The 144,179-nt window shown below is 42.2% G+C and overlaps 2 protein-coding genes and 1 long non-coding RNA gene across 14 annotated transcripts in view; 2 read left to right on the top strand and 1 right to left on the bottom strand.

The window, feature by feature from the left end:
- Positions 1-11,229, bottom strand: part of PTPN5 (protein tyrosine phosphatase non-receptor type 5) — an 86,872-nt gene extending 75,643 nt beyond the window's left edge. For 2 of the 7 annotated variants that reach the window (XM_052811520.1, XM_052811521.1), the window contains exons 1-3: positions 10,525-10,750; positions 7,298-7,444; positions 6,145-6,305 (exon numbers count right to left, since the gene is read on the bottom strand). The gene's annotated coding sequence lies outside the window, so the exon portion shown is untranslated. Of the gene's footprint in view, positions 1-6,144; positions 6,306-7,297; positions 8,294-10,324; positions 10,446-10,524; positions 10,752-11,047 lie in introns of those variants that run through there. The other 5 variants (XM_052811518.1, XM_052811515.1, XM_052811516.1 and 2 more) reach the window with 5 other exon arrangements.
- A 32,574-nt stretch (positions 11,230-43,803) lies between these two features.
- LOC128152895 (uncharacterized) lies at positions 43,804-63,798 on the top strand. Its single transcript, XR_008238786.1, has 3 exons — positions 43,804-44,003; positions 61,261-61,391; positions 62,456-63,798. It is a non-coding gene; the product is annotated as an uncharacterized LOC128152895 (long non-coding RNA).
- Positions 63,799-64,318: 520 nt separating this feature from the next.
- On the top strand, positions 64,319-139,627 carry PTPRJ (protein tyrosine phosphatase receptor type J). Of its 6 annotated transcripts, XM_052811034.1 has the most exons (24): positions 64,319-64,688; positions 114,267-114,285; positions 115,330-115,497; positions 116,267-116,533; positions 117,092-117,358; positions 120,269-120,535; positions 121,184-121,450; positions 122,578-122,844; positions 124,065-124,331; positions 125,261-125,527; positions 127,331-127,618; positions 127,865-127,999; positions 130,576-130,786; positions 130,948-131,066; positions 131,640-131,727; positions 132,789-132,830; positions 133,776-133,863; positions 134,992-135,082; positions 136,020-136,093; positions 136,252-136,386; positions 136,793-136,912; positions 137,714-137,874; positions 138,391-138,526; positions 139,247-139,627. In XM_052811034.1, exons 1-24 carry the CDS (start codon positions 64,614-64,616, stop codon positions 139,403-139,405), a joined length of 3,978 nt encoding a protein of 1,325 aa, XP_052666994.1. In that variant the 5' UTR covers positions 64,319-64,613; the 3' UTR covers positions 139,406-139,627. The 6 variants fall into 6 exon arrangements, with proteins under 6 accessions (XP_052666994.1, XP_052666995.1, XP_052666996.1 ...); XM_052811035.1 differs by lacking the exon at positions 124,065-124,331 and having other exon boundaries at positions 64,320-64,688; XM_052811036.1 differs by lacking the exons at positions 64,319-64,688; positions 114,267-114,285; positions 115,330-115,497; positions 117,092-117,358 and having other exon boundaries at positions 116,299-116,533.
- Positions 139,628-144,179: the final 4,552 nt, after the last annotated feature.

Genomic DNA, 144,179 nt, shown 5'->3' with positions numbered 1-144,179 from the left:
AAGATGGTATTTCCAAATACCTGCTGTGTTCTCAGAATCAGAGAGCATGATGTCCATAGAAAAATGTCAGTTGCAAAAGAGGAACAAAACCCAGAAGCAAATGATTCCTTTACATATCCTGTAGTAGTGGCCATCAGCTCATTTCAATCCATGATAAAGTCCCTTAGAAACAAGGGACTCTATAGCTTCTGGGGAAAAGCTGCTTCTTTCATACTTGGACAACATCAAACAGAAGCTGCTAATCTGAGAGGATGTAGTGGACAAAGAGGGCAGTTTGCAGTTCCTTGGTTTGGAGCCTTTGTGGCAGGTGGTTACTCAGCTCTTTTAGCGAGAGAGAGAAATACATAGCTAGAGGAGATGACACTTGGGCTGGAGAGGTGACAGACACAGATGGAAAGGATGAGAGCCATGCACAGAGCAGCAGAGATTGGTATGGGCTGAAGAAAGGAAGGAAGAAAAGCTTTTAGATATAGATAGGAAACTCTGTATTCCAAACTGGAATAAACATCCAGTTTCAAGGACAGTAAATCAACTTAGAGATATGCTCTCAACTTCTACTTCCGTTCAGTATCAATAACCAAGGGAGTAAGTGGGATGCTTTTATAAAGCAAATTCCCAAATGACAGCAGACACTATTCCAGCTAGCTTTGGACTGCCTTCTCTTCCCCATGTAATCAGCAATCTCACAGGCACAGCTTTACAAATCCCAGGCCACGAGATAAATGCCAGCAGACTGTGACAGAACCCAGTAAAGCCACAGACAGTGTTAGCAGGACCTGACTTTTAAGCAAGCTTGCCAAGCACAAGATAATCTTTTTCTAAATCCTGGGTACACAGGTAATGGTCTCCTCTGTCCAAACACAGGAACCAGCACCATGCCTGAATGAGTATCTTACCACTGGCACAATTTTTTGGGTTAAAAAAATTTTTACGTAACATTGAAGTCATGCCCAGGACTAACACAAAGCAACAGTTCTCAATTTAATCTAATGCAAGCTAATATAGCATAATCTAATCCACTCAGGGATAACAGACTGAAAACTGATGTTCTGAGCTGCACAGAATACACTGCAGATAAAACATACTGTTGCTTAATTGCTGGTTCTCTCATTATCTAGCATCACTACAGAACTTTAGAGCACTGAATGTCCATTTGTGATCTGCTGCCCACTGGCAACACGCAGAACTGCAGCAAATGGCCAAAACCATATTCAGTAGCAAGATCTACAGTGTTTCCAATCAGGAGTTTGAGGGCTTACAATGCCAGAGAGCGCATAGGTAATTCAAAAGGACAATGTTTTTTTCCTAAAAAATTCAGAAGATACACTGTTGTACATGATGCTTAAAGTTCAAAATGGATAAAAGTTAAGAACAAATGGCAGTGTCTACTTCAGGCAAAAAATACATAATTAAGAAACTAGAGATGTTATAAAACCTACATAGCACAGAGAGTATTACACATGCTTGCAGTAATTTACCACAAAGAACAGAGCACATAAGGGTCTGAAAACATGGATTAAGACAATAAATAATGGGCTAAAATACACACAGCATTTGAGCTCTCAACTCCTTCTGTATGTCAGTGCAAGTCAGGCATCATGTAAGTATGTGAGAAGTCCCCCTCTAATTTAAAAAAGAATGTTCACTATTTTAATTACGTGGCCGTTCTAAACGGGCTCTGAAGTGCAGAAGCAATTACCAGCAGAATAAAATAGCCATTACATGCTTTTTAGTCACAGGATTTGTTACAATAATTGACGAAGCTCCCAGCAGTTTCATAACAAAGTAGTCACATCTGCAGTTTCACAGAAATGATCATGCCTGTGCCAATGTTTCATCTTACGAATGTTTGCAGGCTCCGATTTCCACGTTTAGAAGAGGACCGAAACAAGCTAACTACTTAAATTATTCCACCTCTCTGGCTTACTATTCTCAAACTTAAGGAGCAAATGCTTTGGTCAGTGTAATGGAATGGTGGCAATGATCTGTACTGGCAAAGGAGGCTCTGCTCCTAAAGGAGACAGCTACAGCCAAGCCCCAGGCTGGTAATACACACAGAGACTGAAAACGAGGGAACAGATGCTGTTGGAGTACCAAATGGAAGATGTTATGGAAAAGAAAATAAACAAATTTAGCCATACTCAACAAGTCAAGATACAAGAAGGAAGCAGCAAGTCTCTGTTCCTAAAAGTAAAAATGGCTCTGCAGAACCATCAGAAAAAAGTATAGTGTGATCAATAAAATGGATTCCCTCTCCCAGAATCTCTGGATGATGCTAGGAAAAAATATTAAGCATATTTTATTTACCTGTATTAAAAACAGACAAACAAAACCCCCAAAACCAAGAGGCAAGAGTAATTCAGTCAACTGACAGTAAATTCAAAAGTGGTATCATATATCCAAGGGAATGCTTCAAATAACATCTTTGGCAAAACAAGTACTCTCTTACAGAAGCTAAATCAAGATGCCTAGCTTGCTTCTAAGTGTCCTGACCTAAACAGTATGACCTAAATCTTGCAAGAGTGGAGAAAAATGAAACCTCAAGCCCATAAGGATTCTCACTGCCACTAGCAGGCCTGCAATAGTCTGCCTGCCTTATTATTTTATGGGAGTATATGCCTGTATTTTAAATAGCCCAAATTTTGGTCAAGTCCAAGGCACCACTAGGAGATGTAAAATTTCATTAGTGATTGAGAAACACATGGAATGCATCCAGGGAGATCCAGCTGCCTGCCTTTTGAGTAGGTAGCTACTCAATAGCAGAATTGTAAGAATAGGTCTCCAGAGTGGCTGTGTGAAAAAGCTTCTGGTGTTTGTGTGTTGTCACCACAGCTGCACATGACAACTGTAAACCTACAACCCACAGACTGCTTGTGACAGCCCAATTTTCAAAGACCAGCTAGGATCAGTGAGCAGGTTCAATAGATTGTTCTGCTCCCCCATGCTTTTCTCAACTCCTCCTCTCCCCATCTCCTTACCATTCACTTACAACTGTCATTCTACACATGTGAAGTAAAGCTGTGGTCCTGCCAAGCTCGTGGGAGGCAGGAATGGGGCCACAAAAAACAACCCTTCTTTAAGACTGAAATGAGGTAAGTATCTGTCTGCCAATAAAAAAAAAAAGGAAAAAAAAAAAAGAAAAAAAAGCTAATTACTGTTGGTTTAGCCCACCTCAGCTTTTTGAATCCTGCCTTCCAAAAGGATCCAAAGCTTGTTATAGTCCAATGGAGCCTTCCCCTTACCTCACATTCATAAAGTATTCACCTCCACCTAAAAAAAAAAGTCTGCAATGCTGTTAGTTGCTAAAAATCTCCTGCCATTGAAGCAGCAGGAAGAGAAAGAAGGTAGTAATTGGAATGACCTGCTTTTACAGACTGCAAGTCACCTATTATGAAAATAGTTATTATTTATAGCACCTGAGAGACACAGTTCAGAACAAATACCCTCATCATGCAAAATTCTGAGCTTTTTTCAATAGTTGTGGTTATTCAATGATATCTGAAAAAGCTCTCTGTGTCTTTACAAAATGCCAGCATTCGTATTTCCTAACAAACTCTAAGATACCATTAGAGGCTTATGATACCGCTGATGTTACAGGGTATGCTCTCCCACTGAAGGGGAGTAGCAACTATCCACAGGGAAAAAGGAAATGTTTGTGTCTCAGGGTAGAAACCACAAGGATTGCTACTTTCTGGGGTGTGGAATTAGGGGAAAAAATGAGATACAACTTCATTTTGGAAGTGAGGTATGCATTCATCCAAACGAATTCATCATCTAAATTCATCTAAGCTGCCTCTGCTAAGAGGTGAAATCAGCAGAGAATTAAACTATACATTAAACAGTAACATAAGTAGTGTGCTGTAGTTTCGATAATAAAAGAAGGTATGCACAAAGTTAATATTAGTAAATACAAATGGTCCTGTAAGCTTTGATTGAATCTTTAAGGATGTGAAAGTTTCAAGTTTCTGCTTCTAAGAATGTCAGAAACAATATAGGCAGGTTTCAAAAAAAAAAAAAAAAAAAAAAAAAAAAAGAGAGACCCAAAAGGAAGTATAGATGACATGACTGAAGGTAATCACAACATTCCAAATTATATCTCCTCAATAAAAATATTCTTTTCTAAAAGATTTTCAATTTAAATTCAACTTCAATCACAATTTTAGAGTATGTTTTAACTCACAGGCCAACACTGAATTTGTTGGAATACTTCTTTTGACTCTCATTTGCAATGATTTCATAGGCTGATATGGTCCCACAGTGCAAATACTCCACTGTCAAATACTTAGGAGCTTGACATGAAAAACGTAACTTACAACTCATGTATTACAAAGAAAATCTAAAATACTTACTGATTTTTACCAAAATTCCTTCAATTAATTTACAACTTTTTTTCTGAAAGGATAATTCCCTTCAAGCATAGTGTTTGCTGCTTTGCATGCATCAACAGCCCTCACTGTCCCATGCCTGCTCCTTTGCCACTTATTTCAAACAATTTTATACTTTACTGACTTAAGTTTACAGACTAGTGGTATTCTTACACCATTTTTCAACATCTAATTCTTAATGACACATAATGCAAGTTATCTTTACCTGTACCCCTTGCATTTGAGTAAAGGGTATACATCTCCAGACACACAGAACTCACAGGATCTAGGGAGATTGTGATTTCTAGGTATAACTGTGATTTCAGTAAACATGCATTTCAAGAAGCAGAGTCACTTCTCTGCCGCACTAGTAATACAAGATCCATCATTACTTGAATAAACAGCTACAACTCTAAATAGAAAGTATTCTTCTAAACAGAAAGTATTAAGTTCACTATACAGATACAGAACAAAGGAGTGGATATCTAAGAGGACATTTAACCTTTACTTCTCATATTGGGTTTACAGATGAAAATACTTATCTTTACCAAAGCACGTGTACTTTGAAGATCTTTGTGCTTTTGTTACACTTCAACTTGCATTGTTATTGGGATCCTTTTGTTGCTTTATTCTCTTTCAGGTTTAGATGTGATTTCACCAACTTCTGCAATAGTAATTTACATCTAAGAGTCTGTCTACACATGGCTACCTACTAGAATAGCCATCCTGAATATTTAGGTATACACATTCCCATGTTCACAGTCTAATTCTGTAAGAGGTGTGCACATGTGGAAAATAAGCTTGGTACACTAATGTTAGCAAATTTTCATGTGTAGATTAGCGCTCCATTTCCCAATGAAATACATCCATCTCCGGCATCTCTCAGGGTCACATAGGAATGAAAGACAGGATTTGATCACTGCCTACTTACAAACAGAAAGATACTTTGAAAGATTGCTTTCTGCATTTAGTGTTTCTTACAAGAACTGTGTAATAAACGTGAAAGGAAATGGAAGCTGGAGATAAGATTCTTCAACTTTTTGAAATGGAAAAATCTAAGTCCACTGGATTTGTCCACTAAAATATCCACTAACATTGGAGCAGTTATCAATCTTATATCTGCCAAGTATAGCGTTATTTTTGTATTTAATATTGGAGTTACAACTGTGTGAGGTATTTCAAGGCATAATACACAGTGTTAGTGTCCTAGCCCCCTGCAGAGCCCTTTTTACAGACTTGTAACCTGTTCCCTACTGACAGGACTCTATACTGCAAAAAGCCTCAGTGATAAAAAAAGACTTTGCAAGGCTATGGACATCATTCATATGAAATATTTTGCATATTTCATGACATCAGTGATTTCATGACCCTTGTCAACTGCAGGTTTCAAACAGCATTCTGCAAATGAACTAACATCTTTGGAACACACAGCTTTCAAAATGGAGAGTCCTTTGGAACCAGTAGTTTCAGTCACGCTGGAAAGCTTACACCATCCATTTCCTGTATTTCCTAGCAGTTCTAGAAACAAAGTAGTTCAGAAATGATGGGTGCAGATCTCAGGTTCACCAGGGTAAATAAAATTACTTCCTGAAATGCAGAAGGATTCAATTCACACTCACATGTAGAGAAAACCTAGTTGCTCCGTAGCCATATTAGTGTAACTGAACAGAAAAAACACATCTACACAGGTCCTGAAAGCAGACTCTAGGCCACTATTAAGTTTCTTCAGTGCAATAACTTCTTGTAAAGTCAAGGACATTCAGTCCTCCTTAAGACTTACAATTTCAGACTAGACTACGGTGCCATCTTACGCTGTCAGTGTCTGCCAAGAACTCTGGAGCTCTATCCTCCATCAGCTTCTTTAAGGAACATTCTTATCTTGCACAAAACTGCTGTCTTCAGAGTCCTGGGTGCTCATCAGCACTTTTAATGAAACACGATCTGTGGACAAATGAGCAGTAGAACAATTCTAGTGATATATGAATTACAACATTTGAATGATTTAAAAAAGCAGTGTAATTAAGACTTGCTGTGTCGTAGCTTATGCAGTTTGATGAAGTGGTGTACGCACACAGACATCAGTTTGGATAGTGACAGGTTAGCTGTGTGCGTGACAGCAGGCAAAACTAGCGAGTAGGCTCTGCACACTGCAGCTATAAGTAACTTTTCATTGAAGCTTTCAAAACCTGTCTGAACCTCTGGCACATCAGAAGTACTAAGCTTGCACACACAGGGTTATGAAGATAGGTATCATCCTAAACAAATTCATGCACATAAAAGATATTACATGCAGTTGTCACTCTCTATAGCACACATTGCTACTTGAACCCAGCATCATATATTCAATTCTTTCAGAAAAGATGGTCTAAATGACTTTATTATACTGCAGTGATTGACAAGGCTAGTCTGAAGGTGTTTATCTGATGATAGATGAGGGAGATCAGAATCTACCTGTAACTTAAGTGAGTTGTTTACACCTGAAGGGTGAGTTTGTGTCAAAACCAAGAGTTCCCAATAACACATGCAGTTGTGTCCACAGGTCAGCATTGCTATAAAAATGCAGAAGGTTGCACTAGCTAGCTGCTATACCCATAAGCACAGTAGTAAAACACAGAATGAAACTAGTTATGATACGGAATCACAAAGAAAACAAGAAACGGGGGGGGGGGGTATGCTAGAGGTCCACCTCTTAAAAATACTAAATATTTTGGGCAGCTACCCTTGACCTTAAACCAGGGTCAGACTGTTACTTTCTACTACACGAGTCTCTTAGAGCTGTGAACAGGATTTGAGCACCATTGAAACAAGTTATGAAAGGCTGCTCTTGCCCCAAACAGGTTAGCAGTCAAGTTACATGCAGCAAGCAGATCACCAAGCAAGGAAGGACTAAGAGGAAAAAAAGACACAAACCAAGAATATAGAGAACCACTTACTGTAATTCTAGCTGGTCACAAATCAGGAGTCTTACAACGCAGGAGCTTGAATCTGACTTCTAACATGCAAATTATAACCATGCTAGCTCTTTAAAATGTTGCTCAAAATCACAGGTCAAGTTGGTTCTGTACCATTAAGGGAGGAGTCTGAAAAGAGCCAATAAAGAATTACTGTGCCTGAGCTCCATATTGAGATAAAAAAATCCTGTCACCTTCCAGAGAAATTCAAAACCCTTGTCTTTCTTGAATATCATGGCTCGCTTACTCTGTGGTAGCACACATACATATAGCATACACATACTCTGCATCTCTTCTGGCCTTATTCTGCTAAAGATGTTTTAGTACAGATCAGCTCTTCAGTTCTTAACTTTCACTTGCATGTTTTGTTTGCAGGGAGTCTCAAATATCCTCTAAAGTAGAAACGCTTTATATCTGAAAACTAAAACTCTTTAAAGCATCAGCTTAAACCAAGAACCCACGCCCTAGCATAGGTTGAATCTTGGGTCCCATCAGTCACACTTTGCCGTGGTTTACATAGAATATGAAGCGAACTGAAAGAGAACTGTGATAGCAAAATTCTCAGTGATTTTAATAAACATGGGATTCTGTCATGCACCTTTTAAAGAGCTACAATTTGGAAAGCTTCTTCTACAAAAGCCTACAGGGCTCTAGTCTCCACCACCTCTTCTGCCTTTTGACTCAACATCCCACAGGACAGAGTGATCTAGTTAAGCAACTAACAACCAACAAAACCTAGGAAAACTCCCTGACTTTTGGCAAGGGTTTGTTTATGGACAATTGTGAGGTAAAGCCAAGCAAGTGGAATTCTCTAACGTAGTCCATTAGGCAAATTTACTCATTTTATTCTAGAAACAGAAATTTCTTAATTTGTACATTAACCTCACTCCCTTTGTTGAACAAACTTAACTTCCCTATCTCATCTCTTCTGTTGACAAGCCCAAACCAGAGCTAAATGGCTGATTGAGGCAGAAAGTCAGAACAGAATTTTTTTTTTTTTTTCCCCTCCTGTGCTGCAAATCAGTGTAATTCTTCCTGCTGCAGCAACATCCGCCTTTCCAGATACTGAGAAAGCAGATACTGGAAAGCATCCTGCTACATAATGGAATTTTGAGATCCAGAAAACAAAATAAATGCTCATAAATAACTTTTCTACCCCCCCTTTTTAAGACATAAACTGCATAACAGAAAACAGCACTTCCATTTCAAACCAGTTTAGGTACTTAAAAGCTGAATGTGTTTATTTGCTTTTCTGCTTTGTACTTTATCAATATTAATATCAAAAGATACATGCTATAATCATTCAGGTTTGCATTCTTGTTGTGTATTCTACCATTTATCATGCTAAATTGTTACTAAATTGATTGTCTTGCTATTTAAAGGCTCTTGTTCTAGTTTTACATGCGTGACATCCAGTTGGCAACTTTCTCTGCAGTGGAGTGACAAACATTTTAAAGCTTAGCCCTTAAACCACAATGATAATGCTAAATGAGAAGTAACCCCCCCCCCAAACCAACGACAAAATACTACAAAGAATAATGCCTATTCAATTATAACAAAATGAATTAAACAAGTGAACATGATGTGCTTACCTTCCTGCACATACCTACTGAAAACACTGGGACTCATTTTATGCAAATGTCAAATAAGAGTTCTGGTGTCCATTTTATTCACATTCAAGTCAACAGGCTAAATTTTCTCTCTCTCAATGGGCACATATTCAGCCCCTGAACAATCCTTGGCTCCAGATACACAACGCTAATTCAAATCTATCAATGAAAACATTGGCAAAAGCACTACATTCTGCTACTCCGAAGGAACAAATTGGAAAACAAGTGTAGGGCAAGCAGAGAGTAAATTTTTTACTTCAGATATTCCACACAGTAAAATTCTGTCAAGCACCACATGACTTCTGCTGAAATCAATGTGAGCTCTGGGTCTATCCAAGATTTGAACTCGATCTGATAACTGTAATTTATACAACAAAAGAGCTATCTCAAACTGCCTAACAAAACACTGTGATCAAACCAAAAAATTGCTTCCTCAGCACATACAACACTCATGAAATAAAGAGGGTAAAGCAGCCACATTTCTTCTGAATAAGTAATTTAATGCTCTAACACAAGCACAGAATCTGATCCTCAGCTGTAAATCTTTGCCAACCAGGTGGCAGCCAGTGGAGCTGGATCCAAACCTCAGAAACTTTGTAAATAATGCTGCAATACCAAGGCTTAACCTACTAAATTTGTTTTTCCTTTCCAAATATAATGTAAGAATCACAGCCTCACTGAAACGCAATTGCATAACAAGATAACCATATGCAGAGTTTGAAAAAATCCTCTGAATTGCAAAGAAGCTCACAGGGCATATGTGAAGCCTCTTCTGTTCCACCCGTAACTCCACCAAAATCCAGCTGCACATAAGTCTCCAGCTTCCTAACACTTTACCTACAACGCCAACTATCCTGCTCTCAGCACTGCCATCTAGTAGAAAGTGGCAGCGCACCACAGGCTGCCTGTCACATCAGCTCAAAGGCAGCAATATTCCCGGAAAGCATCGCAAAGCTGTTGCTGCTGCTAAAATTTTAACTGCAGCCAGTAGTTAACTACCGACCACCGGTTTGAAAGCAGCTTCCCCCACATCCTTCCCAACCGAGATCCGCTAAGCGCATCCACTAGCGTCTGCTTCGCCTATCTTGGCGTGTCCTTCGGCTGGGGAAAACAGGGAAAATTCGTTTTGCGAGGACCCAACCTTCTGCACGCCGCACCACGCCCCGGGCCCTGCGACCGGCTGGCAGTGGGCAGCGGGGGGAGCGGGCACCTCGGGGGTGCCAGCGGCGCCGGAGGAGACGGGCTGCCGGCCGCCCTCAGCGCTCCTTGCTGCTTCACAGGCGGCTGCGTAGAGACGGAGGGAGCGGGCACGCACCGCCGGCTGCTCCCCCCCCCGCCTCCCCAGCCCCTCGCCCAGCAGGCCCTACGCGCATCGGCCGGGCTGACGCGGCTTGCCCACCTCCGAGCACCGTCCTTCCCCAGCGCACCGGGCTGCTGCATCTCTGTGCAGCAGGACGAGATAGGAAGCGCCTGCAGGAAAAGCCAAACAAGGGACCTGCCCTGCCCGCTGCCCCCGCCGCCGGCCGAAGGCGCAGCCCCCGGCGTGCAGCCGCCACCCGCAGCCCCGGGAGCGGCCGCCGCAGCACGGCATAGCCTTACCTCCCCTCCCTGGCTCCGGGGATCCGCCGCCGCTGCCTACCGCGCCCGCCCCCACCTGCGCCGTCCCTCCCAGCCTGGCGCTCAGGTGCGGAGGGAGCACAAAAGCAGAGCCGCCCGCTGCGGCGCGGCGGGGGGGCAGCGGGCCTTCACACGCCGCGCCTCTCCGCCGCTGCCGAGCCCCCAGCCCGGCTGCGCACTGCACCGGCGCCCCCGCTCCCGCCGCTGGCAGCCGCCCGCACCCCCCCCGCTACCGAGCGCCCTGCTCGCCTCAGCCCGCTGCGGGGCGCGCGCGCCGGCCGGTCCCACCATTCCCCCCGCCCGAAACCGTTACGACCGTTAAAACCGTTACAACTTGCCCCGCGCCTCTCCTCAAACCCCCTTCACCACCACCCCACTCCCCCCGTGGTGCGGTTGGTGTCGGGACTACGCAAGCGCCTCTCAGCCCCAGGAAGTTCCCCAGCCCCGGGGAGAGCTGAGGGGGACCCGCCGCCCCACATACCCCGCCCCCGCCATTGACACACACCGGGCTCGCCCTCCGGTGAGCAGCAGGGGCAGGCAGTCCCCCTCCACCGGCTGCGCCGCCCCCGCAGCCCCCGGCCAACACGTAAACGCAGACCGCCACAGCGCCCTGCCTGCCCTCCCCCGGAGGCACGGACCCCTCAGCTCGGCGGTCTCGCCAGACAGAGCGGCCGCCGAGCTCCCGCCGTCGCCGCTGAGTGTGTGGGTGTGTAGGGGGGGACAGGTGATGAGCGGGCAGGAGAGGAGCCGCCCCCCCCCCCCCAGCCGCTTCCCCCCTGATGCGGGAAGGTCTGTGGTGCAAAACTGCTCCCGCCTTCCCCCCACCCCGTCTCTGCAGATGCCCCCCGGGAAGGGCTGCGAGGCTGGCAGCGACAACAGCCGCCCCCTCCCCCGGGAAAGCTGTTCTCCATCCTTCTCCCTCGCTCGCCTTCTTTTCAGCTCGGCCGCTTGACTGACAGGGAGCCTTCCAGCGGCCGCCCACGCGCGCTCCCGTTTCCCCTCAGCCGGAGAGGGAGATGGCGAAGGAGAAAGCATGAATGAAACAGCCAGGCAGCGAGCGGAGAGAAGCCGGCCCCAGCCCCCGGGAGAGCCGGAGCCGCCGCTGTCGCAGTGAGGAGCCGGGGGGCGGCGCGTCTCCGCCGGTAGGCCCAGGTGGGTAGGAAGGCGTGCCGTGGGCAGCTCTACGGCGGGGCGTCCGTGCCCCCAGCCTCTTCTGGGAGCCGGCGGCCGCTGGTTGCCAACGGTCCCCCCCCCAGTCTCTCTTCCCAGAGGGGGCCGAGAGGCCATTTTAAGACGCAGCTACTCCGCCTCAGGGGCTTGTTCCTGCCATTCAGCACCCACATTCCCTAGTCGCATCTGAAAGGTGGCTAGAGCACATGGGTCCCTGAGGTTCAGTGCAAATGCTTTAGCTAGTGTGGTTGACTTTGTGCTGAAGTGGATGAAGAGCGTGCCTCTCGTCAGTTCACGTTTGGGTAAAAAAACTTGGGGCAGAAGGTGAAAGGTTGATGCCTTTTCAAACCAGAGCCATGACCGTGGCCTTTTATGTAGGCAACGTGGCTGATTCCTAAACCTACTTTGCTCCACCAATGGCAACCGATTTCATACTGATAAAAACCCAGCACCTAATACCTGAACTAGGACTCTTGTCCAGAAGTAATAGGAGGGAGGAAGGGATCGCAAAGGTTTCTTTAAGCCACTTGGTTTTTCCAGTGATTCCTTGGTACTGTGGGATAGCCTTGTAATCCTTTTGTTCCTCAGATCAGTTGTCCCTAAAAATGTTGTAACATGTTAAACACATACTTCACAACTTCTGGCTGGAGACCAGAGGTTTTCCCAGTGCTTTGGCATGAATATTGTTGAGGTTGATTTGTGATGTTATTTTTACTAGCCTAACTTACTGGAGAGTCAAAGTATTAAATGTTCAGGTAATGGGGGTGTACTATGTCAGTGAAATTACCACAGTATCCATTCACTGAAGGTCAGTAATTCCTCTAAGTTACTTAATATATATTTTCTTAATTTTATTTATTGGAATCCTGGATTGGAAAACCCAATAGTATTTATCTGTCTAAATCTCTCCTACAATTTAAATTGAAGAGGGCATTTTCCACTTCTGAATATGCATGGAATATTTTGTTATATGCTGTTAGATAAATTGCATGCTGCACTTGAGACGTGTCTGCATTTGCAGTTACATAATCAATAAACATGGGTTTTCGTCCCATGAATCTAGAATGAGATTCTGAGCTGTTTTAAATCAGTATGCCTCCACAAATTTAGTGCCTGCCAGAAAATTTATATCAGCTAAAATTTTAGCCTCTGAATTTAAAAAGCTGCTTGGGAGTCATATGATAAGCGTCTTAGTAACTTTATTTTTTAAATTTTGCATTCCTGAAAACTGAGTGCACAATAAAACATCATCAAGTCCTTTGCTATAGAATAGCAAATGTAAGATAATAATTTAGATGGGTCAGTGCAATTCTTTACATATTCATTTTATAAGGTTCTTATATTTGTGCTAATAGTTCAACATGACTCACTTACAGTACATATCACTGCCACAGGTGTTGTAAACCTTCTTCCGAGTCAGAGAATGACTTTATGACCCAGAATTCTGGCAAAGAGTACTATCCTAGTGATTTTCCCGATTAAGAGAGAAATGCGAGTTGGTATCAGTGCAGGGTGAGTCAGAGTTTGATGTAAGAGGCAAAACTGGACTCATCAGTTACTACTGGACTAGCTCAGTATCCTCTTCCCTTCCAAAAGTCAGTGGCATAAAAACCTGGAATGAGCCTGTGACTGGAACTCCTCTGAAGAGTTCAGAAAGACTGCAGTGAACAATTAGCTCTCCTCGGTCCGAAATGCTCCTAGCTGCTGTACCAGACATCTGCTGCTCATTGCTCTGGGGTGCACAGTAGCTTTGCAGGGGGATGCGGCCAGCAGCAGTAAATAGTGGAGAGGCAGCAGGGCTTCTTTGCTTTCCTCTGAGAAACCATTTTGCCTCTTGGGCTTACCAGAGTGCAGGAAGTATGACATTAAAACCAGATGTGCTGCTGCCTGTGGTTCTCTGCGTTTTTTTGCTGAAAAACAGTCCAAATCTGCCCCAGCTGATTTTGAATAGCAAAATTAGGGTACCCTGTACTCTGCCAACTGCTCACTGCAAAGAACATGGTGGAATCAGTCAACCAGCTACTCTCTGTTAAAATTATGTCGGAAGAAAAGGGGCCAACATATAGGGTTGGGTATATGGCTGAGCCATGAGGGCATGAGGAGCTTGAATTTAGGCTGGTTGCAATCTGGCATTAGGGTTTGTTCCGGTGTTTGTCACCCTGCCAGGAAGGGTCTAGCAGGGTTAGGACTTGCCTTGAGTCTGTGGAGGGCAGTGAGAGGGAATCGTTGCTGGGAAAGGCAGAAATCACTAGCCTACCATAATTAGGAGGGGTTTAAGTGTGAGATGAGGTTGAGGTTAACATCAGACATGAGGCTGAGGGTGAAAGTTAAGAGATTCAGTGATCACTCAGCTGGGTTTATTGCCAGCTATGCTAGGGAATTCAGTGTTGATTCTGGCAGCAGCTTTCTGCTAGGCAGGCAGAGCTTGCTGACTTAGGGTTCCAGCCTGGATCAGGGTTGAACTTTGGGTGATGCACAGCTGATGAGCCAGGTTTGAAGTAGTGTTCAGAAGGTGCTACCTAAATAATTTTGGGGCATCCACTGATAGGGTTGTGGAGCAGAGGCTGTAGCTGAAACTTGGGTTAAAGTTTGATCTTGCTGAGAGTGAAGCATTTACACTAAGCTGGGTCTGAGGCAGCTGTTGGAGCAGGTGAAGGATCCTGGGTAGGGGTTAAGGGTAGGAATAGCTGTGAATGTGTAACATGTGAAGTTGGTACACTGTCATATTTGTGTTCTTGTTAATGCTGTATGTCTGTTTGATTTCATGGCTCAGGAAGTCATTAAAAAATCTAGTTCAGCTGATTTCTAAATGACTTTTTTTATTTCCCTTTCAACCTTCCAACTGCTCGCAGCAAAGAGCAGTCAGGCCCTCACAACATGCTGCTTTTGGTGAAATTACTGTTAGTGGATGAGGGATGTCAGTTGAGACTGCTCTCCTGGACTGTCTTTGGTACAGAGATATATATATTCTTTTAAACCTCAGGTTCATAAATGCAAATCAGCCTTCTGAAGGTAAAAAGTCAATGAAGGTTTTAGTTTTATGACAAGATAGACACACTGAGGTCAAAATGTTACCTGGGGTGCACTGGTGAGATTGCTTCCTTTCCCTGCATTTCATCTGCAGCAAAACAGCTGGCCTGCACTGGCAACCATGACTTAACACCAGCCCAGATCTCCTTAGATGCAAGAGCAAGCCTGTGGAATCACAGGCACCATTGCAAGTAATCTTTGTGGGGTTTTTTGAGGATCTGTGGCCAAGAGAGTAGGAGCAGCTTTCTGCAGCAAAAGCCCTCTCCAGACACCAATGTGACACCCTCAGAAGAATGATGAGCTGTTCAGCTGTAACTCTCACGCTTCTTGTTGCCACTCAGTTGTTCTTTTTAAGAAGGAGGGTCCCATTGACAACATAGCAGATAGAACAACGCAGTCTCTAGTGGACTTGCGTTGTCTTGGGGGAAAGTAGCAAAGTAGCAATTGATAAATAATGCAACAGCTCTGGGCCTCGCTCCCAAATGGCTCAGTTCTTTCAAATTAGCCAAACCTCCTGTATTTATCTGGCCATGTTGATACATATGGGCCGCATCCTTTGTTGGTTTTTTTGTTTGTTTTTCCACTTTGCAGCGTAAGGAAAGGATTGATCCTGCTTCCAGTGAGAAGAGTCCAGTGGAACCTGGCAGACTTTTATATTTCTTTTCCCTCTCCTGGTTACTTCAGCCTGTGTCTTCTTTTAAACAGGACAGATCTCATGCAGAGATGGTGGAATAAAAGAGCCAGGAGGCTAACCAGAGATGGCAGAGAGAGCTGATGAAGTCCATTGTACACTGATGGGAGAAATGTTTCCAGCCCAGCTCAGTAGTTCTGCATCAGGTAGGTGAGGTCATACAAAATGAATATATCCACATTTCCTTAAGGCTTCTCCAAACCTTATTAGGGCCAGTTTACATTTGGCCTCAAAGTCAGGTCATATCATAGAATCATAGAGTGGTTTGGGTTGGAAGGTACCTTAAAGATCATCTAGTTCCAATCCCCCTGCTGTGGACAGGGACACCTTCCAGTAGACCAGGTTGCTCAAAGCCTCATCCAACCTGGCCTTGAACACTTCCAGGGATGGGGCATCCACAACTTCCTTGGGCAACCTGTTCCAGTGTCTCACCACCCTCACAGTAAGGAGTTTCTTCCTAATATCTAATCTAAATCTACTCTCTTTCAGTTTAAAACCATTACCCCTCATCCTATCACTAGACTCCCTGATAAAGAGTCCCTTCCCATCTTTCCTGTAGGCCCCCTTTAAGTACTGGAAGGCTCCTATAAGGTCTCCCTAGAGCCTTCTCTTCTACAGGCTAAAAAACCTCAACTCTCTCAGCCTGTCTTCATAAGGGAGGTGCTGCGGCCCCCTGATCATCTTCATGTCCCTCCTCTGGACCTGCTCAAGCAGGCCCATGTCTTTCTTATGCTGGGGGCCCCAGAGCCGAAGGCAGTACTCCAGGTGGGGTCTCACGAGAGCAGAGTAGAGGAGGAGAATCACCTCCCTCAACCTGGTGGTCACACTTCTTTTGATGCAGCCCAGAATGCAATTGGCTTTCTGGGCCGTGAGCACATGTTGCTGGGTCACCTTTAGCTTCTCGTCAACCAACACCCCCAAGTCCTTCTCCGCAGGGCTGCTCTCAATCCCCTCATCGCCCAGCCTGTATTTGTGCTTGGGATTGCCCTGACCCATGTGCAGGACCTTGCACTTGGCCTTGTTGAACTTCATGATGTTTGCATGGGCCCACCTCTCAAGCCTGTCAAGGTCCCTCTGGATGGCATCCCTTCTTCCCTCCAGTGTGTCGAGCATGCCACACAGCTTCGTGTCATCTGCATACCTGCTGAGGGTGCACTCAATCCCACTGTCCATGTCACCAACAAAGATGTTAAACAGCGCCGCTCCCAATACTGACCCCTGAGGAACACCACTTGTCACTGCTCTCCACTTGGACACTGAGCTGTTGACCACAACTCTTCAAGTACAACCATCCAGGCAATTCCTTATCCACTGAGAAGTCCATCCATCAAATCCATGTGTCTCCAATTTAGAGACAAGGATGTAATACGGGGCAGTGTCAAACTCTTTGCACAAGTCCAGGTAGGTGATGTCTGTCACTCTTCCCTTATCCACCAATGCTGTAACCCCATTGTAGAAGGCCACCAAATTTGCCAGGCATGATTTGCCGTTAGTGAAGCCATGTTGGCTGTCACCAATCACCTCCTTATTTTCCATGTGCCCTAGCATAGTTTTCAGGAGGATCTGCTCCATGATCTTCCTGGGCACAGAGGTGAGACTGACTGGCCTGTAGTTCCCCGGGTCTTCCTTTTTTCCCTTTTTAAAAATGGGCGTTATGTTTCCCCTTTTCCAGTCAGTGGGAACCTCCCCAGACTGCCACGTCTTCTCAAATATGGATAGTGGCTTAGCCACTTCATCTGCCAGTTCACTTGGGACCCACTGATTCATCTCATCAGGTCCCATGGACTTGTGCACCTTCAGGTTCCTTAGATGGTCTCAAACCTGATCTTCTCTGGCAGTGGGCAGTTCTTCGTCGTCCCAGTCCCTGCCTTTGCCTTCTGTGATTTGGGTGGTGTGGCTAGAGCACTTGCTGGTGAAGACTGAGGCAAAAAAGTTGTTGAGTACCTCAGCCTTCTCCATGTCCAGGTAACCAGGTCTCCCGTTTCCTTCCAGACAGGGTCTACATTTTCCCTAGTCTTCCTTTTACCACCGTCGTAATCTCACCGTTTATCTCCCCATCTGCTTCCTGTCCCGAGGTAAGGCAAGGAAGAAGTGATGGAGATGGACTTACTCTGTCCAAGTATCCTCAAACTACCAAGAGCAGGTCCCTCAGTAATGGAGGGTTAGTTGCTTTTTTTTTTCTACAAAAGCTTATTCCAAAAATCCTGATCTATTGCATGTATACTTATGTTTATTTTGACTTTGAGCTATGCCCTACTGTGTCTGTTGTATTTTTTACAAGTTTACCTTTCATATAAAAAAACTATCTTTAAATAAATGTCCGTGGGACCAGACAAGATGCATTAAGGGTGCTAAGGGAGTGGTTTATGTCAGTACAAAGCTGCTTTCTGCTATCTTTGAAAGGTTGTGGCAACTGAGGGAGGTCCCTGGTGACTGGAGAAAGGCAAACGTGATGCCCATCTTCAAAAAGGGCAAGAAGGAAGATTTGTGTGACTGCAGGCTGGTCGGTCCCACCTCAGTCTCTGTGGTGGTTATGAAGGAGATTTGCCTGGAAGCAATTTCTAGGCACGTGAAAGAGAAGATGATGATTGGGGAACATCAAGAATGGGCTTACCAAAGGCAGACCATACCTGACCAGTCTGATTGTCTTGTATGATGAAAAGTTTAGTTCAGGGAACAAGAGGAAAGCAGTACATGTCATCTACCTTGATATTAGCAAGGCTTTTGACTTAGTCTCCTGTAGCATCCTTGTAGACAGCTGGGGAGGTGTGGAATGATAGGTGAGCTGCAAGGTGGATGAAAAATTGGCTGAGCCCCAGGGCTTGAAGGGTAGTAGTCAACAATTCAAAATTTATCTGGTGACTGGTTATTAGTGATGTTCCTCTGGGGCTATTGCTGTTTAACATCATTATCAATGAACTACATGAGGGGACAAACTATACCCTCATTTCACAAATGAAACCAAATTGGGGCTGCTGTTCAGAGGGATGTCAAGAAACTGAGGAATGGGCCAACAGAAACTTCATGATGTTCTGAGGCAAATGTAAAGTTTTGTGCTTTTGTACAAAGTCTTGTATTTTTGTACTGTATTTTTTGTATTGATGGAGTAATCCCATGTGACAGTACAAGCTGGGGACCATCTGGCCAGAGAGCATCTTTGCAGGAAGGGATGTGGGAGTCCTGGTGTATGACAAGTTGAACCTGAATCAGCAGTGTGCCCTTGCAGCAATGAAGGCCAGCTGCATACCAGGTTATATTAACAGAAGCATAGGCAGCAGTTGAGGGAAGTGATTTCTCGCCTCTGTGAGGTACTTGTGAGGCTGCATCTGGAGTTCTGAGTCTGGTGTTCTCTCTCCTATACAGGAGAGAGATTAACAAACTGGAGAGAGTCTAGTGGAGGGGTCCCTAAGATGGTTAGGAGCTGGAGCGCACTGCTGCAGAGAGGGGTTGAGAGTGCTAAGGTGGTTGGTTTTTTTTAACCTGGGTAAGAGAAGGCAAAGGGAGGATCATAGTGCTGTCTTCACCTACCTAACAGTGAGTACTAAAGACAGAATCAAACTCTGCATAGCAAAAGAACAGGAGGCAAGCACTCCTAAGTTATAGCAAGAGCCACATTCTGACCAAATACAAAGAAATTGTGACTACTTTCGCTTTTCCAGTGAGCACGATTAAAAACTGGCACAGGCTGCCCAGAGAGATTGTGGTATCTCCATACTTGGCAGTACTCTGAACTCAGCTGGACAACGCCCTGAGCAACCACATTTAACTTCCAAGCTTTTAGTAGTGATTGGACCAGATGACCTCCAGAGGTCCTTTCCAACCTGAATTATTCTATGGTTCTAGAGGGAATCTTTGCAGTTAGCCTTTGACAATGACTGTGTATCCTGATTTTCCAAGAAGGGAGTGTAAGGAAGTTAAGGCAGGGAAACAGGAAGAACTGTGTAACAGCAGGGTAAGAAAGTCAGGTAGTAGGTACTAAAAAGGGGCTACAATAAAAACTTTATGGCCAGAAGCTTTAGGAAGAGCCTGTGCAGTGGATTCTGGTTAGAGGAGGAAGGAAATGTATGTGAACCATCTGCAGGAACTGACTTGGGTTGGTGTGGAAACATTTTGTTAAATAGGCAGAATGCAGAGAGCTTTGTGTTAAATGCTGCCTGCTTAGTTGGTCCCTTTGTTTTGTAGTACCCTCCATGTCTTCCCGTCTGACCACTTTTCTTACATCTGTATGCATGATATAAATCAAGATAGCTTTATGGAAGTGAACAGAGCCACACCACATTTGTTTTAGTTAAATATGAAATTAAAATTAGAGGGTTGTTTTCGTGCAGTAAACTTGGTAGGAGCATAAGGGAGAAATGCAACTTAAAATAGCATTTGGGAAATATATATAGCAAAATGAACAAACAATATGCAGTGAGTCATGTCCAGCAGTTCTTGCAATAAAAGAAAGAGGAGCTTCTCTGAGGAAACTAACTGGGAATAGCTTTTGCTTATCTGAAGCTGGAGCTACCCTCTGGGTACAGCGTTTTGGCAGTGCCTGTTTGCCCTGTAGCAATGGGGTGTGCTGGTCCCAGGGAAGGGCAGCACTTGGTGTTCACAGCAGTCATACTGATGGTAATAGAAAATCTGAACTAACTTCTGAATTGCCAGCACTCAGGAGCACTCATAAAGACGAATTGTGTGCAACTTAAGTCACAGTGTTGTCTTGAGTCTTGGTGCCTGCTTCAGCACTCTTCTCCTATAACAGGCTGGGTGGGATGCATCTCTGCACTTAGCTAGTACCCCCGGAAGCCAGTGGATCCCTTTGTGGGTACAAAGCACTCTCTGTGCAGAGGTTATTGCAGGACTGGGCCACAGACAATCATGCATTGAGAGACCCTGCACAGGTTAGCAAAGAAATCTTCTTGCACAGTTAAGTAAACACGATTTAAAATCTGGTTTGTCTGGCAAGTGAAGACCAAGAACTGCCATTTTACACATGGCCAACGGCTATACTGGAGTATGTTCTAGGGACATGACAAATGCTACTGTCCTAGGGGAATCTGCTACAACACAGTTATCCTCTTACCTGGCTGCTATGCAGACTTATTTTATAAGCTGGTGGCACTGCTGCCCTGAAGCAAAACTAACTGTGCTAAGTTGGAAGGCAGCAGCGCAGGGCAGCTTTGCTTTTACAAGCTTTGAAACCCAAGTGAAGCAGGATAGAATTGGCCAGGCTGGGTGGCAGCAGTTTGGCCATCTCTATTAAATATAAAACTCAACACACAGCAGAGAGAAGGGGCTCTGATGACACTATTTCAGCTTTGTTCTCATGGTAACCATTATGTCATCAGGATACCATGGTTACTATAATACTCCTTATATTTCAAATATTAAAAAAGACAGAAGGAGAAAAAAAAACTTTTCCCAAAGTTGAGAAAGAGATGTGTTTATTCAGAATTATGTAGTCATAAGGAAGTATTAACCAGTAGTTGTTAATACTTCATGGAAAAGCCATTTTGAAACCATGAAGAACTGTTTTAATTAGTAATTGCTGTTTCTGCTGCTGTCCCTGTCACCATATGGTGCATGTCCTGGGGTTTCCCCTCTTTCAGCTTCTGTCACCAGCAGCTATTTCGATAAATGCACACTGCAGATGGCTAACGTGGTCATATTCAAAACTTTGGAAGCATAATTTCTGCTTCAGGTAAAAACCTCAATTTGCACAAAAGTCAAATAAAAAATCCAAAAGTTTAAGATTGGGACTGTGAGGTTATCTCACTTTCAAGGGTCAAGAAAAGCAAAAGAAGTCTTGGCTTATATGCTTTCAAGATGCTGAAGCATATGGCTCAGAGGAAATCAGAATGGCAGCTTGCTATTCCTTGTTTGAGGACAAAAAGTACGCTGATGATAGTGTGCTTTCAGGGGATCAAGCCTTGCAGACCTCTATGGCTACAGCATGAAAGATACCTTTGCTGAAGGAGAGAACACGTGCTCTGATACTGTGAGAATGTACAATTTTGAAAGTGGTCTGATAATGAGAAGTGGAAGAGCTTTAGACCATTTTATGTATGAATATGAAAAGGAACAAAAATAAATAGACAATGCATATATTTTCAAAAGCAGCTGGTGTTCGTGGGACCTTTGGTATTAGTAACTGCTCAATTTAAGAATGCTTAAGGAAATTGGTGGGCATTCTGCGTGTTGTCAGTATCAGGTCCTGGGAGATAGTTCAAGACAAAATCCACAAATGCAGCACATTTAGAATTTCAAATTCACTTTTGGAACTCTTGTGAATTCAGGATTGCTCAGTTGGTGCAGGGCTGATTTTGAAATGGTAGATAAATGAAATATTAAGATTTGATGGGGAAATTCTAAAATCAAAATAATTTTGATAGCTTCTGTAATGGCTTGATCTTGTCACCTGTATTGTTTTTCTTCCATTTTCCCCTGATATTTGTTATCACTGATCAAAGTATCTTTTTCTAAACTGGAGAGTAAGTTCCTGAGGCCAGGATTGTAGTTTTGTATACCAGCTCAACAGGGCTCAATCATAACAAAGCAGGCGAGACTCTTACAAAAGCATGAAACTACATGGACTGGATTTTAGGTGCTAAAAGACATCTTTTTTTGCAAACAGAAATGCAATCCACTGAGAAGTACAGTATATCATGTGTATACATACACTCACAGCCCATGAAAACTTGTATTAACCAATGTGAAAAAGGACTAATGGCTGCTGTGGAAACCTAACCATAAAAAAATCAATGAGATGTATACGGTTGACTCTAAAATGTTGCCCTTTAATACATGTCAAGCTTCCCAAAGCATTAAAGTACCCCAGTTGTCCCTAGATTCATTTGACCTCTGCAGGATCCCTTCTGTCCACACCTAGCATCCAAAACATTGGCTCTGCATGCTTTTTGCATTCTTGCAGTTGCATATTTTACGTACAAACAGTCAAATCACAAAAGCTTTGGCAAAAAGAACAGCAATCACCAGCCAGATCTCCCTATACATAAAAATCCATAGTTGAGCTTCAGCTGCCATGAATTCAGTGGGAATGAAGGGGGGCAAAAACACAAATCTGAAAGGAAAGGCTGTCACTATAGACGATATTGCCTCTTTACTATAAAAATTTCCATGCCAGCAAACAGCTAGCAGTGTTTCTAACAAATTCTCTCTCTCTAGATTAAACAGTCAGCTGCCCTTTCTTAATGTTCGCTGTAGCCTAGCTGATTTTGTACATCTGTTGTAGTCTTGCAAATATTAGTAAACAAGCATTTCACAGCAAGCGTTCCTGCTAAGCAGAATTGATAGACACTTGAGATGATAGCCGAATTCTACATAGCTGCGTATGGCTAAAGATTTTTACCTATTTATCTCTCTGATTTAGTAGTCCTCTTGCTCCAGATTGAAGAAAATTCATTTCAAAAATCATCCTTGGGAACAGAAATAGAAGATCTGGTAGCAAGAGACCACAGGTACATTTGGTCCAAGAGTCCCATAGAAAAATGTTTCATAGAAAGTATCTTCTGGCTTGGAATAGTCCTCCAAGGTCAGAAATATTTGAAAACATGGGATTTCAGATAACTCATTCAGAAAATAATAATTTCAGTGGTACTTCCTAAGCTTTCCATGTGTCTGGGATAAATAAATATCCTTTGCTACTGAAGCTTATTCATTGCCAGTATATACCAGCAATTATGGCTGCACAGAGACATGTATATGAATATGTTGTATATGAATATGTATATGTTGTGTATTAATATGTATATGAATAATGGTGGCCCCAAAGGCTCACCATATGGCAAGCCAAAATACTAACCCAAGGGAGTCAAACTGATTAGGCCCTTATGATCAACACCTTGAGCAGAGTTAAGTTTGGTATCGTATTTCTAAGAGATCGCCACCATAGAAAATAACCTTATTGGTTTTAATAGTATCCTCATGTCTTAAAAAATGTCTTCAGTATATTGGAAAAAGACAAGATTTGTCTCTGGTTTAATTAGGTTTCAGGGCATATAATCAGCAAAGAATTTTAACTTACATGTCATGGCAGGTAACATAAAGACAAGATACATATCCCTTTGCTGAAAATAACTTCATTAAGAAACCAAGGACCTGCATATTGTATGTAGTCATCAGAAGTTGGCATATGCTCTGCAAGACTGCTTTGTCTGGCACCTGAAGCTGTTTTCAAGCTTTTTCTTTGAATTCTTCTAGTTGGTATTCGTTCCCAGTCTCGTTGTCACTTAGTATTACTGAACTGCCAGCAGCAGCACCCTTTCTTTCTGCCTGTTGTGGCAAAGCCTAGTTCATCAGGCAGTACTCAAAAGTTATTCCAAATTCTGACATATGGGAGTTTATGAATTAAGTTTTCCCCATTTGAAAAATATTAATAATGATGAACAACAACAAAAAAACCTGAACAGCAATAGCCTATGTCAGGTGAAAGTTTTCTAGTGCAACTTTGGCATTTTTCTTGCATAGATACTCCTTTTACAGTAGATGAAACTAATCATTTTTCTAGAATGCTATTTACAGAATATGTGCAGGAACCCATTGTTAATATCATCAGTCTTCTTAATGCATACATGTATCTTTAATTCTTATCCTGTTTTTGTCATTACAGAAACCGTTTCTGCACAAATAACCATAATATGGTCTGACACTACTTTTGGTTGGAAAAAAACCCCATATAGAGTATAAATACACAATTCAAGAATACCTGATTTGAGCCTCCTTTACTAAAACTAACCAGTTGAGAGTAACTGTCTTTGAAAAGCCTTATTGCTATTGCTTAACAGTACTGTCTGCCATGTAATTTAGTACCTCTCTACACGCAAAATGTGAATGCTGTTAAAGTTTATATACTTCAAGAAACATGGAATTTTAATTTTCTGTGATAACCATTTGAGAAAGTAATAAGCAATTTCTGTTATTTAGTGCTTGGGTAATGCATGCTGATTGATGTGTATGATACTCACAGTAGGAGTGACTGACATAGGATCCATATGGCACTCGAGCATAGAATTCAGCAAGAGAAACTGAAAGGTCATCCAACCTTAAACTGGAAGGTGAGCTTCATCTTAAGAAAAAAAAATTGCTTAACCTGTGGCCAAATGTTATATCAATATATATATAAAATATCTATATCCCTACCCTGCATCTGTATCCCTTCCCTGCTGCTGTATCTTCTTAAAATGAAGCAGGGGGTGTACTGTCACAGGCCTTCAGAGGAGGAGCTAAGAAGTAAACATGTATTATTAAAGAAAGCAAGTGCACTTACTGCAAGCTATACAGCTCTGACAGTTACTGGTTGTGCTGGTTTTGGCTGGGATAATTTTCTTCACAGTAGCTGGTATGGGCCATGTTTTGGATTTGTGCTGAAAACGGTGTTGATAACACAGGGGTGTTTTTGTTATTGCTGAGCAGTGCTTACACAGAGTCAAGGCCTCTTCTGCTTCTCACCCCACCCCACCAGCGAGCAGGCTGGGGGTGTACAAGGAGTTGGGAGGGGACACAGCTGGGACAGCTGACCCCAACTGACCCAAGGGTTATCCCATATAACGTCGTGCTCAGCATATAAAGCTGGGGGAAGAAGAAGGAAGGGGGGACATTCAGAGTTACGGCGTTTGTCTTCCCAAGTAATGGTTACATGTGGTGGAGCCCTGCTGTCCTGGAGATGGCTGAACACCTGCCTGCTGATGGGAAGTGGTGAATGAATTCCTTGTTTTGCTTTGCTTGTGCGTGTGGCTTTTGCTTTACCTACTAAACTGTCTTTATCTCAACCCGTGAGTTTTCTCACTTTTACCCTTCCAATTCTCTCCCTCATCCCACCTGGGGAGGAGTGAGCAAGCGGCTGCATGGTGCTTAGTTGCTGGCTGGGGTTAAACTATGACAGTGGTCTTCACGTGTCATGACACCAGCTCATGACCGAGTGGGGTCAGGTAAAGTGTTTTCTAAGAAAAGTGGCTAAGGCCATGGTGCTGAAGAGGGTAAGAAGGTGGATTTTTTTTTTCTCCCCTACTTTCTTTCATGTCTTCTTTTTAAGCATTCTGTATAAGCCAGATACAGAGACAGGATTTGGAGCAAACTGGACTATTGCTCTATTCCTGAATGGCAATAGTTACATTTCATCTTTCCATCTATTTCCTATATAAAATGATGTCATCAGAACAAAGCAATAAACAAGCTTGAGAACTCTGAGTAGTGGTCGTTAGGGCCTATTGCAAAGTGCTACTTTGTCAGGGAAATGGAGCCTGGTTAATTGAAAGTGGGCTGTTGAAAACTGTTTTGGTTTTACCTGGCTTGTTAATGCCCACTTGATAGCTTGGTACTGCAGGATAAAAGAAAGGGATTCATTTCAGCACTAGACCTCTTAGCTATTACTTGTTGAGAAAAGTCTCCTTCTGACTGGAGTTGTCAAAGGGACAAGCTGCAGATCTAGCAGACGCTGTCACTGGAGTTGTAGCTTGACTTCCCCGTGGTGCCACGAAATCCCTATGAAGACTCAGACAAATAGCAAAGGGTGCTTAATGACTCAGTGTGCTCTCACGCTTTGCCAGAGAGGGTCCCAGACAGGGGACCTGACTGGAAACCCCTCTGTCATTCTTCAAGCTTGACTACCTATTTTTTTCCTCCACATAAATCGGGTTGTCAGGTAAAGAAGATGGTGGGGAAATAGCACCTGCCCAGATAACAGCTCAGCCTGGAGCTGGGAGACTGCCAAAGATTGCATCTGGACCATGGAGAGGGGGAATGATTTTTAAACTTAATCTCTCAGCATATCGTTATTTTATCTGTGGAATACTGGTGAAGCTTTACCTCAGAAGAGTGTTGCATTGATTAGCTGTTGATGTGAGAGGAATCTTTGTGCAGAGGTTGTTGCCCACAGGAACTGACTGGGAGAGAGGCATTTCCATGAGTCCATACTTGTGATATGACAGAGTTCAAAGGCAGTGTCAAGAAACTGCAACATTTTACTGCAGGTCTGGCAGCATTTGATGCTGTTATGGCTAGACCGTAGCTACGTTATAAGAATCTTAACTTTTAAAGTAAAAATAAATTTTTCTTCTGGTCTCAGTCTTCAGGTACCAAAACCTAGAAGGAGAACAAAAAGAACCATAGTTCATGATTTTAAATGTTTAGTGGGTTTTTTTCTGCCATTATCATGGTTTTGGATTGCTTTCTTGGCTGCAGTGAAATATGAGACCAAAACTCAAGCAGGACAGAAAAATATAACATCAGATGCGACTCTTGATTAGCATAAGTTGGGCTAACTCTTCTTTGAATTGAATGCTTTCAATCCTGCTAACTTCAGTAGGGTTCCACAGCTGTAACAAACAGCAGCATTTACCCATGGATCCTCTAGGCTGGGTAAGGTGTAATAGCAAAAGCAAAAGGAGATATATGAGGTAGTCAACAGTAAACGGTGGGAATTCAGTATCCTGAATCTAAATGTATGTGATTTAAAACAGTACCAAAATGACAAGGTGACAGCTTTTCTTAAGTATTGCAGTATCCTTGTATTGTGTTCCGCATAACCCAGATTGATCCTACTCTGATTGAACCTTTACAGATTCTCTTGTTTTTACCTCCCCACAATTCCTTCTGTCCAGAGCTCAGGTCATGCTCTGGACCATCCAAGAGAGCCATTTGGCCTCTCAGCAATAGCAACAAGGTGGTGAAGGAACTGGAAGTGGCTGTTTTTCTTGGAATGTGCCTCCATCTTCTCAGTGAAGTTCCAGAGCTTCCATACCTGTTGGGGCAATGACTATCTGTGGATGCCAGGGTGTCACAAATGAAGGAAGGGTGGAGGGTTGTGGTGAAGCACAACGTCTAAGGAACCAGGAGCTCCAGTGCAGTCATTGTGCTGAAGTGCTGGATGAGGAGATTTCAGCTTCCAGCAAGATCAATTCTCAGTGGAGTGGATGGTATATGAGGGAAGAAAAAGTCCTCACAGCTTGGAGACTGTCTCATTCCTGGTCTGGAGGGTCAAGATAGGGCATTGTATGATGAGACTGCAGTACTATATTGTGTATTAGTGTCACTGAAGATTCAAATATATCAGCAATCCTAGCTGAAGTAATAGGAAAATCCTTTCTAAACCTAAACGATGGGTCAAAACTATTAAGTACTGGAGTTTCCTGAATTCTTCAGAGCTTACTTTACTTTGAACCTTTGTAATTTATTAGGATGGTATGGCTGTGGACAAAGCCTGCCTTACAGCCTCCTTAACCTCTTGCCCTCAGGCCCTAACTTCAAAGATGCTATATTGACCTCATACCTGCATATATTTGAGTTAGTATATAAACCAAATACGCTCTCAGGTCACACTCATCCATGGCATAAGCCAGGGCAATTTTTTTGAAGGTGATGCAAGTTCTGTCTGCTTATATCCACAGTGGACTAAGTCTTAGAAGGCCTAAAGCTTGGTTTTTCTCTTTCCATGTTCTTTGTGTGACTGGCTAGAGCTATTTGAATTCCAGTAGCTATTGGAACAGTTCAACAGCCGGGAAACAAAAGAGTTAAGAATAAGTTCTTGTTTATTTGCTAAAGTATCAACTGAAAGCTCCCTCCTCAGCTTTCATTGCAATGTGATGGTAAGAGACTGCCTGAAGCAGTACTGAGGCATGACTAGATCCATATTTCAAAGTAAATTCTATCTGAGAATCTATCTGAGATCCATTTTACTTGTTAAATTTACAGCATTTTAATCCATTCATTTAAATGTTAATTCTCTGGACATTAACTCTTTTACAACGTGGAAGTCCTGTTTATAGTTTTTGATGCAATGTCCCTGAGAGTAGGAAAGCAACAAAAGGGTGACCTTCAGTTTCAATTTAATGCTACCCAGGAATCAAGCAATCTAGTATCTCTCTTGTTGATTCAGAGTAGTGACCCATATCACTAATATATTGCATGCACACACAAAAGTAACACAAAAGATGCTCTTGCTTGCGTTATTACTCACTTCCTATTTCTAACTTAAGAATGTGTTAGTAAGAGTGTTACACAAACTGTTGATACAGTTTTAACAAGAAGAAATGTAATACAATGCATCGTAGGAGTATGGAGTGATAGAGTTTTCCTGTGTGGGTTGGAGAAAGTATTTTTTAAAATATTCGGATTACACAGACTATATGTGATTAGCCTAGTTGTCACCAATTACAGGTGTTCTAACGCCCACCTTCTCCTGTTATATGGTTTTTATCATGACTGGCATCATCATTTAATCATTACAGCAGTGGACAAAGAGTCAGAATTCCTGGCTCCTGAGAGTAATTTGGGTGAGTTACTGGTTTTTTGTCCTTGGATCAGTCAGAGTTCAGTGTCTTTATGCCTCCATCTTTCCATCTGAAAGCAGAAATAATCTGGAGGTTGATATATTTATGCTTAGGATTTTTTCCCACTCTCTGCCGTAAAAGAGCAAATAAATGTAAGCATTTTGTCCCATGTGAAATTCTGGTATTTGAAAATTTGTGTTTATCAGGAATTGGGCCAAACATGATAATATTGATAGGTGTTCCTTTCTGTGGGTTGAAAAGTTCTAATACATGCTCATTAGGAAATGGAGGCCTCAGATATTTCTGTAGTCCCAAAGTGAATTGGTTGTATCATGTTTCCTGAACAGAAAAGGAACATTTTGATTTGAATTCAGTTTGAGTTGTCTCTGTGTCACCTGAATAATTTGGGATTGTCATGCCCAGCCCACTGGGTTTCTCTGAATTGCCTAAGGTCAGGTGAGTCCCAGGGCATGCTGTGTTAGTTGCCCTACCTTGTGCCCATTCAGTATCAACAGGAGATCTGAGATAGCTGTGACCAAAGGGAAAAGAAGCACAAGGCAGCTGTACTGCAGTTCACGTGAGTCACCACAGCAGCAGACAAGTGCAAATTAACGTTGATGTGACTTGGAACCATTCCAGTTTGGCTCAACAACCTGAAGTTTAATGGTGAGAAGGAGCAAAGGCCAGGGCTTGTGGCATCAGAAGACTGAAGCAATCCCTTCGTCTACCATGTTCATGTAAACGCAAGTGATGTCAGGGTGGAATCCAATAGAACATGTGGCAGAACAAATGTAAGAATGCAAAATACGAAAGAACAGTGCTAATACGAGTTTGGAAACCTGGATGGGGTGACATGGTTGTGCCTTGTGAGGGAAAGAATGGTTAACAAAATTCCAGAAGCCTGCAGTTCTGTCACAGGCTCTGGTACAGTCTCGTGGCACTGGTACAGACTCATCAAGTGGTTCATGATACCTGAAGCTAGTCTATATTCTTTACCAGGAGAATGCCTTTCAAAACCTAAATCAGTGACTGTAGCAAACTGTCCCCATTCTCCTAAGGGGGAGTTAGTTGGTCATCAGTTGAGAGATGTTTATATAGGTCTAATAAGAATAAATTCAGTGAACCTTTATGCTGTTGCAATATTTTCCAACATGTTGAATGCAGAGACATTTCAAAAAACTTGCTTAAAATACACAGAACCTACAGAAACCAATCTGGACCTCCTAGAAAATGAACATCTAAGCAGAATATGAACTAGGACATGATTCTTGAAGAAAATAATAGCATATTTTCATGCAATACAAGGTTTAGTCTTTGGCTGCCAATTCAGCTGCAGGAAGGAAAAGAATTGCAACTGGAGTGGCTGGGATTTCACTGGGATGTATTTGAAAATGGGTTCTCAATTCCTGCCTCCTATCTGAGGAGGGCTGTAATTCTGTGTCCTGAGGCACTCTGTGCATGCCCAGCTCTCAGCTACCCCACCAGTGGGGTGTTCTAAACCTCCTGGTTTGTTCGCCTGCATCTAAATGTCACAGCTTCCTCTGAAAGCCACTTAAGGTACTTCGGAATACTCTCTCAAGGCAGCTGTCACCTCCTGGGAGAAAACAACAGCCTCCAGTGAATGGCACTGAATGATTAGAAAAGCCTCAGAAGGAGAGGGAGAGGGAAAGACATTTGTCAATGGTTTTTTTTGTTGTTTTTTTTTTTTTCCAGACTGACATTAAAATAAATGGTTGCATCCTGTGTTTGAATGCTGTTGTACTGGATCAGAACAGAGACTACAAAGTTGCTGTATTTTATCCCTGCTACCTTTAGGAGCATAAGCAAGAGAGAGGAGCCAGAGAGAGATTTTTATATGGAGTTGTCAGTACTCTTGACCAATTGTGTGCAAATTGCTTGAACTTTCCAGGTCAGAATTTCTGAGAAGCCCTTCAGTAGTCAAGAAAAAATACTGTCAATTTTTTTTATTCACGTAGATAAACCACATTCTGGATGTTCCAGGGACCTGCTCTTTGATGGTCATACTGCTTGATCTAGGTACTTTTACCCCATCTCTGTGCAGAATTCCCCAATCTGTTGTGATTCAGTCCCAAATTAGGAGTTGGCAAATTCTAGGGCTTTTGGAAACATGGCTTTTTCTTAGTCAGTGGTGGTTTGGAGTTTTTTTTCACCCTGGAGGTCTGGATATTCTTCCTCTTTCATATCACACTCTCACTTTTGATGTAGGCTCTAAGCAAAGGTTGCTGCTGTGTGTGTCTACTGGTTTTGTCTTTCTGTTATGCTGTGCTTTTAAATAATCAAGAGTGCCTAGGGCACAGGATGGGCACATTTCCCATCTGGTTTTATAAGCATAAATAAATACTTATAGAAAAGGCAGCTGTGGCAGTTCCTCCTCTTCTCTGATAGATCTCTCTTCAAAGCTGTGGATCAAAAGAGCATTGCAAATATTCAGCAGCAGGGACCGTGACTCTGAGGACTGGCACAGAAGAGTCACACGTGAACTTCTAAGCCTACATAAGCAACCTTCCAAAACACAGGTTGAGAAAATAATAAACACACTTATCTTGCCAGCAGGGAAAGAAAGTGCCTCCTGTCACTCAGAGCAACTCTCTGAGGCATTGCAGTCATGTATGGAAGCTGAAGGAGGCCTGTCTGAGGCCTGCTGCCTTCAGAAATGTGACAGAAATTCAAGTCTGCTTTCACTGAAACATTAGAAATGGCACTGCGGAGACTCAAGAGATCTAAATTAAAATTCCAGCTCTGACACAGACTTTTGGAGTGTATGAGCAAATTACCATGTGCCTCAGTTCCTACTGGTAAAAAAAAAAGGATGATAATATTTCTTCTCTCTGACTTTGTCTTGTATCAGAGCATCAGACTGAGGCCATTTCTCACTAAATAGATGTATTTGAACCCCAGCCCTCCTGGGGCAGCTAAGCAGTAAAAATAGTAGTAAGTAGGTAAATAAGTGATTTCTAACACCTTGGAATTAATGTGGGATGTACTGGTATTTATTTTATATACTAAATAAATAAGATTTATCTATTTATGAAGAGAGGGGAGCTTTTATTGAACGGTATAAGACTTATATGGGAGACAAGCAAGTAAATAGATTTGACTGTAGGCAACTATTTTCTTCATATAAAACCAATGAGGCAAGAGAGAATTTTATAATTGTATATGCTCTCAAAACAGCTCATCCACTATCCTGTCTTTAGGCTAGTGGAAGATCGGTAAGGGGAATGATCACAAACTCTCAGATTTTACTATTGTGAACAAATTTTGTTCTTTTTCTTTCCATAGCTCATTCCAGCATGACTTTGGATGTCAAAGGTTGATGGCAACAAGACATCTGCTGCTGTCCTGAAACTACATCTCTGGTTGGTAATACTAACTTTGTTTCCTTAAACTTGTTTACTAAAACTAGGATTTTACAGTAGAGAATGTACCTCCTTCTGAACCAATACTCATTGCTGATTTGGACTAAACAAGCCTGGTTCTTCACTGTCTGACTATGTACCTGCAAAGAGCATTTCTTAAAAAAACAGTAATCTAGTTAGGCAGGATTTTGCAGCGACATAAATAAATGTGTGAGGCAGTACAGGACAACAAATAACCAGACTGGTGTTTTAAACGTGGAATCCCACACTTGAGTAAACGGTTGTTGTTTCTCAGCCTGAGTGACTGAGGAAAGTGAAGGGCAAAGGAAACTGCAGTAACTCCACGTCTCTATAGATGTCACCAGCCTTTCACTCCAGCCTTCCCCAGCCGTTTTCTGGTTGGTACCTATCTCCCTCCAGCTATTTGTTTTGTAGCCCCAGAGGGACTGTTGTTTGGATGATGAAATACTGCATACTACAAACGAAGAGCTGCCAGCGGTGAGCTGTGCCTGGACAGGAGATACAAAATGGGAAATGTAAACGGTAACACAGTACTTTTTCAATTACATCTTAAGCAAACATACTTACTTACCAGGGTCAGAGAACAGTGTGAACTTCTTTTTAGATATTGCCAGCTAAATCATTATGGCATTTCCTGAGCTTTGTTTAAAATGATTTATGGAGGTTATTTGCAACATTTCGCCTTCTCCTGGAATTCTCATGTAAAAATCCAAACCACATAATTTCCGTTCACATAACACCCACAGCAGGCATGCACTGTTCTCTTGGAGCTGGGAACTTGTCTGCAAAATGGCAAGGGCAGTTCAAAAAAGGGAAAAAAAAAAAAACCGGTACAGAAGGAAAATGACCCCCTTATGTCCTCGCAGAGGATTACTTAGGTGCTAACTTCACATAAAGAGCCAGAGGTGTGAAGACAGGGCAAGGTGGGAGGGCAACAGAAAACAAGGAGATGGGTTTGCTTGTCGAGGTGAGGTTTTTGGAGCATAACACAGCCTCTTTAATTAACAACTCTATTTGGATGTTCTACAGCAACACCCCAGAGATTTCTGGTTTGAGTCCCAAGTGGAGCAGCTGCAGCTGCACTGGAGAGGGTGGCTGTGCATTGGCTGTGCCACTGTCCCACCACACATACCTCTGCTTCATGGTACTGGGGGTCTATTGCCTCCTGTGATCAGACCCCTGCTTAGGGCTCTGAGCACAGCTGATCTCTGTTACATCAGTGGGGAAAAGCCATAACTGATTGGTGGTGTGTTCACGGGAAGAAGCAGATAGATTGAAGTCAGGTTTGTACTACAGTATTTGGCTAGAGTTGTTGCTAGCTGGAGGCGTGGGGAGGAGCGGAGGAAGGCACCCTGATGTAGCAATGCTTTCAGAGAAATTCCTTTAGTTGTTGTATGACAAGTATCTGCAAGGGGCTTTGCCAGCATAGCTAGAGCTTGGCCATGACCCCTGGAGGCAAGCCCTGGCCAAACAGATTGTGCTCAGAAAATGTACACTCATCAGTCCCAGGAAGGTGTTTTGACACAGGATTCATTTGATCCCTAGTTGAGACTTATTTTCGAGACTGCCCCAAAAAGTGGTGCTTTCCCAGCTTGAAGTTTAAGTAAGGCACAGGGAGCAGGATGGAGAGATCAGAGACTGAGGTCAGGAAAGGGGCAGGTCATGGCAGCGGGGGGCAATAGGGTCTGACTGCTGGGATCTTCAGGCCAGTGGTTTGTCCATGAGATCACATAGTTGGCTAGCCCATAGTAGTGCATCTGGGGGGGATACAGAGCAGGGCAGTGCTTTTCTCTTGGATTTTGAGCAAATTTCTCAGAGTAGTGAGGAGAAATACTAAAAAACAATGCATGCTTTCTTCAGGATTTCCATTTTTTAAACACATCTTTAAATACATTTAAAAGCTTTGTTAGTAAATGACCCTCAAAAATTCAAAAATACATTTTAGCTCAGCTGGTTATGACACTGCAGGTACTCCACTGTTAATAAGTAATCGGCATTTTTCATACCATGCCTTTCACCTTTGGATGGAGGGCCATACCCTAATTTGGTATACAAGGGTATATTTCAGTGCAAGATCACCAATGCCAGTGCTATTGCTATGAATTTACGTTGGTGTAATAGGAAGTAGAATTTGTCCCTAAAAGGGAGGCAGTGAAAAATGAACATATACTATAATTCCCTGAGTGGTAGATTTTCATATTATCTATGTTCATTCAGGATTTGAATCTTGGAGATTGAATTAATTTCAGATCTCCTACCACCTGACCCAAAACAAAAACCAGACAGCTGTGTTTGTTACTGCTTGGTAATATATTTTTCCAGGAAAACACAGCTTAAGTTTGGCTCTACTGAAATAGCTGGCTGTTGTTTGTGCTTTACAAAGTGCATCCACTAACTGAAGAGAGAACAAGTATCTCCCTACCACAGGGAACGTACCATTTAACTTTTGTGCAGTGCAGGAGTGTGTTAAAAATGGGTTTGAAACAATGTTTTTAAATCCTGTTCAGTGAAAAGGAGATGAAAAACCAGGAGAGTACTGTGAAGAAGTGCTTAGTTTGGTTTACTGTTTGATGCAGAACAAAACACACTGTTCAAGAAAAGAGGCGGCGACCCAAGAGACTGCAAATGTGCAGGCAGGATTAGAAATTATGAGAACAGAAGAAGAGTCCATTTTCTCCAGCACTGTAAAATAGGGACCAAAAAAATAGGCTCATTCACCATATTGACTGTGATACATGACATAATCCCTGAAAGACATCTATTATGTAGATTCATGTCTGATCTCAAAATCTGAAAAAGCACTACCACCTTGGGACCCAAAGCTGAGGTTTTGGAAAGAGTCAGGTTTACTGTAACACCAGTACTGACAGGCTGGGCCCTGTGGTGGCAGGGAGAAGCTTTTTGGCTTGTTCCACTGCAATCAGTCCTTTTGGGATTCAGGCTTTTTTGCCTGGGAGCAGCAAAGAAGTTGTCTTTTATGCTGAACTCTGGAGGTAGAAGGCAGCAGAGATCCCAAATAGTTTCAGTGGTTTTACACAGAGGGCAGAATGGCACAGGGACTGAAAATGGAGCTTGTTGATGGACAGCCACAAAGAGCTAGCTCACTGTGTTCTCTTGCATACAGTCCAGTGAGGTGTCTTGAGACTATTCTAAACCACTGCTTTCTGAACAGGATAGTTCCTTTTTTATGTGCAGTGATGCTTGGGGATGGAGATGGGCACATATGTGTACAGGAAACCCACAAATTATTCATAGCCATCTACATATTTAAATGGCAGAAGAAAATAAGCTTTTGATCTCCTTTATCTCAAGAAACAGAGTTCTGGTCTATTCTTTTTATGCAACTTACTAATGAGCAGGCAAAAAGACTGTTATATACCTTTGAAATGTGTAGATTATGTGATTGAAAAAGGAAGCATTATTTCAATTAGTTATGCCAGTTGTGAATTATAACACAGTTTTAATTGAAGTGAAGGGAGATCCACGTGAATATCCACTGCATTAATCAAGATGAGATGCATTGCAATGAATACTGAATGAATAATAATGAAACACCAGGAATAAAATGTCACCATTTAGAGATATTATATCTTAGCTCTTCCATGTACTAGACTATCAGAATTAATTGAACCAGTACAAAACTTTATGGCTGGTGGCATGTTCATTGTTGCTTAAAAGGAATGAAAGCATAGGCACAATCTAGCCCATTTATCAAAAGCTGGTTCATCTAGAACTTGTTACAAAACTCAGCTGATGAAGTTTTCCAAATCAGTTTTGCCAATTGCTAGTTACAGTAGCATGGGTCAATCTCCACTGGATACTCTTGTACTACAGTTCATTAGAGGTAAACGTATGTGTCTGAGGACACATAGACAAACATTTTACAAACTATATTAGTTGTTTGGAGAGAAATATACATTTTTTTGATGAGAAATAATTTTAAACTAGCTCACAGGCTTTGCCATCTAGAAGAGATTATGTTCAAATGAATCTTTGATACGTTTATTATTTATTTTGAACTTCCAAGGTCATACATTATTGCGGAGAGAGGCAGATTCTACCTGAATGATCTGTGCCCATCTTTTGCAAGTTGGCTGGAATCTTAAGTGGGATTAACCAGCAGAAATGCAATAGTAAAGCCAAAGTGTTGGGGTCACAGATTTTGCCTGTAAATTAGGCTTGATCTTGGTTATCCAAAATCACAATGCAGAGCAAAGGAAGGTACTCTTTCAAAAATGGAAATTAATTCACATATATTACAACCAGTTTAAATGAGCTAATGTGAATTTCAAATGATGTGATTATACCAGCAGATGAGTTATGAAAAAATTGAACTTTGAATCCTGCATTGCAAGTATTTACACCAGAAGCTTGGTTCATGCACCCACTTGAGAAAGAATAATTCAGGGCCCAATTGTCCCTTCATTTTGTCTGACTGTTACAGATTAGTAAAATTAAGAGCCAGATTGAATATTATGTTCTCTAATCACAGACCATAGACTGCTGTCCTTGCAGTGAGCTTTGTGTGTCTTGCTAAAACACAGCCTGCACAAAGCAGGCATCCAGTTTGGGCTCAGAAAGCAGAGAATCTGCTGCTTCCCTTGCTAGTCTGTTCCAATGGTTAGTCGCTCTCACTCTTAAAAATGTGTTACTTATTTCCCATCTGGCATCCAGATATGGGAATGTATGTTAGAATAGCTCTGCTGACTTTAATGTGCTACTCCTGATGAGGGGAGAAACAGGCCTGAGGTCTGTTTGCTCCTGATCCTGAATTGGAGAGCCCGTTACTGCTACAGGTCTGAGCACTTGGTGCCAGCTATTCTAGTCAGCAAGCTGGGATGTTCGTTACTGTCTTATTACTTTCTTCTGTTTGTTCCATTAAGAGCACATTTGTTCACTGAGTCAGCCCTTACATGCCTGTTCTACCCGCTCCTTTTTTCCCCGTCTCCCCCAGTGGAGAATTGTTGCAAAGTATAGTGATGCACAGTGTCTGCCATTTCCATGAGCAGGGCAGCAGTTCGTTCTGCCCATTCACAAGTTATTCCTACTCTTTGAAACACATGTGCACATGCACACACAAAAACATGAGCAAACCCACTTAGAATCTGAGAATCTGTCTCAAAAAATCCTGCTGAAAGCTGTCAATTATCCCACACTGAGGTAACCTTCCTTTTAGTCTTTTAAAGGTCAAATGTATCCTGTTACAGAGGATCAGAAGGTCAGTGCATGTCAGATCAGGCAGTTGCTAGAGAGTGGTAAAATTTTCATTTTGGATCAATAATGATATATGAAAGTGTCTAGATAATAATTTTAGCACTTCTACTACAACATGATTTTGTGATATCACTGCTAATCTTGTAATTATATCGCCATCTGGTGCCTGCTAGCATCATATACCAAGCTGCAGAAAATGCAGTTTCTATGACAATTTCTGTAGCAAATGCTGTGGGTTTGATGTAAAATATTGGGCTTGAAAGATTTCTTGTGAGAGGGGCAGGATGGGCGCCGTTCATACCAAAGTGCTGGAGCCCAGGTGTCTGATGATCTTGGAACGTGCTGGTTGTCGTAGTCCTCGCTGCCATTTGTAAACCCAGTATAACTCTGTAGTTTACTGCAGTGGTGGATTTCCTGGGGTCACTGAGGTCATGGCTGCATCCCCTGTTAGCACTGTGCAGTACAACACGTGCTGAAGATCAGTGCATTGGCAGTACCTCTTCATCCTAGTGTCCAAGAAAACTCCTGATTTTTGAGTACTCTTCAAATGCAGAAGAGTTCCTTTTTGTTTATTTTGCTTTGGTGTTGGAGGGAAATAGAATCACTAATTAAGAGCCAGTTTCTGCTTCCTTTAAAGTGAATTTGTTCTTGATCATGGGAGAAGTCCCACAAGGTTCCAGAGCTAGAATTTACCCTTTGCTATACTGCACATATAATGAAGGAAGCAGGAGAGAGACCTTCAGGACAGCAGGTAGTAGAGCATTGTCACTCTCTAGATATACTGGACAGATCACACCTACAGATCTGATTTTATTCTATAATTTTATTTTATGGTTTAGGATCACCTCCTTGTGGGCTCAGTGCAGAGAAGACTCCATTTCCATGCCTTAATATGCTGTGAAGCCTGCATCCACACCAGCTTGGCTGAAGGGGTCTGTGCTGCTGTGACAAGCAGCTCTGTTCCCTCTGAGTCAAGAGTGTCCTGGAACGGCCTCTTCCTCACATCCTCTCTGCACATTGTCTTGAAGGGAATACTTTTGGACAACACCCGGACACCATCCCATGCTGTGCTGAGCTACAGAGAGTTTCACAATTGCCTTACTGTGCAGAAGGGAACCGGGAACTTGGCCACAACCATTTCCTAAGCTCCTTACACTGTGCTGTGGTTTTCAAGAGCTTTTGTGTCCTGGGCCAAGTGGAGGTGCCAGCTCACCCTTCTACCCCAAAATGCATGCTTCAGGCAAGAGGAGTGTTCCCCTGTGTCTTGCTTCCTGCTGCCACCACAAAAAACATGGGTAGCGTGAGGCCATATGATGTCATGAGAGGGATGAGCCGGGCAGGGGGTGGGTTGGTTGCTAGCAGCAGGGAAAGGTAGGGCAGCTAGGAAGCCTGCAAGAGCAAGAAGTCTTAGAGCCCTATGACTTTTTCTAGCAGGCTTTCTCCTGCCAGAGAAGAATGAGTCAAATTAAAATGTAGAAGGAAGAAGGCGGATCAGAGAAGTGAGGGCTGGAGCAGAGGGATTAAGTTGGGGCAGATGGCAAGTTCAGTGCTCAGGGGTCACGTCAGAGAGGATCTGCTCCTGAAAACAGCGCTTGGTTCTTCACTTCCTACATTCCACTTTCCCTCCCAGAGTATGCCATGGGGAAGGGGAGTAGCACTATCTACCCACACCAAGACCTTTTGCGGATCTCTGTTGCCCAGCTGTCATACCAGCCATGGTCTGTCCATGGATGCAGGCAGACCTTAGTTCCAGATGCTGATTGCCATGGTCTGTCCACAGATGCAGGCAGACCTTACTTCCAGATGCTGATTGCCATGTTCATAGCGACTTCTCTTCTCCTATTCCTCAGCATACTCCAGGTGGAAGAACTGCTCTCCTGGGTCTTCTCATGCTGGGTCCTGCAGGCACACTCTTACCTGCATAGGTGGCCCCCTTCAAATACTAAGCTGAGGAGGGGAGTCACCCTTGGACTCACCTCTGATCATTTCCTTATGCTTTATCCTGGGTAGAGGTCAGCACTCAGCACTTCCTTGTTTCTTCAGCCTTCCTTCCTCAGCCCTCGTCAAGCAACTCTGTCACACCTCACGGGGCCTGTGTTTAACCTGGAGTACATCTCTAGCCAGTTAGGGCATGAAGTAAGAATCGGTGGCACTGTCTGGTCCCCAGACCTGAATTTCAGAGGTACCAAGTACTTGCAGATTTGAATGACTTTGGTGCTGCTGCGGTTCAGGAGTTTGGCCACCAGTCTTCTGATGAATAAACCAACACATCCAGCCAAACCTGAGCTTACATTCGTCAGCCAAGTGAAGGGAATTAGGTGTATTAACACCAGATGAGACTCTGGCCCTAAAATATCTGTAAGGCAAAGAATGGAAAACACGGAAAGCTTTCATAGATATTCCATTTAATGTTTTGTAAACTCTCCTGCTATGTTGCTAGGGGGATTTTAATACATCAATGCATTTAAAATAGATCTCAGTGAGATGTTTGAAACTGGAACCAAGTCTCCCCCCGCCCTGAACTTCCTTATTGTTCCCGTCACCATTTCAGCTCCCTCCTGTCTGGAAAAGACCCTCTTGCTGATCCACTTCCTGCCCCTGTAGCAGTACTAGGAACTGCACAAGGAATCCTTGTTTTACTACACTTTAGATGCTGACATTGCATTTTGCAGCTAGCCAGGCTTCATCTGGAGAGTATAGTTCTTGCATTTCCTGATGTGAGTCAGTTCTGAGGAAAGTGTTTAACCTTTTTGTCAAAGGTTAAACATATAAAAGGGGAATGTGAAGCTCTCGTATTCCTGTTGTTGCCACATTAAAGAGAGCAGCTTTCACGGCTAAGCTAAATCTAATTTTTCTGGGGGGATATTTCTTTCTGTATCCAATTCAAAGCTGCAGTTTACTGCACTTGTTAAGGAAATTGTATGTTTGAACAGGGCTGTATGACAACGGTCATTCATTGACTGTTTCCATTGTTTTTTTCTTCTTAATAGTCCTTTCTGCCTCTCTCAATGGATTTGAAAAGGCTTAGACAGGCATTTATATTAAGTGAGCCTATTAGAATTGTTCAAAATGGTCCATTTCTATAAAATATAAAGCACTTCAGAGGAAAATAAATAGCAAGCATTCTTTTGCTTGGAAGCAAAAGAATTTGCCCCTACCTGTTCTTACTGACACCATATTATTTTAATCCATCTTTCTCCACTGCTTGGCTGAGTATACTTTTTTTCTTATCTGTAATCACCAAGACTGACAACTTAGCTATGTTAGCTACAATCACATGCCTCTTCCCACTGACTAAATACTTAATGGCATACTCTTGTCATGATGGAGATGACTCTGTCAGAGATCTCATTCTAGTTTTACTATGTATTGGCTGCTTCTGTCCTTTGTGAAGCATAGGAACACACCTATTTTTGTTTAGAGACAATTCCACAGGTGACCTGCTGGTTGTTCTGCACCAATTGCACCACTGATAATTTGTTGATGTTTATCTTTATGGGTGGGTCTGAAATACCCGATTGTAATCAGTTGGCAATGGTTATCCAATGAGTCTGTGAGAGAGCCAGGAACAGAGTCTACAGTAACCACTAACGGCAGGTTTGCTCTTGAATCTCTGTTGCTCAAGGCCTCCATTCTAGCAGATAATTAGATTGTTCTTGCCAGGTCTGTGTTCTTCTGCAGCTCTCTAGGATTGTGTCATAAGTAGACAGGTCCACACAACAGTTTTGTCAGGCTGGAAAGATATAGTCTTGAAAAAGAAAAAAGGATAAACAAAAGATAAAGAATAAAGAAAAATTAGAAACGTCATTCCCAAGGGAGTGTTCCTGACAATCTGTTAACTTTTCATTGGTGTGTTCATAACCACTTCCAAAAAAATGTCACAAACTCTTAGCAGAGCAGCTTGAACCTCTGCTGATGAATTGAAGGAAATTTGTTGTAAAGAAAATACATCACATGAAGTTAACCCACAATAGTGGATCAGCCAAAAACAACACCACGGAACAGGAATTCCTTCAATTTAACAATACCATAATCTCATTGCTGGCTGAGCAGTAACATTAGAAACTGCACATATAACACCTTCCCTTACAGCTGAAGTTTGGCAGTGGTGACTTTAAAAAAAAAATCCTAAAAACAACCTTAATCTTCAGCCTGGATGCATTTGTTTGATTAAGAAGATTTATGAGTTACCCACTTACAGAGTCAAATCAATGTAGTGTTAAGATTCCTATGCTTTATTCCAGGCATATAAGTAATGTGTTATTCAAAATAATACACTGCAGAATAGTTCAAAGCTGAACTGTGAGTGCTTCATTGCATGAACTGTGGAGGAGTGCTGATTTTCCATCACTCTGTTATGTGCTTCAGTCACTGTAGTTCTGTCTCCTTCTGCAAGGCAAACTTGACCTGACTGTGCTTTCCTTAATTACATCGCTTTCATTGAAAGGAGAAAAGTAACCACTGTGAATCATGCTGTCAAAAACCTAGGCACCACCTTCCATATTTCTTCATTTACATTATAATTGAGTGCCTTTTGGTCCAAAAACTAATTCCTTGCAAAGCTAGGGTAAAAGAGCTCTGTTTGAGGACCTCCTGGGTTCAGGAATTGGTGGCAATACGTTATTGCAGACATAGCACAGAGCAGCTGCATGGTCATCACCACAGCTCCTGACCTGCAGTAGTAGCTTTGACCTCCTCTATGTGCATGTATGGAGGGACTTTGAGAAACAGACCTGATTGCAGATCAGTAGGACAAACACAGACCTGTCTCCTTGGGCACACAACAGCTCTTGGCTGTTTGTCTGCTAGAGAAAGAATCACTGCACCAATACATGCAATTCCTGCACATTGCTTCTCTGGACCTTCTGCACCTCCCTGGCTCTGAGGCTCCAATATGCCAGTAATCCAGGCATATACTTGGACTGGGATTTGTTCCATCTAACTGAATGCCTGAGTTAGGAGTGCAGTAACACCAGGATCCATAGGTTAATAGTTCAGGATGCCATGAAAATCTTCTACACCATAGATTCTGTGATATTACCGGATCTTTTGGGCAAGGGAGGAGTGAGGAGCAGGAACAGGCTGTTTATTTGAGCAGGGATCTTTTCTCCCTTTCTCCCTCCCTGCTCAGATCTCCCCACTGCCCAAGCAGGTCCTGAGATATTAGACAAAAAAAGACAAGACAACTAAAAAGGGTTCCAAAGGTATTTTTCTTTTGTAAATCTCAGATTTGTAGAAACCCGGTTCAGGCATTTTGAAGATAGAAGGTTGCTAGAATGACAATAAGTTGGGGTTTGTATTAGGGAAAGGAGAAGAAGGATAGCAAAAACCAAACCGTTATTTCTTCTAGGACAGGAGGCTTCACAGGGAAAGAACTCTGTGTGAAACAAAGTGATTATTTCTGCTGCTATCGCTCTGAGCAGTGCAGGCTGTAACAGAGCTTCCACCATCATTCAGCTTAAATAATAATTTAGCCTTTCCATTTACAGCATCTGTACATCCTCCTGTGTTTAGCCACAGACTACTAAAACCCTATGCATATTAGTCAGTGATACGGACCTTTTTTCCCTACAGACATAGGACAGTTTCCAATCCATTTCAGAAAGAAAGATGAATTGGAATTGGGTTTGAAATGAGAGAACCTGAGCTCATTTCCCAGCTCCGCCATGTACATCTTGCAGTCTTGGGCAAATCTTAGCTCTGTCTATTCTGAGCTATTTGGGGCAGGTACTTTCTCATTTGCTATGCATACATGCGGTGCTTAGCACAAAGGGGACTCGAACCACTCATGAGTAACCAGTGAACAGATGGTAGTAAGTTGTCAGTGGGACTAGGTATTCCCACTCTGATAGTTTTTGTAGCAAATTTCATCTTTGAAAAAATCCTGCCAAAAGCCCAAAACTGAGATATGTAAAAGAAAAATTAAATTAAGGAGTCCATTTTCAAAATATCTCTTTCCCAGCTGTAAAATACAGAAAGGACTTTCCACTGTAGGAGCAGAGACACATTGGACATACTGGCAAAGTTCTGCTATAGCCAAGTGTCAGTGCTGTGCTTAGTTAAATCCATGGTAAGCTTGTCTTTTTGACTTCCAGAAATGGAGTAAAGGACTCTTTGGGCCAGATATTTCCTTAATCTCTTACTTGCTTTCACTCAGATGAGCTTTTTACAATTAGGAGTTTCCCCGTTTGGCAATACTTCTGCATTGTCACAGGCAGAGATGACATAATGAACTACTCTTACGCATATTCTTGAGCTCTTCTGGGTAAAAATAGTGACCCTCAGCTTTAATCTTCAGAACTTCGTGTCTCAGTGCAGCTATTCTAATGACAAGGGTGAGCAGATCTGCCTAAGGCAGGAAACAGATGTATCCTCTTATTCTTAACATAAATTTTGGGGGTTTATTTTTTGGTTAGCTGCAGTCCTAATCTCACTTTTGATCAAGTGCAGAGGAAAAGAGTAATTAGTGAAGTATTAGTGTTATTATTATTTCCTGACATTAACTCTCCTGCTACTTGTCCATCCTTTTCTCAGGCCCAGCAAAATGGTGTGTGGGTTTAACAGACCAAGAGCATTTTTTATTGCTGGTTCCTCTCTGCGCTCTGAAGTCATACTGCGTTCACTCTACTGAGCTAATAAAAAAAGAAACAACTCCTATTGAACGTGGCCACAGTTACGTGGGTGGTAAGTGCCTTATAACAGCATATCTTATGCAGGAAGGGGAATACATTTTATTAGTGTAGTTTTCATAGTTGAAGAAGTGTTTTCCAAATGCACTGTTTTATCTGCAAAGCAGATAAAAATATAGTTTATAACAACTATATTATTGTATAGCAACATATAATAACTAATATCTATTAGTATGACTATTTGATTTTAAAATTAATGATTCATTTTTTTAATATGGCTCTGAATGATACAAAATTGCTATTTGGCTTAAGCCATCATACAGGTGGCCGAGGTACAAAGAGATGAGTTGATTTACCAAACATCTCAGCCAGGAACTGGCCCCTCATCTTCTGAAGGTGAGACCTACAACTAAGCACAGGAGTTTCTTCCTCCCCATTGCCTTCCACGAGCATGAGTTCCTCAGCATTTCTGACACCTCTTTACTTATCCTATTGCAAGAAGCATAGTCCTTGTGTCATTTGTTGTGCAGCAGGCTGTACAAGCACATCCTTCCCTCCTAACATCTGGTCTGGATAGATACCCCAGGGACCATGAGAAGATGCAGAGTGGTTTTTTTTTTCCTCTCCCCTTTTCCCTCTTTTTTTTTCAGCTATTACATAATAGTTGATTTTTGGCTGGTGTAGTTATCCCTGGTGAAATGTTTTAGTTCCCTAAGCAGTAATGATAATACTTCAGACCATATTGCAAACATTTACGTAATTTTTTTATATAAACCTGCTGTATGTGTACCTTTTTAGTTACTATGGTCATTGTTCTCAGTATATCATAACTCTACAACATAAGGTAGTTATGAAAAGATATCCCTCCTGTATATTTCATTCTCTTAAGAACCAGAAATCCCAGGATATATTTTGAAGGCAAGATTTTCTAAGACAGACAGGCTTTTATTTAAAGTATCTGTGTATTAAAGCAGAGATAACCATTCAAGAAGCAATCATCTAGTCCATTTCCATAAAATCTTTTGATGTTTCTTTGTCATATTTAAATTTGTTTTCATTGTGATCAGCTGCTTTTAATATATTTTGACACTTAATTTAAAACCTACAATTACAGGTTAGAATCATCATGGCCACTGAGGCAAATTCATCTCTGAGGCAAGTCAGTGAAAATCAGTGTAACAGAGCGATCAAAAGTGCCTGCAACATTTCTGAATTTTTACCTCCCAGCATCAGGGCTAGACAAAAGTAACTGCTCTGCTAACAGGCTGGGGGCTCTTGCCTACATGTGGCAAAGCAGGAAGCGCACAGCTGTCTGTGCACACTGCAGCAACAGCCTCCCCTGGCAGGCACTATGACTACCAGGGTATTTCTTTCATAGGGTGAGTGGGTATTCCTCTCAGGCATCTGGATGAGCAGTGGTGAAACATGGAAGCTGAGGAGTAGCTGAAAAATAGCTACATGCTACCAGATCACTATCATTCCTTAGACTGTTGAACAGGAAGGGAAACCACCCTCTTCCATGCTTTCACGCATTTTGTTATGTTCATTGCTCAGAGATGTATTGCAACTCATAGTTAATCTTTTCAATCATCTCGTCTGTCCCCACGGAAACTTTGGATAGCAGAAAATAATGGCACAATACAATACAAGTTGCTGTATTTCGAAGCACTGGGCAGCAGATTACTTCTATGCAGCCTCCCCATTTTTCTTCCTTTTCTCTCTCCTTTTCAACGGGAATATTGAAATGGACAAACAATGCTGATTTCAAACTCAAGCTTTTAAAGGAAGCTTCTGTGCAAATTGGTGTGTTTAAAAACAAATCTGAAATAGTTCTTAACAGAAACTGTTCAACTAATCCAAGTATTTTAGTTTAGGTTACTAAACCAAATCCATCTAAACTGATACAGGGGACCCATCCAGAGGACCTGCCCATTGCTACAGCCATAGTTGTGTAGAGGAACTCTGATCTTTCAGATGAGACACCTCTAAGAGAGGCAGAATTTTTGCAATCAGAATGTGCTGTTATTTTTGGGGGGTGTGATAACAGGGTGATGCAGATTGGAAAGGCCTCATGTTACATCATCTTTGGTGATTGAAAGTAAAAATTCTTGAAATGGGTGGAGAAAGAATTGTTACAGTTCCCTGCCACCCTGAAATGATAAATGCTTGGAAAATGCCCAGAATGTTATTGAAGTGCCTAAAAAGTAAATATTTATTTTGTACACAAATCTTTTAGATCTGTCAGTAGCTGAATTTGATTATTCTTGTGTTGGTTTCTATTATTTGACTGGGTATTTGTAGACAGATGGCCTCTTGCAGTGTTAATAAAAACAACTTATGTAGAATGATTGGGCTGTGTAGTAATTGGGGAAATACTGAGGGATTAGGAAAGAGGATAGCCTGCCAAAACCTAGTTTCTGTTTATACACGTTTAATTCCATCTTAGAGCAAATTAAGCTTTTCTTTTAGAGGCATGTTCAGTTACTCTGATCAAGTAAGGCTGGAGTTTGGGATGCTGCAAAATTGAGGTTTGTAGGTCAAACTCATCTTCCTGTGATGTTTCACTGGTATAACAAAGAAAAGTGTATTTTTGAGTAGATTTTAATAGCTAAACCCCCTATACTTCTGAACCTGTGCCAGCAAATCTCTAAAATGCTATGAACTCCAGATGATGCAAGAAAAGCTGGGAAGGGACTGAGCTGTGAATAGAGCTGACCAAAAGACAACTGTCCCCTGACAATTTTATTTCACTGTGTATTGTTCCCCCAATCTACCTTTTGCTTTGTACTGCAGCATCCATAGAACTTTTGTTTCTTTAAAATCTTCTTAATCACAACTGTCACCCACTCTTATTTAATAAAATGTAAATAAGGAAAGTTTAACAAAGATTTAAAACCGTTAAAACTTTGTTTACAAAATCAGCACAAGTATTTGGCAAACTTTACCAACATGCAATGTTTTAAACTTGTTGACAATTTATGATGCGAAAAAAACTCTGCTTTGTCAATAATGCCATCAGTTGCTCCCCCTCTTCCTTCTCATCTCTTGAAAGAAAAATATGACCAGCTTTCTCTGCTTTAGGTTTTTAGGCGAGTCTTGAATGAAGATGCAAAATTTCACCTATAAGTATGAAGCATTTTGAAACACACTCATAGATGAGTGAGTTGCAGCAGGGGGAATAGAGAAGCCTCCCCAAACCTACTGTGGCAAAGACTTTTATTAGCCTAGAACTGGGAGGGAACTGAAAGTCAGATTCTTCCTTCCTGACCACAGAGATTTGCAATGTGGCTGTCTACACCTAAGCTAATTCTCTGCACAGCCTTAAAAATCAACGCAGAGAAAGATGCACTTTTAGGATGCTGTCTGCCCAGCTGCTTGCATCAGATGAGCTGCACTGTGCCAACCAAGTAGCCTTTTACCTCCGTGGACAGTTGAAGGAGCCTGCAGTGACTAGTTCAGACATAGTTGCCCCTACTGCAGGTACCTCTGCTTGGTCATCTGAATCGCACCCCAGCTGCCTGCTGTTTGATGGCTGTTCTGAATACCACAGCTCACTGACCGCAGTATATTGATACTTGTGCTGAAGCAGACGTAGCTCCCTGGCCTAAGTGGTGTTTCTCATCTTGGCTGTCGGTGCTGAGAAAGAATGCATCCTGTGATGAAAGGAAAGCATGTACAATGCAGTTCAAAGTATCAAAACTGTTTGCTGAGCTGGCAGGAAATTTAATTTAGCACATGGGACTTAATGCTGCAAAGATTAAATGTTCTTATTCAGATGAGAATGAAAGCCTTGTGATTGCCTTATCAACTGAAACATGTGTAGAGCTTCCAGTTACCAGGCCATAAAAGCACTGATATACTTGTGTGCATTACAAAGGTCTTCCTAGTCCTTCCTCTTGCGCCTCTGAAAATGGTTTAGCTAAGACAAGATGACTGACTGTACCACTGGCATAACCTTACCTAGTTTGCAGTTAAGCATATCACTGATACCAATTTAGCTCAACAGGGTCAAATGGGTGGGGTGCAGACAAGAGAGTATGAGACCAGGGCAGGCTGGGAAGTTCCCTCTTTCTTTTTAATTTATTTTTCCATAAAATTCTCCAGCTTTCATTAAATGATTCTAGTATTTATAAGTCTGAATTAACTTTTGAAGAAAGAAGCATCTGTGTTTTGATTCTTGATGAATTGTGTTCTTTCCTACAAGAAGCATCAGTGTCAGGGTCTAACCATGTAGATGTGCTACAGATTCCTATATCTTTACATCCTAGAGCCCTGAGCTGCAGATTGTTGGATGCTGGAGAAAACCTGCAGGAGAGACCCTGGGAAAGCATTACTACACGCTTAGCACACTGTTATTCTCTTCTTTTATTCCCTAGGCTTCTGCTATTGGCCACTGTCATTTACAAGATAGTGGGCTAACATGAGATTTGGTATCATCTGTCAGGTCTCACTTCCTGCATAACACAAGCACCTGCCATGGTGGCAGAGCTGTCACTGTTTGCCTGGTTGAGTTCCAGTGTGGCCAGTTCTACCAAACTTCTCAAATCCCAAGCGACACAGCACCGGGGTGGCACAACATGGTGCCTGGACTAGCAAGGCAAGCAGCTCGATGCTGAAATTCAGGGAGTCAACTGGTGGACAGTTCACTCAAGCAAGGCCAACACTAGCAACGTTCATGAGACTGAAGAGCAGCAGAGATGCTCCTTGGGCAGAGATGGAGCTCCCACCAACTGAGGTCCTCTCAGGGTCCTGTGGCAAGTGGTGTGGGTGTCTGTTCTCAGGTGCTCAAAATTATCTTCCTGCTCCTACCAAAGTGTGCTTATGTAGTAAGGATCTGTATAATGCTACTTCAGTAAAAACTCATAGAGGAAGATAATACAGGATATTCTTAACAGAATATTAATCAGAGAATATTAATAATATTTATAAGAGTATTAAGAATAGCCATGGAATTTCCAGTTTTCATAAGAGCTCAAACCTTTTTCAGGGTGCTTTATGAAGTCAGCCTGGCATCATTTTCCTGGTGGGAAGTTAAGAGCAGCTTTTGTAGGCAAAATATAGAAAACTGAGCGCTCTGCATTATAGTTTAGAAGATCAATAGATCTCTTTGTTTAGGGATCCTGATGTTAAAGGAAGAAACCTATTTATATGCTGCCTTAGCCTATTAGCCTTGGTTGTTACTAATAAAAGTCCTTTCAGAGCACTCTGAGTGATCAGTCTTGAACAACTTTCCATAATCAGCAAAAGCATTAGATAGGAAAAAATAGACAAGAAAAAAAGCCTCCTTTAAGTCTGCCTTTCTGCAGGCAATGTGTCTTTGGGTATGAATTTCAGAGTGGGTAGAGAACACACTTCTGCTTGGCATGGAAATACATACTAAGTGGAAATTAAAAAAAAATACTCAGGAAGTATTCTTAGCTTATCAGTTCTATGGGTGTATTAGTAACTTAGATGAGAATAGTTTTCATGATGAAAAGTTGACTGTGCATGCTTCTGAACTGTTATTGCAAAATAAGAGGAAGGGGGAAGTTTAATAACTAATGTTTTGGGTTGGGCTTTTTTTCTGTGCTTTTACATATCTTTTAACAGCTGTGGGCAGGGGAGCATGGAGCGGACATGTTTCTGTTCTCAAATGGAAAAAAATAACCTTCAGAAATTTTCATTGGACAACATTCAAAAACTAAGAGCATTTAAATTTTTCCCCAGGCAAAAGAGGCCATTTTATGAAAAGACAAATTGCAGGAACCACCCAAACAGACCCAAATTTTCAAGAATTTTTTCCTAGGTTTGTTTTAACATAGTCTTCATTTTCACACCCAACCTATTGGTTTAGTTAGAAAGCACTACATGTACAACTTTTAGATAATGAGAAAAATCAGTTAGTAAAACAATATTTTAGAGGAAGGTCAACATTTTACAAATGTGAGTGTCTAAAGTTATGTTAATAAATGTTTAGGTTTAGCCTCCTACAGAGGAATATATTGCTTTTTCGTAAAATTCCGTTGGAGATGAGAACAGGTGCTAACTTGAAAGTCAAATTATTTTTCTAGAAACATATATGGATTCTGAGGTACAGATTTTCTTTCTAGAATGTGCAAAATCAATGCTATCTGAGCTCCTAATGTATTTAGGCCTTCTAAAAATCCTTCTTCATGGACTGAGACCTTTAACATTCAAGTTTAAATTCTGTTTTGCTCAAGAGTCCGCATTGCTGCTATCTCCCCATCAGAGCTGATGTGGACTGGTGGGAAGTGTTTAGCAAAAATCTAGCCTAGGCAATGCCAGAGACGCTCATTCTTGCATTTTTGGGAAGTACTTCAAGACGGCAGTGCAGTAGGGCATTTAGTTGGTGTGTTACACTCCAAGCCCAGATGCAGCCACGTTGCCTTCAATGAACTGCTTAAATGCTGCAACTTAAATAGCTGTGAGTACTCCGCCAGATCAAAGGCTGACAGTCTGTGCAAACAGTCAAACACCTGCCAACTGGAGGCTTTTTCCTATACAGTGGGACCCCCTGCCCCAGCTTTGTTTCTTTACCATCCTGTGTCATACCACCTCTTCAATTCCCACAGCCCCCACGGAAAGCATCAAATCTCTTTAGTGACTGAATTAGCTATTTGTTTGCCTTGTAGGCAGACGTGAAGGACTGTGTAATGGGACAGTGCTGATGTTTCCACAGTCCTCCTGGGAAGCTCTCCTTTGCATTATTTTGGTGCCATATAAGGGTCTTAGTTTTTATAAAGGTTGCTTTTGGACACTGGGTTTCTTGCTAATTCTTGCTAATTTCAGCTGGCTGGGGCTGATGCCAGCTCTCTGCCTTGCCTGACCTCCTGTGAAGAGGAAGCAAGATGATCCTTTATTTTTTCACAACCGGTCTCCAGAGGAGGAATTCCCCATTCAATCTGCAGTGCGCTGCAATGCAATTCCCTCCTGCTGCCCTCTTCCCTCCTCTCTTTGCTGTAAATTGCAAGGACTTCACCACTTAGCTGCAAGCCTCCCTTGGCATCTCCCTGTACCTGTAGCAGATAGGCATTATTTTCACATAGCTCCCTTCAGACCTATGAGTTTGGCTATGGAAACTTTGAATGAGCTGAAGAACTGCGGAGGATGGGTACAGTTGTAAAAATTGCCCAAAGCAAGGAAGTCAGATGTGCAAGAGAGACCAACAGCAGTGCTACAGTGTCAACACTAGTGAGTCATCTCCCTGTTGGAATTAAACACAATGGTGACACTGCCCAGCAGTGACCCAGAAGACTAGGCCACTGCCTTTCTTGCAGATAAGTAGTTTATTTCCACCCTCTGTAAGACAAAGGTCTTTCTTCTTTTCTCTAAGCTGATGAAAACACTCTCTGTTTACTGACTTCAGTTACTTTAAAGCAACTTATGTGTATTATATCATAGCCAAGCTCCTTGGCATTTATGCAATGGGAAAAAATTCAGATGAGTAAACTCATGTTTTATGACTCAGCAGACATAGTCTCAGTTTCTGGCTCTCACACAATCTCTTTCTGCAACCTTGGGCAAGCTACTTAATTGCTTTCTGTGCCATCTGTAAAAAACTTCCCTTCTCTGTGTCTCCTATTTTATCCATCACCTCTTTATTGCAAATGTTATCCTATATATTTGTATAGCACTTACCAGCAAAGGAACTTTGCTCCTAGTAATCCCTAGGCATCACTGGAATTAAGCGTAAAGTAGTAATATCTGAGCAATCAAACCATGCCATTTCCTTATTTCAACCTACAGTCCTTTAACCTGTCCTCTGGATGTCTTCCAAAAATTGCCAAACTAGAAACTAAAGGACTAATAAGAATGTATCTCCTGTCATGTAGTTCAGCTACAGGTTCCAGAAATAGGGAACTTACGATGCTGAAAGACTGAGCACAGATGCCATGCCAGTGGGGAACAAGGCTGCAAAGGGAGAATTGGAGCCATGAGCTGCTTGGCAGTTACTGCAAAGAGTGAAATTCTATTTATTCACTGTAACATTCTCTGTCTCATTTTCTTCCTGCCAGAGTATTGTGCATAGGTGGCAGAATCCAGAAAACATGCTTTTCTGCCTCCCCATGTGTGTCATGCTTAGAGTTATTAGGGGATGCTTTTTTTCCTACTGGATTTGCACCTGAGGTTCTGCCTCCTGTAAGACATCCCCAGGTACAGATCAAGGAAGGGGAAGGTAAAATGCTCCCTAAAGAGTCATCTTTGGAGCCTGGGAGAGGTTGCAACACATGATATACCTCTAGACCTGTGTCATCAGTAAGCATATGCCATGTAACTAAAAAGTAGTATTGAAGTTCAGGCAAATCTGACAATAATCATATTAGTAGACTTTTAGAAGAAATAAGTGCTGAAGAAGGGAATAGAAGAGAGCAGACATATACATCCACCAACCTTCCTTCTTGATCAGTTTCAGGTGGGCTCAATTTTGCCACTCGGAGGCAACTGTGTGGGACTTGTCTCTTTTGGTAGTACCCAAGGGCTTTATAAGTGTTTGCATGGCAGTGTCTCCCTGTTTGCTCTACTCTCACAAGCCTACAAGGAACATTTCTGTATCAAGACTTGGGAGATTCTTCAGCACTGCAATATCTCCTGCAGTGTGAAGTAGTTCTCAGAATCTCCCTATAGCAATCTGCTAAGGTATGTGGGATAATTCTGCTTATTGAGCTAGGCCAGGGTTTTGTACAAGGGATGAGAGGACAGCACAGTCTTTCCAGAGTCCTGCTCCAGTTGGAGGCAGACTTCTGTGGTCTGTTTTGAAGTGCTGGACGTTTACATTTTGCTTTTCCTGTTGGAAGAAATAGATCTGGCAAACAGCCAGCAAGCTATTTCTGGAAAACTACTTTCCTAATAATTAAAAGCACCTGGGCAGACTTTCCTTGTCCAAACAGCACTGCCTAGCCAGGCCTTTAGGGACAGAGATTCAGATACTGAATGGCTTTAGCAGTGGCAGGAACATAGGAATTCAGGGTGCTCCTTCTTTACTTTACGCACCTTGAATGTCCGTTTGCAATCCAAGGTAAAGATGACAAAGGACTGAATGAAAGTCTGACCTGTAAAGTGTCAAAAGCTCCTCAAAAGCCAGACTTTCATTCTGGCTCTGCCAGGTGTTCAGAGATCATGAGATGAACTTAATCATGTATTCTTCCCCCACCCCCAAACACTGCCTTCTGGGTTATGATCCTTTAGGGAGCTCTTGGATCATGTTTCTGGGCTTACACCTGCAATCAGTAGGGATCCAATCATACTTGATTTTAAAGAAAAGCTGGGAGTCTTTCCTGCTTGTGATGCAAATGCAGGTCCTTCTGCAAGGAAAAAACCCACTGTCATGAGGTTGGCAGTCAAACTGTTAAAGGTGGTGGTGCTGTAGTTAAAATTAAATTAAATCAGAGAAATTGACATTACTGCAATTATTTATAGTTGGATGGAAGCAAGATCAGACTTTGCACTGCATTTAGGCAGCTTCTACTTCCTTACTAGCTTTACTAGTCAATAGGTGCCTCTTAGAAAATACACTGTGTCTACCTGATACTGTCTGGGGAGGGAACGGGGACTGGCAGGGTACCTTGAGAGATTTTCTGTTGGCAAACAGCTGTCTTCCAGCTTATTTTGCCAGAGCCTAGATGAGGCAGTAAAGCTTGCATGGCTAAAGCATGTTGTGTAGTTAGTGGGATACCAGAAAGGAATATGGCCCACATTTGTGGATAAATGAGTTATGGAAGTAATAGGCCATGTACAGCAGTCTTCTGTGTCCAGAAAAGGAGGGCTGAGGAACAAAGGGAGAGAAATTGGGGAATCTACTTGGCAACTACCCTCTAGAAAGGAATAGCACCACCACTGACTGCTAAAATAAATTTTCCACTTCTTCTGTTTTTCTCCTATAGCTATTGTTTTTCTTTTGCCTATGCATGCCTTAACCTCTACCTCAGCCATGCTTGTATACAGTGTCCCAAACTCCAGTAAGACACACCAGAAAGGTCAGTTCCTACAAGAAAGGGAGGAATTACTGCACCAAACTAAGTAGATTATTTACCTTCCTATCTTAAATCCTGTAAAGAATAATCTAAATTATCTCTCTTAACTATAAGGCTTGTTTAGGAAATGAAAACTTTTAACGAGCATGTAGACAGCAATCAAGATTAATCTTCATGTCTCTCAAGACCTGGACAAACCAAAGCCTGAGGACCTCTTCAGAAGGACAGCAGCAAACAGAAGTTTTGATAGTTAATCCGAATCTCTTGGTTACTGAGATCAACATATTTATGGGTTTAACTTCAATTTTGAATCTTCTACCTTTAGACAAAAAATTGCTGCATCCTGGAGATACGTACTTTCTGTAGAATCAGAACTGGCTAATAGACTAGGTAAAATTGATGCTGGGACAAATGATTTAAAGAAAAAAAATTGGATCGTATTTATCTCATGAAACCATATATTAACAGTAAAGGCAAGATTGAGTTCTGGTGCAGAAGGAATATGCTTTCTAGAAGAGAAACATAATCAGTTTTATTCCCTAGATTAATTAAGTATGCTGGCTATAGGAAATGAATTAATTGTGCAAATGCTCCATTTTGATTCCCTCTGATAACCACTAAGAAGCACAAGCACATCCTTCATTATCTCCTGCTTTTCTGAGCTGCAGGGATTAGAAATCTCTCAAAAGGACATACCACCTTGAAACTACAAGACATCTACCTGCCTGGGACCCAGGCAAGGCTGCTCAAATCATTATGGTAGATAGGCATCTTTTTCCCCTGTATCAGTAGCTAAGTGTCCGTCTTAAGAGTATATTAGATCAAAGAAGTCAGTGACCGAGAGCGAAGAGCTTAGTCCTAGCAGAAAGCCTCAGCACTGTCTGGTTTGTGGAAGATGACAGCATAGTCTGACAGAAAACCCATGCAATGTGTTTATGGCCACTTCTGCAGTGCTTGCAGCCACAGATTGAGTCCTCCCTCTACTTTGGCTTATGGTGCAGCAGCAGCAATGCTCCTTCAACTAGAAAAAAAACTAGTTTCAGTGTTTCCCTGCTTTTGACTTGCTGCTTTCATGCTGAGGTTCTGGACAGTTTGATTTGTTCCTTATCAGCTGCTTCAAATCTTTATTTCCTTGCTTTGGTATCACCTGGAGGTATGAGTTTGTGGAGAAATAAGGCAGTAATTTTCTGCCATGCCCTTGATATGTTTCCCCCTCACCCTATTCTTTTCCTGTTTCCTCTCTCCCTGGCTACTCTTACATTATTTCTTGCCAAAAAGGAGTGTTTTTACAGTGACACAGTTAATTTGAGTAACTGTACTGCTGTAGAACCACGTAAGGTATATACCTGAAAGGAGTTACATCCTTAATCTCAACTAGCAACAGAGGTGACAGGTACAGCTCCTTAGCCAGTCACTCATGGGGGCTAAAAGACAGACAAACCCACACCACCTCTGGCAGAGAATATAGTCGGTAGAGCCATTGCCCTTCTGTACTAGCTTGCTTTGGAGTTAACCCTGCTCTGCAGCAATTAGCAGGGAGAACAAGTTTAGAAAACAATTGATTGCTCGTTTTCATATCCTGCAAAGCTGCTGAAACAGCATATATCTGTGTAGATGCACTTTGGGAAGTTCAGGATCTTTAGCAAAACGGAAGTTTTCCATTTTAAGAGAACAGATTATTCACCCAACCTTTTCAAGCTGTCAGCTGTAAAATTAACTTGGACTATTGCTGTTGAGTACCTGTTGAAGCAGGTTGAATCTAATCCATCAGTTTTTAAAAGGATCTGTACCTCCCATATGGTTTATTGTTAGTTGTTGGTGTGACTTCCTTGCCTTTTGGACCCTTGTTTTCTCGGGGAGCAGAAGTACTGTTTGGAACAGCCTGTTATTTAACTGAGGAATTGCAGGTGGAAGCATCGCACATGGAAACTAGTAATCCAAAGAGCAATCTGTTGGTGTATCATTTTTGTTCTTAAGCAAGTGCATAGTATTAGAACATGGGGGAACAGCAATAGCAATACTTCATTATTTGATTTGTAGCTTATTATTTCACTGACTAGAGTTTAGTGAGCGTAAGAGCTTTTCCCAATAGCATCAGGAAGCTGTATAGCACTGACTGTTCAGGTGGTAGATAGCAGGGAGTTTTTTAAAAATAGGTATTTAAAAAAAATGTTATCGAAAAACAGAACCTGGGATTTTTTAAAAGGATGTAAGCAAGCTGGGCACTCAGCTCTCATTGAGAGTTGAAAGGCCAGCATAAGGATTTGGCCAGCTAAGCCTCAGCATGTCTTAAAGGATGTTTAGGGCTGTGGTGCTACAGTAAATAGCAGTTGTTGCCAAAACATCATTTCCAGTCAGACAGGACAAGTAAATGAACAGAGATCAGAGCGCATCACCAGGCATTAGAATTGCAAGTACAGGGATGCAAATTCGCAGCCAGGGGGTTCAGCCATGCTAGCTGGGATGTGAATTGATAATTTTTTGATGTCAGCTTTTGTTTTCTTCCCAGGCAGATGTCTTCCTAGCTTTCTTGCCATGTTGCTTTTCAAGCTCAATTGCTAGGTGTTACTGCCAAGATGCTTGAAACCGTCCCAATTCAACCACAGTGGTTTGAGCACAGTAAATAGGACCTAATATCCACCAAGAGAAGTCTTAGGATATCTTGCTGATCTTGGTCTCTCGGTGCTGGGTGCCAACACTCCAGGGATTTAGTCTCACCTCTTCCTTGCTTTTTGCCTTTTTGCTTCGTGACATTTTTTGCATACCTTTGTAAAAAGCAGGAGATGTTTAGCTTAAAGCTGGTATTTTTGCAGGAGAATACTGGTTATATGTAAAACAGGCCAGTTGTGCTCCAGCCAGTAGTTTTATTGCTCAAATAACTGCTTTTTCCACTTTATTATGGTATTGCCAAATGTAGATTGCTATGAAAATAGTATATGCTTCAGTACCATGTGTGAAATGAGTACAAGAAGATATGTCTACATCACTTTTAGGGGCAGTCTCTGCAATGGAGCAAGCGTTAAATGACCCTGAAGACTCTAATTACTCCCCTAGGATGCTCATAAATGGTCCTTTCCTGATACAGTTGATATGCATCATGCTTGGAAGACATCTGCAATTTTGCATCATTTCTCCACATTATTATTTATATTTCTTGGGGGGATAAGCAAAAGACATTATAAAAGCCCAGCATTCAAACTGTACCCACACCCCAATTTGTAATGTCAGAAGAAAGGGAAAAGGAGGCTCAGTCATTTTGTCAAAGATTTCAACACGTTTCATTTTTAACCTTTTAATTTGTTCCTTCTTTGGTGGATATCTGTCACTTTGGGATTTGAGAGGTCATCTGTGACTCTAGAAATGACAGTCCTCTGATGTGGAAGTTAAAGCATCAGTGGTTTTGCAAGTGGTGTCACAGAACCATGGTTTTGCTGACAAGTTTCTTAAGCTTTCAGTTCTTAGAGGTGGCAGGATGTGTTGTAGGACATCATGGCAGATGGGACTTCCGGACAGCATAAGCTGTACAGCCACTTCCTTTTCTAGTGCCCTTGACAGAGGTCCCCTGTCATATACACACCTGCTAGTTTACACTAGACAGGTGACTTCACTCATTCACTAGCGCAGACTCAGCTATTGTAACGTTTTGTAGTACAAGTTTAGAAATTAGCTTGGTGTTATTTCATTTGGATTATATGGTGTCATTTGGGGGACTTAAATAGTAATTGAAAGTGATTCCGCTTAAGTTTATATGCTGAAAAACATCTATGCATTTCTTTAGTAAGCAGGAGGACAAGAACAAAAAAATTGGCAGGTGGAGAAGGGGAAATCTTTCTGCCAGCTACACAGGCTGCCAGCTTCTGGTATTTCCCAGAATCCTGCCAGTCACTGCTTCGTCTTGCTCTATATGCCACCTCAGACCTCTCTCTCCTGCGTGGGGCAGCTGAGCTATGGCTATGCCCTTTGGTAGTCCCTACAGAGACTGCCTATCATGAACATCGCTTTCCTCCTGCCCTTTCTACAGGTCTGAGTAAAACTCTGCTGTATATTTATTGTGCTAGAGCCCTTTGCAATCCATGACATTACTCCTGGCTGAAGCCTAGTGATTATATGGGACCTTGCATTTGTGAGACAAGCGGTAGGACCATGACCTCTTCCCTACTCGCACTGAAAACACAGTCCATTTGTTGCTGTATAGAAGATGACCTGTTTAAAAGGCTGGTGTCTGTTTGAACTAGAGTCACTTACAAAAATGTTCTGTTGTGTGGGAAGTAGCTCAGGTGCTGCAGGTGCTTTGTGTGCTAGTATGTGGAGTTTTAATGCATATTTTCCCTTCAATTATTATGCAAAAGATATCCTTCCGCCCACCTGCCTTCCCACACAGGAAACTGGCCACTGAATGAGCGTAATAGACTGAAGGTGTTACCTACCTCCAAAAGTCATTTTCAGTTACTGCACTTTGAAGTCTTGTTGAAAGTTGGGTAAAAAACCCACAAAAGCTTGTTTTCTATTTGTTATCTTTGCTACCCCCCACCATGACAACAAAAACTGTCTTTCTCCTCCCCCTCAGTCAAAATAAAACCATCCCAAACCTGTCCTAACCAGAACTCAAGTTAACTTTCCTCTTGTAAAAAGTGACATGTTGTCTTTGAATACCCTCTCTGCCCATGTTTTACCCTCCATCTGAAAGATGGCTCTGCCAGCAGCTCAATACACCTTTAATTCCTTGTAAGGAACACGAGAAAAATTAAAAAAAAAAGAAAAAGAAAAAAAAAAGTACTGTTTAGGAGTTACAATACTACACAGCAGTCCCCAGCCAGTACCTCCTGCAGCTACAGGCTGTGGAGAGCTTGTACCAGCAGAAACCATGTTAGAGGCACATCCAATATCTGAAACGTTTCTGCATCACTTCTAATGGTAGTACCATCCCCAGATGCAGTATTTAGCCACTTTCTGCTTTTTACCAAAGCTGCTGCTGAGGGTAGTGTAGTGTTTCCTGTGAATTCTTCAATTTCTGCCTGCAGATTGACACCCCAGGAAGGTCCTCAGCACTCATGAAGACATTAATCTCAATAACCTTTCTATGAGTGTAACATCCTTCCCATGACTGCTTTGCTCTCAGGGAGGATTTCTGATCTAATGTCCAGTATTTATCATGTCCCTGATGAGCTCAGGCAAAGAGACTGAATTGTGTGCTGTGATCTTTCATTTGAACTACAAACATGAACCAAAATACATTTGTACCAATTTATGTTCTCTTTTGTTACTACTTTTATGTGTATGTAAAAAAAAAAAAAAAAAAAATCCCTTCTACTATTGAGATCTTAAGTCAATCTTTTTAATTTCAAGTTTTTTTAAAAGTAGAACTGCATCTGTTCCTGGGACAACACTGTACATTACATTCATGTACAATTTAGTTTATTCTCCCCTTATTCCTCTGTTGCAATGTAAAAGGGACTTGTAGTCCTGCTTTGTGAGTTGTTCCCAAGAGACTCATCTCTGAGTTCAGTGGTACATGGAAGCCTGAAGGACCCTTTTTAGGGTCAGAAGAAGTGGTGTAAATAAGAGCCAGAGCAATGTCAACCGGAAGGAGCGCTTTCGGCTTACATAGCTTCAGGGCACTGAGCAATGATGGATAGGACAGAAGTCCACTTGTCATTCTGTGTGAGTCACATAGGTCCCATCTTGTCTGAATTTGACAACTTGCAATAGCAAGCAAAAACACACAGCACTTTTTGGACCTCAGTTTGAAACCCGTAACAAGAGTGCTTCCTCTCTTATGAATGACAATAGTAACATACGCTTTCCTTGCCGTTTTACCTGCCTTGCTTACTGAAATAGCAAGCTGATGCTAGCAGACTTGTTTCTTGCTATATGCTTACACAGTACTTTGTACAGTGAGGCTGTTTTGGACATTGCTACTGTAGGCAGCTAAGAAATGCCCTGCTTGGTCAGACCAATAATGAAGTCATCCAGCCCAGTATCCTGTCTCCAGCAGGGGCATTAGGAGATTCTGTTTAGGAAGAGCAAACAAACCTGCCTGCTATCTGAGGTCCATTCCCAGCATCCAGAGTCATCAGTTAGGGATGTTACAGACTCATCTCTGCCTTTTCCCTGTTTATGGACATGTCCATCAATTTGTCTACCCTCTTTTTGGAACTGTTCATACTGTTTGCCTTGAAAACTTGCTGTGACTACAAGTCCACTGCCTGCTATGTAAGAAAGCACTTTATTGTATGTTAAAGAAATATCTTATTAGTGTTAGTGATCCCTAGTTCTAGGTGGGATTTAGTGAACAAGCTTTTTGTTCATCTTATTTCCAGGTAGCCTTCTCCTCTCTTAATTGAAAAGTCTCAGCTTTTTAAGTCTCCCCTAGTAAGACAGCTGCACCATCATCCACGTAATTTTAACTGCGCTTCTTGGTCCATTATGTCTTTCCTGCAACGCTGAGAGCGCAATGGCACGCATTAGTCAGGATGTGGGTACACCTTTTACACATTGGCAAAACGATGCTCTCTGCATTGTTCTCAACACCCTTCCTGATGACGCTGAACAATTTGATGCCTCTTGTGGCTGACACTGCGCATTGAGCTGATGAATGAAACTGAATAACTAATGAGAATGTACTATTGTGATCAAGGCTGGCTGTGGTATGCAGTTAAATATAGCCATACTGATTTTATTTTTATTTTTTTTTTAGAAACCATATTTAATTGCCAGTCTCAGTGAAAGACAAATATTATTAGCCAGGGCAACTGGTCCAAATTGGACAGCTTTGGGTCGCTATATTTTTGCAGTCTCCCCTTTCTCTCTGCTCAGAGCATTAGTAGTATACCTTACTGTATAAACTAGAGTACCCATAAGTAATAAGCCTGTACATTCTTCCTGGATTTGTGTGCAAGAGCCCAAGGCGACTTTTAAACTTAGGTCTCTTGTTCAAAAACTTGATTATAAGGATGTGGAAATACTTCTTTCTGACGCTTCCTTTTGAAGAGGTTTTATGACTCAGATGCACAAATTAACTTCCAGATGAAAGTGTAGTAGAAGCTTTAGCCCAGGAGCAGCACCTACCCAGTTTTATAATCCTGTCACACATATAGCTTTAATAAAAGCCTGTAGAATAAACAAAACTTACCTACAGCAACAATTGGGCAACAGCAGTTGTAATTCAGGGAATTTCCAGCAGATTAGTAACAAGCTGTGAAGAGCCTGTGGCCTAAAATGCAACCTTAAGCCTCTAATTCCTAGGAAGTTATTTGTGTTGTGATGGTTATTGCTGCTGAACAATTAACACCTGGAAGACTTTAAAAAATTCAGCTTTTAATTTCTCTTTTCCATTTTCAGCATGTGAAATCTCTGATTCTGGCATGAATCACAGCTCTCTGCCATCCAGCTCTTCCCTGAGGTCTGCATGGCTAGCAGTCAACCAGAGCATGCTATAAAGAGCAGAGGCATTGATCCAAGGAAGCAATCAGGTACACGTGTGATACTTTCTGCACAGAGCTCTCAAAATCTAATCAGAAAAGCTTTTTTGGAACATTCCTCCTAGAATTTTAAACAATCTGGAGGAGACAAACATTTCATCAGAATCTGTACAAAAAAAGTTTGATTGCTACCAGTTTGTGGTTTTGGTTTTTTTTTTCCAATTAATCAAATGGAAATCACACTTCTGTTTTAGGTTACAAAATACACTTTTTAGTGCCCTATGTTTCTTGGCACTTTCTTTTTTGTGGCCATCTTCTTCAGCATATTTGAGCCTATTCAAATGTCTATGAATCTTGGTAGCTCAGTCCTTCAGTGCAGACAGAGCTATGTCCCTGACTGCATACTTCCACACTCAAGAAATGTCTCTGGAAAGGAGTTAGTCCTTTTCTTGAGGTCTGGTAACAGTCAGTCAGAGATGTACCCTAAAACAGTAACAAACCTCCTATGCTCTCTTTGTGCCAGTTTAACCTACTATGTATAAATCCTACTGATGACTGGCACTAGTTATGGTTATAATTAAAGATACACATTAAGGTAATTTTATACTACAGTCCTAGAAATACTCTGCTTAGATATCTCTACAAGCAAATTTAATGCAGTCCTCTACTATTTTGGATGGTCCAGAAATGAGACTGTCTCCCAGAACTTCATAGGCCTCCTAGTTCAGGTACTTGACATGTGAGTAGTTGTGAGGACTCAGCCACAAGTGTTATACGAGAAAGTAATTAATCACAGATTTCATGTAGCTTCTATGTGAAAAGCCCCACAGACATGGTGTGGAGAAAGAAGTTTAGCTTCCTGTAATAGTGATGTAGCTGCCCAGTTGCTCTCTGGAGCAAGGAATTAACATAGCCTACAAAATACAATGCCCCTTGCTTCTAAGTTGGGTTATGTGGCCTATTAAGGAAAGAAGAATGAGTGAACTTAAGAGTCCAGGGACATGTAGAGTCTGGGGATGGCAACATCAGCTTGAAGATACTTATGAATTTGAACAGGTCAGAATCCCACTTATTGCTGTCTCAGTGCATTTTTTTTTTATTATTTCCTCCCTCAGGGCTGGCTGCCATTACTGCTTAAATCAGTGGAGAGATTCCCACTGCATTTCAGGGGTAACTGCATTAGTTACTAGGTTGTTGTACTGGAAAGGCATGCAATTAAAAAAGCCATGTTGTTCTCACCGAGCTGGAGCCAAGGATGACCAACTGTGATTGCTCAAGTGCAGCTGTGCAGTGTAACCCTCATCTGCCACCATGAAGGTAGTTGGTTGCATTTTAGATGCAAGTGAAACCCGGCCTGGCCAGAAGCTGCAGTTTGGCAACACAGACCCACCGAGGCCCTGCCCAGGCATAGAGAGCTGCAACAAGAATTTCTTTTAAGAGTCAGAGCTGTAATTTCCAAATGGTAGGGTTGATCTGCAGAAGTTATCTCAGCCTAACAACTTCACTACAGCCGGTGAGACTTCTGGCAGGTGTGTGGTTTACCAGGAGGAGTCTTCAGCTGGAAAACAATTCTCAGGTGCTTTGCACTGAATGGAAAGTGTAGAAAAGGTGGTTTTACTAATGGTTTTTCTATAGTGTTTATTCCTTATTTGAATGCTCCCTAACATTTTTAAAGTACTTTTCTGAAGTAATTATTTTCTACAAATCTTGTTGATATAAAGGGATGCCCCCACACTGTTTATCTAACTCCCACTCTAAGTCTTAGCCTCCCGAGCAGTAAGGTATGCACATGCCCTTAACAGAATCATAGAATGGTTTGGATTGTAAGGGACCTTTAAAGGTCATCTAGTCCAACTCCTCCCATGCCATGGACAGGGACATCTTCAACTGGATCAGGTTGCTCAGAGCCCCATCCAGCCTGACCTTGAATGTTTCCAGGGGTGGGGCATCTACCACGTCTAGGCAACCTGCTCCAGTGTTTTACCAGCCACCCTCATAGTAAAAAATTTGTTCCTTACATCTATCTGAATCTACCCTCTTTTAGTTTAAAACCACTACCCCTTGTCCTATAGCAACAGGCCCTGCTGAAAAGTCTGTCCCCATCTTTCTTGTAGGCCCCCTTTAGGTACTGGAAGGCTCCTATAAGGTCTCCCCAGGGCCTTCTCTTCTCCAGACTGAACAACCCCCAATGCCCTTATTCTTGTGAGTCTTCCCATGAACTCCTGTGGAAATAGTTGCTTCCATAATGCTATGCGAATGTTTGAGGGCTCAGGAAAGACAGTGAAGTTACAAACACGTGAGCTCAAAACTTTTGAGAAAATGAAGACTGTCAGTGTTCCCATAATTAAAGATATGCTATGTAAACTCTGACCCTGTCTCTCCTTTTCCGTTATCCAAGATGAATGAAACATGAAACCGTGCATTAAGCCTGGGATGTAAGTAAAGGTTATAAAAGTGATTGCATTTGATGATGTCATGTCCTTTTTGATGACATGGATAAAACATGTCGAAATCAGTGCCTGGAGAGGGACGGGACTTTTTGGGGGGACCGCCTGGGGGTGATGAACGGCGCAATAAGCGGAGTCACTCACTGCAGCAAAACCGCGATCCCCAGCCGCCCGGGGCCCCGAGGGGCCGCGGCCGCCGCAGCGCCGCTTTCCCGCCGGCGGAGGGGAGAGCGGTAGAGGCCCCCGAGGCCGAGGTTAACTTCGTTTGACCACCGGCCCTTCTGCGTATCGCCCGGCCCCGAGCACCGTGCCAGGGGGGCGGCGGGGCGCAGCCCGCAGCGCGGCTTCCTCCAGGGGGGCGCGCGGAGGCCGGGAAACTTTCGGAGGGAGCCACTTCCTCGCGCGGCTCGGCGGGGGGAGATGTCAGATGCCGGGAGGGAGGGGGGAAGGCGGGGGGAGCGCCAGCCGCAGCCGCCGCCCGCTGCGAGACGGCCATTTAAACTCTGGGCCAGGGGCCGGCGGGAGCCGCGGCGGGGAGGGAGGTGACCGGCCCGGGCCGGCCCTCCCGCGGCCGGCTGTCCCGCTCGCCCCCTCACTCCGCCCCGCACAGGGCTTCCCCCGCGGCGGTAGCGCCAGCCGCCCGCCTTTCCAGTCGGGGAGCGCTAGAGGGAGCGGCAGGAGGGTGAGGCGGCGCCGCCGCCGCCTGTGAGGGCGGTGAAGGGGTGGGACGCCGGGCGGTGCGGGGCGCGCAGCCCGGCCATGTCTCCGGGGGAGGCGGCGTCGGGCTGAGCGGCCGTGCGCGCAGCGGGGAGCGCTCTCCGCCACCATGAGGCGGCTGCTGCTGCCCCTGCCCTGCCTGCTGCTGCCGCCGCAGCTGCTGCTGCTGCTGCTGCCGGCCGAGGTGAGACCGCGGCGCGGAGGACGGAGTGGGGCGCGGGAGGCGGGGCGGGGGGGGGCGTCTGCCCCGCCGCGGCCGCCGGCCGCCGCACCTGCGCCTGCTGGGAGCTGCCCCGGCGGCGGCGCCCGCCGCTCCGCGGGGAGGCGTGCGGCCGGCGGGGCAGGTGTGCGGCCGGGGCTCGGGCTTTGTCCCGCAGCGGCTCCGCCGATGCCGCCCCGGGAGGGGAGGCCGGGGACCGCGGCATGGCCCGGCCCGGGGGAGGCGGCGCTCACCTGGCAGGGGGGGCCGCCGGCGGGATCCCTGGGGCCTCGGCCTCCCCCCGGCGCTCTCCGCCTGCCCTTCGGCCGGGTCCCCCACCCGGCCGCAGCGTGGGGGGCGACCGCCGGGCGGCAGCGGCTGGAATGTGGTGGGGGTACGACCCTGCGGTACAGCCGCGTGGTTCCTGTGGGGGCATGAGGCTGCCCCGGTTGTTTACCTCGCTGAAAGCTGCCTTAGGTAGAGCAGGGACGGCTCCTGTCTCCCCGCTGAGTGTTGTAGCCTGCCCTCGCCGCGTCGCTGCTGGTTAATTAGTAATATGTTAGTTGAACATCGCCCGTGCTGGTGGTGCGCATCACCCACTGGGTTACAGCCTTCAGGAGCAGCGTCGAGTTTTCACGGGAAAATCCTGCCGTGGTGCGGAGAGAGCAGAGCTGGCAGTGCAGGGCCGCAGGTCAACAGGAGGCCTCCGCCAGCACACTTGTGTTTCGAGCCTCCCTCTGTGCCCGAGTGCATTGCAAGATGTTCTTCCAGGAACACCTTTCAGTGATGTAAAATCAAGATCATTTGCCTGGTGACCTGCTCGCTGCATGCTGGCATAGACTTTCACACCGTGCTTCTCTCAGCTGTTAGCTTCTTAGCGCTCCTTTGGGAATGCTTCGTGACCGCTGTGAACTCTTAACGTTTTGGGGCTTGCTGAGCTTTTGCTTCCAGATGTACCTGCTTCGCCTCTCTGCCTCAACGGTTTCTGCTACAGAAGCATGAACATGTGTTGGTATGGACCAAGGCACTCAGTAATCTGTGGTGACAGTTCTGCCAGGCTTGTGCTTCAGTCCCACCCTGAGAGCTGCAGAGCAGAACTATACGACTGTTTTAGATTTTTAACTCTTTTCTCCTTATCTTACATCGGCACCAGCTTGTGATTACAGCCAATGGCTATTGTAAAACTTTGCTTCTTCCTCCTTTTGTGTCTCATTCAGTTTAGGGTACCTTGCAGTGTTTTGTTGTTCCTTCTCTGTTTGCTGTTGTACCAAGCCGAGGTTTAAAAATCTCCTCTGAATAAGAGCTAAGAGTGACTCAGGAATCAAAGTACTCCAGCATTTTGGAAAAGCTCAGGGCAGGCCTGGATTGTCCTTGGACAGGCTCACCCAGGCAACAGGAGCCTTGTGGGCACGTGGCTTGTAATTCACTTCTCTTCCCTGAAGCAGAGGAGCCTTTGTGTGAGGATCTGCCAGCCATGACCTCTATTGTTTGTAGTTTTTCTTCTTAAGCAGGGTATGAAATCTTGATGTAGTGATCTGCTTGTCCTCTAAGTCTAGCTCTTAATTGGTGTCTAATATGATAAATAGTAATAAAAAAAAATTGGACCCTCTCCTCAATTACATGTAGTTACATTTATGCATCCATCATCTTGGGGCCCAGCTGTGCATCCCACTGATTCCTTATGGGACCCTTGAGTAGGTCCTGTCATCCCCTGATAGTATGAGAGCTCCCATCAGCATGCTACAGGACACAGGTCAGATCTGCAGATTTTGGTGTGGCTCATAATTTTAGGTGGGAGCTCCCCAGCTCATGGTGTCATGGTCTGAAAATTTGGAAGACTATAGTTTTTGACAGTCTCAGTTGTGACTTTAGGTGTACCTGTGAATGCGAAGGCTGGTGCAAGGAAGTCACCATTCACCAGACCTCTTAACTGGTGCTGGTCAGCGCTTTGCAAAGTTTTGAACATTAGGAGCACTTGCTTGATCTACAGAGAGAGGTGGGGGAAAGGCCCCTTAGGAGCTTCCTCCATAGAGGAATAGGATGTAAACCGAGTCCTTGCTGATGGGTGTGATTCTGCAAATTGTCCACTCATTGGAAATCACTAAATTTCACTGTGGCCACTTATGGCAGGTAGGGGGGATAACTCATGTGAGAAAAGTGTGTTATGTTTATATAGCCCATTAATGCAAGCAATAAGAATGCAGAATAAAGCCTTGCTTGGAGGGAATGCTTTCTCTAAGCACAATAGCCTTGTTGCCTCTTCCAAGTAGTGCTCACTGGTCTTGCCCTCTAAAAATCAGGATGGGCTCTTACAGGGAACAGTTTTGCTCTTTGTGGTGGGTTCCTTGCATAGGTTAAGGCAGATGTCAGAGTTGGCCAGTGTTGTTCGTGGTGTGACATGTGTGCAGGTATGGGGACATGGCCTGGGACTACCTGGCGAGGTATTCAGCTGGTGTAAGAAGATGACAACAGCTGGTAAGCCTGTCAGGCATGTGGCATGAGCTGGACTTTGTGCATTGCCAGTAAGAACTATTGCCTCTTGTCTACAGTCTCCCTGCCGGCCCATGAGAGGAAAGGCAGCAAGTCAGGTGGAAGTGGCTCTCGGCTGGATCTGGCCTCTGCGTTGCCTTTCAGATGACTGTAGGGTTGGTAAGGGGACAGTGCTCCTAACACAGACAGCATTGTCAGCCTGAACGCACGCAAGGGCTGGAAGCATCCTGAGCTGTGGAACGGCTGTGTCATGGCAGCTCCTGGGTGGTGTGACAGGCATATGATCTTTCTGTGGCGTCTTTTGCTCAAGGATAAGCATCTTCCTTATTTTTAATGAATTACAACATAGTGGGCAAGGTTGGAGTTGTTAAAAAAACAAACCTTGCTGTGTGGGGTTTTTTTATGGGAGCTAGTGACTTGAGAATGATCATATTAGTGATACAACAACATAACATCTACTACTCAAGAGCAATGTACTTCTAAGCACCAGTGTTTGTGTGCTTGTTTTGGTGCTTAAACTTATAAATGCCTTTTATGTGGACCTAATAGCTTGTTCTTACAGCTTATTCCATGCACAGAACTCCTACTGATACTGTGTGAGTCACTTATATAGGATTGTGACTTAATTACTGATCTGAATTTCCAACTGAGGAGTTTAAATGAAGCACCATCGTATCTAAAATGTGGGCTTGCCATGTGTATATGTTGCATGTCAGTTAATTTCTGCTATATATTGTTCATTGTTAAATCATCCTTGTTGATTCTTCTCTTATATGGTATTCTAAATTTAAATTTGTGAAATTATTCTGGGTAATCTTCAGCAAGTACAATTTAACAAAAATATTTTGCAAATACTTTGTGACATAGGTCTACCTGTAGCTCATTTAGAGCTTTTTAAAAGAATAAAGCTTGAGAAGTGTGAAGCTCATTTGCTGCTACTATAAACACACTTTTGGGGTAAAACCTTTAATGACCACTATTAGAAACACAGGTGTGGGCATCACTGATCTGGAGACCTGAGCAGGCCTGGACTTAGGCAATGTAGACTGGAAAGGGAACCTGTGGCTGTGAGCTGAGTTTGCTTGTATCGGAGGAGCTTAGAAATATACTTCTCATCTGTGAGGACAAGTTATTTTTCTGTGATGGCTGACAGTTGATGCTGAAATGCAGAGGCTTTCATTTTTGTTTAAAACCGCAACACAGGTTAATTTCACATGCTTCTTTATGTTCATTACAAGAACACACAACACAAACACCTTCTGCAGTACTCAGTAGATGCTTTGTTTTCAATGTGGCATGGATGTGTGTAGCGTGCGCTTAGCTGCATAAGGCTGACTGCGCATTGCAGCACACTCAGATGGTTTTCAGTACTTTGATTTTAGTCTCCAGCCAGCAACACACAACAAAATATCTTCTGCATGTTTGAGATCAGAATTCAGGCCCACAGTGGAAATGTTGTCTGTGCAAACAGCCATGCTATTATTAGTACTTCCTCAATTATGGGAGCTACATGCAAGTCTTTGTTGAGGATTTTCATGGCATGTACATTTTTTTGGTTAGAGTTTCTAAATATGAGAGAGAGAAATTGCTACTGTTTTAAAATCTTTGGTTGTTTATTGTGTAGGGCATAATCCATATAATTTTAATTTATGTGTTTCCTTCTTCCTACTAGAATTACAGTGTATCATAGAGTGAGCATTTCAACAATGTTAGAGAGTGGTTGGGGACTGGGAATTTGATGTTTGTAGGTGTGAAGCCTGTCTCATGTCATTTGTTTGGGTTTTTTGCTTGCTTGCTTGAAAGAAGATTCCCAATATGAGCAAAGGAGAGAAAAGCTATTAAAACAGTCAGTGGCTGCACATCTGGTTGTCAGCCTGATGTGACTGCTTTTGGTTAGACTCCAAAATTTGAATGTAAATAGTACCTTGAACATCCTGAAAGGTCGCTGGAAGTGTAGGAGGAGCTAGTTGGATTTTCTTTAGCAGAGAGGGCCTACTGCTATGTAGGAAGGGGAGAGTGAAAGAGAACCTTGCATTAAATGGAGCCAGTAGTAGGAAATTAACTTTCAGCAGATGACTATGGAGGGGAGGACTTTAATTGTGGGGAAAAAAGACAACTAAGTGTAGGTGAGCATGTGCTAATATGAAATGTTAGAAGGCAACGTGTGGAGGGGGAAAGAGTGATGAGGCATGTGCAGGAAGAGAACAAAACAGATGCACTGCTCTGGAAGGCTGCACCAAGGCTTTTCTCTTAAGTGCTTTCCAGCTGTTCCCAAATGTATCTGCACATAAACAGGCCTCCTGGGGCTATTAATCCAAAATTCCAGGAGAAAATCCAAGATGAAGTGGGAAGTGTATTTCTGTAATCCAGCAAAGAATGGACATACATGAGGTCCATCCAGACCTGAATCGATAACTAATGAGGCCACAAGTTTATCTTCTGTGTCATTCATGGCCATTTGGTGGAAGAGGCAGGGCAACACAGAGTAGTGTCTGTATCTTTCCGTAAATGTTGTTGGTATTTGGAATGTCACTGAATGTAGTTAAGGTTATTTTCCTACCATCACCAGGAAATTGGAAGAATCCCTTGGTATTAGAAACTACAGAGTCCAACCATCACTCTTTTCCCTCCGTGATTTATGTGAGACACCTAGGGCCGCATATGAAAGCCTCTTTCTCCACCTGTAGAAATGGAATGGGAGAAAAGGAGAGACTGTGCTTTTAACTGTGTCTCAGAATAGAGGAAATTGCGCCTACAGCTACAAACGGGGGAAGGAATGATGCTGGCGTCTGCTGTGGTACCAGACCTGTGGGGTCTGTAACTGATCTTAGCATTACATGGTGCTTCAAACCCAGTTGGTATATGTGGGGAAGAGAGCTAAGGTCTGCGTTTGACATGAGTCCTACTTTGGGGAGGAGAAGGGACTGCTGGAAGGATTACCTTTAAGCTCTCCTAGCCAATGCCTAGAAATCTCTTTCTTTCCAGTGCTGCACATCTGCTTGTCTTGGTTTCCTTTTCCTATTCTTCTTGTACCTCCCACTTGTTTGGTACGCTTCTGACTTTTCTCCATTGTTTTGTACAGTTTTAGCCAAACTACGTGAGTAAAAGTAGTATCTAGTATGTCATTGGTAAGTTCCTAATTCATGTAAAGTTTTTGTTGTATACTGCATCAGGGGTTCTCTTTTAGGCTTTAGAATGTGGGGTTTTTTTAAATGTTCGGTTGGGTGGTTTGTTTATTGGAAAGACTTAATGGGTTTTTTTGGTTGATTGGTTTGGCTTTGTGGTGTGCAGGAGAATGCCACCGACATACTGTAGTACTGTTTTCTGTTTACTGTGCACCATACAGGCCAGGGATTGAGTATAAGGAATAATTTGTGTGAACTTCACCCCTATTTCCCCCATTGAAGGTAAGAAATTTCTGCTTCTGAGACTACAAAATCATCAAGTAAAGATTTGAACATCAGGTCTGGAGCTTTATTGTAAATTACAGTCTGTCTGTTGTAGCCTGGTAAGCAGATGCAGTCTCTTAGTGTATCCGCGTTGGAGGCTGTGGGTGTTTGAGAAAGAGTGAGGGTGATATCTGGTCCTGGCTCTGTGGAGTGGGTCTCTTCTGAGCCTGAAGGTGCTGGAGCCCTCTCTTCCGTCGCAGCCCAGGTGAGAGGAGGGACTTAAGTGCCTGGGAGCTTTTCCTTGTTAGGATTTTATAGTTTGTATCTAAAACACAGCTGGCTCTGTGATTAGGTGCATTCTCAGATTAATTCCTTGCTTCCTTTTGGCAATATTTTGAGAGGGTTTTTTTTTTTCTCTGCCAGCTTGCAAGGCATTGGGTTCAACCTAGCCTGAATAGGAGTGCTCCTTAAAGAGGGGTTATTTGTGCAAATGAGCTTTGTAGAAGCCCAGCCTGTCCCTGGTCATGGGGGATCATAGCTTGGCATGTTCTGATGGGTTTAAATGCACATTTAAAGCCTCTGCCTTTACTAGTTCAGTGGGATTTTTTTTTTTTTTAAATACTGTGTATCAAGATGAATCATTCATGGTTTTAGGACATCTTGGTAGATGGGTGCTAAGATAATGGACTCTATGTACCTCTATGAAGACTCCTAGCCAAGGTTATGATGTTATGCATCTTGCTCTGTTTGCTGACGGTTTGTTTCTGCAGTGGGAGATGGCTCTGGAGGGTGTTTTCTCACAGGAATGCTGGTGACTTTTGTTTCTGCATTCCCCATCATGGTGGAGCTTAGACTGCGCTTTGTCTCGTTACTTCCTTTTGTGCACTTGGATTCTGTTAAGTTAGTGCATTTTTAATAAGCTTCCTTGTTTATTTTCTTATATACACACATGAACAGGTCACTGCTGGCAAGTCTATTTCTACATATCTAATTCTGAGTCCTCATTTTCAGATTACAATTTCTACGAAGTCTGTCCCTGGAAATAAACAGAGTGCCATGCAAAGGGCAGGTGGTGCCCAGCCAGAGGGTTGGCTTGGGAATACTATATTGCTTCATGAGACCGGAGGATGCTGCAAAGGATGGGGCAGCAGGCTATGGCCAGGGAAAGGTGCAGCTTTGTTTTGGGGCAGGCCAGCCTACATACACAGCAAAGCATGGGACCATCTGTGATACTGCAGACTGTGAAAGTTTCCTGCTGCCTTCCTCTAGTGCTTGTTGTGCCTGCAGTGTGAATAGTCCCTGCAGATAAATGGAGGTTGCTTCTTTTTGCTGCCTGTCCTCCCCAGCGTTTCCTCATGCCCAAAGTGGCCCAGCCAACTGATACCCAGAGCATTCCCTTGAAACTTTGAACTTAATTTTGCCAAAGATGTCATGATACAGAGGAGCAAAGGGGAAAAATAGCGAGAGTTGATTTAGTTAGCTTCATCAGGCCGCAGCCTGTATCAGCTCAAGGACAGATGACTTATTAGTTACTGTCTGACTTCGTAGTAAGAGGGATCGTATTATTGTCTTTGTCTAAACTTGCTCTGCTTCTTGTCATTGTGCAAGGTGGCCTATGTGTTTTGAAGTGGAAAGGGCAGGGAGGATGCTAGAGTGGTAAATAGTGTCCAGCTGAAAATAGAAGAGGCCTCCACCACTAGCGACATCTGAAACAGGAAGAATAGCTCTGACTGGAAAGGGGACCAGTTTTATGTGCTGGCAGGGATTTGGGGCAAGTGTCTTCTCTCTGTGACCAAGATGTAGCTTTGGCTGAGAAAGAGAAGGGCTTCTGCCGTTACCCTCTAGGTTGCAGGTGAAAGAAATGCATGTTAGTAGTTTTGCCGTGGCAGAAAGTAGCAGTGTGGAACCATCAAAAGAGACTGACTCAACCTTGCCAGTGTTTTTATTATATTAGGCACGCCATGGTTTCATTGTACTTTTTAAACATTAAAGTGTGCCTCATTGTGAAAACCAGTGTGAAGGGAAAAAATCGGTGCCTGTGGCTGGCATCAGATTTACATATGCAAAATTGTATTGCGTTAATAAGGGAGTTTAGGGTTTTCCTCGTTTTGTGATCATGCTCAGTTGTTTTCTCTGATTCTGCAGGAGCTTTATATACTTACAAATGCCTCAAACCAAAGGGGAAATAAAATGAATGGTGGTAAATTGGTGGGGTCCTTTTAGGTCATCAAATTTTGCTTTCTTTTTGTTTTTCTCCAGTGAAAGCAGATACGGGAATTCTAATGTCATCTCGATGCTGCACGTATTATGATCACCCATTTATAACCAAATTTGGATTTGGGGAATTGACAGTTCGTGGCTTTCCTGCTACATGAATTAAGCTTTCTAAATTCTAGTGTTTCAGTCCACTTGCAGGATGAGCCACTTCTTCTAATACTAGACTTGGAGTTCAATGCCAATAAAAACATACTTGTTCTGGTCAATTCCAAAGCAATTTTTTTTGCGAAGTAGGCTGTGCCTGGTTAACAGAGGTCTTTGATGGTTTCACTTTCTATGGATTTATACTTTTTTTGTAAAGGAGAAATACAAGAGGTGTAGCCTCAGTTTCCTTTCCACAGTCTTTGTAAATGTGTATCTTCAACAAAACTGAAAAAAAAAAGAGGGCAAAAAATCCCCCTCTTTCTTTGGGGAAGTTCATTATCTTTGGTTTGGTTTGCATAATTCTTTGAGGGGAATTCACCTCTAGGGTCTAGTTCCGTGCAGCTGGGCACCAGGGAGAAATAAGCAGCCCAGCTTTGAGGTCAGGATCTGGCCTTTTTAGCTGGCATACTGTGGATGCCACATACACAGGCCTGGTATTTTAAACTAGGTTTCCAATAGATGTTGCATCTGACAGTTGAAGAAAGGAGACTGACATACACTCACATGAGATAAAAGGGCAGCATTAACATCTGCAGAATGAAAATACTTTCTTTTTCTTTTATCAGTATCTGTCCGCAATTTAAAATCCTATTTCTGGAAATATTTCTGAGATAGAAGAAAAAAAAAAAGGGAAGATTTTTGTGAAAGTTTGGGTTGCATTTTTTTTTTAAGTGACTAATAGACTAGCCAGTTATTCTTTCTAATGAACCTTGTACTAGTTTTAAGACTCTTCTTACAATCAACTGAAAAAACAAACTTTATTGGTACTGTTAAATTGAACGTGTTCACTTGAATGATCAGTGATAAATTAAGTGTATCGCTGCATTCATGTTAAAATAATTGAAACTATCTCTTAAGTACATGCAAAGCATTGGTAGATATTCGTATTGTGAATGTGTTAAGTGAAGTCCAATTTTAAGACATAATTATGGGAAAGGACAAAACTGTAAGATCTGGAATTAGATCTGTTGGCCCTTTGTCCTTTAATCTCCATAACAATACAGGTAATTGTATGTATACAATAAATCTCAACAATACTCTCCTTTGTCCCTATTAAAGGAAAGAAAACTTTCCTTTGTCTGTAATTTATCAAGGACTTGCATTTGGAGATGTTAAAATTTCTGGGAGATAGTTACAAATAAAAAAGCTAGCCAGCTAACAGAAGCAAGTAAAAAAATTTCTTTTATGTGTTGAATTAATTTGGAAACAGGCATCTCTTCCAGCTTAACAGTTACAGATTAAATATTGTTATAAAGTGTTTAGCTGTTTCTTCATAAGATAAGAGTTTAATGGCCAATGTCCTCCAGCACCATGTCAGTGCATTTTTATCTTCTTGTCGTCTCTTTCTCCAGCTGTAATGATTTTTCATTATTGCCGAAAGGTAGTTGATCTAAAATGTAAATGTCTTAACACAATGTAATTTTTTATGTGGATTTGAGACTATGTAATGAAAGTGTAATTTCTTCTGTGCTTTTGTTGTGAGTGTTTGCCCAGTTCCTCTGTGACATGGTAATTTCTGAGCTGTACTATACACTCGTAGTAAAAGATCCACATTAAAGAAGGTAATAATTAGCGCTCTATATTCACGACATTGAAAGCTTAAAATGCTTGAAAAAAGCAGCTATATCCTTAACTAACTTTATAATCATATAACCTGCTTTTAAAAAAAAAAAAAACAAAACTAAAAAATCCCCCCAACCAGCCATTATATGCTTTTGATGATTAAAGCATATAATTAGTTTATTGTACTCTGAATTAAGCTAACTTTATTTTTCTTCCCTGTCTGCAATATTTTGCAAAGTACTGACACTGCTAGTGAGAGTATATGTGCTGAGCTTTAGCCAGCAGCAAATATTTGCAGGTGGATGCAATATCTGGAACAGCCTTAAGCAGTACTCATTTCCCAGTGCTACAAGACAGACCTACGGTATGTGGTTTAACTGGTATTTATTTAACTATTGTCTTCTGACTCAGTCTTCATGCTTTTAAATGTATCCGTTCAACTATTTCCTGGTTCAGCATGCGAAGCATAACGCTGCAGGAGGAGTGAGCAGAAGGCCAGAGCTGCTAGTTATTTACTGCAGAGTGTACTTTTCCCTCTTCTCCACCCCAGCGATCTCCTGGTAGTGGAGCCTAGTTCTCTAGATGGTGAAATTGGTTAGGACTTCATCTAAGAGCTGCAAATAAAATAGTTCACTTCTAAATTTCTGAAAATTTGAGCAGCCTACAAAAAAAAATTCTCCTTTTCATTCACTTGTACTGTTTTGGTTTTTTGCAGGAAGGGATTGCTGTTTCTCTAGCAGCAGTTCTGGGTGATTCACAGAGCAGCCCCTGCTTGGTCCTAGCAAACCCATTGCCTGCTTGCTCTGCTGTTACCAGACAGAAGGTCACTTCTGATAACCTTCACTGTGCCACATAGGTTATGCTTACATGCAAAATTCTGTGCAGTGCATTTATGGTTTGGCTTGTAAGCAGTGTGTGCAGTGATTCTTCCTATGTCTAAGTTTAAGGCTATTAACAACAACTGACAGTTGCTACTTTTTATTTATTTTCCAGCTCCTCTTCAAGGTAAGAAGAATGGTAAGTTGTAATGTCCAACTCTGCCAAAGACCAGTTGCTGCAGGTGATGTGAGTCTCCTGCACTCCTGTTGCTGCAAATTGGCTACACTAGTTGCTTCTGCTCTCTTCTGAATGAATATTTTTTTTTAAAAAAGGGGAGGTGAAAAAGAAAACAGGTATCTCATGTGCAGATGTTTATTCACGTCATTGCTACATGCAGTATTTGTCACTACTGTCTTCAGATTGCATCACGTTCCAGCTATGTTAACCTGAGATTTGCAGTGAAAACTGGTCAGCTGAACATTTTGTCTCCTCCTGTAGAAATGTGTGGAAAAGATAGGAGATAAGGTACTGCCAAACTGCAGTTTCCCTTTTGAGCAAAGGCCTCTTACTTTTTGCGCTCCTGAAGTCAGACGTTTGCTGCTCCATCTGCCAGGGAGTCTGTAGGACTTCTGACATCCTGCTAGAGTTTTGAAGATTAAGTTAATGACTGAGAAGTTTTAGGACTTGCAGCAGGTTGTGCTGTTAAGATCTGTCTGAGGATGCAGGAGCTGCTCACCTGCCGCCCTTCATATCTTCTCTTCACACTTTCTTCCCACTTGTTGCACCAGTGGTGTTTGGTGACCTGGAGGCTGTAAATGCCATGGGACATTGTGTATTTGTACATGGCTAGTACTAAGGAATCTTGATGGGGTTAGGACCTCTGGCAATGACTTCAAAAAAGAAATCTTTCTTGGTTGCCAGGTGCGTGTAGGAAGTCAGCATAGTGCCGCACTACATCTGTCTCCATCAGGATTCACTTACGCTCACAAAACGTGTCAAAAATGAGAGCTGGGGGGAAAAAAAGCTTCCCTTGCAGAACTTCCTGCGTTTTGTGAATACAGTATTCCCTTTTGGTCATGAATGGGTTATAAATCAGACAAAAGCTGGGTTGTGGGGTCTCGTCCCTTTCTTCTCTAAGTGAATTGGTTAATTCTTGGCGGGTTTGTAGATAGGAAAGGCATTCCTTACATCAGGCACAGACGGGGAAGGGTTTCTTGTGCCAAGATAGATGTTCACCTCTAGACACAGGGCAGCCTGTGGTAAACCACTGGAGTGCTCAGGAAAAGGGGGTAGGAGTGTGATTGAGGCAGTACAAAACCTTGGCAGGCATTTAGCAGGACAGCAAATTTCATCCTGGATGTTCGACGTGTCATGGAGCAAGTCTGAGTTGTGAAACGGCTACTCGGAGCAAGCGGGGGCAGTGAGAGGGATTGGGATGCTAGGGAGTAAACTGTGCCTCCAACCCCATGAAGGGATGGTATGTGGCTGTGCAGATCCTGTTGAGAAATCAGGGTTAAAGATAACACCTGTTATATTGAAATGATGCAAAAATCAGTATGCTAGTAAAATGCCTGCTTCGTAGATGGCTACCATCAGGCTGTTCAAGTTCCAAACTGTGTGTATAGCACATAAATGAAACAAACCCGGTTGTTGCTTTTGATGGCACAGCAAATGCTTCTTTTTGCTGAGGAGGAAAACCCACAGTTTCTGGTTGTCAAATAGCGCGGTGCCTGGTCTTGTGGGCAGTCTGTGGTTTATACGTATTGGGTGGTGTTTGGAGGTCTCTAATTTGAGATGTTCCTGTCCCTGCTTTAATGCAGTGAAGGGAGCTAAACGAGAACCATGTGTGGTTCTGGGTACAGCTGAGGAGGACATGGAAAAGCAAGCATATGAGAGGCTAATTGAGTTTGGGGCATAAGCACTCTTTCATCATGTCCATCTCTAGGAGACCAAAACCAAGGACAAGTTTCTAAAGAAAAGGAAGTAGGTTGTTGGGGGAGGATGATAAGTAAACACTGAGCGTACGTGAGGAGCAAGATTGCTGCAGCCTACGTAAGTTAACGGCGTGTATCAACTGTTGAAGCAGTGCCCAAGTATGTGCTGTTTCATTACGTGGAGCTGGACCATATTCATCTCTGAAATACAACTGACCAGTCCGCCTCCTTTTTAATTAGATCCTGTTGCGCTGAGACATCCCTTCCTGAAATGAGAGAAAGCTAAAATTCACCACCCCCTCCACAGACCTTTGCACACTTGACAGCTGTTATAAAGTGACACTATCCCCTGTAATTTGGGTACTGCTTAAAAGTGATAGAAGGCATTTCTAGACAGCTAGTGTTGAACTTGCAGGTTCTTGCTACATGAGGTTACCAGCTGTATGCTGTTTACAGTGAGGTGATGATAATCGCTGTCTGCTGATGGTCAAAACCATGATCATCTGAGAGCTTAAGGAGGAGTGAGCCTGTCTAATTCATCTGCTGCACTACACAGTAGCAAAGTCTCCAGTCTCTCCAGTTACCACTATTGAGGGGAGGATGTGATGGCTACTACTGTTTGCTTATATATATACATCAGGGTATTGCTCAAAGTTCCCTAGCTAAGAGTGGGGTGACCTTGCTTGTTGTTGTGAAAATGCATATGAAGGCAGTCTCCGTTTTGAAATGCCTGAACGTGTGTTATTTTAAGCATGCGCATGTGCAAACACACAGTTTGTATTTAGGGAACATTTCTATGGCTGCAAAATCCATCTCTGAAAAGCTAGGAAGTGTTGGAATTAAAGCCGCCCATTTGACTTTAATCTGCCCCTTGCCAAAGGACACAGGCAGGGCCAAGAGCATGCACTCTTCTCCACCTCGCCATGTTTAGCTGCCTTTGCTCAGTGCCACCCCCCTCATCAGAGGGAGCTGTTGGAGAAGCTTCAGCTTGCCTGGCTGCATTTTGCGATGAAGATGGAGGATGTCCCTGTGCAGCTCCCCCTATATAGCCTTACCAAGAAGCATGCTCCCCCTGCTTTGATTTTGGAGCAGCTTTCAAGCTGAGGCGAGAGCCTGCCCAGCTGGGTTGTAGGGGCATTGCAGCTGAGTGGGTGCCTGGTAAGGTGACCCACTGGGTGCCCTGCTGACCTGGATCCTGTCCCATAGGATTGACTTCCTGGCTTGACCTTGGACCTACCTTGTTACTACGGATGTGGCTGGAGATCCTAACCCTAAGGCTGAGCCTGGGTACCATTCATTGCAGGGCCTGCCATACTCGGGTACCATGGCAATGCACCCCTGGCTGGTAGAGCCTCCACCTCCTGCTGTGCTATCCTGCTCAGCTCCCTGCTCCACTTTCCCTGCCTTCCCATGCGCCTTCCTTACACGTGTCTTCTGGTTATTTCACCTAATTTTTCTGTGTCATTCATCTTCCCCAGTCTGCCTCTCCTTCCATGTATAAGATGGTTAGTTAGGGTTGCTTACAGGGCATCTTTCAGTGCTTGATTTAGCTTAGTTGTTCTCCAAGTAGCTTTATGCTGCATTTATTCCTTCTGCTCCAGTTCTGCAAAGGCTTCAGTAGGCACAAGTCAAGTAGGACTTTTTATTTTGATATCCCAAGTGTTTCTGATGTATGTAAGTTTTTCCCAGCAGTAGCAAAGGCTACCTTAGAGAAGGGAGGACTGAAGGGGTCAGGGGAAGTCCATTTCTTGCCAGACCATAAGAAGGAAAAAAGGTCACTGGGGTGTTTAGTAATGGCACAGCAACGTGTTTTCCCTCGTTCTCATTTTCTCAATGTTTTGAAGCATTTTGGCTGCAACATTTCATGATTAAGTAAATATATTTAGCCAGATGCTGGCATGTAGTCTTAAAAATTTCTTCCAAATTGAAGCCCTTGAGGTAAGTTATGAGCAAATGAAAAGGGGTCTTCTGTTAGGAAGCCCTAGGCAATGTCACATTACACCCTGTGCTATTACCATTCAGATTTCTCATTTAACTAGTTGGCCTTCATTTTTCAGAGCATCGGTGCCTTCCTCCCTTTCATACAAAACTACTCTTCCGGCTTCTCCCTCTTGTCTTGCTGCAGGCATTCATCCCCAGCCGAGCTCTGTGGTTTTGGATGTTCAGTGTGCGTGGGCATCCTCAGTTACAGCAGTTGCTGTGGCGATGCTTTGGTGAAATCTCTGAGTGCACCTGAGAGGGGCTGCCCTGGCAGAGCTGTGGCCACAGCCCGGTGTTGCAACCTTTCCTCCCTAAATTCTCCCTTCTCTGGGCCAAATAATCCTATTATAACTTAAAGTAGGTGAAAGCTCCACCCATTCTGTAAAATCTTTGAATTTTCTTAATGCAAGTGTGGATGGTCTTTCTTCTAGCGATCTACTCGTTTCTAAATCAAATGTATCCAGTTTTCTTAAGTCTTCTCTGTATCTTCATAACTGCAATTTGTCAGTCATTTTGGTTGCAAATCCTTCCCTAATGGCCCCATCTTTTACACTGTTCCCTGCTACATATCATTTTAGAAGCATGTCTGTTTTCATATTTTAGTATTTTTATCAATATGAAACCTCAGAGTGTGATTTCTCTCTTTAAAAGTCTATTTCTAAAATTCAGTCCTGTTCTTTACACCTTTCTCTCTCTCCCGCTTTCCTTTTCTGCCCACATCTCAAGTCAAATTTTAGGTATGTGGGTGGAATGGGTTTTAGTAATGTGGGGGAAATGGATAGTTACATGCAGTGATGATGGGGAGGGATAAATGCCTGTGTAGTATAGTGACAAAATAGTGTTTGTTGCAGAACTTGGATTGTAATTGCACGTGGTATATGGTGTAGCTTCCACCGAAATTTTCTGTTATGCTTGTCTTCTTTTTTGCATATACATGTTACAGAATAGTTTGTTTTAATTTGGATTTATTTAGTTTGCCTAGGAGGAAGTGGGTGTTTTAATTGAAAGCAAAAATTCCTGTGAACCATATGCCTCACTTTTCAGTCGGCTCTAATTAAATTTCTTTTTCCTCCCTGATTTTGAGTTGTTTCCCCTTTGTGTGTGTAAGTGAGAACTTATGTGGGAGATTCCCATCATTGTTATCGTGTCATGGTCCTATTTTATGGTCTCATAGTTCCCCCTGTGTTGATCAGACATGTTAACAAAGATTGTGATTACAAACATGTTCTTTATATGGAAAGAGGTTATGGTAGGTTAAATATTACTTCTGTAAGTCCTTTGGTCAGTATTTCAGAGTGATAATGAAGATCAATGTATTGAGGCCCCTGGGAAAGCTTCTGTTCATAGATGTGGAGAACAAGGCATGAAGGTCTGAAGTAATGCAGTGAACTGATGACACACAGCTCAGACTTTCTGAATTCCAGTGCTGCTATCTAATTGCAAGAGGACCCTACTCTTGTTTTCTCTTTCTGCTGGAAAGTCATGTTGAATACTAGTCAGCTTTTATATAACTATAAGATAATAGGATACTTTCAGTAGCATTAGCCAGTTCAAGTATATATGTGTATGTATGTATCTATGTGACTGTGTATACACACACACGTGTGTATATTTGTGAATGTAGAACAGGAGAGAAGAAATGAGCCTTTAGTGAGAAATAATTTATTTTGGTGTTTAGTTTTATTTGCTTAGTATCAAGTATTGCTTGAAAGAGGCTAAAGGAAAAGGAACTGTGTGTTGAGATAGCAGTAGGAGAATAAAAAGAGACATGTACTTGGCTTAAATGATGTCCAGACTTAATGTGATATTTTCCAGGCACTGGTATTTTCCTTTATTATTAAGATTATAAACCGTTGATTTTTGTTGAGTCTACACTATAATAAAAAAGAACCACAATATTAATACACGTAACTGTTCCTGAAATATGCATTTGAGTGCATTGTTTTTCTCATCCTTTGTTTTTAAAGAGGAGCCTTGTTATAGCAGGTTTTAACTTCTACAATGGATTAAGGAACCATGAGCTTGACAAATAACCATGTGATTAACTGCAGGGAAAAAATTTGGTGAATTGAATAGAGAAGTACTTGAATGCTTTCACTTTAGGCACTTGTAAGGAATTTTATCAATAGAACATGCCAGCGTTATTTCAGTGGCTTTTCTGTTAAATCGATCTGGGCAGTATGTCTTTTCACAGGCATTTTATGTACTGACATATCTGCGATTGGTGGAAAAATCAAGGGCTTCTTCCAGCCCTAGTATCACTAGTGTTGATGTGGCTGCCTGGTAAACAGGGCTGGGGAACTGGTGGGAACGTTGTTGTGGTGTATGTTTGCAAGTGTGGGTTTGACGTGGGTGTTTGAGCTCCACAGTCCCTTGCTAGGCTGATGTGTATCCGGTCCAGATCCTTCTCTGGTGTCAAGTTGGTGCATTGCAAATACATCCGAGTGTGGGGATGGAAAGATGGAATGAGTTGCCTGGGGTTCAGCACCAGCACTGAAGGTTTTCCTTGCCAAAGCGGAGCCTGATAGCTCGCTTTCCATCCAGCCCATCTGATGGGGAATTTGGGTTTCTCTAATACCCAGGCTCTGCTTGTTTGGATCCCAGGGGCTACGGCTGGTTATGTGTTGGCTCAACAAGGTGTCGTGCATTTGGGCTCCAGGAAACTGTTCTTTGAAGCTTTTGGCCGCATATCTCTTTGTCTGCTTGTTACCTGGATGATAGTGCTGTGAACTTCCCACTGCAAGCAAATGGCTCCTGGAGAAAAGAGGGGATGAAAAAACCCGTAATGGGTTTTATGCTTGCAATCAAGAATGTATTTTCCTATGAAAATACAATCCATAGAAATTTAAGTGACAGTCAGCTATGACATAGTAGAAAATTGACTTACCTTGTACTGATAGAGCTCCAAGAGGTTGGTTGCAAAGTCTGAATGTCTCCAGATACACAAAGAATGTCGTATTATCTTATCGTGGTCTAGGCATATGTTGCCTTCAAATAGGAAAAATACATAATATTGCTTATTTTAAAATCTTTCTTTTTAAAAGGCATGTGCCAAGAAGCATTGTGCTGGGGAATAAGTTCAGTTGTAACCGGAGGGATTATTTTTTTTATTAGCAGAATTGTTTGTGAATGAGCAATGGAGATAGTGACCTACAGGGTTTACAAAATGTGGGAATCTGCCTGTCTAGCCAGCACTATAAATAAATGAGAAAGGCTTTTGAAAGAATTTTTTTTTTTTTTTCTGTCAGCTCAATATACATTATTTTGTTTCGGCAAGTCTCCTTTGCTTCACAAACTCTGTTCTGTATGTAGTGCTATTTATAAACTGGGGTGGAGGAAGAGTCTCTGGGAGTGGGTGATTCACAGATACAAAATAGGGCCATAAACAATGTTAACACTGTGGCATAATCTGATAAAATCAGAAAGTTGGACGAAGAGTACAACGCTGTTCCTCACTGGGGCTGTTGTGCGGCAGCTTTTTCTCCCTTTCCGCTGACCTTCTCTGACTTGCCAAAAATGCCATCTAGTTTTGTTTTCACAGGGGCCCAACATGGAGTTGCCCAAGAACCTAAGAGCAGTGCTATGGCTCAGTCTTCTCCAGGGAGACTCTCATGCCTGAGCCATCTGAAGAATGTGTGTCACTGCTGGTTTTGTGGGGCATGGCAGGAGCATCCAAGGGCTTCCTGGGTAGCTCAGTGGCTGTCTCCTCTGCTCCCTGGCCAGGGGTGGCTGTGGAGAGCTTGTGTTCACAGCCGAAGGTGGATTAATGTTCGTATCACAGGCTGGGAGTTGGGGTGATGAGTTATGGATATGTGTTCCCTCCCATTGTTCCTTTTGTGGGCTCTGGCAGAGGAAATGGGATGGAGGATTTAGCAAATCTCCTGGAGCTTGCCTGTGACTACGCTGAGGGACAGAGGGCAGAGCAGACAGAAGCTGTTTTAGTATAGTGAAGCAGTATTTTGAGTGTGTGTCCTTCTGTATAGGTAGAGGTGGCTTAGTTACTTCCAGGAATAATATATGTGCTTCCTTGTGCTAAATAAAACAATGGCAAAGTCCAGGATTAATTACTGAAAGAGGAGAAAGCAGAAGGATTATGAAGAGGAAGGACATAATCATTACTGCTTCTATACGATAGTACTTGGAGATGTTATTTGAGCTGAACTTTGAGGCACAGCATACATTTTATGTGTGTACGTTGTTTTCAAGGCCGTTCCAGTCTGTTGGAGAGGAAGCGATTTGTCAAGTTTACCCAAGTACTACATTGCAGAGCTCATCCTAAAACTCAGGACTCATAAGCAGGCTATCATATCTACAGAACCACAGTATGACCCAGTATGTCCAGCAAATAATAATTCAGTGAGTCACGTAGGAGAGAAGTATGTGGAGAGATAAAGGAAGAGACTGCGGCACAGGAATTAAAGATGAAATTTGCCTGTGCTGGTGGGTGGGGATCCCAAAGTGCTTCCTGCTCAGAAGCCTGTTAGAACAAAATCAGAAATACACTTCTGAGCATTCAATCCACAATGGAGATAAAAAGCACATAGAGTTTTTAAAAAAAAAAAAAAAAGGCAAGCCCAACCAAATAAAAATACACAGACAAAAGTGTGCGACCATCAGAGGCAGGAAAATCCTGTCTTTTGCTTTCTCCTATTATGGGAGGGGTCATTGTTTCTTTTTCTAGTAAAAGAATCCTTTTTTTAAAATGTCTGTGGGAAAGGAGAATAGTCTGAATTGACTCTTTGAGATGTTGTATTACAGAGAGTCACAGAAAATGTACTATGCAAATCACTATCTGCCTTATTAGATGCCTCAATAGAGTTCATTGTCTCAATATTGCTATTATTGGAGATGGATGGACACTACATGATTTTACCATCAAGCTGAAAAACTTCAGTGTTATAGTCTGATTGCTAGGGTAATAACAGTGCACTGACTTAAAGGAGAGAATTGAATTAAGGGGAGTGAAAGGTCCATTGCTCTGTCCATTTTAGTTTGTCTTTTGTAGACTGTGCATCATTTTAGGCGTCACAACAGGAGGGTTTGTGTTTTGTGGTCTTGGTTTTGTTCATCTTTCATTGCTGATAGAAAGAAAGCCTTTTTATGGGGAGAAATCCTCTAGCACCTGCTGTGATTTTGCTTGATTGCAGTTGTAGGGGTGCCAGCGTTGTTGGGACAGCAGCGATGCTGGCATCTTTCTCAGGTGGGTGCTGACCCTGTACCAGCTTAGTGTCCTTGTGGATGAGGAGCACCTACTCCTTTGCTCCCTGATGTCGGGGGCTCATCACAGTACTGCTCTTCTCTGATAGCTGGCTTCTTACCTGTGGGACTGCTCACGGAGTTTCCCCTGAGCTGTCACTAGAGCCTCACATACTGCCTAGGGCAAAATCTAAATCCTCAGAGCTGCTAAAGTCAAAACCTATCTGATGTCAAAGTCTGTGCATTGGCATAGTCTCCCTTAGGCCTGCTTTTGAGGTCTTGCTCTGGATGTACTGGGTTGCATTACAAACAGACAAGAATACTTTCATAGGTCAGGTGCTTGAAATTACAGATAACTGGCGTTTTGTGGTGTGTGAGTTGTTTGGGTTGGGGTTTTTTCGTAATCTAGTTTCTCAAGCAGATGTGGCAGGAACTTTGGCTATGAAGTTGTTAAAATGAATGGTCAGCAATACCTGATTTTTTTGTTTTATTTTTTCTGGGCATCACTTGATGAGTTGTATCTGGCTACCTTACAGAATGGGAATTTTTAGATAAAACTTTGGCTCAGGGACTATGTGTTTGCTGTCTCTGTGGCCCCATGGTGATAGTAAGGATCCATCATTGAGTTTTCAGCTGGGGTTGGGCTATACTGCTGTTGTCCATGGAAGGATGCATCTCTCCCAAGCAATTTTGGTTCTTCTAAACCTACCGTTTGCTTCTTGGTGGGGAGCAGGAAACAACCCAGTTTCTGTCTCCCTTTTATTGTTTGGTTAATATGTGTGAAAGTTAATGAGTAACTAGAAGAAGCACAGGCGAATTGGAAACCAGTAACCTTACTCAGTGTTTGCTTTTTTTCCTTGACTTTTCCATTCTGGAGGGGATGGGGAGGGACTAGTACTCATTAAACCAAAGTAGTTCTCACCAGGCCCCAGCATTTCCCCCTAAATAACCATCTGTCTGCACCTTAGTCCTTGAAAGTAGCACCTGTCATGCGGTACCATCTAATAAGAATTGATAACCAGGGATTGCAATGAGTACACACTGCGTGAGCCACAGAGAAGCTCTCAGCATACCAAACATACAGAAATAAGATTATTCTGAATTTGGAAGCTTTGTTTTGTGTGCTTCATTGTTCTCCTAATTCTGCAACCTCTCCATGTGTCACCTAACACTTACTTCCAAGGACAGCCCAGCTGACCTCATGGCAGACAACCCTAATGTAAATGACAGCAAGAAGCCACTAGGCTGAAATCACAATTCTGTGATGTGAACTTAGGCGCTGCCCTGTCCTTTCCCATCCCCTCACCAGTGCTAACGGTGGGTCTAGTGGCTCTTGCCTCTCCTTCATTTCACCAGAGCTGCATGTGTTCACTGAGCTCTGCAATTGTAGAGCTGGCTAAATCTTCTCCTTAGTTTTCCTTAAATATTAAGGAAATCTTAAATATTAAAATAAACGTTTTCTTTACAATTATTTATGAAATAAAACCTAAACTGCAGAGTTAGGCATGCTCTGCTCTTACTGTGTCATTCAGCTTGGAGTATGTGCTCTAGCTTTCAATAGTTCAGTGTTACTTATGAATGTTTATTAAACTTTCCTTCCTTTTGTATATATGAATATACACCCAGAAGTTACTCTCTATTTCACTTTTTCACTTCAGTTTTCCACCCCAGTCTTGAGAGGTTAGCTTAATACAAGTGTGTATATAGAAAAAGAAATGAAGGTATCAGTGACTGTTTTAACTCTTGTCTTCATGTTTTCACAGAAGTTTTGGATCAATCTCAGAACAGTTACAGCTTCTGGGGGTTAAAAATTGCCAGTTGGTGTAGTCTGGGAGTTCTTTTGGGAAGATTTGAGCAGGGACTTAGCCTAAATTCCTCAAGGACCTAATCCAGCAGACGTTGTGAAGTCATAAAGCAGCAGCTCTTCTGATTTTTTTTTTTTATGGTTATTTTTTTTTCTACTGCTGTGACCCCTAACACGATGATTACTGAAAGTTTTTTAAAAAACAAAACCAACACCAAAACATGTACGTCCTTCTCCTGGAGCTTTTGGAAGCACCTTAGCCAAGTCAGTGTCACGTTTTCTCTGTGTATTTATTCATGTTGCATGTGTCAGGCACAAAACAGGGAAGGAAAAGTACTGTAGGAAACAGTAAGATATGTCTGTAAACCCAGAAGTCTTTGTAGAACCTCAGAAATAAACACAGTACCTGAAAATATTTGTAACTAGATGAGATGTAACTAAAATGAGAAAAAAAATCTAATTAGTAGTGCAGCTTTTAAGCTAAAATTCTGTTTCATCTGAATTCAGTGAATGGAGGGTTAACTTGTATTTTCCCTCTATCAATAGAGAGAACTTAAGACTATGCTGGAAAAAAGATTACAGTAATATGATTTGTTTGGCATGTACAGCACCAGGAATTCTGCTTTTCTTCTACTGGTCATCAGGCTCTGTACAGGGTAGTGTATTGTTTTGCACTGAGCTTTCTGTCTAATCTTTAAATGCATATGTGACATTTTGTGTTGCTTGAATATATTCTGTGATTATACATAATAAGGTTCTGTTATATGTAAGAAGCAGACTTAATACTGGTTCTGCCATTGCATTTGTTTTGAACATCGTGACTCTTAGGCAGCTTCTCTTTTTCTTGTGTGACTTCTTTGTATTTTTTCATTCTCTTTACTAAAGCGATAGGGAGAATATTCTCAGTATCTCACTTAAGAAAGCATGTTATGCATTTTTGACTGGCTATGTACAGTTCAATTACCATTTCATAAAATGGCTCACAAAGCTGTGAAGAGCTCTAGGGTCATTATTTCTCCCGCCCTCTTTTTCTGACTCCCTCATTTGTCTCAGAAGGGCTTTAGTTATTTACTGTGTCCTTCGTCTTAGAATTTATATTTTTTCAGCATCACCACCTGCCCTGGGTGAAATTTCCTCCCTTTCTAATGGAAGACTGAAGGTCTGGTTGTCTAGTGAAGTGAACCCTTATGTCTTTTGGTTGTTGATGATGGGAAGTGGAATCGCAGCCTGTGACCACTTAGCTCTTCTGACATCTCACTTGCCTGTTCTCTTTCTATGCCAAAGGAAATGAGATTTTTTTTTTTTTTTGGTGCTGCTAGCTTTGCATTTCTGCATATAACTTAATTTTCTGTTTTTGCAAAGCTGGGTTTTCTTTAATTCTTAAGCTTGATCTGTTGAATCTTAGCAATTTTCTTGAGCCTCCTTACCAAAGAAGCAGCAGTTTGGAAATGACTTCTAAAACAGGGAAGGGTAAACTATCTCACTTTGTCATTCCTACATTTTAGACCCTCCATGTGTGCCACAAAAGGTGAATTCCTTGCTGATCCTTTGCTGGACCATGAAGTATTTATGTCTGGCAAATGCTGTAGATTCATCGTGTATTGTGGGAAACAGAATTAATGTTTTCGTCTGGGGGAAAGGGGGAAATCCTTTGCAAATGCCAACTACCTAAAAGACCCTACTGTATTACTGTAGTTAGGTTGGACGGACAATGGGCAGGAGCCATTTTTTGCCAGATGTGAGCACGGTTCTCAGCAGAACGGTGCCCCAGTTGCTGTTTCTAGGTGTTACTGAAGTGCAGATACATGCAATTTGCATGAAGAGGCAAAATAAAGGGTGCTGAATTTCCTCCTGCTTTCTTCAAGTTCTGCTGTTCCTAACTGCTGTATTTTTTCTTCTCTGCAAATATTATTGTGCAGAGGAAGGAGGACAGTTTATTTAAAAACAAGTATTTCATAGCTGTTAATTTGTGCAGTATTTATAGCAATTACTTGAATAACACATGGTACCTTTTCTGTTGTGAATAAAAACTGTACTAAGCTCTACTAAGGAGTAGTGCAGGTTATCTAATGAAATACTTTGCATCATGTGGTTCCCAACTGGTTCATTCATATCACTGTTGGTGCTGACTGAAAGATGATTTGTTCCTGCTCTGTGAGAATAATCCCTCTGCAAGTGCATTGTGCATCTCTGTAATGATAACAATAAAGTAGTGTACCTGGGATAGTGAGTGCTTTCAAAAACGGTCTTTCTAAAAGCATGTGCTCATGTCCAGAAATGTACCTGTTATGGCAAAAGGACCTTAATCTGTGTGAGTTTTAAAGAAGTCACTTGCCCCTCTTACAGCCTTCAGCTGGGTCATGTAGGCAGAAGAAAGAAAAGTAAGGCAGGCAGGTAGGGAATGAGTGGATTGTAGAAGGGATGCTTTTGAGATTCCTGGTCAGTAAAGAGCATGCCTTCATTTTGTAGGCAACTGGTAGAGCTTTCACGAGACAGAAAGGTAGGCAAATTACTCTTGTTTACTTCCTTTACCTCATTGAAATATTTGTCACCTCTCTGAAGTGTCTGTTGCTGGTGGAAGGTGAATGTTTTCCAGCCTCAGTTGCCACTGAGGCAGATAAGGTCTAGATCTTTTCCTTTATGTTTGCAAGAGGGTGAGGCTTTACGAAACAGCTGAGCCAATCTAATGGCCATCTACTTCCCTGCTGTCATCCAGTGACGCGAGCTGCTCCCTTTCACTCTGCTGGCCTGTGTCTAACCCCATGTTGGGCTGGGTGAGATAGCTAAACTACCAGACAGCTATTCCCATTATTCTGGCAAGAAGTTCTCTGCCAAATTAGCTCCTTAAACAGATTCACTATGCAGTCAGGTGAGTGACCGTGCCTCAGTAAGGACAGCCTGAGGAGAGGAGGCATGGCTTGCCCCTTTCAGCAGCAACCAAAGTTGGGGTAGGGTCAGCTACATTCTGTAATAGTAGTAGTAAAAGTTATATTCATAATATTTTGGTTTCTTCTGCAGTGTTGTATTGTCCATCTCCGTAAACCTAGAATCAAATGCCAATTTCAGAGCGAAATGGCTGAACCATTTTAATAGAGCAAATCAAAGCCCAGCATGATGGTAATGACAGTATGCTGATGATCAATGAGTTTGTTTCAGACTTCAGATTTTTCTTTACAGCTGCAAAGACTAGAAGCTCTTTCAAGCATCAAAATCAGTTTTCCTTTTGAAAATAATTTCTGCACCTGTTTTTTGGAGAAAAATAGAAATAAGGTGGTGGCAATGTTGCACACCTCTGTAGCAGAAACAAGTATTTCCTACCAGCCAAAACAAAATGAATTTACCAGCTTTTTCTGGAGAGTGGTCTGCTACTAGCCATGTGATACTGAGAAAGCAAGTATTAGTATGTGTTTGTGCCTTGTTGAACCTGAGATTAGTGGTGAAGGTTAATTTCTTTATTGTTTAGACATAACCCTCTTTTAATAAGAATGTGTAGTGTAATCTAGATGTTGTAGTCTTAAATATTGGAATAAGGTAAAAGTTAGGCCACTTTTAACACCGGCTTGTACCTGCTAACTTGAGTAGAGCTATTGCTTGTTAACACTATGTGAGGGCAAAACACCTACTTTGCTAAAGGTCTTGTGAAATTTTTCTGATGCATTCAGTGGGTGCAGACGGGCTTTGTTGTTTAGTTCAGCATGAGCTGGAAAAAATCCACACATTCAGGCACGCTAAAATAGTTTGAATATTTGTGTCTCAACACGTTTTCTTTTGGGGTAGCTATAGGTGATTATGCAAAAACGAATTAAGCTGTGGAATCATTTAACAGGGGGATGTGATAGATTCTCCAGTATTTGGCACTTTTAAATCAAACTGTTTTTTCCTTGACCTGATTGTTTAGCTAAACTCCAAGGCATAGATTTTATGCAGAAACCTTTGCAGAAGGAATTGGGCCATGGCCTCTAAGGCATGTAAAGGTCTGTGACTTCCATTGCTCCACCTGTAATACTTGCAGTGAAGTATTTTGGTGATTTGCAACAAAGTGTTGCAACTTTGTGCACTGTACTTTTTTATTCAGTTGACTTGTGCCTTGACTGTTTAGCAAAAGTTGGAAGAACTGGGATCCTTCAGCATCTTCCTATGCACTTTCCATTCTTGTTGCCGTTAGAAATTGCAGACTGGTTACTTAGAGTTCACGGAGAGGTCAGAACATGGGAATCTACTGGCAAAATCTTTTTTCTTCCTCCTCCAGTTTACATTAGGGAATTAATTTTTGTTTCTTTGTTGTTTATTTTACCCAAAGGCTCTTATCTGTTTCCCCAAACACATTCTGTTTCTTTTGAGGCTTAATATTCGTGTTGTCTGAGATATTTATTACACCTTTTAACAAAAAAGATGATATTTAGACTTTTCTTATAGTCCTGCTGACAAGCAACTATTTCTAGTTAGGAGAGAGTTTAAAGCCTGTTAGTTTTTACCAGTTAGTAAAAGCTATGAAGCAGGCTGAAGTCCTTTCTCCTGCTCTGACAGTCTTAAGCTACTGTTGCCAGATGTTTTCACTTGCAAATGTTATGTCCATATGGGTCCACTCCACCTTTCTTTTCTGTTTATCTCTGCCTATGAACAAGGGCTATGTGAAAATGGTGATGTGAAAATGGATAGAAATACTGTAAACTTCATTCAGTGTGATTTTTGTACCCTTGAATTTTAATTTGTGGGAACAGCATCCATTTGCAACATGATGGTAGTAACTTTTTGAACAGAAGTGCTAGGGAAAAACCCATCTTGGCTTTTGGGTCTTGGTTTGGTGGGAGATGGTTAAGGAGGGGATATTAGGGGAGGTGAACCTGGGGCTCTTTCTGTGGTGTAGTTTCTTCTCCTAGGCTGGTGTTGCAGATGGCTCCTGAGCTGGGACTGGTGGCTGGGCTACACTGGTCAGAGGGGTCAGGCAGAAGGGTTTCTCCTAAGGATCTGAAAGGTCCTTTGACAAAATTTGCCCTGGTAATTTAAGATACTACCTGCCTTGCTGGGCAGGGGCTGGGTTGGTAGCTGGGCTCGGTAACATTTCAAACTTCCATGGTGAAACTCGCCAGTTCTCAGCTTGCCCACATCCTGCACCTGAAACAGAGCGGCAAGGGAGCAGAGCAGAGGTTTGCGAGGGGCACTATGTGGGTAGGCAGGAATTTGGACCTGGATAATGGAGCACCAGGCTGTCTGTGATGACAGTGGTTTTAGGAGTGTTATGTGTAATCAGGAATGGGAGGCAAGCTTGCCCCTTGTCCGTAGTCTTCTACAGAGAGAGGTGCTTGGTCCCTTTGCAGACCTCAAAATGCAGACTTTGTTCTTTAAAAAGGACCAAAATAATCATCACAGGTTGGAGTGGGAAGAACAAAGCTAAACAGAAGTTCTTTTCTCCCATTGCCACTTGCCATCTCTTCCCACTCTTAAGTGCCCAGCTAAAGCATTAGTACTGAGCTGATGAGGAGGAGTTCTGTATACAGTTGTTCATAATAGAAGCAAGCCTTTTTATGTGTAGTTGGATGTAGGTTACCTATTTTAATCTATTTGAGGTCTTGTTGGCCATATTTTAATTATGAGTTTCTACCTGAAAAAAAAGTAATCTGTGCTCCATTTCTTTGCTGCTTTTTTTTTTTAAATTTTCTTTCATAAGCATAAAAAACCCTCTCTTCTAAATATATGGAGATTAAATGTTTTGATATGGGGAAGTTTACACACAAATCCAATGATGAGGATCAGTTAGTCATACAAACATTTGGATGTTTACCCAAAACCAGGGAAACAAACAGCAAACACAGTTCCCAGCTCTGCTGCAGCTCTTTCCTTATCAAACTCAACTCCTCCTCTTGTTTGCTGTTGCCTTACGGTGCTTTGGGAAGAAAGAGATGGCTTGGCATTCCTCGGTGTATTTTGGGAATTCTTGTGCTGAAACTACTGGTGTTCCCCCGCTGTCGTTGCTCTTCTTAAATTAAAGTTCAGAAGTAGTGAAGTACCATCGCCACTCTGCAGCAGAAACAATGAAAAAGGGCAGGAACGTGTCTAATGACCCATGAAAGCCATAATCCTTGTAAGCAGTTGGTTGGGAAAATAAGTCACATGTCTTTTATTTTGAATGTCTGGGGTGATTCCGAAAGCATATGCAATAGGAGAAAGTCTGTCAAAACAGTTCTTGCTGACCCTCGTGTATGCATCAGAACCTGAGCAGCTGATCCGAAAAAATGTTTGGGAGCTACTGTCAGATCCATTCTTCAAATATGGTGTCTGTGGAGTTGCAGAAGTCCCCACAACATGCAGTGATTAGCCTTCAACTTTTTCATTAACATGAAGTTTTTTTCTTCAGTGTGAAGGTTTTCCCAAAGGTTGCATGTTCAGGAAAGCGCTGCAAGCTCAGTAATAGTTTTACAACTGATGTTTTGCCTGGCTTTATTGTTGATCTCGGAGATTGTCAGGAAAAAAATGAAGATGTAAAAAGTGCTTCTCCTGATGTCATTAATTTCCATAACTTGTCAAGGTTTAAAGGCTTATTGATCTGTGGTTGCTGATTAGAGTGAACAAACAAGTTTTAAGTTGTTAAATTGTAAGGTCAGAGCAATTAATATACATAGATGTATTTTCAAAGGCTTTTTTAATATTTGCAAACATAACAAGACTTGCCTATTTCTTTACCAGCAGTGATAGAAATCTTGCTTAAATAAACTGAAATAAAATACAATGAAGCCTTTAAAAACAAAGCATGGAAGGAAGGGGCAGCAATTTATTGGCTCATTGTGTTGATGACATGCTAAATACACAAGCACACAGCAAGTGACTTGAGAGGGCTTAGCTCAGGGTCTAGTTCAAAGTCTTTTCATTCATGTGTTATGGTGTCCTTAAGGAAAATGAATTCTTATGTCTGGAGGCGGTCTTAGAGACCATAGTGCTAAGATCCATGCTTTATCTGGTTAAACAGTGTTGAAACTGAAAGCTGTTAAAATAGCACTAGGTGGTTTTAATGTGATGTTAACTGAGGTTACTTTGCATAAAGTTCTCCACGGCTTCATTATCTGGCCATGGTCAGCAGGCCAGTTAAATATGTTTTTACATAACTCATATGCTGCTGTGCTTATTTTGAGTAATCTCTTCTTCCTGCAATATAACTGTAATATTTCTTCATGTAATTTTTTGCAAGTCATGCTTCTGTAGGCAAGTAGATGAGAAGAAGGGTTCCTAAAAGCAGCTCAGTGGAACTGTTAAGTGACTTCAAATTGCAGATCTTGAGTAATTAGTTAAAAAACCAAAAAACCCCAAAACAACAACAAAAAAACCACAACAAAAAAACAGTGAGGTTGAATAGAGTAACACTGGCAACTTGTCTTGCAAACTCTGCAAATTTAATGTACAAATCACCAAGACAAAATAAGGTAGAAACCTGTTGCACTGTTTGTAGCAACCTTGCAAGAACTTTACACTTGGGGCTGTACAATAAATACGCCATTGTTTTTATCACAGGGAAATGTTTTCCTTTCAGTATAAGACTTTGCTGCTTTCTGTGCTCTGATGTTGTGTTTCAAATAGTATGTGTACTCTAAAGCTTAATGTGTTAAATGGCAGACTTTAAAGGAAAAAAAAAAAAAACCCTGAAACTTTTTAGATTTCAAAATTGAAAATTATTTGATTTAGACTGTTGCGGAAAGCCACAAAATCAGCAGAGCAAATAAAGAGGAAATAGTGTTGACAGGTTCCTTTTCCTTACCATAATTATTAAAAATACTGGCTTGTAAAAAGGCCTATGAGTAATGGTTATAAAATGCAGCAAGAGAACCTTAACAGTGAAAGAAAATCTAGATCTGTCCTCTTGGTTGTTATGTGCAGCTGGTCAGGGACTGAATGGAAAACACTTCTACAATAAGCCCTAAATTATGAGGGAAATGAGTTGTATTAAAGAATATACAGCTTTTGGGAAAGGAAAAACAGAAGCAATGCTTGACTATGACTAAACCCAGTGTCCAAGAATTTCAGGCACTTTGTTCCTGGTGCAGTCTTCTACCTACAAGTGGTTTCATTTTAACTATTTTTTAATATATTTTTTTTTGTTATTATTTTTTTTAAGGAATCAAAACATGTCTAACACTTTCATAATGCTGTTGGCCAAAGCCTGGCTGCCTGCTGTGCCTGATTCCTTACTCAGTGCAACAGAAACTTCACTAATTCCCATCAATTTGCTAAAAAAACTGCCTGCCTGCGTGTGTTCAGCACTGCAGTTACTGCCTCCATTCCCTTGGTTCTTAGCCATCCTAAGGAGGATGAAATATTTCTAATGTGTAATGCTTTCAACTGTTTTGGGGGGGGTTTTTTTTATTATCATGGCCCTTTGCCCCTTGCTCAGTGGGATAATGCTTACTTGGGGCCCAGTGGATCAGGGTTGTTTTCAGGCAGGCTGTTACTTTAAGCCAGACTTCTTATTTCTACTCTCCAAAGTTGTAACCCTTAAAACTACAGGCTTTTTCGTACTAGGTTACATACTGAAAATGAGGATCAGAGATGTGCTTTGCAGACAGATTCCAGAAAAGGCCATTTTTAAATGGTTCCTACTCTTACTTGTCCCTAAGAAAATCAAACCTGCATTAAGTGCCCTTTTGTCCCTCTAGCAGAAATGCTGCAGGGAGTTTGGGGGGAATTTTCAATCATTTCTGCAGAAATGCGTACAGTGAACAGTTTTTTGGTGTCTAGTCCAGTCCTGTTGTAGATGTGTTTTTTCAAGGGATGATATTTGCAGTAGTGGGAGAGACTGAACTGACTGTACACTTCCGTATCTTGTTACACTTGTTGAAACTTGCAGTTTGGCCCGCTGGTCATCTTGTGAATGTAAGTTAGGATTTAAGTCTCCTTTTACCTGTAAAAGGAACGGTGACTTTTAAAAAAAGTGCACATATATCTGCTGAATCCAAGCTTGACTCTGACTTGACTGTGTGGGAATCAAGCCCCCCAGCCGGCCCCCCAGCCACCCTGCTCATTGCTCTCTCTAGTTCAGAGCGGCTTCTGGCCAACTTCAAAGAATTTACTTCAAAGGCTTTCGGCAGACACAGAACAGCACAGGCTGAGTTTGTAGTTTCCAGCTTCAGCAGAGCTAGCAAAGTCTTGGCTTCTTGGGGAGTCCTGTTCTATTTTCTTGTTATTCACTCAATCCACAGCAAAATGCTAACTGCTTTTATGGGGGGCATGGAGGCTGGCATTCACCCATGACTCAAACTGTGCAGCAAGAGGGGAAAGTGCCGGTGAAAGGTTGATATATCTAGCTCTAGCAGAACAAAGGAACTTAAAATTCAGCTGTGGAGAGAAATCCCATATTAGTTCCCCATCTCCTCTGAATGTAGGGATTGTCTTCATAATTGAAGTGCAGGGTTTAATCCTGCCCTTAAGGGATTTTTTTTTTTTTTTTTTTTTAAGCAATCTTATTGCAACTCTTCTGATTCTTCTTAGTCCCACAAAGCTCTGGTTCCTCTTCTCAGCTTCCTGAGATCTTACTTCTCAGCAACTTCCTATAACTATAATAACAATGAGCTCCACAGAAATAGCATGCATTACCTGGAAGTTTGCTTTCGTTTTTATTTGGAAATGTGGTACCTTCTGGGTGTCAAGGGTCTGTTTGCATGAGGGGAGACTGTGGCTCCTGCTGGCACAATTGCTCTGGAAACCTCGAGCAAGCTGGATGCTGGGGCAGCCGCATCCCTCTTGGGTTGGAATGAACCCCTCTGCAGTGGGATGGGACCTCAGTTGTGCAAAAAGATGTGCTGTGTGCATCTTCCTGCCTTAACATCCTGAAACTCTGTGTATGGGGTTTTTTTGGGGGGGGAACCCTCCCTCCCCCAAACCCCAGGGTGTATGTCCTGTTAGCCACTGTTCCTGATTAAAAGCTGTTGTGGCTTCAGGAGGAGCCAAGTAACAGTGGGGCTGGGAGAGCTGCTGAAAAGTTTCTGTCCATGAAAAATAAAATGGGGGCGGGGTAAGGCACCTGGTACAGCATTTTCGTGAGAGGTACTTGGTGTCCTTCAAAAGTAGATACAGAAATATGTCAAGTGCAAGCCTTACCGCATTCTCCACATCCCTGGGTTTTTTGATATTAATAGTTTCCTTTAAGACAGTGGCCCTGAGATGGGGTGTGGTTTATACTACACACTTGCCAGGCTATTTATATATTTAGAGCCTTGCTCTTGGTGGCGGGGCTGGGGGGGGCGTGAACTGTGGGAAAAAATGCTAAAAGTCGACATTTTTTTCTTCCCCTATTATTTTAAAGCATCTCTTTTTTTTGTGTATGGAGGAACAAGAGATCCCAGTGCCTGCGAAAACCAGAGGTCTGCTGCTTGAGCAGAACATTAATCCAGAATCAATAGCAGAAAAGATATCTCAAATAATGATTACTTTTATTAAACCATACAAAACTTTCTTACACATAAATAATAAACACACACACACATTTTATATATATATAAAATTTTTTTTACCCACCTCTTTCTCCAGTAGCTGTTACTAGAGTGGAAATTGGGAACTAAGACACTGATCCTGACAAGCACTGAGCGTCCTTCCAGTTAGAGCTGTGAATGTCTGCAGCTCTCTACCCCAGCCTGGCATGTGCCACTGGCTGGGAGTTGTGCGCTGGAAGACATTATCAGACAGGAACTTTTGATTCATTTGCGTGCACACACACAAAAAAAATTAGGCAATTTTGGCTCCCATCATATCACTGAGATCTTTCATTGTCTTGATCTTGTTTTTAGAAGTCTTGATGCTGACTGGTGATTGAAAAAGCTGTGCCGCAGGGTGGAGGCTTTCCTCTGCTTCTGCCTGGTCTCTTGTGCAAAGCGGCTGCTGATGCACTCACTCGGGACTGGGAAATGGGGCTGGGGGTCCTGCCAGCTTGGCCAGGTGTCAGAGCAGCAGGTGGGAAAAGCAGTTCACAGAAGCTGTTGTATGGGAGAAATGCAAAACTCAGCTCAATCTTAGCGGCTGGCCCCTTTTTTATTTATCTATTTACTTTTCATTATTATCAAGGGGTGTAAATTTGCAGATCAATCATAAAGATGCAAGAGATGGGCAAGCTTGGGTAAATGGGGCAGCGTTTCAGCTGACTGCAAGTTTGTGTCTGAAGCCATAGAGCTGAAAACATCTAGTCTCTTGAGTAATCACTAACAGCATCCCTGCTGGTACATAATTGGGTATAATGCCTCATGAAAGCTGTGTGGGTACTGAAAGAGTAGTTTTGTGTATGAATGGCCACTTTCTAGGTAAGAAACTACACCTACAACACAGTATTTTCTCCCCTGTAAAGATAACATAGTAAAAGGAACTGTTTGGGCCTAATTGTGCGGGCTCGGAATGCTGCAATTAGAGCATGTATTAGAACATGGATTACCAAAATACCCTGGGCTGGAGGATCTTGCTTTGCTGTGCATACATCGACTTGCCTTTACTGGTGTTAATCAGAGCATTGCATCATGATCTCACTGCTGTCACTTCATAGTGTCGTCCTGCCCATAACTTTGATTAATTAGATGACTTTTGGGGTCTAACTTCTTACTATTTTTGCCTATAAACAAAACCAGCATTAAATGGTTCAGACCTCTCCCTCCCCAGGATACTAATTTCAGTGAATGTATTATAGATGTCTCTATCTGATATACAGGCTTGTTGAGTAGCATTTAGTCCCACCGTAAGCAATAGGAAATAATGAATAACGTTCTTACCATTGTGCTCCAACTGCTTTTGAATGAGGGGAATGTACTGAGTGGCCTCTGATAGAGGAACTTAATGCTGTTCCCCAAATTAATGCTATTTAGTGGGATTACGCAGAAAGCTAAACAGAAAGGAAAAAGAACAATTTATGCCTGTCGTTTGTACGCTGCTGCCTCCCCACCCCGGTGTGCAAACAGATGCCTTTCCCCAGTGCTTCTTTTTAATGTCTATTTATTGTTTTTACAGTATTTTCTGCTCCCAGGGCTGTTGGCCTGTAGGTGCTAATAAAATGTGAATGTGTCCCAGACTTGCCCTCTCCTAAGTGCATGCAGTTCTGCAGTGGCCGGATTTTTTTTTTTTTTGGTATAACATAAAAAGAAAAACAAAAATCTACATCTTTATTTATTTTTGCATTTAGTGGAAAACAGCTTCCCCCCCCCCCCCAAAAAAAATTCAAGGGGAAGAAATTGTGGCAATTCAACAAAGTATGGGGAGGGGGGTGATGGGGACAGGGGTAAGTTTTACAGAAACACAGAAAACCCCGATTTGGCTAGTTTCAAGATAATTTGACTGTTTGGTGTGACCTCGTGTTTGAGTGGTTTAGGTTGGGCATCTTGCCTGTGTGGTTTGTGTTTTTAAAACTGAGCCACAGGGGAGGGAATTGGGGGGAAGGCAGTGGGAGAGGAGGGCAGCCCATGTTTTTCCCCAGCGGCGCATCCCTGTGTGTCTTTTGTTGAAGCCCTTTTTCTTCTTTGGGGCTTGACCTCAGGTCTCCCTTGCAGCAGGAATGTGTTTCAAGCTCGGTGGTAGTTAAGGGCAGCTGGGCACATGGTGGAGGACAGGTCTAAGCCACACTGATGGCTCTTGGAGAGGGAGCTGCAACCCCACCCTGCACTTTCCCATTGCCTCTGTGGGCCGGCGAGCGGGTGGCCCTGTAGCCAGCTCAGTATGCCTGTCCGAAACGTGAACCTGCATAAAGAAGGGTTAGTCTGTTGGCCAGGCAGCAAGGAGATTTCAGCCTGAATCTGCTGCATGCCAGCAGAGTGCTGTAAGCATTTGGCTATTGGGAACTACTTTCACTGTACTATAGCTGAATGTAGCCCTTTGTTGCCTTGGCTTTTATTCCTCGTGCCCAGCATCTGAACGTTTTTGTCGTGATCGAAATAGTTCATTTTGATCTCCTGCATTGGTTTCAGTGCAAGTCAGAGGGGGTTGTCCTCAAGTGAACCCTTCTGTAAGTTCAGCCCAAATTCATGAATAGTTTAGTCTTCCCTGAAACTGTGTTTTTTAATGAATAAATGATTCAGTAAGCAGAAAAAAAAAGTTCCATCCAGAAACAGCAATATTAAAATCTGCTAGGCCTGTTTCTTTATTGCTGTATAGTCTTCAGGCTTGTCAGGAGTGGTGTGGATCCAGTTCAGCTGATAAGTAAACTTGTCTCCCTCAGACAAGTGAGGGGTTTTGTTTTGTTGCGTTTTTTTATAAGCCTATAGCTTTAAAAAAGAGCTTTGCACCAAAAGCTGTGGTACTGCAGTAGAAGGAACTAGCTTGTATGGTAACACAAACAAGATATCCAAGAGGCAACACAAAAATAGAGGAAATGATTAGTCATTTTAAACTCATCCTTACTCAAAGCTGTTCTGGCTCTCGGGCGTCTGTTCAGTGTTTGAAATAAAGGAGGAAGCTCTGGTGCTTTATTGGAAAGGTTGTTTCTGCAGAAGATCATCTCAGTTGGAAGATGATGTTTTGGTCTATTTTGGGTTGCGTAGCTGTGCAGGCACTGTGTTTCTGGGGTGACTGAGCCACCGCTTACACCCAGCTTTTCTGGTAGTCGCTATAAATACACTCAGATGTGTTCTGTTGATGGAATGGCAATAAAATTTATAGTAATGAAATTAATTAAAGAAACTTCATGGGCTGCATATTATAGGTGCTAAGATTTGATAGATACATGAAGTGTTCATATGACATGGGAGAGGTATGTGAAAGAACAGTGTAAGAGCTTAAAATGTTACTGTCCTAATATTTGGGCATGGGGGATCTTCGTACAGCATATGTTAAAATGGGATAAGAGGGATATTAGGAAAACTGGCAATATCTTTTCGGGATGAAATTCTAGTTAAATCAGGATAAAGAGTATAAAAAATAAAATACTATCCTCCTCTTCAGTTGTTTCACTCTACAGTCTCCAGTGTGGGTAGTTTGAATGTAGGGTACAAAGGATGTTATTCAGATGAGACCTTTTCAGTAAACCTGCAATACAAATGGTTTGAGTGAGAGTTAACATCACCACAAGTGCAATTCATTTTCTTTCATTTAAATATGAAGGTTAAATTCTGATAAGTTGTGTCATCTAACTTCAGTTTTTGAGAAATTGTCTAGGAGATATTCAGTGGTAGATGTTTGATGAAAAAACATGGAAGATGTTACCAGAGACTTCCCCTTTTAATTACCGTCTTTTGTAGTACTTGTGACTTTCAGTGCAGGATTATCCCTGGGTTTAAGGACTGACCATAACATCTACTTCTGTCAGTAAAAAGGTAATTCTTTTGTGTTTGGTTTCTTCTGTGCTTAGGTTGTCTGTGCTGGTGATGGATTCCTGCCTCCAGAGTAGCAGTGTTTGAATGAAAGTAGGTAAATTGATGTTCTTGCAGTCCATAATGAAACATGGTTGGTTGAAGTACATGCAGTGCAAAAACTTTTTTTTTTTTTTTTTTTTTTTGGCAGCTACAAAACCCTACCTACTTGCTTTCTTATAGGATGCTTTAATCTTGAAATCTTCTCTATAAACTTATCCCTGATTTTAGAGCTATCCCCTGATAAGACATTCTAGTTGATGGTTGTTTATTGGGGTGGGCTTTTTTGGTTTGTTTTTTGGTGGTTGGTTTTTTGTTTGGTGTTTTGTTTTTTTGTTTGTTTGTTTTTAAACCATGACCTTGAGAAATGGTTGATGCTGTGTCTTCCCTCTTACGTGCAACAATGTCATATACAATCAGAGCTCATCTTTTCGGCAGACCACGTCTGAACCCCCTGGGTAACAGTGCAGGAGCACACACTTGCTGGTCTCTCCTCCGTTTTAAAACAAGAAGGAAACCCCTTAGTTATCCAAACACTTTTCTGTTTGTTTGGCTTTACCTGTAAGGAAGGTGCTTTGGTAAGTGTCTTTGAGAGACAGAGCAGGGGCTGGGCTCTAAATCTTAGTCTGGTTTTAAAGCAGGCTCTGAACACAGCCTTCACAACATGCAGTTGCTGTTAGAAGAAGCATAGACATAAAACCTGCTGTATGGTGCATGGGAGAACGTGGTGTAACAGTGGATTTTAAAAGGTTATGAGTCATGCAGACAGGATATATCACTAGGAAAGAAAAGGAGAAAATGTCTTTATAAAGATATTCAGCCCTTAGGGGTTGTCTAGACATCTGCCTTCATGCCTTTTGGCATCTGGAGACTCATGTGTCCCAATACATGGTATTGCCTTGACAGAAAAAAAAGTCTGCGGGTATATTTCCATTTTCATAGCTTGAGTCAGGTGATGGATCGGGCATCCTTCTAAACTAGGGCCTTGTCTGCGCTAGTGTATTCAAGCTAATGTGTTTCTCAGTCATTTGAAAAGTCTTTTAGCTTTGCACTGGGCAGTCTGGGTGCAGTGAACAGTGGTCTTTAGTTCAACTTGGCTTGGTATGCCTTCAGTCTCATTTGTATGTGTCGTCTTAGCCGAGTCTTTCATCTTGATAAAACTACCCAGTTAGTGTCTGCAAGATGCCTCCTCACTCATGCTGAAACACAGGGTGGGCGTTCTGCCATGCAGGCAAGGGATAAAACCCTGCTGGGTGTGGATCAAACCCTGCTGGCACCTCTTGCTGATAAAGCAAATTGGTCCAAAGTGCTTTTTGTTGTTAGTTTGTTTTCTGCAGTTGAACTGCTGTAACATAGTTGCTATAAGCAGTAATAAAGCAGTATCACCTAGAGATGACAAGAGGCTGCCATAGCCTGTGAAGGATGTAGGTATGTTCTGGTATATAGTCATACTTAGGAAAGTTTTACATTCTTTATTCAAACCTGTTTTTCACGTAGTCACGTTTCTGTCAGCATTATGTAACTGTGACATTTTGACACTCTCTGTTAGAGACAGGAGAGGTGCAAAGGAATCCAGCTTGTGAATCACTCTTGGTTTAACCCTTACTGGAAGATGGGGAAAGAGCATGAGGCCATTAAGGGAGCAGTTCAGGGAAGGCAGTGTGGAAGTCTGCACAACCACATCAATTAAAAGGTACAAGACAATGAGGTTTTAGCAGCTGGAATGCAATTAACTTCCTCTTCACTCCTCTCTCTCTCTCTCCCATACCTGCACGTTTCATGCAGGTGAACAGCCGTGTGGCAGGTAGCGAAGGTCAATTATTTATGTCAACTGGTAGAAGGCTTTGACTTCTGACTCAGCACCCTGACTTCTCACGTTTTTGTTTTTTTTTCACGTGCTAAACTTTAAAGACCTAGGAAGATCCCACCCAGCAGTGTAGTGCAGACTGCTTAAGGTTTGCGTAACTCCTGTTTTATATTGCTGCTTTATTGTTGGCAAGCAGCAGTTTATAGACAGTTACAAATATGTATGTTATCCCCCTAATCTGGGGGAGATTTGGCTGTTACATGAGCAAATACAGTAAGTGACTTGGCATTCTGTGACATGCACATAAAACATGATGCAGGCATGGAAGACTTAGTTTCATCTTTGTCTTAATGTTAGTTCAATGTGGCTTTAGTATTTGAGTGGGAAGATGAAGCTTTGCCCCATGTATGCACAGTGAAATGCATTACAGTGAACTGAAGGCTTTCTCCTCTGCTCCTCTCCATAGCTCCTACTCCAAATGTACAGACACATTTACGTGGGTTTTTCTATTCAAAGCTTTGGTACTTGTCAGCCTTAAGCATGCACATGAGAAAGTTTAGAAGTATATTTTTAACAGATCAATCAAAATCCCATTTGTGGCCCAGGTATGCTTTAATGCAATATTTGAGCATTATTTTTCATACCCTTACCTGTATTTTACTTTTTGTTTTGTTTTATTTAAAAGCAAATAAATAATAGGAGTGATTGTGCTGTAGCTGGTTTTGGGTATGTCCTTGTTTCCTCCCTGAAAATGATAGAGATGTTATACTTTAGCTATTGCAAAGTATAAAAAATTAAACACTAAATGTCAGGCCAAAAAGAAATGTCTCTGATATGGAAATGTTTTACTACCATTTGTTATTCTCTTGGTTGGAAATGCTTTGCTACTGTTTATTGTAGGCATTGTTTCATCTTTAACACATGAAATCCATATAAACCTGTATGTATATAAATCATAAAGTTCTTGTCCTTCTAGGCTTCCAAGGCATTTTGTGGTGGTGCAGGGAAACTGTTTCTACAGCTTAACTCAAGGTTGGAGAGCTTCAAGTAGTGGTATTTTTCAGTTTCCGTGTTTGTGGTTTGTTGAAGACAGAAGAGCAAAAGAGAATACATCTAATGTTTCAAAGACATGGAACACATAATCTGGGTGAAATAAAATCAAATCTACTCTTGTGACTTTCAGTTTGAGTCAAAGATTAATTAATTGAAGGAACTGTTTAGGTGTGTTGAAGATAGAACAAAAATGAAGAAGGAGGATGAGGAGTTGCAATTGATTCTAGTACCTGCTGCTCTTATTTCATCCTACCATATTGTATATAAGTATTGAGAGGCTTGTCTAAAATACATTGAGCATATTTGGGGGACATCACTAGACTTGAATTTCTAACTGACCAAATATGCTTTTTAAAAAATAATTTGACTAAATGGGTTAATAACATAGATAGGAAAAACAGAGATACTGATGAAGCCTTCCCCTACCCCCAGTCTCTTCTGCAGTGTTGGTGCCTGACTGGTATTAGTTCTTTTTAATACCTCAATTTTTTCAGCCACAGTTGAGGAAATAGTTGCTACTGCAGACTGCCAAAGTGAGATCCTCCCAAAGTGCTTGGAGGTTGGTACTGCCCTTGCTGCTGCCCCTTTCTGGTTTTCTATTAGGGGTAACACTGTCGAATGTTGTGGACGCCTGTGTGACAAAATTATTCTTAATAGTGCACTACTATTTCTAATAAATCTTCAAAGTGCTTTTAAAATATTTTGCCAAGGCAATTGTTAAACAGAAGGCTGCCTGTATAAAATATATATATATATGCCTTCGGAAACAGAACTTTTATATAAACTTTCTTTTTAAACTCCTGTGTTTTTAAAATTTGCAAGAACCATCATCAAGTGGAAGGTGAATTTCTGATTGAAATGATTGTGCTTCATCATTAAACTTGCTGGTAGTGGATATTCACTTAGTGGTGATATAACCAGTTGGGATGAAATTCAGTAAATTTTAAAAATTGCATTTTTTTTAAAGGTTATTTTCAGTAATCTTTTTTGAAAACTTTGGATTTGTCTGTTAAGACCATGCCATGGAAAGAGGTGTGCTTTTGTATTCTGGTGATATAGGTAGCAGAAAATCCATAATTGTACGGAAATAGTGAAGGCTGTGGGAAGCCATATGAGTGGTATTATTGCTCTAAGCAAACAATGACCAAAATGTTGTAAAAATTCACTCTTAGTTTTAAAAGCTTCCTCTGTTTCTTTTTTCAAGTGATGTACAAGGTTAAGCAAACACTGCACAGTGATACAACATGCAATTTATTTCAAATGAGACTCATAATGAATAACATAAACATACCTTCCTCTTAAATATAAGAGTTTGAAATGAGCTACTAGCTATTTGATCTGTATCAGAGCTAAACCAAACACAAAGATCAGCAGGAACTCCTTCATGTATCTTGGAAGGAGAAAGAAGCCATGGATATTATTTTTCTAGAATAAAAAGTTTGCAGCTGGTCAGGCTGCCGTGTCAGTTTGATCTCCGGTTCTGACCCTGCATCATCCAGCCTTTTTCCACCATAGCTGGTCTTACCAGATGGCCGTGAAGTTGACCTTTGATAGACATGTCTATTGACTGGTAAGTGAGAGAGAGACCATGTTGTTGTCAGTGAATAACTTCTCATGCAGCCTCCATGTATGCATAGAGGCAAGACTGGCGATGGGGTGATGACAGAGCCAATTCTCATTCCTGTTTCTATTCAGCTTCTGTTCAAAGAGGAGGAAAAGGGAGACTCTACCAGAGCCCTAGATGAACTTACTAGAGCCGTACAATGAGATCTTTTGTTCCCTCCTAGGAGTACTACTACATGTTTTGAATGCTTGTGGTCTATTTGTCTTTTGCTACAGTTTAAATCCATTAAAGGATTATATGGGCTGACAGTTGAAGGCAAACCTCAAGGGTGTCCCCCCAGCCCCATGTTGCTGCATGTGAAAACAGCATATGGGAAAACATTGTTTAATCGAATTGTTTGTGGTAATCCGATCCTTGTAGATCAGCCAGATCTCTGACTTATTTTAGAGTTGAAAAAGGTTTAGCACGACGTTTTTTTGCTATGAGGCAATTTGCATTTGCTTTGAAGAAGTTGATGAAATGCTACTTTGGTTTTAGGGCCCATCAAAAAAATGTAGATTCAATACAAAACAGTGCAGCTGAAGATGTGAGATGCAGTAAATAAGCGCCATGAAGAAATTCTAAGGTCCAGCCAGTAATTTATTGTATAAAATTACTTCCCTTGTGACAGGTTAGTGTTGCTTGAAGTTGCATGGAGCCTGCCTTAGCCTGCTCGGCATGGTGTCATTTGCTCCCACAAGCTGCATTTGAGCTGGCGTTTACATCTACATCCACCCTTTACACCCTAGCGTGGTCATCCTTGGCCTTGTACTTTCCAGAATATGTCAACTTTTATGGGAATCTAGGCATATTTCACTGCTGTTAGTCACTCGGGCTGAAGTTTGATGGTTTTATTGGGGCCTCTAGTGGTCTCAAGACTGCATTACCAAACCAGAGCTGCTGTTCAGGGACTGTGAGGAAGGATTGCTTTCCTCCCTCCCTTTGGGTAGATTTACCCAGCTATGGGGCAAGGGCAGTACCGTACAGATAATTTATTTGGATTCTAGTGGAGCATTTTACATGGAGTTAGAACGGAACGTGCTGAAGGAGCATAAATAAATGGTAATAAACAGTAACAGAGCGTGACGGAGGAGATGAAGGTTAGCCTGAGAGGTCTCCGTGTTGGGCAGTGGTCACAGGCTGGTTTCTGCTAGCTGCACACCTCATTGCTTTTTAAGTTAGGAAGTTTTCAGGACCCTGGTAAGGGCAAAAAGATAAACTGTCCTAAGAAAAGTATAGAAGTAAGGCAGGAAACAACAAGCCCTTCAGGTACCAGCATCAAGCCTGCCACAAAGAAAAGATTTTCTGTCTAGCAAGACAGTTTGGAGCTCTGTGTGAGCAAGCTGATGGTTTTCACAGGCCATGGTTCTCCTGCCCCCAGACAGGGTGTCATAGATAAAAAATTCTGTCTTTATTTTCAGTATAAATCATCTTTCTTGATGTTGTATTTGAGCTTTTGTGTAAGTTTTAAAATCCCTTTACAGCTAGTTTTACTTGGAAAGCTCTCAAACCAAATCCAGCTCAATGTTGTTCTCCTTGTGAAGTATCTTTTAACACTTTCCTGAGCAAAGACTATGTAGACTCTAAAATGTCCAGCTCAGGAAAGTGAAATCTACTTGTGATAAGAGAGAAACTTGAGAGTCTCAATTGCTCTCAGCTAAGCAGATCTGAAATAGGGCCCTGTCAGGAAATGCCCCTCATTTTCATGACTGCACTGCAAAGGCCAGGCGGCTGCTGGCTCTGCTGTACATTTTCCATGTTGCCTGGGTGGCCAGCCCTGCTGATTTGGGGACAGTTAGCATTGTGTCATTGCCACAGGAGTATTTTTTTTCTTTCTCTTTTCTTCTTCTTTTTTTTCTTTTTTTCATTATATCCTTCTTCCAGGGTGTGCCGGATTGACTCAGAGTGAAAAAATAGTGCTGTTAGGCTACGTGCAGGAATACGCCTTGTTCACGTGAAATAAAGGTTGATGCTTTCTTAGTTTTGAAAGAAAATGACTGGCAATGTTAACTGAAAATTCTTGTTAAAAGAGGAGGTTTTTCAATTCAGGCATTGCTCATTACACACCCAGCTGCAGTTCCAGCGATGTCAGTATTATGTGCAGCTCGAGTAGGATAACAATTTGGGTTTTAATAAGTAATTGTTTTAAATATTACTCATTGCCATTGCCGAATAAGCACACTGTTCTCTTTGTAAACTCCTTCAGCAGGATCGTCTCTGAAGAGATGTTACATGTAGGACTTAATGGGCTATGTGAATAATTTAAACTCGTTGCAACTTCTCAGCCTTTCTCCAAGATGAAGTTTTGTTTTCTCAGTTGGAAGATTGCAGGATGCTTGGAGGAATGCTACTGAACTGTGAGATGGTTTGCAGCACTTACTGCCTGTAGTTCATCGGGACCTGCAGGTTTGGGGGAAGCAATGAAGAACTACTGGGTTGCATGGAGAAGTTTTGATCTGGAAGCCATTGGAAAGAAGTCTAATGGTGCTTCCTAGGGTCAGTGGTGAGAGCGCTATCAGTTGTGATGCAGTCGTGTTTGGTGTCTGGGCCTTTTGTCAGCCTGTTTCATACCAAAATCTGTGCTGCTTGGTCTTGGGTATTTCTGTTGCTTGTTTGTTTTGTATGTGCACAGGTAGGTGAATAACTTCCTTGTACCAAACCACAGGAAAACTTGCCCAAGAAAGCTTTTCTTGAAGGTAGGACTGAGGAAGGGAAAACAGATCTAACAGGTACAATTCAGATGAGATCTGTTCTATATTTTTCTCTTTATTTTGGATATGTTACCCAGAAAACTGCTTGCTCCTAGGCTAGCCATCTGAGAAGCAGATAGCAGGTAAAATTTGGAGAAAAATCAGGAGAGGAAGAAAGAACTTTCTCCAGTATGTTTCAACACAAATTCTCATTCGGTGTCTCATCTTGCCTTTCCTACAAGGCTTTGTCTTCCACAACATTTTTAGTTCACTGGAGGTGCTGCACAAACTAGAATCTTCTCATCTGTTTTCATAAAAGCCAGTGGAAAAAATGATATTTGGTCCCTCTTTGGAGAAAAGCTTGCTTCAGGGAAGACAGAATTTAGACATGTCAGGGGTAAAATACAAATACATGCAAAGTGGAAATAGTCTTTCCTCTTTCACGTAACTGTGTAATAGCTCAAAATAGCCTGTGCATAGTTGTGTATGGCTGTCAACTGCTTTAGGGTTTTGCATAGCTTCCTAATACAACATGGTGTCCTAAGAGGGTCCAGCCCTACCCAATTAATAACAAATTTCGGCTCATGTTTCTTTCTTCTGGGTTCTGGATATCCATCTGGTCCCATGCATTCTCATTAGTAGAGCTGCTCATTTAGGGTTAAAAGAAGAGAAGACTCCAAAGATCTTGCAAAAACTTAGTGCACTGCTTCTAAAATTAGAGCTTTTTCCCCCCCAGGATAAACCCACTTAAACCAAACATTCTGTGAAATGGTGTTTTGTGGATGGGCTGTGAGTGCCTGCCTCAGATACCAGAGGGGAAAACATGTGGAGCTGACACTTGCTGCAGCGTATTTTCTGTTTTTCATTGGAGGTGAATGTGTCATATTGTTGAGACCATCTAGAGTTAATTTGAATAAAAAAAACTGTTGTGGGTTACAGTTAAAATGAATTTAGCACAGTAAATATACACTGGAAAAGGAAAACAAACAAACAAAAAAAACCCCCAAAACCAAACCCACAAACCCAGCACCAAATCCAGAAAGCAATCAATCTTAAATGAAACTATATAGCATAATTAAATATTAGCTTCTGACTTAGCCTCATGTTGACTATTTCTTCCTTCAAGTAGTAAGGACCTGATTACAGGAGGGCTGAGTATTCACAAATGCCACTGAAATTGGTAACTGAACTGTTAGTGTAGCTTGGAGCAAATCTACAGCACATAGGCTTAATCTAGATTGTCTTTTTTTCTGCTCATACAATAAGCATAGGGGAAAACACTTGCTTTTCTTGGCTTGGCATATCTTCAATTGCATATGAATTTCTATGCATTTTACAATAGTATAACAGTGTAATGATTTGTGCTTAGAAGTTGTTTGTTTAAATGCAGAGAAATGCTTCGCAATTGTAGACTTACAACATTTTAGGAAGAAATTAGAAAATAGGGCAAAAAATTACATAAGGATATTTTAGCTCATTTTTCACCCCCAAACCCAGAAATTGCAAAAGTAAGGCATGTTACTTGAACTAGGCCCATACAGGTTTAGGCACGTAGTTTTATGCCCCAGTTCAGGTGATCTCACTTTTCTTGCCTGGTGCTGTAAGCCTACAGACTTTGTGAATTTGGACATAATGTGAAAATGAATGAGATGAAACAGCCCTGAGATGGGTTGCAAGTGTCAGAAATGTCACATCTTTCCAAACCCCATCCTGTCTCCAAGACTGTTGTCTCCTGCAGGAAGGTGTCACTCCCTGCTGATTTAGACTTTACGCTCCCAGGGATGTGGGAAGATGTCCACAGCTGGAATAGCAGGCAATGCCTTACAAATCCTAGAAAATCAGCAAGTACTAGAAAGCTGTATCAGTTTGTGGATGCAATACTTGGGCAATCCCACTTCCATTATTGTGGGGTTTCCCAGTGGTATTCCAGGGTTTAATTTTCACTTAACTTTGTGTGACCTTGAGTAAAACCATTCTGTGGGAATGCTTTCTGAATAAGCCTGTGCTATGTATGAAATATCAGAGGTGACAGAGCGGTCTGCAAGTGGCCAAGTTACTGTGTCTTTGCTGGTTAATGTTTGTCAGCTGAGCGGTGATGACTGATAACATCAGCAAAGGGAAGCCTGGAGTCTTAAAACCATCATGATGGTTGCAGTGTGGTGGCTTGCCCTAAAGCCCATAGTTATGGATGTGGGACAACTAATGGTAGGTGGGCATAGCAGAAAAAAATCAGTAAGCGAGACCACGGTTACTGGGGCAGTGATGATGCTGTTGCTTTTGTGAAAGGGTGTTGAGAAAGAATTTGGAGAGCACTGTGATAGCTTGTAGTACTTTGTGGAGCTCCTCTAAACCTGAGAGGATGGGTGGGTGGAGAGAAGAGGATCTGAAGGTACACATGTGAAAGATAGTTAGCTTTGAGAGGGGTGTGATTAATTTCCTGGCTTTTTACATCTGAGTCATAAGGCACACATTGGTGAGCACACAAGAAAGAGTAAGCAGCAGCCTCAAGTAGTGTTCTCAGAAAGGATTTGTGGCTAAGGGGTTTTTTTGGTTAGGATTTTTTGGTTTGCTTACTTTGACTATTTAGCCAGCTTCTTAACCTTGTTTTACGTGAACCAAGCCACGTTGTTTGTTTTGGAAACACGAACACCCCAGGCAGGTGGGCTGCTGTTCACAAGGGTTTTCCCCCCAGTGCAGGAACCCTAACTTTATTAGAGGGTACAGTTTGGCAGCAGAGCCAAGCTGATCTAAAGTCTTGCAGCCAGCAGAAGAGGAAGCACGACTGTCTTCCCCTCTGCTGACCAGCTCCCGTGGCTCCCCCGATGCATGTGTACAGCAGGCATGTTTTAAATCCTGCTCCTGAAAATATCTTAGTCTTAAGTCTAAGCCTTATCAAATATCAGTGGAACTTGGGCTTCTCAGTCACTTAGTGTTTTTGAAGATGTTTTCTTGCAGTACATCTTATTTCTTCCTTGATAAGATTGCCTGTGAGACTAATAATAATAGTAATTCCTTAATTAGGCGACCCACTGTATGCTTGAGGAGGTTGGAGCTGAATCCTGCATCTGTTACGCACCACCAACTCCTGGCCAGTAATAAACTGCACACATAAGGAGTGCAGGACAGACCTTGCACGAGTGCAGATGAATTATTCAGCAACTCTGGAAGGTACAGCCTTTGATCAGGCATTTGCCATAGGTGACAACAGTGATGAATTTGTGTATACATATCTCTCCTGTTCAGTTGAAATGTTTAGTCTTTAGCATTTTGCTGTCTTTTATTTTCTTGGGATCGGATGTTCCACCCTTACCCCAAGTTCCAGGTTTTTTGGTTAAAAAAATACCCAACTCTATACATTAATAGTATGGATTCATGTCATTGAAAAGAAAAGCAGAGATGACAGAGCTCCTTATATATTAGATGCAAACACAAGGAGAATCAGGTGTTCAGTGCAAATATAATCTGAAATAATAAACAAATGTTTTGTATAAATAGCATCTCATTAAGTAATAACATAAGGCTGGAGAACAGTTCAGTTCGTGGCTTGTGTTGAAAAATACAGCATGGAATGACTGAGTCAGGGAAGCTGACGCTTGGGAATGGGATCATTTGTTTTGTGCGGTTTTGGATTTCAGAAAGAGGCCTGCCTGCTGCCAACGGGATGGTGCTTTTTTTGAGTTTGGTTTGCACATAGGGCTCTGGAAAGTCAGAGGGGTATTGCGAGAGGGGGTATTGCCAATGTGTGTGATTGGCAACAAGTAGTAAAATGATGGTAAGCTGTTCATTCAGCATGTGACAGGAGTTTTAGCATAACTTTCCTTTAGTTGTTTGAGCATCATTAACAAAACCCACGCGTGACAGTACAACCAAGTTTCTAGCAGCTTGGTAATAATTTGCTGTTGGATCAGATTGCTGTAGCTGGGGGTAAAACGGGAATTGACATGCTTCTTTTTTGAGCTGGCAGGGGAGAAATGGGGAGGTGAGAAGCAGGGGTGAAGGGGACTTGGCAGCGGCATACCCGTTTCTCAGTCATATGATGTCTGTTGTTCCTGTTGCTCAGGAAGGATGCTGTGCCCCGAGCTCAAAATCTGGGGAGAAGGAGATGAGAAACTTTGTCGTCTTCAGGCAGTTTTACAGAAGAGAAAGTAACTGAAAGACAGGTTGTGAATGATGTTGGGCGTTTGCTCTTTTATCTGTAGGGCTGCAGAAAACACTGTGACTTAGTCCTGTGGTGTTTCTTGTTGTTTTTTGTTCTTCTTTTTGCTATTTCCCCTTCTTATTAAATATAGTGTCTTTTTGGTTTTGCTTTTAGATTGCCCAGCTTTTCAGGGAATCTTACCTCTTGCTCATCATTCAGCAGCTGTTTCCACATAGCTTGGTGCTTCTACTCTGAATGCTGCACAGTAGTGTTTTCCTGCCTTAAGAATGGCTTTTCCCTTTGTAGTCTCTTCTTCCTTGGCCACTTCTTTGTGAAGGAATACAGAAGGGCTCTTGATCTGAGTGCAGACGAACGTTTCTGCGCTTCCTAATAGCCTTGCAGTTTGGCCGGGCTCTCGAATATTCGGAAAAGTTGAGGAGGAGCCTCATGCTTGTACATAGGACATCTGCGTCCTAAGTAATGTCCTTTGGGTGCTGAGTTGTCAGTAGGGCTGTGCTAGAGAAGACCAGGCATGCGTTCTTTGATGCTTACAAGTGCTCTTTTGCCTGGGAAGCGTGCCCAAACTCTTCTTGCTGTGGCACTGAGACCATCACAGGCTGTAAGGGGGTCCCTCCACTTGAAGCTTGCTTCTGCTGCATTTCTCCTTTCTGTAAAGCTGGAGGGGTTGCTTCTAGTGTTGCTTCTCATCAGCTGGCCTGCCTCATCTTTGTGGAGACAGTGCTTTTTGTAGTCTCTCATATGGAGAACAAGATTTAATGGTATCTTCTGACTACTTTTTGAGGGTGTGTCTGCTTGGGCCCATGACTGTGATGCAGGGAGCTACTGCTGATGGAGCTACTTGTGGCACCAGCAACACGAGAGCTAGGGGGTGAGTGATTTGGGATTCAAGCTTTGCATTGGGTTGTTGTGATATAGCTGCTTATTTTGAGTTAGCTCGTGGAATTGCAGAAGCAGCTAAGAAACTGTCTAAGAAAACAGGGTGGAAAGAGAAAATGAGACAATTTCAAGTTCTTTAGATAAATGTGTCAACCTCTGCAATCAGCAGGCTTAGCGCTTTGTGTGGGTAATGCACCATCTGGCACGAAACTAAGCTGGATTTTCTAGAAGCAGCACAGTATAAGGTCCAACCAAAAGACTAGCTGTTCTGCAGGTGATATTAGAGTCAGTGGGGCTGGAGACTGCCTCTGCCTGCACCTACTGTGATGCCAAAAACAGACCCAGAGGTGCATAGGCAGAAACGTCCCATGCCCGCAAGCCTCCCTGGCATAAGGCACTGTGACCTGTGGATCCCCAGCACCACACTGGGGATCTGCCTGTCCTTGGGACATGTATCTCTGCATGCTTGTTTTTCCCTGGTCCTGTAGCTTTGCAAGGTGAATAGTGGTATTTAATCCTCGATGCAATTGCTGGAGTACTCTGTTTGTTACGTGATGAAAGTGGCTGCTGCAGTTGGTTGGCATCAGCTGACTACAAGAGTCCCGGGAAATCAGGATTTTCCTCTCAAGCCCCTGCAGACCTAGCCCTGGGGCTTTTATTTCACTCTTTTAGGAGCGTTTTGTGCTGTCACCTGGAGGGAGATGAAGAAAACTGTAGGCAAACTGGCCTGTAAATTAATGGGAATGGAAATGGCTTATTCGGAAGTAAAAGCATAAAGCTGAAAGACTAAAACACGTTTTCAAAGGAAAATTCTGGTGTGCTTGTCAGTATTACTAGCAGAGTAGTTGCAGGCTGCAGTTAAATGGCAACTGATGATACTTTTATGGATATGTACACATACATAAACTAGACTTGAGAATATATACTAAGCATTTTGAACTTCAACTACACTGAGTTTGTTTCAGAAAATGCAAAATATTCTTTTGTGAGAAGTAATAAAGTTTATACAGCATTAGGATGAAAGGAAAAATATTTTGAATGAAAAGGACCTAATTCACATCTGCTGTTTCTTGTGGGATGGTGTCAAAGGTACTAACTAAAGTGTCTTTTGACTAAGATCTTGTAGGTTTTGTTTTTAAATTTATATGTGCAAAACAATCAGCCTATGTTATGCAAGCTGGTTTTGTGACAAAATAAACTGTTTTAAAAAAAAAAAAAAGTGGAAACTAACATTTTACCAGCACGTTTGGGTTTTTTCTCTAATAGTTTGGTATAGTTTTGGTGTTATTTTTATGTCAGTAGATTTTGGGGTATCTCTTTTGCAGGTTGAAAAATCTGCAATTTTGGGGGGGGGGTTTAACTGATTCCTTCCACCCTGCCCCCCTCACCCCCCATGTGTTAATTAAACCAGTCCTTATTTTATTTGAGCTTCTGGTAGTTTTAAAGCTTTAATTTCTATTACTTATTTTTGTTTTCCAGGTCAGATGTACAATTGCCTGTAAGTATCATTCTGTTGTTAATTTTTTTTTAATGTAACTCTCGTTATCTTAGTTTCTTTTAAGAAAGGTCAAACAATATTAGGTAAGTATTCAAAAAAAAAAAAAACCCACTTCCTAAAAAGAATTTTTTGAAATAGCATTCAAAAATGTAAGTTCACTTGTTTTAGTAACTGTGATTTCTGCAATGCATTTAAGGATATTTAAAGATACAAATGTGTACTTTAATCCCTTTTCAGTTTGTAAAGAGTACTGGTAAAATCAAGTACAGATATAATATGTTTAGAAAGACTGGAAAATATACTTAAAGGCAATACAAAACAAACCCCAAACAAAAGAAGACCCCCAAAGTGAAGCTTTAAGAATTTTCTGAAGTGAGTATAGCAACTGCTGTACTTGCCAAGCTGACGAGCTTTCATGTGGCAGAATTTCCAAAAGTACTTGCAGATGAGTTCTACCTTACTATTGAACATCAGACTTGCATGAGTTAGCCTTTAAATTTTAGGGCCTGAATCAACTCTCTCCACACTTTGGGCTGCGCTGCATCGACCTAAAATTGCTTTCTGTAGGTGTACCATGTCTCTTCCTTACTTGTGGGAACGCACTGTGGGAATATGAGAACCTTTTTCTCATACACTGAGGGGAAGAGACAAAATTGCTATGCCAGGTTAAGTAAAGCAGCTAGCTTCTGATAATACATCAGAAAAATGCACGCACAGAATGTGGCTGCAAGTTTGTTCAATTCTTTTCAAACAAAATTGCACTGAAAAAAAGAGCAGATCATGGTAGCTTTCATCCAAACCATGAGCAGAGTCAGTGAATGACCAAACTAATGCAGCAATCTCTTAATCTAATTGAAATTGTCGCACAGAAGTTAAAAGTGGTAAAACCAGGAAATGTGCAGTGAAATGTCTGTAGGAGAACAAACCGGGAAAACAGAATTGACTGCAGGTCTGTGGATGGTATCTATAAATGACTGTACTTTTGCAAATGGGAAACCCAGAAGTTTTTTAAAGATACTTACTGCTTTGTATTCTTTCTTTCAGGCACTGAGGATTGCAGCTCAAACAATGTAACTGCAGAAACAGGAACCAGTAGTAATTATAATTTATTAGTAAACTCTGCAAGTGGGAACAAAACCTATGGAGGTGGAAGATCGACCAGGGATGTGTCACTATCTGACAGGGCAATAAGTGATCAGAACAATGTAACACGTAAGTGGTTTGGAATGTGACTGGGATGTGAATCTTCAGGGTGTTCTGTGCTTTTATACTGCGTTAGCATTTTAAGCCTGAACTCTAGTCCAGAGTGCAAAGAGCGTTGCAGGGATGCAGATCTAACTGCTTTACTGGAGTAGACAATGAGCCAAAGAACTATATCTGCACAGCTGACTGGGAGTTCAATTTAATGCTGTAATTGGCATGTGGCCTTGAAATAGTTTTGTCACTGTTAGGCTTGGGCTCCCTTCTCTGCTTATTACGGCTTTTTAGGTTGCAGCTGCAACAGTCCGAACATACTGTGACACACAGCTTTGAAATCAGCTGTACTCTGTTACATATGTAAGTACTCTACCTAGTATAGAGGGAGCTGTATCATGTATCTACAGGAGAGGTATGTGAATCTTGCAGCTAGAAAGGCTCTTCTCTTTGGGATAGCCAGCTTAGGAAAAATAACAGCAGGTTACGTGTTCCGGTCTCTCTCAGCACCCTGCATGAAGTTGACAGCTGAGGCAGGTAATCACTGCTGCACCTAGACAGTTTTATTCCTCGAGAAGAAGTGAAACTTGAGGAATTAGAGTAGATTGCAGAGCTAGCAAGTGTGCCTTGCAACATATAAGGATGTCTTGTTTATTTTCCCAGGCTGATCACTGTTTTACAGAGACCTGTTATTTGGGTACAGCAGGGAGAAGACTCCTTTATGTGTTTGTCAGCAAATAGTGTTGCAGGTTAAAAGATGATATTTTTTTTTCCTTGCCTTTCACAGAGCCCATCCCCATTCTTGCTCTCAAGGCAGAATACGTTGGCGTGACTTATGTCAGCTTAGCATGGGCGGTGAGCAACGCTGCTTCCAACTCCTACACATACAGGATGGAGGTTGCAAGTGGTACCTCTGTTAGGAACCTGACATCCAATGTCACCAAAGCCGAAATTACAGAGTTAAGCCCTGGGACGTTGTATAATTTCACAGTATTTGCGGTAGCGAATGATGGTGAGACAGAAGGAGAAGGAGTGTCCATAAGGCTGTATACAAGTAAGTCACAGTTGCTTGCAGCCCTATTTCTGGTGGACTGTATTTTGCTGTGCAGCTCAGGGCTTTGCCTACCTATGTGAGGATTGTAATTCAATACTATTGTCTATAGACATGATGTTTTAGTCGTGGAGCCTGATCTGGGCTGTATGCAAAGGATGGGATGTTAGTGTGCAGTAGAAACATAGCCCTGATGTTTTTGTTTTGTTTTTAATTATCTTCCCCACGTTCCTCTCCATCCTTGTCTCTTTCCTGCCCACCTCTCTAGATTCCCAAGGAAAGCCCTGGGAGATCTGTCAGAGTGTGATGGCCTGTGCTTCTGCTTTGGAGTGTCACAGGGAGGTGAACTGCACTCAGAATGACTTTTCTTCAGTTCTCTCTTACCTGTCCATTGATGCAGAAGCCTCCAGGAGCATCTGGTGGTGGTGTCGGGGTGTTCCTGCACTCTGAACAAGGAGTGATGTGAAGACATTGAAGCAGTGGTGTGCCTGTGTTTCTTCTGTCCCTGTATGTGAGCAGATGTTCTTGCAGTCTGACGGATTGTTGTGTTGCCTTTTACAGAGCCCAGCCCAGTTCTTGATCTCAAAGCAGAATATGTTGGTGTGACTTCTGTCAACTTAACATGGATGGTGAACAATGCTACTTCCAACTCCTACACGTACAGGATAGAGGTTATGAGCGGTACCTCTGTTAGGAACCTGACATCCGATGTTACCAAAGCAGAAATTACCGAGCTAATCCCTGGGACGATGTACAATTTCACAGTATTTGCAGTAGCGGCTGATGGTCAGACAGAAGGAGAAGGATTGTCAATAAGTCTGTATACAAGTAAGTCACAGCTTCTTGCAGCCCTTTTCTGCTGGGCAGCTCAGAGCTTTGCCTACCTGTCTGAGGGCTATTTTGTGTAGACCTGATGTTTTAATCCTGGAGCCTAATCTGGGTGATCTACTAAGTATGGGGTCTTAATGTGTGGAAGAAACATACCCCTGCTTTAAAGAAAAAAAAAAAAGAAGCAAAACCAGCCAAACAAAACCCACCTTCGTTCCCCTCCATCCTTATCTCCTCATATCTCCTCATATGGGAGATAACTTCTTGCCACAAGTACTTAGTGAGACAACTAGGAAAGGTGCCCTCCTAGAATTGCTATTTGTGAATAGAGAAGGACTCATGGGAGATGGGATGTCTTGGCCACAATGATCATTAAATCGTTGAGTTTAAAATTTTCAGTGTAATGAGAAAAAAAACAGCTGATTTGCTACCCTGGACTTCAAGAGAGCAAATTCTAAACTATTCAGGGAGGTACTTGACAGGGTACCCTGAGAATCTGATTTTGAGGGCTTAGGATTCCATGAATGCTGGTCAGTTTTTAAGAACCACCTTTTAGAAGCACAGGAACAGGCAATTCTGCTGTGTTGAAAGTCAAGCCAGCAGGCCAGACAACCAGCTTGGCAGAACAGGGAACTCCTTGTGGAGCTCAAGAGGAAAAAGAAATTGTATGATCTCTGGAAGTGAGCTCAGGCTTCACAGGAAGATTACAGAGCTGTCGTTCATACATACAGGGAGAGGACACGAAAGGCCAAAGCTCAGTTAGAGTTGAAACTGGCCAGTGTTGTGTTAGACAACAAGAAAGGCTTTTTTAAGTACATTAATAGCAAGAGGAGGTCTAAAGAAAACACTGCACCAATACTTGTTGAAGGTGGTCATCTGACTAATGGGGATGAATAAAAAGTGGAGCCATTCAATGCTTTTTTTGTTTCAGTCCCTTGGGTTGCTCAGTCCCCTGAGTTCCTGAGTTGGAGGACCACGAGTGTGGGAACAGTGACTTTCCATTTGTGGACACTGAAATTGCAAGGGACCAGCTGTATCAGCTGAATGTTCACAAGTCTATGGGGCCTGATGGGGTTCATCCCAGAGTAATGAAGGAGCTAGCAGATGTTACAGCAGGACCCCTCTCGATCATCTACCAAAGGTCTTGGGAGTCTGGAGAGGTCCCTGCTGACTGGAAGTTAGCCAATGTTACTCCTGTTTACAAGAAGGGTGTGAGGGAGGACCCAGGAAACTACAGACCTGTTAGTCTAACCTCAGTTCCTGGAAAAATTACAGAGAAGATCACACTGGGTACTACTGAAAGACATTTAAGGAATAGCGCAATCAGGCACAGTCAACATGGGTTCACAAAGGGAAAGTCCTGTTTAACTAGTTTTATATCCTTCTATGATAAGGTCACCTGCCTAGTGGATGAAGGGAAGGCGGTGGATGTAGTTTTCCTGGATTTTAGTAAGGCTTTTGATACTGTCCCTCACAGCATCCTTCTGGACAGGTTGTCCAACTGTGGGATGAACGGGTTCATGGTGCACTGGGTGAAGAACTGGCTGAACAGCATGGCTCAAAGGGTTGTAGTGAATGGGGCTACATCTGGCTGGCGACTGGTCACCAGCAGTGTTCCTCAGGGTTCAATCCTAGGGCCAGTGCTGTTCAATATATTCATCACCGATCTGGATGCAGGAGTTGGATGCACCATTAGCAGGTTTGCTGATGATGCCAAGCTGGGAGGTGCTGTTGATTCTCTTGAGGGACAGAAGGCCTTACAGAGGGATCTAGATAGATTGAAGCATTGGGCAATGATTAATGGGATGAAATTTAACATGTCCAAATGCCAGATTCTGCACCTGGGCTGGAGTAACACCGGGCACAAGTATGAATTGGGAGTGGAGTGGCTGGAGAGCAGCCCTGTAGAAAGGGATCTGGGGGTGCTGGTTGACCGCAGGCTCAGTACAAGTCAGCAGTGAGCCGTGGCAGCCAAGAGGGCAAACCACATCCTGGGGTGCATCAAACACAGGATAACCAACCGGTCAAAGGGGGTGATTATCCTGCTGTATTCAGCATTGGTGCAGGCTCACCTTGAATACCGTGTGCAGTGCCGGGCCCCACAATTTAAGAAGGATGCAAAGGTCCTTGAATGCGTCCAGAGGAGGGCAACAAAGCTGGTGAAAGGGCTGGAAAGCATGTCTTATGAGGAGCAGCTAAGGCCTTTGGGTTTGTCTAGATTGGAGAAAAGCAGGCTGAGGGGTGACCTCATTGCTCTCTGCAGCTTCCTGAGGTGGGGAAGTGGAGAGGGAGGTGCTGATCTCTTCTCCGTGGGATCCAGTGATAGAACATATGGGAATGGTTCAAAGCTACGCTGGGGAAGTTTAGGCTTGACATTAAGAAGCATTTCTTTACTGGGACAGTGGTCAAACACTGGAACAGGCTTCCTAGAGTGGTGGTCGATGATGCCCCAAGCCTGTCAGTGTTTTATCGAGGGCATTGTCCAAATGCCTCTTATATGCTTTAACTTTTGGTCAACCCTGAAGTGGTAAAGGCAGTTGGACTAGATGGTCGTTGTATGTCCCTTCCAACTGAAATATTCTAGTCTAGTCTGTCTCTTTCCTGCCCACCTCTCTAGATTCCCAAGGGAAGCCCTGGGACATTTGTCAGAGTGTGATGGCCTGTGCTTCTGCTTTGGAGTGTCACAGGGAGATGAATCGCGCTCAGGATGACTTTTCTTCAGTTCTTTCTTACCTGTCCATTGATGCAGAAGCCTCCAGGAGCATCTGGTGGTGGTGTCAGGATGTTCCTGCACTCTGAACAAGGAGTGATGTGAAGACATTGAAGCAGTGGTGTGCCTGTGTTTCTTCTGTCCCTGTATGTGAGCAGATGTTCTTGCAGTCTGACGGATTGTTGTGTTGCCTTTTACAGAGCCCAGCCCAGTCCATGATCTCAAGGCAGAATATGTTGGTGCTGAGAATGTCAGCTTAACATGGGCAGTGAGCAACGCTGCTTCCAACTCCTACACGTACAGGATAGAGGTTATAAGCGGTACCTCTGTTAGAAACCTGACGTCCAGTGTCACCAAAGTCGAAATTACTGAGTTAATCCCTGGGACATTGTATGATTTCACAGTATTTGCAGTAGCGGCTGATGGTCAGATGGAAGGAGAAGGAGTGTCCATAAGTCTGTATACAAGTAAGTCACAGTTGCTTGCACATGTGTTCTTGGTGGTCTGTATTTTGCTGTGCAGCTCAGGGCTTTGTCTACCTGCCCAAAGGTTGAAATACAGTATAAGCCTTATCTGGGCTGTCTACTAAGAATGAGGTGTTAGGGTGCAGAGGAAACATAGCCCTGATTTTTTTTTTTTAACACCCCCACCCCCCCCCCCCAAAAAACAGCAAACCAGCGAATCCCCTCTAACCCTCCCTGCCCTGGAACAAAAAATCCCCCACAACAACAAAAAAACCAGCCAAACAACAAAAAAACAACCAACCAACAAAAACCCCTTCCTTCCCCACCATACTCCTCCCTTTCCTGCCCACCTCTCTAGATTCCCAAGGGAAGCCCTGGGAGATCTGTCAGAGTGTGATGGCCTGTGCTTCTTCTTTGGAGTGTCACAGGGAGGTGAACTGCACTCAGAATGACTTTTCTTCAGTTCTCTCTTACCTGTCCGTTGATGCAGAAGCCTCCAGGAGCATCTGGTGGTGGTGTCGGGGTGTTCCTGCACTCTGAACAAGGAGTGATGTGAAGACAGGGAAGCAGTGGTGTGCCTGTGTTTCTTCTGTCCCTGTATGTGAGCAGATGTTCTTGCAGTCTGACAGATTGTTGTGTTGCCTTTTACAGAGCCCAGCCCAGTTCTTGATCTCAAAGCAGAATATGTTGGTGTGACTTCTGTCAACTTAACATGGATGGTGAACAATGCTACTTCCAACTCCTACACGTACAGGATAGAGGTTATAAGCGGTACCTCTGTTAGGAACCTGACATCCGATGTTACCAAAGCAGAAATTACCGAGCTAATCCCTGGGACGATGTACAATTTCACAGTATTTGCAGTAGCGGCTGATGGTCAGACGGAAGGAGAAGGATTGTCAATAAGTCTGTATACAAGTAAGGAAATGATGCTTCTCAACTGCAAGTAAACATGCATTTTATACCAAATAGCCCTACTTTTTTACCCTGGGTTTCCAACTTCATACTATTTCTCATTGTGGTGGTGTTTTGCTCCATGTGCCTGTAAGCGTGAATGCCAAGTGGTCTTTGGTAAAAGGGAAAAGGACTGAGATTTTATGTGTTTCTCTGTGTGCATGCATTGCCTGTAAAGCAGTTATTTTCATGAGCTTGGCTGCTGAAGACTATGTAGCAGCTGGATCTCTACAACAACATGACAAGGGCTGAATAGGCCCCCTACAACACTTCTGGGAGCTGGTTATCACAGCTCATACCAAAGCACATGGTGTGCAGGGATGTGGTGGCCAGGAACACAGAGGCTTTTTGTTCTTGAAGATTGTTTTGAGCAATTTGCAGAGTCCCTGGCTTGGGACTCCTGTGGGCTGTGATAGTGCCTAGGGACACATTATCGAGTGTGGTGCCATTTTTGCTGGCTTTGCACCATGGCACCTTTTTCTCAGATCAGAGGGACAGATGGGAGGAGAAGATCTCTCTTTTGTGTCTAGCTCAGGGGTGGAAAGGGAACAGGCAACAGCCCTACAAAGCAATTAGAACTGTGTCCTGGAGTTGTTGCTGAGTAGATGAGCTTGTCTAAGCTGCCTGAGATGAGTCTTGTCTGCCTAGTGTTGATGCTGAATCAGGCTTGTGGACACAGCCCCCCAGGGTGGGTCAGCTGTTGGACCTGCTCAAGGAGCCTGTTTCCTTCTGCTGATGTTGAGGAGGGGCTGGGCTGAAGGGCTCAGATTAAGACTTATGGGTGCAATTTTGAGTTAACAGACCAAGATCACCCTGCACTGTGCTTCCTTCCGTAATTTCCATCTCTTTCTCTGTATGGAAATGCACTGTGGAAACAATTTTAGCATGTGAAATGAAACAAAAACAATATCCCCCAGAACTTCTGTGGCCTTTTCAGAGATGTCCCAGCATGAATGTCTGAAACTGGACATTGATACTGTAGAAGTGCTGCTTGGCTACAAATAATGCTTATTCTATGTCGAATAGGGAAATGTGGCTGTGGCTCTTCTTTCTTTCTCTGTCTTGACAGATTGTTGTCTTGCCTTTCACAGAGCCCAGCCCAGTTCTTGATCTCAAAGCAGAATATGTTGGTGTGACTTCTGTCAACTTAACATGGATGGTGAATGATGCTACTTCCAACTCCTACACGTACAGGATAGAGGTTATGAGCGGTACCTCTGTTAGAAACCTGACATCCAATGTCACCAAAACTGAAATTACTGAGTTAATCCCTGGGACGATGTACAGTTTCACAGTATTTGCAGTAGTGGCTGATGGTCAGACAGAAGGAGAGGGAGTGTCCATAATGCTGTATGCAAGTGAGTCACAGTTGCTTGCCCATGTGTTTCTGGTGGTCTGTATTTTGCTGTGCAGCTCAGGGCTCTGTCTACCTGCCTGAGGGTTGTAATTTTAATACTGCTGCAGGCAGAGGTGATGTTTTGGTCCTGGCGATGGCCAATCTGCCAAGCATGGGAGTTAAAGTGCAGAAGAAGCATTGCCCTTATAGAAAGCTGTTGGTGAAATTTGTCCCCAAGACTGGCAATACAGAAAAGAGGTTTTTTTTTTTTCCGCAAGGACTTCCCCTAAATTTGGGAAAGGGGGTCGCATTCATTTCCTAGAGGATGGAGGCCTCATACTCTTATTTTAAGGGGGTCCCACACAGAGCATATTGTGCCAGGGGAACTTTTGTAATTTGAGAGCCCGTAGCTGCCATGGGGCTGCAGCAGGAGAGAGAGATTTAGGCAGCACTAGTTCAGGAGAACTGCTTTGGCCATCCAGCACCTTGCTGTGTTGAGTATCAAAAGTCTTGACACGTGGTGTTGGAAGGACCTTTTGGAGCTGGCCTGCAAGGCTATAGCCCAGCCTGGTCATTCCACAGGGTGTATTTGAAAGAAAAGAGATGCCTGTTCTTGTCACTTGTGTTGTCCTGAAATGTACCTGTATGTGTGCTACTGCCTTTCCAGTCGATTTCCAAACGTCTCGCCTGTGTTGCCTGACTGTAATGGCTAGTTGCCCTGTTTTGAAGATGCACAGAGAATAGGGTGATGGAGAGAGGGGTTTTGGAGATGGTCTTTCTGCCATGGGAGTGGGCACAGGGCATGAGGGTTGGAGAAGCAGCAGGGTGCCTGGGTCATCACCTCTGTTCCTTCTCCAGTGATATTTGATCTTCCTTACTTTTTGCTGTGCAGAGATGCACCACCATTTTCCTTCCACTCCATTCTTCTCTCCTTCCTGCCCACCTCTCCAGATTGCCAGGGGAAACCCTGGGAGTGCTGGCACCGTGGTGAACTGTGCTCCTGCTTTTGAACATGAAAAGAAGATGAATCATACTTGAGATGCCTCTTTCTCATTTTTCTGTTACCTAGCCATTGATGCAAAAGCTTCCAGGAGCATCTGGTGGTGGTGTTGGGGTGCTCCTGCACTCGGAACAAGGAGTGATGTGAAGACAGGGAAGCAGTGGTGTGCCTGTGTTTCTTCTGTCCCTGTATGTGAGCAGATGTTCTTGCAGTCTGACGGATTGTTGTGTTGCCTTTTACAGAGCCCAGCCCAGTCCATGATCTCAAGGCAGAATATGTTGGTGCTGAGAATGTCAGCTTAACATGGGCAGTGAGCAACGCTGCTTCCAACTCCTACACGTACAGGATAGAGGTTATAAGCGGTACCTCTGTTAGAAACCTGACGTCCAGTGTCACCAAAGTCGAAATTACTGAGTTAATCCCTGGGACATTGTATGATTTCACAGTATTTGCAGTAGCGGCTGATGGTCAGATGGAAGGAGAAGGAGTGTCCATAAGTCTGTATACAAGTAAGTCACAGTTGCTTGCACATGTGTTCTTGGTGGTCTGTATTTTGCTGTGCAGCTCAGGGCTTTGCCTACCTGCCCAAGGGTTGAAATTTGATGCTGTTGCAGGCAGAGATGCTGTGCTTTGCCTGCCTGCAGTCAGACATGTTTGTGTGGAAGAGACATAGTCTTCCTTTTAAAAACAAAGAGAAACAAACCTCCTCAAAACCAGCAATTGTTGAAGGTGATCACCAAGGCCTGTGACACAATGAAGGAACTCTTGCTGAGAACCTGCCTCCCTGGCTTGGAATTTGTGTGGGCAGTTTTGCTGCCTTCGCTTCTTGGAGGATGGGGGCCTCAGACCCTTATTTTAAAGGGTTCCCACACAGAGAGAGCGTGTTGTGTCCAGGGAAGTTGTGTGATTTTGGGGGCCTGTGGCTGCCATTGGACTGCAGCAGGAGAGTGAGCTTTAGGCAGCACTATCTCAGGAGTGAGCTCAGGGCACAAAGGGTGGTGAAGGAGCAAGGTGGTGCAGGTCATTCCCTCTTTTCCAGTGATACTTGATGTTCTTACCTTTTGCTGTGCACAGCTACACCACCATCTACTCTGCTTTCCCCACCTTCCCTTGCGACCTTGTCTCTTTCCTGACCACATCTCTAGATTCCCAAGGGAAGCCCTGGGAGTTCTGTCAGAGTGTGATGGTCTGTGCTTCTGCTTTGGAGTGTCAAAGGGAGATGAATCGCACTCAGAATGACTTTTCTTCAGTTCTCTCTTACCTGTCCGTTGATGCAGAAGCCTCCAGGAGCATCTGGTGGTGGTGTCGGGGTGTTCCTGCACTCTGAACAAGGAGTGATGTGAAGACAGGGAAGCAGTGGTGTGCCTGTGTTTCTTCTGTCCCTGTATGTGAGCAGGTGTTCTTGCAGTCTGACAGATTGTTGTGTTGCCTTTTACAGAGCCCAGCCCAGTTCTTGATCTCAAAGCAGAATATGTTGGTGTGACTTCTGTCAACTTAACATGGATGGTGAACAATGCTACTTCCAACTCCTACACGTACAGGATAGAGGTTATGAGCGGTACCTCTGTTAGGAACCTGACATCCGATGTTACCAAAGCAGAAATTACCGAGCTAATCCCTGGGACGATGTACAATTTCACAGTATTTGCAGTAGCGGCTGATGGTCAGACAGAAGGAGAAGGATTGTCAATAAGTCTGTATACAAGTAAGTTACAGCTTCTTGCAGCCCTGTTCCTGGTGGTCTGTATTTTGCTGTGCAGCACAGGGTTCTGCCCACCTGCCTGAGGGTTGAAATACAATATTGTTTCAGGCAGAAGTGCTGCACATGGCCTTCCTGCAGTCAGCAATGTTAATGTGTGGAAAGAGGTTTTCTGGGGGATTTTGTTGCCTTCTCCTCCATGTGGATGAGGCCCTTGGCCCTTATTCTGAAGGGCTCCCACAGAGAGTGCATTGTGCCTGGGCAACTTCCCCCTTTGGAGGGGTCCGTGGCTGCAGCTGGGCTATGGGCAGCACTGTGCTGTGTGGCTCTCAGACATGCTGCTCTGCTCAGCTCGTCAGCAAAGAGAAGAAGGTTGAGGTACTCCTGTGTTCCTCACGCTAGACTTTGTGACTTTTTCCCCTTGTGAATATGTGCTGTTGTGTCCTTTCCTTCGTTTTGTCCTGTTTTGACTGAGGTGAAGTGAATCTGTCACAGAGCTCCTCAGTGGGGTTTCCAGAGGTGCCTCAGGATGAACCTGTTTAGAGAGTCTCTGGTACTGTGAAAGTGCAGCTTGGATACTTGTAATGCTCAGTCTGTCTAAAACGTGGAATCGTGGCTGTGCCCCTGCTTTTTCTGTCTGTGTTTGTCAGCAAATATTTGTGAGTGTTAACAGAGTCTTATCTTGACTTTCACAGAGTCCAGCTCCATTTTCCATAGCCAGGCAGAGTACGCTGATCTCTGATTTTTCCCATGGAACACAGATGATACTTCTTCTAACTACATGTACAGGATAGAGATCCAAAGTCATGGTTCCTCCTCTTAGAAACCAGACTTCCAGTGTCACCAGAGCTGTTATTACAGACATAAACCCTGGAACCTTCTATAATTTCACTGTATTTGTAGGAGTGGCTGACGGTGTTACTGAAGGAAAATAAGTATTTATAAAATGCAGTAGAAATAAGTCCCAGTCACTCACATCTATCTTTTAACTAAATCTGTTTCTTCTGGTACACAATTCTGCTTCTCATTAGTTTCTTAAAATAATAGCCCTTTTTAATAACAAAATAATTTAATCCACGAGTCTCCTACCCCAGTATTTGGAAGTACTAAATACTTCTTTATCAAAAGAGGAAATAAATTTGCTGTGTGTTACAATTGTAGAAGTTACAAGAGCTTTGGTCTTGAAGGCCAAGTTTTATAAGATGTTTAGTTTAGAGGGACCTTTTTTCTCAGTGTTACTGCTACATTAACTTCGTAAATATTTTTTTGTATCTGGTCATAAGGTTGCGATTTTTATATTGTGTCCTATAGGACTCTCATACAAACTGACATGCTGTAGTTGCTGCTCTTAAGGATGACTACTGCTGTGCTCTTAATGCACAGAGCTTATATTTGTTTTCTTATTTCTTGGCCACTAAGAGTTTTACATAATTATACAGGGAGTTAGCATCAATCTACATACTACTCTAAAAATGTTCTTAGAGTAGTATGTTCAGTGGTTGAACAGTATTTTGAAAACTTTGCTGACTTGACAGATGCTCAACCTAAATTTTCTTGATAAACCTGTCTGCAGAGGAGTTAGAGAGCACAGAAGAGGTCTGTGTACTTCGTGTGCTAAATACTTCTCTTCCTTATAGGGTAGCAAGTCCTTGTAGGCAGTAGCTTCATCTTTTGTAAAACTTCACTATTCTTTTCCACTTTTAAAACGTTTATACACAGAACTTGCGAATAGACAGCTTTTTCCATTTACTGCAATACTTGATTTCTCACTCCTCTTTTTTATTATTCTTTTTTTTTTTTTTTTTGCAGTTCCTGCCTTAGTGAATTCATTTCAGTGTGAATCAGTGGCCAAGCAGTCTTCCCTAATGCTGAAATGGGAATGCCCTTCTGGTAACAATTCTGGCTTCAGAATTAAAATATTTAATGGTACATGGGCAAAAGAAGAATGGACTCCATCCTGCATGAGGGAAGGCTCAGAGGAAACCTTCAGAACAGCATCTTTAGATTATTTCAGCACCTATACTGTTACTATTGCAACTCTTTCAAATAGTTCTGAAAGCCCTCCAGTGCAGAAAATGTGTAATACGAGCATTACTGGTAAGCATTAAGATTTGAGAATGAAAGATACTCATAGGACCAAAATATTAACTTCGTGATTGCAGAATACCAAACTTGATATGCAGTACATTATCAGCCTACAGATTATTAATAAAACACTACATTCATGCAAAGTCTAATGTGACACACAATAAATATGCATTACATGAACAGCATCAGTATTACAGCATTTCCTTGTTTGGAAAACTTTTCTTTATCAGTACTAAAAAATATTTCTGTTTATAGACCCACCTGCTCCAAGCAAAGCTCCTTTAGTCAAGGCAGTCAGTCACAGCTCATTGTCTGTGGAATTCTCTGATTTTCAGTCAGTGAATGGACCATTAAAAGCCTATGCAGTAATGATCATAACAGAAGCACAAGGTAAGATGTTGATATTATCTTGTAGCTGTGTGAAACAATTTATCAGACAACATTATGTTTTAAACTCTAAATAGGTCTTAAATGGATAGAGAAAAAGCTGACTCAGTATTTTCAATCACCTTTCAAAAATCACGAAGCAAATGCCTCGCTTGCTTGAAGTCAGATCCCTCCTTGTTTTCAGAAAGCCACTGTTTTCACTCAGCCTTTTCCAGCCTGACTTATCCTTGTATAAGTCTCATACTTATTGCCACTGTGCTGTTGTCATCTTAATTTGCCAGTGATTTCTGCCACAAGATTGTGTAGTATCCTTTTTTTCCCCCACAGAATAATTTTCAGAGTTACTAATATAGGTAACTTTGGAATGTGGGATGTTTTCCCCACTCCCTTCTTCAGCTGGAAGATACCTGCAGTAAGATCTTAAAGGAAGAGAGCTTTCCTTCTGATTTTACTTCAAACACTTTATTAACTGAGCAAGATGGCATGCAGGTGGAAGGCTTGAAAAGCATTGTCAGCATTACATGCCAAGGGAGGTTGAACGCCATGGAAAACTAGAGGGTAGTCTATCAAACTCACCTCTTTAAAGGATCAAAACAGAGAAATGTCTTTAATTGGTGGATGTCTAGTGATAAATCATAAAATTAAGGAACTTACCTTCGCAGTGTAGGTTCTTGTTGAACTTCTTTTAATTTCTGCCAGTGCACTGGAGGAATAAAGCAGCTGATGGAGATAGTTTCCCCCACGTGAGATTTGACACTCATGCTTATCCTTTGTCTTAACACTGGAAATTCATCTTGCAGCAGTTTGACTGTAGATCTTTCTTCTGTGGTTTTCCATACAATATATGTCCAAGAAATGCCTACGTATATGGATATGTAGTACACCAGTGCAGAAAATTCCTATTTTTCACATTACTCAGCTGCCCCAGAGTTGCTGATTTGAATGTCAATCTCTTGCATGCAGCAACAGCTCTGCTTGTACCTTCAGCAAGTCCTGTTTAGTCTTGATGAAATTCAGCATGTTCTTCAGTGTGGTTTTGATTGCAAGGTATTCAAGGAAGAGGAGTTTCAAGATGTGATTGAGAGAAATAAGGAAGGAAGATTGCCTGTATTTATAATATAGTCTGAGTGCTTTGATAGGAACAAAAAACCATCAGTACAGGCAAGCATCACATCAGCTTTATAGTGTTGAAATAGCATTAAAATGCTTGAAATGTGGTTTTCTGTCTTAAAACAGACGTTGTTACCTTTAGGATAGACAGAGGGGACTTCATTGAATTGTGTAAGCAATGGTGTCTATGGCTGTTTGAGATGTCCTAGGGTGATACCCAAGACATCCACAAAGAGCTGCAGATATAACCTGGGATGTACATCCTTTTGGAATGGAAACTAGGGACCAGACAGGACATATAACGTGTCTCAGATAGTACTGAACACCTGTTTCTAGGCAACGGAGTTAATTGCAAGCTCAGCTGCTTTTAATGTAACCAAACTAGTGGTTTAGAAGAGCTGTCTTGCACCCTGTTCCTGCACAGTTTCAGTTGATGAGAGCTTTGCTGTTGGTGGCCGATCAAACCTTGTCTACACAACTGTAGAAAACTTTCTAGAGCTTTTCTACCTTTCAGAGTTCCTGCAAGGCTTCTCCTTTCTAAAGGTGAATTCAATACTATATTTGCTTTTATAAGGAGCTTTTAGCTTTGTAAAGGCAGTCAGTAGAGAGCAATGTATACAAACTTCAGTCAAATGAGCAAGATTCTTCCTCCTCCCGCAGCACTTTGAATATTTACGTCAGTTTGCTCGCTTCTTGAGTTGTTGGACAACTGGTAATTTGAGCTTGCTTGTTACCTCTTAGGTTACATATGCCTCAACTGTATAAGCTGCCTCAGGTTTCTGAGGTTCATCTTCTAACAACAGACACTGTGAAGTGATGCTGTTCTGCAGATGGTGTCCTGTTAGTCACTGACTGCGGTAGCCTGTTCTTCTCAGTCTTCTGGAAGAGAAACTGTTCTGATCACTGTTTTGTCCAATGCTTGTCTATGTCAAGAAAAGGCAGAAATTAACTCTTTCATCTCTTAGGGTTTAGGTGTGAGACTTCGTGTAAGACACAGCAAGGAAGTATAGTTCAGGACGAGTTTGGTGTCACCCTGAATGAGGCTTGATGCTGTTTGGGTGGCACAATGTTACCAAATACCAGCTGACTTTTTCTACACTGTTTGCACTCTCTACATATGATAGTTGATAGAGTACATATGGTTATGACTGACTTGCCTAGTGAAGGCTGTCCACGAGGACACCAGAATCCACCACTAATGTACCTTTACAGAGAAGCTCCACTATACATGGTAGAAGTAAAACCAAAAGGAGATTAAAACAAGTACAACTGGGGAGTAGGGAGGTAGTTCAGTAGATTGCACTGCAGTACAAGAGATTTCTGAGATTGTCAGTTGCACTCAGCTTTTCATTTCAGGCAGTATTTATGGAGTAATAACTGTGGTTAATGTGATCATCTCAGCCACTGTGCCAATTGATACAAAATCAGTGGATGATATATTCCACATATATCCTTGTTTTTTTCTGAAGGTTGTGGGTCTTTGAAGTCTAAATTGAAGAACACATACAAAGATTTCAAGAAGATGATGACAGTCACCTATGTAACATATGTCATAGATACAGAGCAGGCAAAATCACCTTCTTTCCATTCTCAGAATGGTACAAATGTCGTTAATGTTGGCAAGGGAAACACAATGTATGGCTACGAAAACGGACCATTGATTCCACTTCATTCATACAGGTATTTATTTCAAACCACTGTTTGGTTAATTTTGCTGCAGTTGGAATCTAAAAGATCATCTAATGAAAAGATTACAGATCTTGCTTAAGGCTGTTAAAAACCATGTAACATACCTGTGGTTTGTTGTGTTGTTTTTTTTTTTTCTTCTACCTTATCAACAGGGCAAGTGTTGCAGGTTTCACTAATATAACCTTTACTATGGGCAACATCATTGCGGGAGAAGATAGTTATGTATCATTTTCACCCTGTTCTGAGGCGGTTTTGCTACCCCAGGATCCAGGTATAGTTAATGTCAAGTATAGAACTAGCGGCTTGGCACATATACAGTGTGCGGAGATTCCTTAATTATGGCAAATTTCATAACAGCAAAACGCCCATTGGTTTCTCTGTGATGGACTGTTTCTTTCTAGCTTTGCACTGCTCTGTAAATTCATACCTTGCTAGTTCTGTGGGTGACCTTTTTCCATGTATGACTTCCACTGTGGAAGTAACCAAAAGCTGTGCTACTCATGGCATGCTAAAAGGGATTGGATGGCACAGCAAGACTTTGGAACAGAAACAAGTGGCAAAAAGCAGTTGATGTTCTAACAGTTCTGGTAAGGTGGAAGCAGGTGTATTGGAATGCAAATACTGGTCCTTTGATCCCAATTTTTTATTTATTTATCATCTTTGATTTATTATTCTTCATGCGCTTTCAATACTGGTGCTGCCAAAGGACCCAGTAAAGAAAAGAAGTTTAGTAGAGCAAAGTGTGCTGTGTCACTTGCGAGGTTCTCTTTTAGCACATCGATTGAGTTAGATCATTACCAAAGAAGTAAATCAGTAATGAGTAATATGTGTTCTCTTTTATCAGGTGTTATTGCTGGAGCCGTTATTGGATGCCTTTTAGCTATATTGGCTGTAGTCACTATAGGGGGTTTCATATTCTGGAGAAAGAGAAGGTAATGTATGTTCATCATTGTACTTGTTGTGATGAGGAACACCAGTATTTCACTTCTGTATCTTTCTCCTAAAAAGGCCTCTTTCTGTTTTATACACTTCTGTCACGATGCTTTAAAATACATTCTATTAAAAATCTTGTTTGTATGTTACAGGTTAGAGATGATGTATCAAACTAGTTAAATGACTTTGTTCAACCCCATAGTTACAGACTGATAAGTTAAGACTTGTTTTGTTTAGCTCTTCTGAATCCATGCATGCTGATAAAGTAATTCAGTCAGAAGCGAGCAAGCAACACAAATTATTGTGCTAAAAGGCATATGTAATTGTATCTTAGATGGTTTTATTTTAAATTATCCATTAATCATGGTGTTTAATTGCTTGATGGCCTGTCACATGAAACTTCCATTCTGGAGCTTCCAGAAGTTGATGAGTTGCCTAGGGTTTGAGCTGGTCTCTCAGTTTCCAATCTTTTCCAAATAATATGGGACTTAAGAGTTCACAAAGGCTTTGTCCTGTTTCTGGTCATGCAGAGTTAGCCGTAGGGCCCTTAGTCCAGTTTTCTTAGTTTCTTTGATTAACTGCTGTTGGTTTTACAAGCATGTCCAATAGCTGTGGACAATAATGAGAAGAGCTTCCTTTAAAGCTAGGAATGCTTATTTTCATTCAACTACCACTTTCAGTACCACTGACACGTCACTGTTGAACACTTACTATAGGGATTCTGGGATTAGTAGCAGTTCTCCTGTTAGCTAGCGATGCAGATCCCTCAGATGTACTTCTTCCACCAAACTTTGTGCTTTGTGTTCAGGCATTATACTGTGGTTCCAACAGAAAGAAACAGTCCCGTTGCACAACATCACTGAATGAAGGATGAAGTATTTTATTTTTACTCCAGGTGTAAGGTTTGCCTCAGGAGGTTTTTTTTTTTTTTTCACAGAATGAGATGCTTTAAAAGAAATTGTTCTGAACGGGCACAGGAAATAGCTGTTGTCAGAAATCTGATATGCATTCCATTAAATTCTACTGTGAACCTATTGTGTTGTTTTCTTTCACCTTATAGGAAAGATAAAAGAAATACTGAAGTGTCCTTTTCTCCAATTAAGTAAGTCCATATTCTTTCACACATTGTTTTCTGGGCTCAAGTGATATTTGCAGAACTTACTCTGAATCCTGATACTTATTTTTCGTACAGTTTTGTATAGAATTTTGCAGTATTAATTCATCATGGAATTTAAAGACTCCAGCCTGCAGACTAAAAGTAATCATATTGATCGAGATTTTTAGAGCTGCCACGGGGATTTGAGTGCTTGCTTCATGAATCGCTATTAGACACACAAATGGTCCACGTAGTTTTGAAAAACAGGATGTTTGAATGAAACGCAGGCTTCTGTGCACATTGAGGAGACAATCCAAATTGTTGATAAAGTGCACATAGGAAAAATTCTGCACTGTGGCCTGAGTTTTCCTTTGCTTCATGACTACTTTGCGCCGAGCCATTAATTTGGATAACGTTGGGATTGTAAAAGCTGGCCATGGGAGGGTAACCACAATATATTGGAAGTCACAGGCAGTGCAATTGAATCACAGTATTGGTTCTTGCTCCAGTTCTTGTGCTGATGGAAAGGCATGGCTGGAGCATTCCATGAAGTCCCACCTGTGTAGACTTTGATAGTTGACATAAAATACACCAGGGAATGGGGCCAAAGTGACGGCAGTACAGAAGCAGCTGACTGCCACCTTCTGTGATATTCTTCTCCTGAAGGATGCATTATTCTCTCCTTGGTTTAACAGATCAGTTAAATACTATGCTTGATATCCTGTCCCCTGTAAATGCAGTTTTGTGGCTGCTACTAACAGTCATGCTTTCATTCTTAGATTCACATAGTGAAAAATACAGCTGCATGTGTCTAATCAACCTCTCTTTCTTCCCCCCCACCCTCCCCTGAAGAATCAAGAAGTAAGTAAAGCATACTTTCTAACACATGAACTGAATTCATGGTTTATTTACCTAATACTAGTTACCAATACATGGCTTTTCTCATTTTAGATCAAAAATGATTAAAGTGGAGAACTTTGAGTCCTACTTTAAGAAGCAGCAAGCTGACTCCAACTGTGGTTTTGCTGAAGAGTATGAGGTATGTGCCTTCAGTGGAGAGAGCTTCATGATAAATATTTTTGGAAAGGCAAATTAGCTTTCCTATGGAGCATACGGGAGGCTTACTGAAGGGGAAGAGAAGGGACCTTTATTACAGAGATTATTAAGCCTCATGTATAGCTTTCCCTTCCCTGATTCAGCTTCAAATTTAGTTGAAGCGCGTGATAAATACTTCATATCCTGAACTATTATCTCTACATGTGAGCTTATAGCATGGCCTGCTGGTCAGAGCTCTCACCAGAGACAGGATCTCCTGAGTCCTTGCCCTAGTTGCACTACAGAGTTAGCCTAGGGAAAGCTCTTTAACTTCTCTGCACTTTGGTTTTTTTATCTGTTTTTTGTTTTTCTACACAGCAAGACAGGTCTCTCACTAATATCACTGACTACCTCAGTGCATAGGTGCGATTTGCAAACCACACCTGTGAATAGCTCAAAGGAGCAGTCAGAAAAATGGCAATTATCATTTGCTTAGTGACCATAAATGTTTTTCTATGAAATGTGCTAAAGCTCAATTGTTATAAGGTACAAAAGATAGGAATCAAGTGTCAGTAAGGATTCTGTCTTGTCATGTCTGCTGTTAAAGAATCTCATTTTTTTTCATCTCCTTGAAGCTCTTAATTGACTTTCTTCTTCTTTCCAGATCAAATTCTGTCCCTTTGATTGTACTTTGCAGGCTGGTGCTCCACCTTGCCTGCCTCTCAGATTTTGCTTCCTTCAGTCTTTTCATGATGTACTTGCTCCCTTTCTCCCTGAAATGTCTGCAAAGCTTATGCCAAGTAGTTCACTGCCTTGGGGTCAGAACGAGTGCACCGTTGATGTCAGTGTCACGTATTTCTGCAAAACTGTTTCTGGGCTTTTAAAGTCCATCTCTGGGCTTTAAACACGCAACTATTCCTACAAGCTGTATTAATCCCTTCTCTGTCAGGTTTGCCACTGTCACCATCCCACTCTGTAAAAGATGATTTCTATCATCTTTTATCCCAGTTTAACATGCTTACTTTTACAGCAAAGGCCAAGAGTGTTCGGAGTATTTGTCTGTTTCAGTCATGTGTTTCTGTATGATTCCTAAACCAGGACCAGATGCTCATGAATCCTTCTTTTATTGTAGGAACTCAAGTCTGCTGGTGTTCATCAGCCCAAATTTGCTGCTGAACTTGCTGAGAACAGGGGAAAAAATAGATACAACAACGTCTTACCATGTGAGTTACTCTCTTTGGTTTTGCATCTTCTACTGGTTGAGATTTTAGGTGAAAAACCTTGGGTTTGGCTAATTTGGCTTTAATAGTACTCAGAGGTTTCAAAGAGGGATTAATGTTGTCAATTTCCAAATGAATGAATTTGGGCTGCTGCTTTCCCAAAATCGCTGTGTAAGCAAACCTAAAGAGCTTTCCCTCAAGAATGTTGCCTAAAGTTCCCAAACTTTCCTTCAAGAAAGCTCCTTAAAGAACTTTACCCTTAATTAAATAATTTTAATTTTCCATTTGTGAGAAATTTGCAGTCTAGACTGAAAAAACAAGAGGTTAACAGTTGACTACAGACAGATAGATGTGCAGAGCGATGAGAAATATTAAGACCTTGCTGGCCAGCTTTGCAAATGAACTAAGACCTGAAGCCCTGCCAAGTTGTCTGTGGGCATCCCAACATAGCAGAGTGTAAGAGGGAATTGGAAGGCGAACAGTGACAGGTACTTAGGGGTGCTTTGGAGGAAAAACATTAGCCGCAATGGCAGCTGGAGACAAATTACTTACGTTTCTCCAGTAATTAAAACTGTAGTTAAATTACCTATTATTTTCCAGTAATGAAAACCATAGTTTTGTGTTGGCTTAAAAATATACAGATATGCAAAGCCAAACCAAGTTTTAAAAAAAGAGGGGGGAAAAAAAAAAAAACCAACCCAAAAAACCTGTGTTGAATATTCTGAATCTTTATCCTGGCTACTCATTTTTCTGAAGGCTTTCATTATAAAAATTCTAAACTACTGTTATTTATGATTCCTAAAGTTATATTCTTATTCCTAAAATGCACATTGTTCTAAAACACCTTTCATTTAGAAACCATGCATTAGATAAGCAGTATTTTGCTGAAAGGTTCTGGTTCTAAAATGCATAATTTTCTTTTCCTTTTTTCTTTCTGCAGATGATATTTCTCGTGTTAAACTTTCAGATCAAAGCTCTGCAACTGATGATTATATTAATGCAAACTATATGCCTGTAAGTTGCTTCATTAGTTGAAATGAAATATAATGTGTATTTTTATGATGTAGGCTTAACAGCTCATAATGTTCAAAATGGGCTTTTTATGTCTCATTGATGCACATGTGTGTGATATTTATTTTTTTCTTCTTTTTTTTTTTTTTTTTTCTTCTTAGGGCTATAACTCAAAGAAGGCATTTATTGCTGCACAGGGTCCTTTACCCAATACTATAGAAGACTTCTGGCGCATGATTTGGGAGAAGAATATCTACTCTATTGTTATGTTGACAAAATGTGTTGAACAAGCCCGGGTATGTTTTTATTAAAACTGAACTGTCTCTTGAAGATGGTTGGATCTCTTCTAATTTTGTCGTTGCTCTAGTAGGTTGGAGACTGACCACTTTCTTTTAACAGCCATCCACTTACTGGAAGACTGTTTTCTAAATTAAATAAGCCAAATTATTTTTTTTTTTAAGCTTTTTCCCATTTTTATATCTGCTGACTACCAGAATAGCTTGTCTCAGGAGGGTTGTGGTATCGCTGTCTTTAAGGGTGGGTTCTTCTCCCTAAAGAATGATTTTGGTAGAGCTTCTGCCCTGGGATAGGCCATTGGGAAGGGTGATGTATTTTCTAGCCCTGCGTCAGGTGCTGTGTTACTTAAAACTAACAGTCAGTTGCTTCATTGCTGTGTGTCTAACCTTGTAACTCTCTTCTTAGACAAAATGTGAGCAATACTGGCCAGACAAACAATCCAAGAACTATGGTGACATTATTGTGACAATGGTGTCAGAGATTGTCCTTCCAGAATGGACAATAAGGGACTTCACTGTAGAAAAGGTGCGTACCCCCTCAGTTGTTAGTTGTTAGTGTATAAATATCTGTAGAAGTGGTTTATCATATCACTGTGACTTCACATGTCAAGAAACACTGGAGTGACAGAATATAATAATTTCACTAAAACTTAAATTCAAAGTTATCTGAGGGAAAAGGATAAGAGTGGTTTATTTTAATTTGAGGCTTTGAATGTATTGGTCTGCTTTCTGCTAAAAGTACGATTTAAAATCTTTCACGCTACTTACTGACAACAAGATTCCTGCGATATTTATGTGTATGCATTTGTTCATATGCTCTGGCTTCTCACAACAGTGTTTTAATAACGTAGCCAGAGGTAAGAATGAGTTGTCAGTAAGACCCTCCCTGTGGCAGAAAGGGATCTGCCAGCAAAATCCAGCCTGCTAATGGGAATGACTGATTGCCCCGTCAGTGATCCTGCAGCTCGTGTTTCCCTGAGACTTGCACCAAAACTTGTGTTTGTGCAGGTACTTGTGATACCTGCTAGACCAAACAATTAGCCCCATCTCTGTCAGCAAATGTAATACAGCAGAGATGATCTTGGAGTAAAGTGAAAAGTAAATGGGAAATATTTCAAAGTATTCTCTACCAGAGCGGAAGGAAGAGGGAAATTGAAATATCATTGGTCAAATTACTGCACACTTTGTAACAGGCATCTTTAATGAAGCTGAGCTTTACCCAGTACCTAGAGCAGGAAGCCCTACTGTTGCTCCTCTGAAGCCGGTTTTCTTTTTTTCTTTTTTTCTTTTTTTCTTTTTTTTTTTTTTTTAATGTGTATTCTTCTAGTCCAACACACCAGAGAGCCACACAGTGCGCCAGTTCCACTTCACCTCCTGGCCAGATCATGGAGTGCCAGAGACAACAGACCTTCTCATCAACTTTAGACACCTTGTTCATGAGTACAGCAGTCAGAATCCAATCGACTCTCCTACTCTGGTGCACTGCAGGTAGGAAGAACGTGTTTGTGTTAGACACACTTTTATCTTATGGCTTTTTTAAGAACAATTCTTTTTCAGTGTGACTTAAAAAAAAAAAACCAACAAAAAAAAAGGAAAGAAAAATAACTTTCTTTGCTTAAGGACATGGGCTATTCACCCTGCCAAATTAAAACCTTTGCCCCCTGCTTCAGAAATGTAGCAATGCTATGTAGGTAGCAAAGTATGTGATACAAAATTTCATTAGAATAGACAGTGTCTCCTAGTCTGGCAAACTTAGCTGAAAAAGTTGCCTTTTCAAGTGCTTTTATATGTAATCTTGTGCACCTTCAATGCTGGGAAGCCTAGAAGCACATCCTCCCTCCCTCTTCGTAAGAGCCACCCGTCTGGGCTGCAGAGGCCTTTAATACCTACGCCACTGAAAGAATAGAAAGCATCTTACTAGCTTCACTGGCTTTTCATCAGGCCACTGGTGAGTGAGCGGATGGTTGAGAGAAAGCAGTAAATAGCTTCCCCGTGTCGTTGCAGTGCTGGTGTTGGGAGGACAGGGACGTTCATTGCCATTGACCGCCTGATTCAGCAGATTGAAATGGAGAATACTGTGGATGTGTACGGAGTGGTGTATGATCTTCGCATGCACCGACCTTTAATGGTGCAAACTGAGGTAAGGCTGTCTTTCATCCAGCAACATGTTTTTCAAATGTGTGTAATAATCCAGGAAGAGTGGACTCAAGACATAGCTCAGAATTACAGGAAGATAAGATACTTAAGGAGCAATCTGAAATTGCCTTTATTTAACTTCCCTCCTTCCTGCCTCATCTCTTCCCACAATAGTAGTTGTAGCCAGGGACCGTAGTATGTCCAATCAATCTCTTTACAGAGTACTTTGTAGGACTGACATTTGCAGCTGGAAAGAATCAAAATCTGGAAGTTTTTTTTTTTGCAGCTTGTTTTACCCATGTGAGTTTTGTCCTTATAGCTGTGAGCCAGAATTGTCTTGAGTCAAGTGGTCTCAGTGTGCATCTTTTCTTTTGTGTTCTGCAGGAACACACACGTTCCTGCTGAAATTATCACTTTGATCCAAAATTTGTGTGGATTAACTTAAGCTGATTTGAAAAAGGCTGTAAAATCTCCATCGTGAAAGTCTTTTAAGAGGGTGTTAGGCATGACAGTAAATTTGATCCTGGTTTTTTACAGGGGGTTGATCAGATGACATCATGAGGTCCTTTCCAGCCCTATTTTCTATGAACTATACATACAACTTCTAAAAAATACTCTGATAACATTCAGTGCAGTGCATCCAAAGCCTATATTCAGGAGCAGAATTAATTCCAAAATCTGGTATTTTCTAGAAATGTATTACCCTCTCTTTTTCTCCCATCAGGACCAGTACGTCTTCCTAAACCAGTGTGTTATGGATATTATTAGATCCCAGAAAGACAAGAAAACTGATCTTATTTACCAAAACATGACAGCAATGGCAATCTATGAAAACTTCACACCTGGGCCAGGCTTTGGGAAGGCGAATGGCTACCACGCATAGCCTGGAAGGAGCACAGTGTCTCCAGGAGGTGTTAGCTGCGCATAGGAAAGGGAGATGTTCTACTCGTGTTTTCCAGGATTGTGTGCAGTGTCTCATGTCTGGCTTCTCCAGTTCTGTCCACGTTCGAAGATGTGATCTACACAATGCTGGCAGGGGAGCCACAGATTGGTATTAAAAAAAAAAAAAAAAAAAAAAGAAAAGAAAAAAAAAGAAACGAAACAAAACAAAAAACCCCAAGGAAAACTCCTTAAAGTTGCTTTTTCTTGGGAATTTAGCAGTACTGATAGGTGAAATAGCATTTGCAGTATGAACGGTGAACTAGAATTTAAATATTAATAACACAAGCTTTTTATTACAACTTTATATGATTTCATTTACAGACACCAGGCTTGTGGGCTGTTCTAATATATTTAATTATAAGTTTCAGGAACATATTTTATCTACTGTATCTGGTTACTTAGCTCATAGATATGTGCCTCTGTGATTGATTTTTTTTTTTTTCTGTGTTCCTTTTTATTTAAAAAAAAGGAGTACAAACAGCTCCTTCAAATGGACATTTATACTTGGAAATTGTGCCTTTTCTAGTTGCTACTCTAGAAAAAAAAACAGCAGAGATTCTATTTTTGTACTGAAACTCTTAATGAGAACACAGATTTTTAAATAAGGCTTATGTCAAACTTAACTGTAGTTGCACTGTTGGCAGGACTGTCCAGAAGTTTGGAGGTGAGCTTTGTTTTTTGCATTTCACCACAAATATCCCCTGCCTTAATGTTTTGGTGCCTCTGCTAGAGGAAAAGGAGTGCAGTCTGCCACTCTGAGCTTTAACTATAGGAAAAAAACTGAGCAAGTGAATATGTGAATGTGTGTGCGGGGGCGTGTGGGGGTGTGTATGAAGGACAGAATAGCTCCTCCCTGTTCCTGGCTGATACTCCTGTTTTTATACAATTTATAATGATTTATTTAAAGGTGCAATATATGATTTACTGAATAATGATCACTCTATTCTAATAGAGTTTTACTCAGGTTGGTGTCTTTTTATCATTGTTGTTGGTTTTCCTCAAATATATAAATCTGTGAAAATGTCAAAACTAAGGTTCCAAGTGTCCAAGCACTCCCAAACAGATTGACTGGCTTTACTGTTTCTACCAAAACAAATTGCATAAAATTCTGCTCTAAAGACCAATTTCTCGGTTGTTTTAGCTATTCAAAACTGAGACACATCTTACCTGTCTGCATCTCATTGATCTAACGTAGTTGTTTTATAATTATTTGCAATATACTGCTGCTGTCGTTTCAACTGGTCCTTTTAAAAAGAGAACAAACAAGCAGAAAACCCCTAGTTGCTGATTTTACAAGTCAAGGATTAGATTGGATTTATTTTTCTGGTACATAACTGTTAGACTTACGAAGGCATTACCAGTGAAGGACTTCTACAGTAGCTGGGGGGGTAGGGGGTGTCTTTTGGTCTTCGGATCATTGCACTGGTTGCATTGCAGACGAATATGAAGTTTATGAATAATGCTATAGAATAGCTGTAAAGCGGTGAAAATCTTATGAAGGTTTAATAACCAGAGTCTCTGGAATTCTGCTGCTTTTTTTTTTTTGTTTGGGGGGGGTTGGTTTGTTGTAGCAGAGTTGTCAGAAAAAGCTACAGATACTAGGAGTATATGTGGCATTACAGTGGAACCTGGCAACCTTGCAGAGTTCACTGTCAGCTGAAGGAAAATGTAGGAATTCCTGGTGCACAACTGTAACTTTGCAGATATTCAGAGGAATTTTTTACAACCTGGTGTGAAATTGTGGTGTGCTGTGTGTGAGCAAAACTGGAGGACAAACCACAGAGTGCTTCAGCTTTGGGTGGGGTTTTTTGGTTTGGTTTATTTTTTGTAGCAGCCACTTGTGGGTTCTTGAATATCTTTTTTTTTTTTTCCTCTCTTTCTCTGAAATACTTTAAAAAAAATAAATTTAAAAAACCCCCACGAGGTTAATGATCCTGCCCAACTCCATCCAAACTGGCAGTCCACATAGTGGATCTCTCACCCAGTGTTCTTCCTAAGCTGCTGTCAGATGACAAAGATAAACCACTTGGACCAAACAGAACCATTCCAAAGGAGCTGGGAGGGAGGAAAGTCTGCCCCTTACAGTCATGTTTTTTTTTTTTTTTTCCTCTCTTAATCTTTTAATTACTGCACATCTGTGCAGAGCACAGAGCCAGTATGCATTTTTCCAGGTCTCCCAAGAACTTGCTGCCTTAGGGTCGTGAATTCTCTCTTGCTTCAGAAGGCCCTTGTTTTGTATAGCACCGAAGAGACGGAGATGAATCTTCTACGCTAGGTCATGTGTTTGCATTATATTGCAGCAGAACATCAGAAAACTAGCTAGAATGGTATGTGTTTCTGCCTAACCAACACCCAGATAGTCTTCTATAAGACTAACATATCTGTCCCATTGTTTTGATGTTGGAAGCAGGTGCAAAATTCTCACTTGTGTCATCTAATGAGTATCCATTTTTAATACAACTGTGTTTTCCCCAAACCGACTCATTGTGAGAAGAGAGTGAAGTTCGAAGTAAATGACCTGCGGATCCCAGGTATAGGTGGAAGAAGTTGGTAAGGTTTAAAATGTTGTAAACATAAAGTTGGCCATAGTGTCGATGTAAGTCGGGCATGCCTCACAGGGTATCTCTGCAGGAAGAGGGAGGTTACAGGTAATGCTCTACTACCTTGTGGATCTGTCTTGGTCAAGACTTGAATTCCTGCAAATATTTTTTCCCTGCCTTCTGATGTTCTCTGTGTTATAATTGCCAAGATCTGTCTCTTTGGTCAGTGTTTTTTCTCGCTGTTGCTTATCTAAAGCTATGTGCTTTTCAGGCTGAAAGCTCCACTGTATGGCAGTTACATCTCCTGCATTTCTGTTCTAATCTTTTTTTTTTTTTCCCATTTGGGGCCTGCTTAAGAAGGGAAAAGTTGATGTGTTTCAAATAAGTGACTGTTCAATATCTTGAAATGATGTACAAATTTTATTGTTTTCATATCTGTTGTACAGGAAATTTCAGCACATGTCTATAATGTTTTTAATGGTTTGATTTGTTTTTAAAGATATAAAAATAACAATTAAAAAGCATCATCCTAGAGCACTTTCTGTCTTGTTTTTCCTCTCTTGGGGTTTTCTTTTTGGTTCCTTTTGAATAAAATTAATTTGCCAAAATACCCATTTTATTTAGAAGGGCTTTATAGTGGATAAGGAAAGTGGGCTCCCATCCTCTAGGGTGGCACTTGAGTAGGATGTGTATTATGGTCACTGGGGCTCTCTGCGAGGGTGTTAATCTGTTGTTGAGACTTGCCTGGCAGGACCAGGGCCCAATGCTAATGTGTCCTGGCAGTTGGTGGTTTCTCTGAATGAAGAGCTTGGTACCAGTTAAAGGAACAATACCTTCATCAAGGTCAATCGAAAGATTTCCACTTGCTGAAATAGCCTTGGGGGAGGACCAGTGTTTGTAGGACTCATTTACTTCTAGGAAAACAAGATTGAGGACTTTTTTATCCCTTGAAGGAGATGTTCTGTTGTCAGGGAGCAATGATAGAAGGGGGTGCAGAAATATCTTTGTCATGTTACAGCTGGCTTCTTGATTACAGGTTACCTGACTGTAGATGCATGTAAAATTACCTCAGTTAAGTCCCTTTCTTCTAAAATTCTTAGTTTCCGTTCCTGGATGCCATCTGAACCACTCCCAAGGAGGATCACATGCCTGGAGGGTGATACTGGCACTCAGCAGCTCTCCTGTTCATCACAGGGTGCTGACACTTACTGTAAAATCTTGTGATCCTCCATGGTGACTCTGCTGCGTTTTCTGAAATGGTGAGACGGGAGGAGCAAAGCATGATTCTCTCATCATCTTCCAATGGGAGCATGTGCCAGCCACACGATGGTTGTCCGAGTGCTCTTGGTGAGACTCATGCTGCAGAAGAGAAGCTGTGACAACAAACCTCCCAGTGTAGGACCTGCAGCAGGTGACCACCACTGCCAGGGGCAGTCAGCCTCAGGGAGACTTTTACGGAGAAAAATTTCTCCCTTCTTTTTTCTTAAATCACATAGGTTTGAAATATTAGAACTTCAGTAAAGCCAACTGTTCTGGCTGTCATTTGGAGTGTTAGTCTGTTCGGGTGGGTAGAGCTGAACCCATGTATCTGGAAATCCCATTCCATACCTGGTCTTGCAATGTATTTGTTTCACTGTCTTTGAGATTAAAAAGGTGGAGGTCAGAGAGGAGAGGACACAATGTTTCTGTCCTGTTCTTTCCTTGATAAATGGGATGTAGCCAGAAATACTGCTGCCCTTGCATGCCCTTTCTGGCTGGGTGTTATCAGGCAGCAAATGGAGTTTGGAGATGAACAGATGTGGATGCTCTTGCGGAAGAGGGTCAAAAGCTTGGAAGGGAGAAACACCTGAAAACTTTGCACACTCTGCTTTTCTCAAGGAAAAAGAAAAAGCTCCTTAGCAATGGGAAAGATGCTAGGTCTTAACAGCTCCTGCGTGATGTGAGTAATTAAACAATGCAGATGCAATCACTTTTGTCCAGGGGCAGAATGAGGGGCAAGCAAAAATCAACAGTTTACTTGCTTCTGAGGTAGGTAGGTACAGTGTTCTCCTGCTTCTCATACCCACCAGAGAAGGTACTGTACTTCCTTTTTCCAGTTATTGTGGCACTGCTTCAGGGAGTCCCTTTCAGCTCTTCACATAAGACCTCATGTTGTTGAAACCTCTGGCTTTAAAT

The sequence above is a fragment of the Harpia harpyja genome, chromosome 16, assembly GCF_026419915.1.
Source record: "Harpia harpyja isolate bHarHar1 chromosome 16, bHarHar1 primary haplotype, whole genome shotgun sequence".
NCBI lineage: Eukaryota > Metazoa > Chordata > Aves > Accipitriformes > Accipitridae > Harpia > Harpia harpyja.
This window is presented reverse-complemented; position numbering and strand designations above follow the sequence as displayed.

Coding starts and splice junctions, on each gene's coding strand:
- PTPRJ (XM_052811034.1), top strand. CDS start 64,614: ATGAGGCGGCTGCTGCTGCCCCTGCCCTGCCTGCTGCTGCCGCCGCAG. Junction 136,094..136,251: donor TTAATGCAAACTATATGCCT/GTAAGTTGCTTC, acceptor TTTTCTTCTTAG/GGCTATAACTCAAAGAAGGC. Junction 136,913..137,713: donor GGGACTTCACTGTAGAAAAG/GTGCGTACCCCC, acceptor GTATTCTTCTAG/TCCAACACACCAGAGAGCCA.